Source organism: Dipteris shenzhenensis, chromosome 5, assembly GCF_047967505.1.
Source record: "Dipteris shenzhenensis isolate YYH24624 ecotype China chromosome 5, Dip_SZ_1.0, whole genome shotgun sequence".
Classification (NCBI taxonomy): Eukaryota; Viridiplantae; Streptophyta; class Polypodiopsida; order Gleicheniales; family Dipteridaceae; genus Dipteris; species Dipteris shenzhenensis.
This window is the reverse complement of record NC_141600.1, coordinates 39,137,966-39,282,144: the sequence shown is the minus strand read 5'-3', so window position 1 is coordinate 39,282,144 and position 144,179 is coordinate 39,137,966. Positions and strand designations below refer to the sequence as shown.

At 43.4% G+C, this 144,179-nt stretch overlaps 1 protein-coding gene across 2 annotated transcripts; it reads left to right on the top strand.

Moving 5' to 3' along the window:
- Nucleotides 1–30,796: 30,796 nt before the first annotated feature.
- LOC147901999 (uncharacterized) lies at nt 30,797–133,161 on the top strand. 2 transcript variants are annotated; one of them, XM_087374618.1, is made up of 27 exons: nt 30,797–31,590; nt 33,677–33,762; nt 33,965–34,424; nt 34,540–34,864; nt 43,483–43,592; nt 43,695–43,862; nt 43,960–44,001; nt 44,203–44,262; nt 63,983–64,173; nt 66,338–66,416; nt 66,579–66,708; nt 70,195–70,247; nt 78,694–78,804; nt 79,000–79,050; nt 79,345–79,482; nt 79,612–79,710; nt 79,856–79,997; nt 84,083–84,255; nt 84,347–84,565; nt 84,794–84,940; nt 111,301–111,470; nt 112,508–112,560; nt 113,051–113,127; nt 113,503–113,577; nt 113,659–113,775; nt 132,426–132,460; nt 132,569–133,161. In XM_087374618.1, the coding sequence occupies exons 1-27, from the start codon at nt 31,207–31,209 to the stop codon at nt 132,738–132,740; spliced, it is 3,867 nt and encodes a 1,288-aa protein (XP_087230744.1). In that variant the 5' UTR covers nt 30,797–31,206; the 3' UTR covers nt 132,741–133,161. The 2 variants fall into 2 exon arrangements, with proteins under 2 accessions (XP_087230744.1, XP_087230745.1); XM_087374619.1 differs by having other exon boundaries at nt 31,521–31,624; nt 132,569–133,160.
- Nucleotides 133,162–144,179: the final 11,018 nt, after the last annotated feature.

Sequence of the window (144,179 nt, the reverse complement as noted above, 5' to 3'; positions counted from 1 at the left end):
TTATAAACATATGAGAAATGCATGAAATTGAGGCCACGAGCCTAAATCATATGTGTTACTTATTCACAAAAAAAGTATCACTTTCACTTGTCCAAAGTTTGGATGAGTCTATGGCGAAGCCATCGACATTGTTCTTTATTGTAGCCTTTGGAGCGTTGTAGATACATATGAACCATATATCAAGACTGAAATTGTTGACTCATCTAAATCAAAGTTTCTAGGATATCTTGTATGCTCCCACATTAATATGAATATGAGGAAAGGGCATCGGCAATGAGGTTCTTAATCAACTATCCTATATAATGTTAGCCATGATTCCACAATCAATTGTGGTCCTACTTGAGTCTATGGTTCTTTTACAAATTACCATGTGTGCCCCTAGTATTCAAATATACTTGACATGCATTACTATCACCTTGAACAACTGGGTCCTCCAATTGAAAAAACACAATGTGGCACAATTGCTAAGTTCCTATTAGGGAAAATGTTTAGTATCACAAACAAAGATTTTCCAATAATTAATAAAAGGGAAAAAGGAGAGCAATAATATGGGAGGAGAGGAGAGGGAATAAAAGAAAGTTAAGGTGAATGAATATTGGGAGAGGAAGATGCAACAAAGGGAAGAGGAGAGAGGTAGAAGGGGGAAGGGTGCAATAAATGAAATAATGAGTAAAAGGGAAAAAGCAGAGTAAAATGGGAGGAAAGCGGAGTGAATGAAAGGGAAAAAGGAGAGGAGAGGAAAAAAGAGAAATGGGAGGAGAGGAGAGGGAATTAAAGAAAGTGAAGGTGAATGAATATTGGGAGAGGAAGATGCGAGAGGATACAAATTACTCATGAAATTATTAGTAAAAGGGAAAAAGGAGAGGACTAAAATTGGAGGAGAGGGGATGAAATATAAGAAAGTGAAGTTGAACGAAAGCATGATTGAGTTTAGCCATTTTTTGTGAGGTTCAAGAAACATGTTGCGTAGACAAAGTTTGCTTAATCCATAACATGTACGTTGCTTAATGAATTTGACACACTTGGTGTCTAAACTAATCTATTTGAGTCTGAGACCAAATTATTACATCTTGAATGTGACTATTCAATCATTACAAATGCTAATTTGCATGTGAAGTCCATATCCTAGACTACACTACCCAAGGGCCCATCTTGTCGCTTTCTCACTACAAGTTTCCGTACTTAGAAATTTATTTGGGTCCAAATGACAACGACCGTTAGAAATTTTTGTCAATATATCCACCCATATCTCTCTTAATATTTATGCAGGTATCAATAATGATATTATACTTCAAAATACTAGATAGTATCGATGTTCATATAGCAAATAATATCCGCATTCTTTAAGAAAAAACAAAAATCATATTGCAAGATCTCCCAAAATTATAAAACGTATTTGTGTTTTAATGACCAAATTGACAAATGTGATTTTATAAGGTCAATGTAAGTGAAAGCAAAGGATGAAAAGACCCAAGACCTCTCCATGATAGATTAGTCAAGAAATATCATTTATAGTGAGGGATGCATCATCACCTAAGTCCATCATGCCAAATAAATCTATGTCCAGCTCTATCCCTATACAAGCTAAAACCTCCTCTAATGGTGATGGTAATGATGTAGATGCAAAAGAAATGTGCTAGTTATGGTTCTACTTAGAAGGTAATGAATGGCAATGACCACCATTATCTATAGCATTTGATGCATCACTCACAAGTAATAGCATCTATGTATCAACATCTCTATCTCAAATTAGAATGATTTGGATGAAAGGCTACCAAGGTTTAAAATGAAAAGGGTTTTATTAATTAAGAGACATATTAACATGTGAGAAACGATTGAAATTGAGGTCACAAGCTTAAATAATATGTATTACTTGTTCACATTGTTTAGGAAGAACAAAATTGTCACTTTCAATTGTTTAAAGTTTGGATGAGTTTATAGAAAAAAAGCCATCGGCACCTTTCTTTATTGTAGCATTGGATACCTTTCAACCATTTTACATCAAGAATGTAATTCTTGAATTGTCTGAATCCAATTTCTAGGATATCTTGTATGGTCCCATAATGATATGATTAAAAGGAAAGGACATTGGCATTTCATGTTGAAAAGGGAATAAGAGATAGATAAAACTTAAAAGAGGGGAGGGGCTCCATAAATGTGAATCCATTACTTAGGGGGGGAGTGTGGAGCCCCTTGTCATACATTTAAATACCATTTCAGCCTTTCAACAAGGGAGCATGAAAACTCCGGGCTTGCCTCTATGGTTAGAGGTTATATTGTAAATGATGATTTGTTTTTCCCTTTTAAAAACTTAACAAGAAACCAAATTATTAAAATTGATTACCCCATAAGTAGATGACTCCAAATTAAAAGTGTAGTACTTAGATTCTTATCTCATATCATGTGAAGAATATTATGACATTTTGGTCAAATGTTATCAAGAATACACCACAACACAAGACGATCTCAAGTGAAAAAAAGACTAATATTCCATAAAAGGGCCAAAGCATCATTGGGTATAGCCACTTTTTGTGAGGTTCAAGGAATATATTATATAGTCATGATTTGCTCAATCCATAACTTATGTGCTGCTCAAGGAAATTTGACAAATTTGGTGTCTAAACTAATGTACATGTTTCAAACTTGGATAGGAGACCAAATTATTACAAAATTGCATGCTTGAATGTGACCATCAAACCACTTCAAATACTTCTTTACATGTGAAGTGCACATCCTAGATTGTATAGAATACTGCTATCAAAGGTCCCATTTCTATTGCTTCTTGCTAATGGTTTTCTCCTACTAATAAATTTTTTGGTTCCAAATGACAATGACCACCATAAAAGTGTAGCTTGAATTTCTTGATGATATTTCCATTGATATCTTTGTTACTATTTATGCTAACACCACCTGATGATATTATAGGTGGCATACAAGACAGTTACAAATGTAAAATTCTTATGTCTCTAACAAATACTATTTTGATATTGACATTTTACACCAAATATACAAATTTTAATTTATAATATCTCCCAAAATTATAATGCACTAAAGTTTTAATCATTTGAAAGATAAAATGCTGAACACATTTACATGAAGTTTAAGGTTAAAATACCTTTGTATAGTGATGGCCAAATTGACAAATGAATTGTCATAATGTCAATGTAAGTAAAAAAGAGAAAAGGATGAATTGTCATAATGTCGATGTAAGTAAAAAAGAGGAAAGGATGAAAATTCCTCTCCATAATAAATTAGTCAAGAAATAGCATTTACATCAAGGGCTGCATCATTAGCTAAGTCCCTCATGCCAAATAAATCTATCTCTAGCTTTGTCCCAATATCTCTCATATGGGCAAAATCTGTACAAGCTAAAACCTCCTCTAATGGCAATGATGATGATATAAATGCACTAGAAATGTACTAGATGGGGTCTCCTTACAAAATAATGAATGGTGTAACCACCATCCTCTATAGCAGTTGATGTATCAAATAGATGCACTAGCATCTCCATATCCACATTGCTATCTTTAGAAGTTGGTTTTGGGAAACATCTTGGACCACATATCGCTATCTAAGGTCAAATCAATTCAGGTGGAAGATTACCTAGTTCAAAATGAAAATGCTTTTATTAATAACATACTTATAAACATCTGAGACATGCTTGACATTGCGGTCATATATACTTACCTGTTCACATTATTCATGAAGAATAGAAATATTGCTTTCTATTGTTCAAATTATGGATGAATCTACAACAAAAAAGTAACCACGATGGAAACTTTAAAGAAAGAATATCAAAGGCAACCACAGTCATAGCTTAGTTGTTTTTGTTGAAACCCTTCATCTTCTTATTTCACATCGAGAGAAAGCTGCAAGGAGAGGTGTGAGCTACATGATCGTGTCTACATGATCTTCTCCTCAACAATCCTTTTCTTATTACAGCTGTGCACATGGTGCAACTTTTGGGAAATGAGTGCACCATCCATGCCAAAGTTGATGCTTGTCTCATCTCAAATTTCATGCTGAACTTTTAAGCCTCTAGTAAGCTATGGCAAGGGATGTTTCTCTCATAGACCATCGAGAAGGAAGTCTACAAGAGCTCTCTGAGTTTTAGTAGCAAGGAATGTTGCTCACCACAGCTTCTTCAGAGGCCCATCGAGAAGGAAGTCTACATGTACTCTATGAGTTGCTCCATATGTTCTCCCATGATAGGATTGATAGAAGAGTATAGTAATGAGCTGCAGAAAAGAGAAATGGCTGACAATACACCTAACATTTGCATCACGCAAAACTGGCCGAGGATTGCGCATGAGTCACCTGACCTTTGTTACCTTTGGTCAACTCAAACAATGTACAACCTTTGGTCAACTCAACCATGTACAACCACTTCAACCTTTGCATATTTTAACCCTTGTAGTAGTTGATTCCCTTTGTATTCATTGATTTGCCTCCCTTAGTGCCTCTTCACAACACGGCAATGAAAAAGCACCACTAGGTGCTTCGAATTTTTGTTCACACAATTCAATTCGTTTCAACTGAATGCGATGGAGCTTTGGTGCTCAAATGGCAAATCCATTTTGGACCATTTTCCACCTGGCTCCCAACTTGACATTTGGCTCTGACTTCAAGTCCCATTGCTCTCAAAGTGCACAGAGTTAACAAACTGCCTTGCCCCAGCCAATGAAAAATGGTCACGTAAAAAAACTTTACAACTCACATAGAGCTCCACTGCAAGTTGTACAATGTTTGCCGCTCACACACAACCTCTTAAGAGCTCTATCAAATTCATTAAAGTGCTAGGCGATTTGGTTCATGTGGAGTATTTGAAGGTTGGACTTTAGCGTCGCACCAAGTGCACATTGCTGACCTCGTTTGCACATACCCTTATTAATTCATTCTTCTTATCAAGCTCATTATGTGCCACCATCACCCGAAAGTCACTTGTCCTTTCATCACATACTTGGATGGTGATGAATGAATGGTGGTTTATAGAGGAATGTGCCTCCCTTACTGAAGGAGATGGAGTCCTCTCTCCCTCATAGCATGTGTGAGATGTCCACAAGCACTCAATAATTGCTTTCAACTCTCAAATATATCTCCCTAATGAACTTTTAATGAACCAACTTGATAAATTAATCCATTAAGCCAAGTTACAAAGGTCCTTGAACTATTGAAATTGATTACCCCTTGAGATTGAAAAATGGGAAAATCCCTATTAAATAGTCTTTTCCCTAAGCGCCTGCTGATTATTAAAGTAAGTGTTACGACCGAAAATTAGGCTAAGTTTGTGGCCTAGCCCCTGAAATAATCTCTCCCTCCCCCTCATTCCATGGAGCCCTCGCTTCTACCCAGCCCCTCCCCCTCCTTGACCTCCCTTCAACCCTTTCCTTACCTAAGCCCTCCCTCATTGCTTCTCAAGAATCCCCTTTCCTCTTCCTCCCCCATCAGCCCCTTCCTCACCTTAGCCTCCCCGCATTGCCTTAGGTTTTGTTGTCGCCTCAGCCCTCCTCTCATCGATTCTCTAGGCATCGGCACCCTCGTCTTTGTTATAGGTGCTCACATAGGCTTTGTGTAGATGGACCTCAAGAGTGGAGATGTGATGATTGACTACACCAACTCTACACAACGTTGGAGTGTAGAATGAGCACATCCATGAATGATCTCAGTAGCCTCTTCTCGTTGTGCTAATCTCTTTTATCCAACTTCGTCAACAAATTCATGTCTATAGGTGACTCCAATTGAAAATCAATAAAAAATGAAGGAGATTAATTTTCCACTTTCTCCATGCTTTACCCCTACACCTTCTCTGAACTCTTAAAAATTGTTGGATCCCCCATGGAGGTACAAATCTCCATGAAAGTCTAATGATAAAACATTCTTATTCAGACATAATGTGAGAACTACTTTCTATGCCTCAACCTAAATCCCTTAACAGAATTCGACTAAGGCCCCATGCTAGGCAATGAACATATTTGCTACCCTAAGCTAATATAACACTTGTGACAAAAGCCTTAGTCTAAACAAAAAAGAGGAGTAAGTGACAACATTTTGAGTGTGTTTCCAAGGAGAATGGCTCTTGATGTGAGGGGGGATGATGCATGGGCAGTGCACATTGCACACACACTGGTTGAAGCGAAGTTGGTTGCACTTCATATTAATTCGCACGTTAAGAATAGGGAGGGCGCATAGATGCGCCTTTTAGAGCTGGTCCCCATGCACCCGTTGGGCACCATCTGCTCGAAGATTCTGACCCGAATTGGAGACCCCATGCACACCTACCGGATCCCATCGTGCATTTTTCGGAGGCCGTCGAGCAGAAATTCAAGCTCGCCAAAGGGCAACCCCTGGCAGCCCGAAACGCCTGAAACTCCCACTGAAGTGGGAGTTTCGCTCCTTTTATGGGCGATAAATGAATGCATGCCTCTGCTCCTTCCATCATCCATGGGGGCCTTTCGCCTTTCTACTGAACGAGGTCGGGCTCCTACCATGGAAGGTCGTCCCTTCCTCTCCCAGGTCAGGCACGAACTCTTGCTATTGCTGCGAATTCAACACCAGCTCCAATCGCTCTGATCGACGACGTTCCCTCCACGCAAGTATCTGTCTTGGCCTCCGAGTCTGCTCCTGCCCCAGCAAGTCGCCCCAAGCCCAGCAAGAAGGTTGCACAGGGAAAGGGATCTGCATCGGAAAGTGGATCAACAACTGCTCAAGCTCAACAGAAGAAGAAGGCCGCTGATGATTCCCTAGACAAAACCAAGAGTTAGTGCACACAGACCAGATGGAGCGCAACCTGAATGGAACCTATTCTGTTCACGTGGCTTTGAAAGTTCAATATGTTCTAACCCGCTGTGCTGGTTGTGTACTTTCTGCGCACCCGCTTACAGGGCCCGTAGGCAGCTATGGTCAACTGGCTATCTCCGGTCACTGAGAATGGCGCACAGGCGCAAGATTTGGGAAACCAGAATTGCATGGTGCGTAATGGGGCACGAGGGCGCATCGTTGAGCATTGTCCATTAAAGCGCACGCACAGAGCTGGATGCGCACATGAATTACAAGAACGGTGAACTCATTCCTATCAAAGCAACACGAACCCATGTCATGCTCACGCAATCAAATTTGTATACTTCCTGTAAAAGGTGCAGGGTGTGTCGTCTTGCTCCAGAGTGTAACCGAAAGGTTTGTGGGGTGAACCGCGACTCTTCGTTGCTACAGCTTGCAGCTTTCGAGTGCAGCAGCGGTGCCAAAGTTGATGTTTCAAATTTCATGCTGGAGCAGTTTGAACCTGTGGTAAAATGCTGCGGCAGGGAACTTTTATCGTCCTTCTTCTGGGGCCAACGCGAAGCGAGCAAGTGTGCATGTACTCTCTGAGTTTCTGTGTACCTCTTAGATGTTATCCATGACACGAACTGCATAGAGTACCTTTAAAGGAGCCGCAAAGATGAGAAATGGCCGACACGAGATCCTGGCCGAGGAAGCGCATGAGTCACGTGACCATCGCTAACCATATATAGGCCTGCACATTTTAACCGTGTTTCACTCCCTTGTTAAACGTGTAATTGATTCCTACATTTATTCGCCTCCCTTGTTAAACGATTCCCTCTATATACATTTATTCGCCTTCCCAATCACCGACATGTCTCCTTTCCTCTCATCACATACCTCTTCCATAATGTGCCTCCCTTGAGGAGCAATTGCTTGTTATTGAACCTCTCTTACGTGAATGTGGTCTCCCCATTGCCATCACAATGGAATTGCCATCTCTCAACAACCTTTTGTGGAGTTTCGCATCTCCTTATAACAATTTACTTATGAACTATTCGTATCCTCATCCAATCTATGCTTTCTTGAATGCGGTCTCCCCAATGCAATCACAATGGGGTTGCCATCTCTCAACAATATTGTGTGGAGTTCTCCATCTCCTTATAACACTTTACGTATAGACTATACTTCTTGTTCGTATCCTCATCTGATCTATGCTTCCTTTATAAACTACCTTGTGTGCCCTCAATAGTCAAATAGACTTAACATACATTACTATCACCCTTAAATGCTTGGGTCCCCCACTTTGAAAAAACACAAGGTGACACAACCACTAAGTTCCTATTAGGGAATATGTAAAGTATCTCAATCTATGCTTTCTTTATAACCTACCTTTACCTTGTGTGCCCAATAGCCAAACTTAACATACATTACTATCACCTATATATGCTTCGGCCCCAAATTGAAAAAACACGGGGTGGCGCAACCACTAATGTCCTATTATTATTCTTCAAACAAATAATAAAACAAAGTCTTCCAATAATTAGTAAAAGGAGACAGGAGAGAAGTAAAATGGGAGGAGAGGAGAGAGAATATAAGAAATTGAAGGTGAATTAATATTGGGAGAGGAAATTGCGAGGAAAGGGAAGAAGGGAGGTGTAGAAGAGGGGAGGGTGCAACAGTGTAACGCCATCACTTAGAGAGGGAGACTGGAACCCCTTGTAACAGGCGTGCAAACTCCTCTGCGTACCGAGGGCTAACTCAGATGAGACCTCTTGAGATCCGCTGCCAGACCCTCAAGAGACTCCTCATCAGGTGTGAGCCCTTCCCCGTGAGAGGGGCCTGCGAAAAGATCCACCTGTGGGACGCTTGCCATTGACCACCTGTGTGGGGGGTGTTCCTCAAGAGACTACGCTACAGAAGAAGTTTCCAGGGCTCCGTGCTTGGAGTGAGACCCCTGACTATCAACTTGCCCTGCTCTGCATCTCTGGATCTATAATACCCAGGCTTGGAGTGAGACCTCGGACTATCAACTTGCCCGATAGGGCTCTGCTTTGCATCTCTAGATCTATAATACCTAGGCCTCCTTGTGCTTGTGGTAGTATCATTATCTGCCACGCAACTCTAGCTCCAATGTTGTGAGTGCCATCTGATCCTGCCCAAAGGAAGTTAGGCACCAAGTATCTCAACTGTCCCATGCAACCCCTGTGAAAACACCAGTAAGAGGCTATGTACCAGGCTATGGCCAATAGGACCTAGTTAGCCACCAAGGCTCTGCTTGCTAGAGAGAGTTTGGCTGAGCTCCATTAAAGAAGCTTGCGCCTCACGCTCTCAAGGATCGGGGCTATTTGGCGCTCTACGAAAATGTCAATGCCCACACAGCATCCCAAATACCTCGCCGACTGGCCACTCAGGATCCACCTGAAGCCTACCAATGTGCCCCACTGAAGAATCTCTTGGGACTCCTCAGTCACTGAAAGAAAATCGACTAATTTGCCCTAGTTGATCCTTGCCCCTGATGCAGTGCAATAAACCTCAAGAGCCCCCCTGACCACACCCAGGCTCTCCTCCGAACCCTCCACATACAAGGCCGTATTATCTGCGAACTCCGAGTCCAGAAGCTCCTCCTCCTGTCTGATCGGTAGCCTCATCCCTTTGAGGCCAACCGTTTGCGACCTCAGAAAATAGCCCAACACCTCCGTGACAAAGAGAAAGAGGAAGGGAGCCAGTGGGGAGCCCTGTCTCATGGAGCGGGTGAGCGAGAAGGCCACCCTGTTGAACCCACCAATCAAAATCTGACTGGAACTCCCTGCATACAAGGTAGAGACCCCTCTGATCCACCTGTTTGAGAAGCCTAATCTCTGCATCGTGCCCTCCAAGAAGGACCACTCTACCCGATCGTAGGCCTTCTCAAAACCCAGTAGCAGGATCGCAAGGGGATGCGCCTCCTCAGTGCCTCCCAAAAGGTGAATCAAGGATGTTACACTCCTGGACAAAACCTATCTACTTGTCGTGGATGATGTTGACTAGATGGGGTTGTAGCTGCAAACTCAAGACCTTGGCTGAGATCTTGTACGCGGTGTCTAGTAGAGTGATCAGTCTCCACTGTTGAATGTCCGAGCGGTCCCCTCCCTTTGGGATCAAACAAATCCAACCTCTACTCGGGGACGGTGGGACTGCTCCTGAGTCAAAGATCTCTTGAAAGGCTAGCCAAAGGGGGGGGTGCACAGAGGGCCAAAAACTCTTGAAGAAGACTGGGGACAACCCTTCCTCCCTTGGTCACTTCTGAGTCGGAAGTGCCTTGAGAGCTTCCTGAGCTTGTCATTTGTGAAGGGAGAATCCAACTGGCTGCTCACGCCTTGAGAGACCACAATTGCGACATGCTCCCATACCATCTTGTGGGCCTCTTGCACCTTGGGGGACTCCTCTTCAACCTGAAAAAGGTGTCAATAGAAAATCCGAAGCTAACTCCATAATCTCATGAGGATTTGAAACCACCCTGCAACTAGCGTTTCTCAGTCGCTGCAACTCGGCACTTACTGACCTAGGCCCCATGGTCTGAAAGAACTGGTGGCTCATCCTATCCCCCTGCTATACCCAACGAGCATGGGCGGAATGGTAAGAATACTCAGCCCTCCTCAACTCCGTGTCCTAAAGCTCCACACATGCACACTCATATCTGTCAGCAAGCCACTGGGACTCCGTGTCCTGCTCCCTGAGATGCTCAATGGAGGCTAAGTCACGCCTCAAAGCTCTCTCTCTCTCCTGAAGGGAAAAAAAAGGCGGAGAGCCTAGGTGTACAGCTCCTCATTGCTCCTCTGAATTGCCTCGGCTATCTAGGATGCCTAGCCACCCTCCGGAGTGTCCTTTGGTTGCTGCCAAATCTCCGAAATGACCTGTTGCACCCTCCTCCTCTTGCATCAGTGCATCTGGGATGTGAACCCCCCTCTGTGGGGGCCCTCGATGGGGTTGCTCCAAATGAAGCAAAATCGGGGAGTGGTCTGAGAGGGTGGTCCCTATAAGAATGCCCATGGAACCACCTCCATGCATGACCCAATCCCAACATAGAACCTCTCCAGCCTCTCAAGCAATCCATCATGCCGGCACTGGCCAAAGGAGAAACTAAGACTACTAGGGGTTCTAGAGAACTTAGCCTCCCTCTAGGGGTCCCTGTCGCAGACCGAAAAATTGCTCCCAAGTACTCTTCTCCGCTGCGGGCATCATGAAAAAGAAACACCCCCTTGTTTGTCTTCTCTAAACTCAAGATTGTTGAAGTCCCCTCCAACAATCCACGAGTCTACATCTGGGAGACAATCCATCAAGCGCCTTCAGAAGGCTAGACGGTGCCGTCTACAAGCTGGGGCATACATGTTCAAGATCCCAATCTTGGAATCTTCCATCTGTAATCCCATCCAGACTGCTTTGCCTGTGATGTGCTCCCCCTGGTCATACACCTCTGATGCAACTGCCTATGAGACTGAATTGTAGACCCCACCACTCCTTCCCACTGCGTGAGACCAAATCTCCGAGCCTCTCCCAGGAAGGAGGTGGCATCTACGTCTGATGTATGAGGCAGAAAACATATGCTTCTAAACCAAAAGGAAATTCACTACCCTACCAACCACTCATTCTGTAACTCCTGGCAAAGTAACAAGTGTTGGGGTTGCTAACATGCTTGATCATGGAGTCCATGCACGTTCCAACTCACCATGGTCCAACTCATGGGGAAGCAGGGGGGGGAACAAGGCTCTCTTGTGCCAAGGAGCCTGCACTACAACCTTTGACTTCTGTGACTTCACTGGTGGTTTGGAGGGGGAGTAGTCCCAATCCACTCGATGCCGAACTAGTGGCGTAACTGGCTCGATGCCTACCTTGATGGTCCAGTACATCAAGAAGGATGTCTCGACTCCAAGCCTATCTGCGCACTATTGTAGCATCCAATATAATGCTTGCTTAAGTTGAACCTCAGGACCTAGGCGAAGTGCACAAATAGCTGCTCCCATTACTCTCTGGGCAGAGGATGACCAAGGGGGGGCTTAAGACTTGGAAGCTGAGAAAAGGGCCTTGATGACCTTGATTGTGAGGAGGCAGAGCCAGGGTTGGGCTGCGTTTAATAGTGCTCCCTTGCCCATAGGCCGAGACAAGGAAGGGCGAGAGGTGGGCGGGGGGGGAGGAGGCAACGAGGGTGAGGGGCGAGAAGGAGAGGCCGAGGGGGAAGTGAGAGTAACAGTAGCCGAGGGGAGGGGTGTGGGGGGGCGGGATTAGGGGGCAACAAGGGGTGACCTCGGGAGGAGGGGGTGGGGGAGGCAGAGGGACCTCCAGAGCCAGACTCTGCTGGGGCTCTAGACTCCCGTTGAATGGGAACTTGGGTACTGTGCTCTGTTGTCACCTGCAGGTCCGGTTGGAGATTGAAAAAGGTCTCCTCCTTTTCCATCTATGTCCGGTCGGGGGACTCTGCTAGCATGTTCCCCTTCCCCTTCCTTGTGTCTTGGGAAGAAGAAGTTTGCGCCTTCTTGTGCTCTTTAAGTCTGAATCTCCTTTTGTTTTTTTGAGCTGATTTGGAGGGCTTCTTTTTCTCCACCTTAGTTCAAGTCCCTTGGGAGGGTTCGACCCAAGGTGTCTGAGTCTACCGCTACCTCGCCTGTTGTTGGGGCCTGGCCGATGGATGACGTTGAGCCTCCCTATGCTCCTGTCTCTGGTGAGGGGCCTTGCCCACCAAACAGTCTCGTGCCACACGACCCATCTGTCTACACTGAAGACACTGCTCGGGCAAGCCAGAGGTCTCCACATGCTCTCTGAACTCACCTCCATCTAAGGTCTCTAGGAGGATCTCCTCTGGGAGGGACTCTGGATGCTCTGCAATAACCTGGAGGCAGGGGACCCCGTCATTTGCCACTACTGAAGCTGTTGTTTGTGTCAAAGATGCTAGAACTGTGCCAAAACAATTCCCAGAAGGAAGAATAGATATGTACTCCTTCAGAAGCCCCGGGAAGCGGAGCATCACTGGGAATCGTGGCACGTGATGAGTCGACTCCATATCCTCGACTAGGAATTGCATGAGGAAGAATCCTCTCCCATAGATCATGACCTCTTGGATGTGGTCATCTTCTAGGGCTAAGCTCGCCTTCCCTGACCTGTTTCCTTGACGGGGTGAGCCCAACAATGCAACCCACCAGGGCCCTGTCCTGCAAAGCCTCTACTTCACACTTGACCTGCTGCTTGTCTTCCAGAGAGAGCATAATCTTAACCATAGTGGGGGTCGGAGGTGCTGCCATGTGAGCCCTTCTTGCCAAACTAAGGGTCGCTGTCAAGGTTAATTCTACCAAGAAACAAACGCTACTGGAGCTATGAAGCAGAAGCTGCCTTGCCCTTTTGCTATGCCAATTTTCTTATAGTAAAAAGACTGACAAATGGGTGGAATCTGATGGCAAAAACTGACTCTACAATTGTCTCTTCTGGAAGAGTAACCGACTGGTTACACTAACCAAACTAATTGGCTCTGGTCTGGTTAGTCTATAACTGAGCTCTAACCAGTGTAGTTGGATTGATCTCAGTCTGGTTACACTAATAAACTGATCTGATTAGGTCAGGTTAATTAGACCATGGTTAGACTAGCTGGGTACTAGTTTAACTAACCAAGGTCAACCAACCCAAGGTTAACTAATTGCAATTAAGTTAACCAGGATTTCCCTAACCACAATCAACCACCCTCATCTTCTACAGAGTGATGGAGAGGCGACGGATGACAATGATCTCTACTTCTACAAAGCGATGGAGAGACGATGGACGGCGACTGACACCTGGTCCTATTGCACCACCTCCAAGCAAAAGAATGTAACACCGTCAAGAAGCTGGACACCCAGTCCCGCAAGGCAAGAAACGAGGACGACGAAGGAGGAAGCTCCATGGATCAGCTAAAAACTGAGATTCGACAAAATCACATCGAGGCTTCGTTGTTGCTCCAAATGTATGGATTTGGCTTGATTTGAGTTTGGAGAGGAGCTTGAACCCATCCTTTGACGACGCTCCTGAATATAGAGTTAGCCAGAGGCTGTGCATGTTTGTTTTACGTGTGATGTGGATTTCGTTGGAGCTATTGTTACTATGCACTGCTATAGTCGGGATGAGAAGCGGGCTACAGGCGCTACTACATGCCGGCTGAGAGGAAAGCTAGAGACATTGTTGAGCCTAGTAACTCCTTCCATTGTCCTCAGCGAGCACCTTCTCCCAGACAAGATCTCCACCTTGCTCAGTTACAATCACAACCCATTAGCAATATTAGTGTTGCCCACGAGCTCCCATCCAAATCTTTTAAGTCTGAGGTGAGCCAAGCTCTCACATCACAGCTCGCCATCCATCTCTCTCTCAGTGTTCAGTGCTCATCCCTCTGTCATTCAGTGCTCAGCCCTCCATTGTTGATCTCCGTTGCTCAGTGCCGCTCAGCCCTTCGTTGCTTTGTTCGTCCATTAGCCATCCGTTCCCATATCCTAACCACAATGGTACCTTTTGTGCAAGAATATCAAAGGCAACCATAGTCATAGCTTAGTTATTTTTGTTGAAACTCTTCGTCCATCTTCTTATTTCACATTGAAAGAAAGTTGCAAGGAGAGGTGTGAGCTACGTGATCGTGTCTACATGATCTTCTCCTCAACAATCCTTTGCTTATTCCAACTATGCATGTGGTGCAACTTTTGGGAAATGAGTGCACCATCCATGCCAAAGGTGATGCCTGTCTCATCTCAAATTCCATGCTAAATTTCTACACCTCTGGTAAGCTATGGCAAGGGATGTTTCTTTCATAGATTCTTCTTAGACCATTGAGAAGGAAGTCTACAAAAGCTCTCTGAGTTTCTATCTACCTTTGGACCTTCTTCCATAATAAGTTGGTAAGGAAGGACATGGAGGATGGTAAGAAGATGCAGAGGAGAGAGAGATGGCCAACATAAGCCAAGCACTATAATAACATTTGTGTTATGTGATTCTAGCTGACAAAGTGCATGAAGGCACGTGACCCTTGTTACCTAGACCAAATCTTACCATGTATGGCCACCTCAATCTTTGCATTTGTCAAACATTATATAAATTTTAACCTGGTTTAGGTGGTCCTTACTAACATCAAATAACTTTTAACCTTGGTTCATTTTAAACGTGTATTCCCTTTAAATGCATTTGTTTTCCTTCCTTATCAATTCATTCTATGCCCCTCATCACACAAATGTTTCCATTCTCTTAGCACATACTTGGACCATTTTTTCTATACCAACACTAAGAATGTTAATTTTTTTATAAAAAGGGTTTTGTTTATCTCTCCTAAAATATTTCTTTGTACTTTTGATAGGAGAAAATATACTAATGTTGAGAGTTCATGAGCCATTTTGGTGCTTCCCCTCATCATGATTCTTGTTCATCCTAGTAAATGTGTAATGCATCTTTGGGATCGATGGCCACAAATTGGCACTTTGGGATTGCCTCAACAAATTCTACCTACATGAACTGCATCTATGGCCAAAACAATTTGATTTTCATTCAATCAGTGATTTGCTTTGGTAGTTCGTTTCCTTCTTGGGCTTCAATATGATGGTCCATTGTTGAAGCATTTTTTGATTAGATATGGTCCTACTCACACCCAATGTAAGATTTTCTTCACTACTCTTAGTGAGACACTATACAATAATATGAGCATCCCATCTTTGAGTGTTTGTTTCTTGATTGGTTAGCCATGCTTTTCTCCTTTGGTGGATTACACTTTGCATCTAGGTGGCCCTCATCATGACTTCATCAAGTTTGGACAATTCATCCAATCACTACTGGAGGGCTTCTTGACCATTCATATGTTTTGCGACCAGCCTTAGGGTTGGCACAAGGAATTCCAAGGGCACAACACCTTTGAGACCGAATGCCATGTAGAATCGAGTGCGCTTCATTATGACCTTGAATGTATTTTGGTAGCCCCATGGTGCTATTTGCATCTTGTGATGCCAATCATTTCAGTGCTCATTCGCCATCTTATTGAGAATCATTTTGAGTAGCTTGTTTATTGTTTGGGCCTAACCTTTATAGAAAGATAGTATGTTGTTAGTATGTTGTTATTTCTTATACTGAATGAGGAATTCCTTTGTCATGAAATTGATGAGTGAAATGAACCCCTTGTACAAACATGATCCCATGGGGACAACCAAATCTATAGGTGACACTCTTGTGATGCTTCAAGATTTGTTGCCCATGAGGGCATTTTCTTTGGCACATTCACCACCATGATGTATTTGTTTTGGCCTAGATGTGTGGCCAAGTTGAACAGAGCAATGAAATCCAATCCCCATTTTTTTGAATGGTTCCCATGGATAGGTCAGTCATCGCAATGTCATCCAGTCTTGGAAGGTTAGACTTCCAATTCATTCACTTGCATCACAACTTTTGCTATGTTTTGCAACATCATTTTTGTACATTGTGCCCCACTAACCCTACACTTAAGATATTTTATAGCATGAATTTGACTGAGAAATGACCACCAAATATCCCTTGATGGGCTTCATCCATGATGATTTCTCTTTTGTACGAAAAGATGCATCACTAGAGGACCAGTGCTAGTACAAGTGACAGTGCATTCTTCCAAGATTTGAGTGCTATCCTTTGTTGCCTATCCTTGTTGTCATCTTTGGAAAATGTCACTATGGATGATCTCTTCATACATTGACATTGTGAATGGGCTAGCACTACAGAGACTATCATCAAACCCTTTGCTCAATTTCTTATATTTGGTACAAGACAAGTAATAAGCTCCACAATGTGATAAACCGGATCAATCGTCGATTCATGATTGTTTTATTGATCAAGTATAACAATGCTTGATGGTCCACATAGAAGATGAATGGTTTGTTGAGACAACTTTTTGATATTGTACGTCGTCCCTAGACCTCTCATTTGGTCATCAAGTAGTCCATCTTTGCAAATGAGAAAATTCATCCCATGCAGTAGATTAGAAAATCCCTTAGCTTGAGCCAAAATGGACTCAATTGCCAACTTTGATGCATCCATATGCACATGGGACATTAAATTCCATTATAGCTTCCAGGAATTGGAGCCTTTATTGCCATTTCTTACTAGATTTGGAGTTATTTTCTTCATGCTTCACTTCATTCAAACTTTTTATTTGCTCTTGTTAGCCTGGGGCACTAACTCCCTTCAATAAGAAAAACTATCAAAATTTTGAGTGTGAGATGAATTTAACAATATGCCATGCGTATAAATTATTCAAATTAACATAGTTGTGTTCTACACTAAAAGAGCTTCAAATATGTTTTTACACCTTGAAATTTGGGTAACATATGAAAAAGTTACATTCATTTGAAAGGAGATGGGTTTTGATAGTTTAGTGTACTTTCTGTTTTACCCCCCCATCCAAAAGACCCCCCCCCTTGGACCTCGCATATTAAGAAAAATATGTACAGGTCTTGTCCCCCCATACCCCGGATTTTGGACGAGGGTAGTAACATATTACATATTGAGTTGGCGCCCTAGGATTGTTAGTTAATGTAGTGGTTTAGCTACTCCTGTGAGCTTTTTTGAAGAGGGGGAGCTTGAGCTCTACAATTGCACAAGTATATACACAAGAGAGGAGTTCTTCATTCACAATAGAGGTGGAGGCATATGCAATGTTTTGACCACACTATGACTGCTCATCAACAATGGCTCCTCTACAAAAATAATAGCTCCACTCACCACCTCAACACAACAAACAATAGTGAAAATGGCTAAGTATATGGCTAGTTGGATCTATAGATTAGGGCTATTGAAAATCATGCTCCAACCACCTAGTTTATCATGTAGATGGCCATTGGGCCCACTACTCAGGTGGGAAATCATGTGGTGACCTCACTATTTGAACACTCACCCTTGAGCCCAACCCAAACTCTATCACATCCACCATGCTTTGAAACTTTTGGTGCTTCTCTGCACCCAATGACTTTGTGAATATGTCAGGCACCTGCTCATCTGTCTTTACATATAGCAAATCAATCTCTCCAACAAGAACCTTCTCCCTCACATAATGATAATGCACTTCTATGTGCTTTGTCCTTACATGATATACCAGGTTGTTAACCAATTGAATGCTACTCATGGCGTCACAATACAATGTGACTATTGTGGCAATATCTTTTCCCAAGTCATGTAGTAGCTTTCTCAACCAAGCTATCTCACATGTTGCCATTGCTACCTCTATATACTCAGCCTCAATACTAGACAAGACCTCTATATACTCAGCCTCAATACTAGACAATGCTAAAGTATTTTATAGTCTTTCCTTCTATGTAATATGTAGATAGTCCTTCCATGCTAACTATTTTGTAGACTATCCTCCTATGCTAATATCTAGCTGTTCTTCCATGCTAATCTAACTATGCTAACATGACTACGCTAATATTACCATGCTAATATGACTATGCTAATTATTTTTGTTGGCTTATATGCTAATATGCCTTGTGGAGTTGGGGGGTTTATAGGGAGGAAGTTAAACATGCTCCCAGGACCTTGTATGTGATGAAGTGAAATAATGAGTGCAAGGACCAAGGACATATAGGTGAAGGTCCTAGAGGCATACTTATTTACGAAGCCGAGTTTCACTCTTTTAAGATACCTTCAAGATACTTGATTTGTTTCTACCAAATCTATGACTTAATCCTAGCTATTGAAGATAATCCATGGCCTAGACCCTTTTGCTACTTGATCTTAAGCCATTAGTTGGCCAAGTGATTTCTTATTTGATAAAATAAAGTACTTAACAAGGGTAGGATTAAAGTACAAGGAAATCCAAGTAGCAACAATTCTATAGTTTTGTGTTTGCTTGCACGATACGGACAAGAACACAATTGAATTCTCTATGGCATATTTACATCCAAAATTTTTGAGGAGTCTACATCATGTGCAAAGCTGTGAAGAATACTTAACTCACATGAGCAAATCAGCAACAGAGGGTGTCCTTTGGGGGGGTAATTTTGATGCCTTGTGGACATCATCATTCTTGAAAAAGCCATTCTACATATGGTCATCGTTAGACAGAAGTTCATGTAAAACATGGGAAAAACTTTGACGTAGAGCCATCAAAAATACTATATGATGACCACCTTTGCATGTAGCTCACTTTGATATTGCTAAAATGAATCCAAATGAAGGAGTTGTACCTTGCATTGAGCTCCTAACTGCAAATACCGATCCTACAATTGAAGGAGAAGTTGAAGTGACTAGCATGACACCAAACGCATCAACTAAATCAAATCTTAATTATAATCAAATAATTGATGATGAGCTATGAAACAACATTTACATTGTATAACAACTTACAAGTATGTCACCGATGATTTCTTGTTTATTTGGTTAGCATACAATTAACAAATGAGCAACTTTGAGAAGCAGTAGTTCACCAACTTTGAGAAGCAGTAGTTCACCAATTTTGTCAACTCTCTAAAGAATAATAAAACAACAACAATAGACTGCTTGCAAACATATGTATCATTAGGGTTTTTGCAAACCCTACATGATGTGGAGAGTTATGATGAGTGATGAGTATTTAACTTGTATGAGCAAATCAGTAGCATAGAATGGCTTTTGGGGAGACGATTTTGCTATTTTATGGGCATCATCATTTTTTGAAAAACCTATTTATATATGATCACTTTTAAACAAGAGGATTCATATCAAGCATGGTGACCATTTAAATGCAACACCATTGCAAATTCTATATCATGACGATCCTTCTCATGCACCCCATTTTGAACCCATTGTTGAAATTAAGGAAGCACTCACTCCAATTGCAAACATCAATCTCACAATCAAAGATGACATCAAGACTAGCGTAGCAACCAATTCAACGACTAGAATAACCATTCCTCAAAGTGAAACAATTGACAGTGTGCTGTATAAGCAAAAATTCCATCGTATAAGAGCTTACAAATACACCCTAGAGGTTTGTTTGTTTGATACAATCAAATATCTGCTTAAGATAGAATTAACATCTGAGGAACTTTGAAAAGCAATCATGCAACAATTTCTTACTTGCTTGCATAATAACAAAGAATAAGCAATAGATTGCTTGCAAACATACTTATCACCACGTGTTCTTTAAATGTTGTATGCGTACAAAGCTATGATGAGTACTTGGCTTGCATGAGCAAACGAACAACATAGAATGGTCTTTGGGGAGACCACTTTGCCATTTTATGGATGTCATCATTTTGGAAAAGGCCCATTACATATGGTCATTGTTGAATATAAAAGGGTTTATATTAAGCATGGAAAAGTCTCAACAGAGACCCATTACAAATTCTATACAATGACAATTCTCCACATGCGCTCACTTCGAACCCATTGTCCAAATCATATCAATACTTAGAAATAACACTCAGGCTCTCAAAGTACGTATTAGTGCATCAACTAAGCTAGACATCAAACAAAATCACAAACATGCACTAGCTATTATACAGAAATCATGTTGTTTTGTGGGATGGATTTGGTAATTATTTGCCCTTGTTTATTGTTACGGCATGTTTGGTCAGCATAGGAAAATAACTTGATAGAGAGAATCTTAGATGATATGCATGCTGCATTAGCAGTAAAAATTGCTAAGCAAATGTAAAATATGTTGGCACTTATAATGCTCCTTTGCAAAAGAGGATAACTCATGTAAGACACCTAAGAAGACAACATGTCATTAGTAGAAATGCAAATGAAGCTCTATTGAGATCTACACAAGAGCAACAACTCTCTGCCACATCCATAGAACATGGAAAGAGAGGAGACACATAAATGTTAATGCCTACATGTATAAACATTGGTTGCACCACGTGTAACATTTGGTTAAATATGACAATACTTGCACTTTGGCCAATATTTCTTGAAGGGGAGCATTCTAGATGTTGCTACTAACGTAGAAAGTTTCAAACTATGCTTCCATGACAATTAGACTATAGCATGACCATTGGAATTGCAATAAAATGAAAGTTGGAATATCAAACTGAATACATAAATGGTAATGTTCACCCCAACTTAGTCATGATAGCACTAAAACAGCTCGTTAAAAACCACTACATAAGCAAGAAGGTGTGACAATACCACTTCTGTGAGTGTCACATTTCCAACTCAAACAAACGTGCAACAAAACGTCAATAACACACAAGAACAACTTCCAGAGGATGAAACAGCTCTAGAACAAGAAAATGAATATGACAACCCATTTACAGACACATTAGTCCATGGATATATAGATGTAAATGAAAATTTTGATAGAACCTCAAATGTCACATTGATTCTCCTGGCGAGAACCAAAAACCCTTAGGTACATATAAAGACAAGTACTATGAAGAATTAAACTATCCAACATTATTATTTGGCCAACCAAGCCACTAACACATGCTTGAAAACTTGAGCTACTAAAAAGTTGCGCAATCAAAGGTAATGTATAGGGACCGTCGCTTCACAATGCACATTCAAACATAAAAATATTAACACATTTAATTTCTAGTTCAAAGTGGATTCAAATGCAAAAAGCACAAATTACATATGGTAGCACTATAACTACAATGGATGTTCATTCTAAACCCAATTTGTATTTGCTCTTGCAATCAGATGTTGGTTATTAAGAATTTGAAAGCATCAAAACGTCCCCGCACTACTTGCTATGTCAGTGGAAGTAATTATTTGCAATGATTCGCCAACTATGTCCTCTAACATTCTTGTGACATTCACAAGCAAAGAAAGCAATTGGACAGCATTAGCAGACGTATATTAAAAACTATGCTCACCCTAGCACAACGCTATGGATAACAATAATTCAGCACATCAACTTGCGCATGATGATCCTATGACATGCGCACGCCGGTATGATCAACATATGAGGTTATTAAGAAAAATTTTGAAAGCTCATAGGAAATTTTTTGGACAAATAAAAGATTTTTACTTTGCAACTGAATTTCAAAATTGTGGAAGTGAGCATGACCATGGTTGCTATGGATTAAATATGCTCCTAGTTATAATAGAAAAATAGATAAAGCTATCACAAATTTCATTGACTAATACATATCCAGCGACCTTGCATTGCTCCTTGAATTTTCGCAAGTAGCACAATGCCACAAACACACTCCTACATATAGGGAAAAATGAAAAGTGATATTCAGGTTTCATTTCTCGTTGCGGCGGCTAATGGACAAAACAACGATTCTATAGCCTTAGAGCAAAAACTCTTTCACAGTAGCATTACCCTCACTAAAGTATATGAAGAACCGAATGATACAATTCCAAGTCCATTACAAAGCTTGGAAAAATTGTTAGCAAAATGCAACTTACTAAAGCCGAGTACCTCTTATCTTTAAGAGCCAATTTAAAATGACAATCTCTCTTTTTGAAAAGAAACCATCTGAAGCTTGGAAAAATGCTTGTATAGATCTCAATCATATTGGTAATACAGGGGTGGCTAGAGATAGATTTATTTAGCATGATGGACGTAGTCGATGATCCACCTCTCAATGTAAATGCTATTCCTTGATAATTTATAATGGAGAGGTCTTTTCTTTCATTTATATCGGCATTATGACAAGTCATTTGTCGATTATATCATTAATATACAAAGATATTTTAACCCTAAACTCCATGTGGATGTGGTAAATATGTGTATTTTAATTCTGGATTCCAATGTACAATATCATCAGGCAGTAAACTGCATAAATACTTGTGGAAATTTTAATAAAAAATTTGAGCTATACTTTTCCAACGATCATTGTAATTTTTACCCAAAAATCTCCCTAAGCATGGACTATAGCAAGAAAGCGATGAAAATGGTCCTTGGGTAACACAATCTAGGATATGCACTTCACATACAAAATAGCATTTGCAATGGTTTAATGGTCTCATTCAAGAAGAAAATTTTGTAATAATTTGGTCTCATATTCAACTAGATTGGCTTTTGTCAAATTATGCAGCACATAATTTATGGATCGAGCAAATATGACTATGCACTATATTCCGTGAACCTCACAAAAAATGGTTACACCATATTATGCTTTAGCCCTTGTATGGTATAGTAATTTTTGTTACACTAGACATCATCTTGTGTTGTGGTGTATTCTTGAGAATGTTTGATTCCATGGTATGAGATATAAATCTATGTATTTCATTTTCTATTTTATTTTGAATCAGAGTCACCTACTTATCCCTGGGTCATCAAATTTAATAATTTAGTTTCTTGTTAAGTTTTCGTAAGGGAAAAAGAAATTATCATTTACCATATAAGCTCTGACCATAAAGGCAAACTTGGAGCATTCATGCAGTTGAAAGTATGACATGGTGTTTACAAGGGGCTCCACTCTCCCTCTCTAAGTAGTGGCATTACATTGTTGTACCCTCCCCTCTCCATTCCCTTTTCTTGCATTTTCCTCTCCCAATATTCATTCACCTTCACTTTCTTATATTCCCTGTCCTCTCCTTCCATTTTTCTTCTCTCCGTTTGCCCTTTTACTAATTATTGGAAGACTTTGCTTTATTATCCGTTTAAATAATAATAATAGGACCTTAGTGGTTGTGCCACCTTGTATTTTTTCAAATGGGGCCCAAGCATTTATATGTGATAGTAATGCATGTTAAGTCTATTTGGCTATTGGGCAATAAAGGTAGTTAATAAAGGAAGCATAGATTGAGATACTTTACATATTCCTTAAGAGGAACTTACTGGTTGTGTCACCTTGTGTTTTTTCAAAGTGGGGGACCCAAGCATTTAAGGGTGATAGTAATGTATGTTAAGTCTATTTGACTATTGAGGGCACACAAGGTAGTTTAGAAAGGAACCATAGATTGGATGAAGGTGCAAACAAGGAACACCCTCTATAAGTAAAGTGTCATAAGGAGATTCACAACTCCACACAATATTGCTGAGAGATGGCAACCCCAATGTGTTTGCAATAGGGAGACCACATTCAAGGAAGCATAGATTGGATAAGGACACAAACAGGGAGTATAGTTTATAAGTAAAGTGTTACTAGAATGCAAACCGCGCATTGCTGCGGGATATAGAAGACACTGGTACATAAAAGACCTTTGATTTTAAATCTATACTAAAAAAAAGTGCATTCTATGGTTGATAATTCGGCAAATTCCTCCTTTGCAATGTAGTTGAAATAGTTTGAGAAACAAATGATCATCCTCCATATGGAAGATCCTCCTCAATACTTATTCTAGATTGTTGTGCAACTCTACGTAGGTGACATATCGCTTTGCCATAGTCCCTCTAGCTTGACAAACATCCTTAAGCAAACGGATCATCAATCTCAACAACTTCCACACTTTTAGATAGAGGCATGAATTTTCGCATCAGCAATAATTTAGTTATTACAAAAATTGCAATAACACAATGAAGTGTTACAAAAGACATATTGCATGCTTCTTAGAGTTACAGAAATTGCAATGCCGCAATCTCGCCGCAATGTAGTAGTGCAACTATTTGTGAAAGGGAGTTTTGTATTAAGAACATCGTTAAGAATAAATTGAGAAGTAGATTGCAAGTGAAGAGTATGACTGGTCTTGTAAGGATTTGAACCTTTAGCCGAGTTTTAATGTATATAGTTGTCTCATTGAAAATTTAAACTATCTTGAAATGTAGAAAAAAGTTTCTAAAAGGCTACGATGGAGGTCAAAAGTTGACTGAGGCCAAAGTTGTTATGTGCGTTCTTTTTCATAAGGTAGAGCTATATGATCTCCAAGTTTGTGATGGCTAGATTGACCCATAAACTTTTTGATTATGAAGGAGAAGGTTTTAAGTGATTTCATCATTGATTTTGAAGTAAGGGACATTGAGTGTTTTCATAATTCGAACTTGTAATAAAATTAAACTTGGCTTGGGCCAATGAGAAAAAGCACAGATACTTAGTCCTTCGCAACCACCATTGCCTCCTCCTTCTGCAGACAACTTCTCTTGGCCCAACCATGTTTTTGAACCTACCTTGTTGCACACACATATATATAGAGACCTCGAGTCCCATTCGGCAAAGTCACACTGAGGGATTGCATACTGGTACCTACCACTACCTACATGATCATGATGTAGTCGCCATTGCAGTCTTGCCAATGCTTGTTGCCCACCCCCTTCGGCAACTCCATCCAAAAGTGTACTCCTCAATCGCTCCTGCATGAGTGTTTGAGCTTGTTTGTGCCCCTTTGACTGGTATTGCTAGAGGTGTGTCCCGTTCTTTGGTGAGGGGATCGGCCCTGGTCATCTTGTTGCTTTTGCTTCCATTATTTTGAACTCTTATTATATTCCTAGAAAGGGTTGGGTTGAAAATCGCAAAAGGTAGAGGGGCTCTCCTCCCTTTTTTATGTTTTCCTTGTTTGTAAGGGTAGCCTCTCTTTTCTTCCCTTTGAATTTTTTTGAAAAATAGTTGCTCTCGACACCTTGTGCCTCTTTATTCCTTCCATATTTTCACTTTTAATGACCTTTGGTGTCTCTTTCAATGCCTCGTGGATAGTTGATCTTTGTAAGGTCTTTTATATGGGAAGTCCTTTAGTGTGATTTTCCACATTCTGTAGGCTGAAAGAATACAATTGAAGGCTTTGGAACTCACGAATATATATGGGTGCAGGAGGATTTGCTCTTAGAACTATATATCTCTAGAGCACAAAGCCCATGATCATGTCTGTAGTATAATTTACAAACTTGGATAAACAGAAACCATCGCTTCTTATGGAAATCGGGTTGTTTCTCCTTACGCTCAAGGTTGCTATCTTAAAGAAATCTCTATGCTCAAAGGTTCCAGGTTGCTACTTCTTACTAAGGGGAACTTCTTGAGGGAAATCTTATTGAAGAAAATCCTTGCAAAAGAAGGAAATCCTGCGCATAAGAAGAAATTCTTTCTGAGCAAATCCCTTGCGCTCAAAGGAAATTATGCGTAAGAAGGCAATCCCTTGCACTCAAAATCTTTGTTGATAGAAATCCTTGCGTAAGAAGGAAATTCTTGCTCGAATCAACCACTGAAAGATGATTGAAAGGAAGACTCTTTTTTACCTTTTGTTATCACCATGTAGTCCGTTTCCTACGAATGGGCCGAGGCTTGGTCGAACTCCATGTGTTGAGCACGAACAGTTGCTAGATCATCTTCTTTGGAGGCAGGCAGGTTGGAAGCATTCCAAGCTCGAGCAAAGTGGTGAACAACTTCAACTTCTAGAAATCAGTGTTAATGTTCAAATTTATTTCCTTCGCGAACCTGTATCGCTTGGTTAGGATCTCGACTCGGGAGAAATATTCCCTCAACATTGAATTCAAGCTTTGTTTGTCTCCACCGTACTTCATATGGTTTCTCTCATGACTGCTCAGATTGTAATGGAACGTTGCTCATACTCATAAGAGTACCAGAGAATAACAATCCACTAAAAAATGTTAGGTCGGCGTGACAGCTAAGAAGATTATATGCAAATACTCCGAATGAGTCAATACGCAAATGCTGGCTAAACTTAATTCTAAGCTGCGAAAACCCTAGAGGTTTGCTCCACTTCTATTTTAAGACCTCATATAGGCTAAGCCACTCTTACACTGTGACTCGGAGAAGCAAAGCTATATCCATCACCCTTAGAAGCCACATCACCTCCAAGGAGTTGGCTAAGGGAACATTTGCAGTGTGCACGGGCACAAGATTGTCAGCCGTGGCTTGTGATGCTCCCATTGCAAACACATAGTCGAGGTCAAGATAGTGATATAGTTAGAGGGTGTCTTTTGTCTTGAATTTGTCCTTGGAGCAAAGAGAAGCGAAGAGGAGACTCCAACCCTTGAATCTAAATTGCCATCGCCAGAATCAGTCGAAACGTTTGCAAGAACATGCTCAAAATTTGGACATGTGCCATCCTCTTGGCCTCCAAGCTGCCATGGGTCCTTGCTTCTTTTTTTCTTTGTCCAAGGTTAATAGGTTATAGATAAGGAGATGCACAACTCCACACAAGATTGTTGAGAGATGGCAATTCCATTGTGATGGCAATGGGGAGACCACTTTAGTGTAAGAGAGGTTGAATAACAAGCAATACCTTACTATGAGAGTTGAAAGCAATTTGAGTACTTGTGGACATGGCACACATGCCATGTATGAGAGAGAGAGGACACTCTATGCTATCTCCATCTACTCAAGGGAGGCACATAATGGAAGAGGTACATGATGGACCTTTGGGTGATGGGGGAGGCGAATAAATGTATATAGAGGGAATCAATTACACGTTTAACAAGGGCCACGTGAACCAGGGTTAAAATGTGCAAAGATTGCGGTGGCCATACATGGTTAGAGGAGTGGTCACGTGACTCATGCGCTTCCTCGGCTAGGATCTCGTGTCGGCCAGTTCTCGTCTTTGCAGCTCCTTTTACTGTACTGGTATCACGGGAGAACTTCTCTCTGAGGCACACAGAAACTCAGAGAGTACCTGCAGAGTTCAGACTCGCGAAGCTAGGACGATAAAAGTTCCTTGTACCACAGGTTCAGAGTCTTCAGACGTCCAGCAACATCACCTTTGGCACCGCTGCTGCAGCCGCACAGCTTTAGCAACCAAAAGTTGCAGCCGCACAGCTTTAGCGACCAAAAGTTGCAGACTGTCTGGTTGCGACAAGATAACCGACTACTCTTAACGCATTAACGCTAGATGGTCCCCCTATACATCCTCACACTATTCGTTAACGGGGAGCTGATTACCGTCGAAGGTTCGGATCCAACACTACTTCTCGGAGAGTTTTCACGTCAGCTCTTCGCCTTGTAAGGCTGGGAGCTTCCGTGTAGACAAGGTCTCCCCTAAAGGTTCCCCCCATCAACCTTTCGGTTACACTGAATTTCATTGCGTGACCATGACATGGGTTCTTGGTCAAATGGCTTTGATAGGAAATTCGAGTGAGTTGATGTTTCCATGAAAAATCATTTGTTATTTCTTCCTCACCGATACCCATGGAGCATGTGCTCTCACTTCAAGAGCCATTCTCTTTGGCACCTGTGCCAAAATGTTTGCTTTTGTCACAAGCAGCTATGTTCATTGTGTAGCATAGGGCCTTGGTCGAATTCTCTTAATGGATATAGATTGAGGCATAGAAACTAGTTCTCGCTGTAGCTTGTGTGAAGAAGAATGTTTAAGCATTAGGTTTTGATGGAGATTTGCACCTCCATTCAATGATTGAAAAGTTTTAAGAGTTAAGAGAAGTGTAGGGCTAAAGCGTGGAGAAGGTGGAAAATTAATCTCCTTCATTTTCAATTGGAGTCACCTATAAACGTGAAGTAGTTGATGAAGTTGGATAAAAGAGATTAGCATTGAGAAGAGGTTGCTCAGATCGTTCATGGAGTAGCTCATTCTGACCTCCAATGCTTGTGTAGAGTTGGTGTGGCTGATCATCATGTCTCCACTCTTGAGGGCCATCTACACAAAGCCAATGTGTGCAGCTGCAACAGAAGGATGGTTGAGGCGACGGCAAAGCTTGAGACAATGAGAGAAGGTTGAGGTGAGGAAGGGGCGAAAGTGGGAGGAAGAGGAAGGGGGACTACTAAGAAGTAATGAGGGAGTAGGGAAAGGGTTGAAGGGAGAGGCAAGGAGGGGGAGGGATTGAGTGAGGAGGCGAGTGCTCTATGCACTGAGGGAGAGGGAGATATTATTCTAGGGAAGCATGTCTTATTTTCATTGGTCTGGCCGTCCAACGAGGCTAGTGGGTAGCCATCGCCAGACACCACAAACTTAGCCTAATTTTTGGCATTAACACTTACTTTAATAATCGAGAGGTGCGCAAGGCAAAGATGAATTAATAGGGAATTTTCTATTTTTCAATGTTAGGGGGTAATCAATTTTTAAAGTTCGAGGAACCTTGTAACTTAGCTTAATAGATTAATTTTTTTGGCTAATTCATTAAAAGTTTATTAGGGACATATATTTGAGAGTTGAAAGCAATTATTAAGTGCTTGTGGACATGTCACACATGCTACGAGGGAGAGGACTCCATCTCCTTAGTTAAGGGAGGCACATCTTTCTTTAACCTATCAACCACGGACAGGAGGGGAAAAAAATGAGGACACGTGGCAGCTTAGAGTACAAGAGCTTGCCATGTGTCAGAAAGAAGAATCTTAGCTCCTGAATGGAGGCTTTGATAGTCGAAACAGACAAGAGGCAAGCTTTGAATGGGGAGGAGGTGGAAAGACAAGAGGTAGTTTTGGGAGGAAGGAGGATTCGGAAGGTCAATGGAATGAAAGGAGGAGCTGGAAGGTCTCAAAGCCTTGGGTTAAGACAACCATAATTTCACAAGCCAATCCAAGTTTCTGATGATCTATAGTGTGCATCAAAATGAAATGAACTCTTCAAGAGGACGTCGATCAATGCATGTGCTAAAAGAAGTTTCGAGTGTTTAAAACATGCATTTGTTTCGGCCTTGGGCATTTTTGAAATAAATTTTGGTTGATCCATTTCCTTGATTCCAACAAAGCAAACAAACAAGACCTCCGTTGGATGTAGATAAAAGAAGCAAATGGAATTGCTGAATCTAGCATTGACGAAAGAAGCTAGCATGAAATCATTGAAGATGTAGGGGAGAATGAGGCCTACCTTGTGGCATTTAATTTATAAACCACCGTTGCCGGATTATTGGAAACTTTTCCACTAAACTAATAGTATAATCTCTAGAAGAATAGAGTCGCATTTACAAAAGGAGCTGAATGGAGTGATCATATGCGTGCTTTTGCACAAAGTGCTTGATGCTCGATGTTGAGATGATAGTCCTCTTCCAATGCACAAAGTGGATCTCTTGGAACCTCTTGCATTACTCTTAAGCCATTGCTAGTTATGAGACCATTTAGATAAGAAACTGATCGGATGATGGGAGCGTGACTCCTTGAAGCAAATGCTTTCTGTTGGCTATCTGAGGGAACATCCATCTTCAAATAGGGAGTGGTTGAGGATGGTCGTGTATCTCTGCCTATGCAAAGCATGGGGTTAGTACTTGTTCCCATATAAACCACTGTTCATTCATCACTGTCCAAGTATGCAATGAAAGGACAAGTAACTTTTGGCGATGGTGGCACATAATGAACTTTATAACAAGGCACTTGGTGTGATGCTAAAGTCCATCCTTCAAATACTCCGTCGTGAACCAAATTGCCTAGCACTTATTGAATTTGACGGAGTTCTTAGAAGACTATGTGTGAGCGGTAGACATTGTACAACTTGCAATGGAGCTCTGTGTGAGCTGTAAAGTTTTTTAAATTGCCAAGGGCAGGTGCACTGGGAGGGAAGTGGAACCTGAAGTCAGAGCCAAATGTCAAGTTGGGGATTGGCTAGGTTGGAAAATGGTGCTCCAATGCTTAAATCTGGAGCCTCCAAAAATGGAGGTGCCATTCGAGCACCAAAGCTCCACTGGACTAGCATTGAGCTGAAAAGAATTGAATTGTGTGAACAAAAAATTGGAAGCTAGCCAATCAATGAATAACAAGTTAAATACATTCAAAAGGCTTGCTTGGAAGTTGAGAGAGAGAAGAAGAAGAAGAAGAGAGAGAGAAAGGGGGAGAAAACAAAAAGGAGGAGGTTGGGGATGGGGAGGATGATGTTGGTGAAGATGGGAAGGAAGCCTTGAATTGGAAGGCGAAGGAGAGGATGGGTGGCATGGCACCTCCAAATTTGAAGGTTATTAATCTACAATCAATGAACTCGCCTAAAATTAGTTTTGACTCTAGGAACAAAACTGCGCAGCTCCCACCTCCATCAAATGCATGCATTGAAAGCCCCCTACAACAGCCAATGAAATTGAAGAGTTTTTTGAAATCCAAAACCCCCTATTTTACCTTTTGAAAGAACTCGAACCTTCACTACGACCTTCCCTAAAAAGGGAATGAACCGTCACGAGGGGTAAAAGGTGCAAAGGTTGAGGTGGTGGTAAGATGGTTAAAGAGTTGACTTGACCAAGGTAAAAAGTGTCACCTGACTCATGCGCAATCCAAGGCCGGGATCACGTGATGCGAATGTTAGGCGTATTGTCGGCCATTTCTCTTCGCTGCAGCTCGTGAGTCGTCACTGTACAGTGTATTCTCCCATAAATCCTGTCTCAGGAGAACATGCGCAGCATCTCAGAGACTACATGCAGACTTCTTCTCAATTTTGCCTCTCACGAAGTTATGGCGAGCAACATTCCTTGCCGTAGCTTACCACCGTTTCAGACCCTCACTTGCCATTTCAGATGAATGCCAACTTCAACTACTTTGGCACGGCGGCTGCTTTCGTTTCCGATTTCCCACAGCTGTATAGCTAGGCCAGGCTTGCTGGGTCGACTATCACGTAGCTCGCACCTCTCCTTCAGCTGCCGCCCGACGTGAAACAGGAAGATGGAGGAAGCATTTCTATAGCAATACCGACACCGCCGTGGTTGCCCTCTGTGGCGTGCTTTACAAAGTCCCATCTTAAGAACTGCCTGGTTGCGACAAGATGACCACTCGTAGCGCCTTAACCCTTTATGTGAATGGGGAACTGATTACCGTCGATGATCCGGATCCAACCTTACTTCTCGGAGACTTCTTACGTAATCAATTGGGCTTGAAAGGGTTGCAGCTTCCCTGCAGGCAAGGAGGATGCGGGGCTTGCACAGTCGTGCTGTCCTCTGTGGGCATTGCTTCCAGCGGCCAAGAAGGGGACGCCGTCACGCCTGCACACAGGCCGATCAATTCCTGCTTAAGACCTCTTTTGTTGATGGATGGAATGGCTGTCACCACTATAGAGGGGGTGGGGAATTTGAAGAGTGGTCTTTCGCCTCTACAGGCGGTTCTAGTGCAACACAACGGGACACAGTGTGGTTTCTGCACGCCTGGCTTCGTGAGACTCCTTGCCACCCCAACTTAACGAGAAAGTGCGAGAACTATGCATTTCCCAATAACATATGTGTTTTAAATGATCTAGATTCTAGACTGTCTATAACGTTAACAAATGAAAATTCGTCGAGTTCGGTTGTACTCTAGCCAGAAAACAACTGGTTCACCGTAACACATCTACTCAATGACCCATGCAGTTTAATTGTCGAGACAAAGAGCCTCGTTTTTGGGCGGGCCACATAAAGCATTGGATTTTAATGTTGGACAAATATAATATGTGTTTTCCACACTGAATGCAGAACCGTGTGAGGACATCCTATGCTCGCTATTTACTAGCAGAGGTAGCTTTTAATAATGATCCGGCAGGGTGGAGAATTACTGTCTATGATACTCAATGTGGACTCCAGGTTAACCTTAGGACAATATAAGAGACAGCTGGGGTATTAGGGACGAGGTCCATTTAGTTAACAAGCATTGAAAAAGGTATTACGTAGATGGTTTGACAGTCTGGGGCTCCATTTGGACAGATTACCCCCCTTTCAGTATAGCATTGAGGCCCCCTCTGTTCCGCTCACCTACCGCAAGATTAACCAGGTTATCGTGGAGAATATCTTACAACTACGCACATTGAGAACTTGGTTATCTTGTGAACCTCAGCTTCTATAGGGACCACTACTTTACGAATATCAGAGCACAGCTTCATAGACCTGCCAGGCTATACACAGATCCTCCTCACCCATTCTTTGAGGATATTGATTTGGCAATTTCGACTCTTATCATACCCACTACGCATTGAGAGTGAGTGAGCTTAGGGCATACCTAGAGAGGGTCACATCTGCTCTCTATGTAATCGATAGGATGTTGTCGGAGGAGTACTTTCACGGATGGATTCAAACCTCTCTCAAGTCTCCTGTCTTATCTGGATTAGACATGCTTGGAAACTTTCATTCATGAGGCTGTCTGATACAAAGACCATTTGCTAAGGGCACAGAGACAAGATCAAGGTCCACAGCTAGATTCCACTCAGAGTGTGATAATTGAGGTTTTCCAGCTAGATAGTATGGATCAGCAGGCCTCAAGGAGACAGCGTAGCAGAGGCCTAGAGCGAGATACACGACAGACTCGCCAATAGGTCGATGCAAATATTCAGTCTTGGAGACCTTCCCTCTGTGCTCACCAGACTAGAGACACGGCCAATGGGTGTGATAGTGGCACTTATCTGATGCCGGGCCACAGCTAGGAGACCATAGCAGACCATACACATGAATCATCGCCACAGTGTTCTATCCTAGGGCTTATCCCATGGCAGCCTTGTACTCACCGCGTTCTCTAGTGGGCTTACCGCTGCGCCAGCATCCAAAGGACCATCGGAGTGATGGGACACCATAGCTTCCATCCTCTCCATGGGCTCATGCATTTTATCTACTAGTGTTTCTATTGTCTTGGGTGTAGATGCCCGCCCCGCCCATTCAGCTCATTTATCTGGTTATTTCAGTCTTATAGACCTCTGTGCTAGCATCTAGAGGACCATCTGAGTGATGCCACACCACGGTTTCCATCCTCTCCATGTGCTCATGCATTTTATGTGCTTGAAGCTCCACCGATTCAGCTCATTGTATCTGGTTTTTTCAGTCTCATAGACCCTTCGGCCTCGGTCTTTACGAAGAATTTTGACAAAATTTATTCCTTCCTTTCTTTCTCAGTCATGGATCTGTCCCATTTTACATTGATATCCAACCAAAGGGCATCTTATAAACTCCTTTGGTTATATTTAAGGCATTAGTGTGATTTTCTGATACAAATGGGATGTGTGAAGAAATTGCAGAGTATTTGAGAATGATGACATGGAAAAATTTTCACAGGGGCACTCAGTATAGAATCTCAAAAGGCTGCTTGAGGGGCTACACTTGATAGGGATGAGTGAAAAAACTTGAAATCAAGCATTCAATGAGCGGAAGCTGGTGGTTTGAATGGTTTTTGCTTTTGATATGAGGCCAAAGTTCAACAGCTGTCTCTATTGAGGTGAGGGATGGGAAGCATTCAGTTTAAGATTAGATGTGTTGTTGACCATGTTTTGCTGGAATCTACAGGTGATGAGTATGTATGGCTTGCTGAAGAATGCCCCAGATCCCACGGAGCAACAAGTGGAAGACCAGGTTGACGGTAACCTGTGCAGGTAGCCCACGCCCCTTCCCGCCATACCACTCCTCCCTCCCCACCCCTTCCATCAGGATCAGTGGCAAATGTGTATGTGTCACTGAGAGCGCATCTTTCTATGGATTAGCTGCTACAATAGTCCTTCAGTTTCTTAATGTGGTGTAAGCAGCCATCACATTGATGCTGTAAATTTTTTGAAGCTTCTATTCTTTTGCTTGCAGATGCACTGGCTATAGGCCTATCTTGGATGCTTTTCAAACGTTTTCTTGCAAGGAGGGTTGTAAGAAAAAGTCTGAATCAGTGTGCCAAGGTTTCAAAGGAGACTTGGAAGATTTTGGCTATGTGCAAAGGTCAATGAAAAAAGGAATGCAGACATTCTTAAAGGAGGGGATTACCTGGTTTACAGCGAATTCTTTGATGGATCTCTATTCTTTGATTGAAAAAAGAGACATGAGTAGGATAAGGGTTATAGTGGGTAACACATCAACGGGTGTGTACCCCGCTGTCCAATACGACATTGGTATAGACATTTCACGGGTTCCTGCCCTCCTAAAATGTGAAGTCAGTAGGGCTGGCATAACGATTGGGGGAGCATTGCCAATCGCAGACCTTATGACTGTTCTTATGTCAAATAAGGAAATGTCTCCTAGCTATGCTCCTATCCTGAGGCACTTAAAAAGGGTATGTGGAGGTTTTACATACTAGCCCCTCATCAGCCAATTGGAGAAAATTCAGACATGTTGGATGCTTTCTTTACAATATAGTCACACTAATTACAAATGATTTCTATTTGCAGGTTGCAACTCCCCAAGTAAGAAGCGTGGGATCTGTATCTGGAAATTTGATGATGGCACATGAACACACAGATTTTATCTCTGACATTGCTACCATCTTGATGGCTGCTGAAGCAAAGTTGAGAATCTCCTTCCAAGGCTCGCAGAAGCTAGTAACTGTGGAGCAATTCTTCGGTTTATCAACTGTTGGCATGGTTATCTTGGAGATACACCTACCAGCTCTGAATCCTTGTGTATCATTCTCCACACACAAGGTTGCTCTACGAAATGTCAATGCTCATGCAATTTTGAATGCTGCGTTTAACTTTGAAGTGAATAGCACAACAGGTATGCAGTTTTACCGCCTATATGTGGAAATTTGGATATTAAACACTTTTAGAAGTCTTTAGAACAACAAAAATCTCAATTTGTACAATTGGATGATGCGGAGACATGGAACCTATCATTGTTGCTGAGTAGGTGATCTAGAATTGATAGCACACTGATTATGGTGCTGCCTCGGCTGAGAGGATCTGGTTGGGATCTCTTAGGATACTTACCAAGATGAGAGGATGTGTCGGGTATTCGCCTGGGGATGGTGGCATGGCTGTCAGAGGGGAGGCATGCTTTCTTCATCGAGATGACCTTGTGGGCCTCAACTCATCAATAAGGAGTGGTCACAAGTCAGGACATCCTTGGAGGCCTGCCCCCGACTCGATGGCACCCAGAGGCCTTGCTGCTGGAGGACAGCGTCTAGGATACAATTTCTAGCATTACAGGGTGGCACATCTTGGTAGCCTGCTATAGCCTGGTTATGGGTGGCAGCAACCCGCCTTGCCGCCACCCTCATCAGTATTCATCTACACCCTGCATGCCATCTGGGAGCAGGGTATAGAGGACCCCAGGAAGGCCATCAAAAGGCATGGACACTTCTGCAAAGCTTGGCCTATAGGTATCTCTTATATTTTCGTGGATCGAGGTGTCCGTTGGTTGTATACTCCCCCTCCCCCCCCCTTCCCCCCTTTGACTGTTTGCACACTCTTCCCTTGTTTTTGGAGTACTCTAGGCAGTAGCCAAGACTCGCGAGGAGTGCTGCCAGATAGCTAGCACCTTTTCATTCAGCGCCTCATGGATTGTTGAATTTGTTATTTCTCAAGCTTCTAATAGATGGTTTCTTGGGGAAAAGAAAGGGAGCTAATTTTTACATGTTAGCCTCTTCATTACATGTTTTTCTACCTTTAAAGATCGGTCTTGCCAAGTGTAAAAACCTGTTTTTTCACGTTAGCTTGTCACCACAGCCTCATCATCAGTAGGCACATCTACCCACAAGCACGAAGAGAAAGTCTAAAGTACCCATGTCTGCAGTCTCTTAGCTTTTGACGATGGCAAATGGGTGAATTCAAAAGGCATCTCCAATTGAACCTCCTACAGGCACAGTGGCATGCATGCACATCGAGCTTGGAGCTCCAACAGAATTCCAATGCAAGACATCAGTCTAAACACATTTTCATGTCTACATTTGAGTAGATGGACATGTGACGTGTGATAGCCTATGTACCTCGTTCGCTTCTTATATGAGCTCATAAAAACTTGATATGGCATCATAGCTTAAGTCCATCTTCACAATTATTCTCTCGTTAGTGCTATACCCAACGGAAGTTGTGAAAGTCAAATACTTTGGATCATAACATAACCATAGGCTAACCTCTAAGCTTGGTTAGCTGTCCTCACTCTAGAGTTATCTTTAATGATATGAGGACATCAAAGACAGCACATATAGGTTAACTATAGGCTACCTAGGGCCCTGATCTGCTACAAAGTATATATAGGTTAACCCTTCTTGGAAAGCTTATGCTTACACATTGTACAATGTTTCCAATCCTGATATCATGGGCATCCCTCCTCACACTAGTACTAATCTTTTCACCACTGCAGGATTAAAGGAAGCCATCAAAAAGCTTCAGAATGGCAGAACCAAGGATAAGAGGGCCTTCAAGCACCCATGGTTGGGAATAACTACATGAATCGTGGCCAAATTTAGCATGAAGTCAGCAGCCCAAGTCTGCCTGACAATAGGACATGCATCATTGGCTAGATTAGGAAGATAGTAGTTCTATGCTCACTTTTTTTTAAAATTATACAAGCTAGGGCCCACTAATTGGGCAGACTTCTTTTATAGGGAGATCGTTAGCATCTGTCAACATGGCGAAAAGATCGGTAACCCAATGTTCTTGATGCCCATCATCCATCACCTTTCCGATAACCACATCCGGGAAGGCTATGTTGACACGGACAGAGACGTCGGGTTACTAGCAGTGCTATTTACGCGATCGACGCCAACAAAGAAAAGAAGGGAAGAAGAATCAACCAAAATGGCCCAAGATGCAGAAGCAGCCAAGAAGATCCAAGAGGATGAAGTAGCTAGAAAGCTCCAAGAGCGAAGTGGAGCGGAGGGTGTAGATGATATCCTGCCAGATGGCGACCAAGGTAGCCGAGGGTGGAATTGGATGCTCACCCATCACTAGACTGCAGCGAGCAATCCAAATGCTCCATGCAGTGATACTAGCTACTACCTCCCAAAGGCTGCTCTCCGAAGGAGAAGGCGGAGCCAGGCTATTGGGGGGGACCGCCTCATGGAGCTCTATCCTCTAAATGCTTTGACCCTATTTCCGGTAAGATGGGGAGATCTCATCAATTTGGAACACGTGTCCTCCCTCAGTCAACCAGGCCACCATCCCCTAAGTGTAGTCCCTCTGAAGACTTTGCATGTGGGTCATAATCATGAGGGCTCCCATTTAAATTCTCAATGCGCTACGATAGCTATAAATGTAGTGCGGGATCGTCTCCAAAAAACCAGCAGAGCAACAGTGACATTGCCCCTCCACCCGCATCTACTCCAACCACGGGCCGATGGGCAAGCCTCCATGGGCGGCCAGCCAGAAGAAGTAGGATATCTTCCTCGGCCGCAAACTGGACCATAACTGTGTCCAAAACTTGGAACGAACATCCCGGGGCACTCTTTGGGCCACCCAATGCCTCTCCCTCGAAGGGGTCCACGTCGAAAAATCCATCTGAAGCCTCCTGCCAATCCATGTGGTGTAGGAAAAGAAGGGCACCTCGTCCACTTGCTCGGCAAGGCCGCCTCTAGAGGGCCAGAACCATTCTCTTGGATCCCATTGGACTTCCCTCTAGGGCCTACCCTCCCAAAGCCAAAGGCGCCATCTAGGGGCATCCTACTCTGAGATACTGGGAGGGTCAATGTGCCACTCCTTCCCCAAACGTCCCACCACTCTGATCATTTGCCAGTGAATCCCATCCAGACTCCCATCTATGTCTGGGTTTCTCTCAGTGATGAGCGCTTGGAGTCGGCCTCCAGGTCCTACACCGAAAAAATCGAGCTGTGTGCTGCCTCACTGCATCATCATCCTCAAGGGAACGCCAGTCTGAGAAAACTGGCCCATCCATCTGCTGTCCATCCAACACAAAGTCCCTCCCACCAGGACTTAGGGATAGCTATGTCAATCTCTCTCATCCTCTGCCTTGCTCCTTGCAGATGCGCTACGGCACCAAGCCTCGCCTTTGCCTCCATGGGTAATTTGCTCCATCTGCCAAAGGACCCAGCCGGTCCACTGTCCCACTGTGCCCAACCAATGTGAGTCCGCTGTCCGAGCATATGCCCCTCCTGATCTTTGATCTCTGGCTGCCAAACTAGGGGCTGACGCTCGAACTCCTCTCTGCATCTCAGCTGAGCTCGAATGAGGCCCCCTGCTAATCTCTGCTAGACCCTATGGAGGCTCCTCATCAAGGGGGAACCCGTCCCCGTAAGGGGGCCTCTGAGAAGGCCCAATGTGTGGGGTGTTCCTGAGAAGCCCTCGCTGTAAGAAGAGCTTCCAAGGCTTTGCACCTGGTGTGAGGCCGCAAACAACCAACTTGCCCAAGAGGGCTCTGCTTTGCATCTCTGGATTGATGATACCCAAGCCTCCCAATGCCTGCGGCATGATCACTGTCTGCCAAGCGACCCGGGCTCTAGTGTTCCTCGTGCCGTCCGAACGGTGCCCAAAGGAAGTTCCGAACCAATTGTCGGAGCTGCCGAATGCACCCTCTGTGAAAACACCAGCAGGAGGCAATATACCAAGCCGTGGCAAGAAGGGCATGGTTTGCCACTAAGGCATGACCTGCTAGGGAGAGTTTGGCCAAGCTCCAGTAGAGAAGCTTGCGTCAAACACTCTCAGGAACCAAGGCGATCTGCTGCTCTGTTGTAATGCCAATACCAACGTGGCATTCGAGGTATCTAGCCGTTTGGCCCTGCAGTATCCATCTGAAGCCAAAGTCGCTCCCCCACTCAAAAATCTCATGTGTCTCCTCAGATCCTGCGAAGAAACCTATGGATTTTGTCCAGTTGATCCGCGCACCCGAGGCCTCACAGTAGATAGTCATAGCTCCCTTGACTCTCTCCAAGCTCGCTGTGGTGCCCTCTACATACAAGGCCATATCATTTGCAAACTCATAATCCAGCAGCTCCTCCTCCTATCTGATTGGGAGCCTCAACCCTGTGAGGCCCGCCACGTGCGATCTCAAGTAGTAGCCCAAAGCCTCCGCCACAAACAAGAAGAGGAAGGGAGCAAGGGGGCAGCCCTGGTGGACCGAGCAAGAGAGAGGAAAGGCCTCGCCCGTGTATCCTCCGATGAGTATCTGGCTAGAGTTCCCCGCATAAATCGCAAAAACTCTTATGACCCATCTGTCCAAGAGGAGGACGGCCAATGGCTGTGACTCCTCCTTGGACCAATCCACTGCCTCTCAGAACATGAAGATGTTGTCCAAGATGCTACGCTCCTGGACGAACCTGTTCTGTGTGTCGTGAATAATTTCAGTAAGGTCGTAATTGCAAACTCAAGACCTTGGCGAGGATCTTGTATGCGGTATCAAGCAAAGTGATCGGTCTCCACCGCCGGAGATCTGACCTATCTCCCCCTTTCGGGATCAAACAAATCCACCCCCTGCTCAGGGACTGAGGGAGGGAGCCCGTGTCAAAAATCTCCAGTCGGAAAGGGGTGGAGATGATCTCCCAGAAGTTCCGGAAGAGGTCCGGAGTCAAGCCATCCTCGCCAGGACACTTCTGGGTCAGTACAGCCTTGAGGGCTTCCTAGAGCTCCTCATCCATGAAGGGCTCCTCTAGACTGCTGCACAGATCCTGTGAGACTACCGTCGGAACGTGATTCCAAACTACCTCCCGGGCCACACATACAAGGTGAAGTCATCCTCTGTCTGAAAGGGCTGGCTGTAAAAAGTTGTGGTCAGGTCTAGAATCTCTTGCGCTAGCTGTAAAACTTGTGGTCAGGTCTAGAAGCTCCTGCGGGTTAGTGTGCATGATGCCCTGCGGTTCTCGAAGATGCTACAGCTGGGTGCTTGCCGATCGGGGCCCAATGGTCTGAAAAAACTGCGTCATCTTGTCCCCCTGCTGTACCCACTGGGCCTGGGAAGAGTGATAGGAGAACTCAGCCCTCCGAATCTCCGTGTCTTGAAGCTCAAGGTGAGCACTCACAAACCTATCCCTAAGCCAGTGAGATCCTGGGTCTTGCTCCTTGAGATGCTCTATGGAGGCGAGGTCTCTCCTCAGTGCCCGCTAGCGCTTCTGAAGAGTCCTCTGTCGCCTAAGGGCATAAGCCTACAACTCCTCACTGCTCCTCTGGATCGCATTGGCCACCCACGAAGCCCAACCCTTGCACGATGCCATCTCTAACTGTTGCCAAATCCCTACCATGACCTGCTGAATCTCCTCGTCCTACAGGAGGTCCTATGGAATGTGGATCCCCTTTTGGGGAAGACCTCTGCGGGGCTGCTCCAAGTGAAGTACTACTGGAGAGTGGTCTAACATCGTAGTACGTGCCAGAATCCGATAGAGTCACCTCTGTGTAGTGCCCAATCCCCAACGTAGAAGCAGTCTAGCCTCTCAAGCAGTCCATCATGTCTCCTCAGTTCGAAAGAGAAGAGGAGGCTGCTAGGTATCCCGCTGAAATCTGGCTCTCGCCATAGGTCTCTGCCGCTGATCATAAAAATGAACTACTCCCAGGTGCTCCACTCTGTTGCTGGCATCTCAGAGGAGGCGCCACCCTGCTTGTCCTTCCTCCAAAAGGCGGTTTGCACGCTGGGGCATACACATTCAAGATCCCAATCTTGGATTCTCCCATCCAAACTGCTCGAAGCTCGCCCTGATCAGAGACCTCTGGAGCCACTGTGTGTGAGACCGAGATGGAGACCCCTCTGCTCCATCCGACTGCAGGGGACCACACCTCCGAACCTCTCCCTGGGAGGAGCTGGTGTCGTTGTCTGATGTCTGATGCTGAGAACATATGCTCCCGAATCAAAAGGATGTCCACTGTCCGCCCTACCACTGCCCTTTGCAACTCCTGTCGAAGGATCAGGTATTGCGGCTGACTACGAGCACAGTCGTGGAGCCTATGCATGTTCCAACTCACCATGGTCCAACTCATGAGGACGGGGATGCAGAAAACAAGGCTCTCCTGTGAGTGGGTGCCTGTTCCAGAAAGACTGCCTTATGTGACTTTGCCGGGGTTTGGAGGGCAAGTAGTCTGTGTCTGTACATCGACGTACTAAGGTGGACATTGGCTCAATCCCAATCTTCTGTGCCCACTTCATCATGAAGGAGACTTCCACCCCGAACAACTCGGCACACTTCTGGAGTGGCCAGTAGTATGCCTGATCAACCTTTGCCTCAAGTGGCAATCTGATAACTCCTACCGCCAAACCACACATCGGCTTCTCTCGCGTGAAGCCCAGCTGAAAATTTACCTCCGCACCATGGGCGTGCCAAAGGTCCAGTCCCTGTGGCCCCATCCACTCGTCCATCATGCGTGGAATCTAATCTCCCATAATAGCATCAAACACCACTGGGGACCAGTTCTCCAATCCTGTAGATGCGAACTGGAATCTCCAAACTTGGTGTGTCTGGGAGCTCACTACGCTGATCAAACCCCCTTTCCGGGGCTGCAAGACCACAAGCGTTACCTCCAGGGGTAGAGGGTAAGAGTCCAAAATCTCCTGATAATTCTAAGGTCCAATCCTTAGAATTCCCGCGGTAAGGGACATCGAGACTAGAGATTGGGAGCTGTTGACCGGGAGGACAAGTGCCTTCCCTTTGGCTCCCTACCCAACTGGACCGGATGCTACGGTGAGGAAGCGGAAGGGGATGTTGTCTTACCCTTGCCTGTTGGCAGGGGTGTCGAGGCAGGAGGGGGGAGGCTGAAGAACCTTCTGAGGAGGTGGAGAGGGGGGCGGAGGGGGAAGGGGGAGGGAGGGAGGCGGAGGGAGGGGGCCGGGTGGTGAGGGTGACCCTTCACGTAAGGGCTCCTACTGCTGCTCCTTCTCAGGTGCCTCTAGAAAAGCCCTGTCTCTCCCTCTCTCTCTCTCTGTATCTAGCCCTTTGCCTACGACGCTTGTGGGTCTGTTTGCTTGGTTTCTTTTTCTTTTTAACCTGGGTCTAGTCCCCTTCTGAAGGGGTCACCCAGGGGGGTGTGTTGGGCTCTGGCCTGCTGACTCTGTTGGCTCTACAGGGGCGGGGGGGGAGCGGCTCAGCCTTGGCCGCAGGGGCAATCTTTGGCCATGTGACCCATCTATTTGCAACGAAGACACTGGCTTGGTAACCCAGAAATCTCCACTTCACAAGAGCAAGGTCACCCCCTTGAGATGGCAAGTTTGCTAGGGATGGTAGAGAAGCCGGTGAAGATCCCCATTCTTCCTACATTCCTGGTGGATTGTCATTTGAAGGGAAACAAGTACGGTGTATGGAGGGTAGTGATGGAATTAGTGTTACAATCATGTGACTTGGATGATTTCATTCTAGTTGGAGTTGTCAGGCTATTTTGCATTTGTTCGAACTCTTTGACTGGTATTTTACCACGGGTTTTTAATGCTTTGCATGATGTATCTTTGTCGTGAGTTTCTTTTCTTGGCTGTTTCTCAGCTTAAGACTCTCAGTTTTAAACTGATGTAATGAAGGTCATCTATTAAAACTAGAATATAGCTATGTTCATAATAATTTTGAAGCTGCTTTATGCACTCAAAAGGAGCTGCCATGTGCGATCCTCGGACTCTCTGACACTTAGAGATGTATTAGCCTACTCTTTTGGTTGTACTTCGTCTCAGAGGCCCATGAGGCCTCCTAAAGATGTAAACATATCTTTCTTTCTTTCTTTCTCATACTTAGTAGAAGTACATTTCAAGAAGAAGAAGAAAAGACTAGGCTATTTGCTCATGATCTTGAGTGAAACATGATATCCTATTCAAAAGACATAATCATGAAACCAATGAACGGTTGATAGCAATGGGACATTTTCAAGAAAATTGTGGTTGCCAAGATTGATTGGTATGAGCCTATTTACGTTTGGATTTAGTAATACTTGCAGTGATTACCAAGCACGTTTTAGTGATTTTGAATATTCTACTCTAGCAAGCAAAGCCTAGTTGAAATGGGGCCTAAATCCTACAAATAGTTTATGAAATTAAAAAGAGGATTCCCTAGTTCTAATTATGCATTGTTTAGGTAGATGTCATTTTGGGCTTGTGGTAGAGAATGATAAGGTAGTCTGAGCGTGTGCACTGTGGGCGCTGTATGTATTCGGCTCAATATATTGCTTGATAGGCGCTGTATGTATTTGGCTCAATATATTGCTTGATATTGGATAGTACTCTGAAGTGTTGTATGAGTAATATACTTTAGTGCCAAGGGGATAAAAATTACCTGTTTCGTGGAGCAAGTTCAGCTGTCATTCAAAAGGGTTATATGAAGGGGACAACTCCTAGTATGTTTTACGTACCAGAGCGTTCTATTTTACTTGGACTGTAAACCATTCTTATAGGGTAGAATTATTTTAGGAAAAATGCAAGAAGATTTGGCTGGTATACCATGGACTCGTTTTTATGATTACTGTTCTTTTTTTATCCTCCAGGCATTTTCTCAAGCCCACCAATAATTGTGTATGGAGGGGTGAAACCCTATCCACAACGAGCAAAAAATACAGAAAAGTTTCTTGAAGGAAAATGCTTCAAAGATTCTCAGGTGTGGAAGCAGCATGCATGTTTTTCACCTTATGTGAGGTGCTCAGTTGATTTTGAGGATCATAGGTACACCAGCTTGACCAGAACTTGCACTGATATGTAGGTTTTTGATGCTGCTTTGATACTGCTTCGAGACGAGTTAAGCCTTGATTTTTCTTTTGGACGCACAGAATATCGAGCATACTTGATAGCCACTTTTTTCTACAAAGCCTTCCTTTCTCTGTGGCCTAATGAAATCATTCCTTCTCGTTTGGTATCTGCTAGTACACAGGTAATCATTTAATTTGCAGGTGCAGCACTGACCATTAGTCTTACTCGTCTATTTGTACGACTTTTTTGCCTCAAAAACATGTTGTCTACTTTGGCAGTATACTCGACCTATCTCATCTGGCAGCATCAACTTTGGAAAGGTACTGCATATTGTTTTTATGACAATCTTGCAGCTGTGGGATGTCTAACCATAAAAGTATTTCCTACAGCTTCACATTAAACGGAACAAAGTTTCCTTTAGCTAAACGTATTACCTCTTTTCCAACAGTAATGCATTTTTTATCAAGAAAGGCACTTGCATTGTCTATCGCACTCCATGCTGAACTCTTTGATTTTAACAGGGGGACCCTTCGGAATACCCAGTATCCCAACCGATTCCAAAACTGTCAGCTTCTTCTCAGGTGGCTATAATTTCAGAAAGTGTGATATTTCAAAGTTGTGAATATATTACGTGCTAGCTTTTCTGTGGACTTGAGTGGTGTTTCTGGTGAAGGTCAGTCTAGCAAGTGGATTCATGCAATACATGTGATGCTTGTGCTTTGAGTGCCTGGATATTGTGTTTTGCATGTGAACATTAACAAGGGGGTGAATCTCAGTGATGATCTCAGCACATAGCAGCTTCTAAACCAGGAGCAACTATAATCTCTAGTATTTAAGTCAAGACGTTGCTCTTGCATCTGTTGTTAAGAAGGGGATACTGAGCCTAGCTCTCACATAGCACATAGGTTTGAAATTAGAATAACTTCATATTGATGCTAGGTTAATACACCGTCCAGCGCAGCTGACTCCACCTCCCAGTTGCCTCCCTCCTTCCTGCTGGTCCCTTCCCACCTCCCTGCTACCTCCTCCCTCCCTCCCTGCTGCTCTGCCTCCCACTCCCTGCCCCGCCTCCCTTTCCCTGCTCCCCGCTGCTCCTTACCTCCTCCCCGTCTCCTCTCCTCTGCCCCCTGCCTCACATTCTGCCCCCCCTGCCTGCCTTTCCTTTCCTGCACGCCTGCTTGTTATTCCTGCCCCTGGGCCCCCCCCCAGCTCCCATTCCTGCCTCCCACCTCCAATTCCTTATTCCAAGCCCCTCCCCTCTCAGCCCATTCCCCTCATCCTCTCTCAGCCCCTCCCCTCTTTGAGCCTTCTCCCTGGTCACGTACAGAATTTCTTTGTGTTTGAGTTGGCCATTCATCTTTGCTTGACGAATGGATATGCATTCAACCAATCCTTGACCGCTTCCACCAGCCACAAGAGCCTGCATATTTTCAAATGACGAGTTGCTGCAGCTCCAAAAGGATGTGGAGTTCGAGAGCTCCACACCCTCTTCGCATGCATCCATGGGTTCCACCCTTCCATATCACAAGCTGGACTGGATGCTTGCGGCCTTACCTACAAACCTCACGCCTGGATTTTCTGGTGTGCAATTATTGGGACGAGGCTTGCTCCAGGTGGCTTTTGATTCTCCTAGGTCCATGAGCACAGCGCTCAAGGCTAGCCCCTTGGTGCTTGTTTCCAAGAGGATTTTCCACCCTTCATGTTGGGTTTTGACCCCGTACAGGAGCACAAATGGGTCAATTTAATCTTCATCAGATTTTCCAGTTTGCCACAGGTTTATTATCGACTCCTAGCCACAATTGAAGCTACTATTACCCGGTTCCCCCGCCCCCTGGTTTACTCTCTTCCATAGTGTAGTGATGAGATTTGATGGGATTCCCAAAGTTGGGGTCGTCGTGTCTAACCCTAACATTGCTCCAACATCTGGATGGCTCTCTTTTCAGCAAAGTCGAGATTGTGGGTAGGCAAGACAGGTGCAGAATCTGTAGGACCCTGGGCATTTCGCTAGAGATTGCCTGAAGAAGAAGAAAAGTGCTTTTTTTGGGGAGGTGCGATTGCTTTTTTTAGCTGGATGGTCGTTACCATGCCTCCACGGGCCTGTCTACCACTAGTTTCAGAATCAACAATCACTTTCTATCACCATGCAAATAAACCTTGAGTCCTGGCATGAAAACATGACCTAAGATGTACAATAGTATCAGTTCCGCCTAGTTTCCACCACTAGCAGTTCAAAATTAGGGTCCTCGAAATTGGCCTATCATTACCCGCCCCTCAGCTGTGGACATTCATGTCCGGCGGTCTTCAAAAAGCTGATGTAGTGACTTGGTGTAGTCCTCCTCCTCCTTCATAGTATTTGTAGACCATGCCTCATCCCCACCTATTCTGTAGTGATCATCATAAGCCGGACAATGTATTTCTTAAGCCAGTATCCATTAACTCTGTTCTTGTGTTGGGTGCCATCTAAGTTCTCCAATTGGTATGAGCCATTAGAGAATCGTTCTTGCACTCGAAAAGGGACTTGCCACTTTGTCTGAAACTTAGTTTTGAAAGTGTTATCTAGCTTACTGTCATAACGGAGCACAAGGTCACCCTTACCAATTTTCTTGTCCTTGATCTTCTCATTAACTCTCCACTGATTTTACTCTTGGGTCTTTTGATAACGTTCCAATACTTGTATCCGATCCAACACTGTGCTATTTGCAATTCCAAAAGGCGGTTCTTGAAGTAATGCTGAGGCTCCTCAGTTATCTTCATCAAGAATCTCAATGGCGGTACCTCTACCGCAACACGTAGCAAAACTTCAACTCCATAGATAAGGTGGAAAGGTGCTTCCTTTCATTGCAATCTTGTAAACCCATAGCGCACAAGGAAGCTCCAAGTCCCATGTTCAACATTGAAATTTTCATTCATCCCATTACATTATGGATAGTAAGGAGTGGCATACCTGTGTTTGATTTTCAGCTTTTCACATAAAAGATCTATCAACTCACTCCGAAATCTAGGTCCTCTATCTAACAAGAACTCCAATGGTACTCCAAACTGGCAGCAAATTTCCTCATACATGAACTTGCAGACCTCCTTTGCATTGACTACTACTGCCTTAGCTTCTGACCATCTGTATCAGTAGTCAATGGTTCTAATTATGTAGCATTTCCCACGAGCAATCATAGGCAACGGTCCAATGGCATCTAACCCCCACCTTTCAAAAAGGTTATAAGCAAGTATGATATTCTTGGGTTCATGATTTAACACCCTTTTTCCCATTCTCTGACATTGGAAACAGGATCTACACCAATGTTGCACATCCTTTTGAATAGAAGGCCACACATAACTCTCTACCAATATTTTCTACAATGTGATTTTGAAAGAAAAATGTCCTCCACATACTCCCTCATGATAGATTTCCAATATATGATAAATCTCCTCTTTCCAAGGCGCCCTTCTCAATACCAAATCTGGTCCTTTCATGAAAAGAGCATCACCAATAATGCAAAATTTTTGACGTTTCTTCCCAATTGATACTTCCCTTGTTTTGTCATACTTGAAGGTACACTTCCTATTATCAGAAATGCTTCCTACTTGGCAAGATACTCCCTCCCACGATATAATGGTCCATCCACCTTGGTTGCAAATACCATCCCTACAATGGCTTGCTGAGCTATGTTATGTGCATTATGGTTCTATTCTCTGTCCACATGTTGAATGCTTCAAGCTTCAAAGCATCCTAACAGGCTCTTCACCTCTTGAACCCAAGATTTGAGATGCATATGCTTTGTTTGCCATACTCCCAATACTTGCTTCGCTATCAATAAAGCATCCTCTTCAATGACAAGCCTTCGGATTCCAAGTTTGAGGCATACCTTAAGACTTTGACACAAAGTTGAATGCTCTTCTTCATTTGTTACTTTTGGCATCGAGTGGAAATCCTTGCCTGTGTATCTCCTCTCCACAAGGATCATAGACTACCATCCCTCCAGTAGCCTGGTTTAGACTCCTCTTGAAAGAACCATCAAAACAAAGAACATGATGAAGGAACATGGTGGAGAGGGAGAGGGAGAGGGAAAGAGAGAGGGTAGGCTAGGGAGAGAGAAGATAATACTCAAATGGAAACATAATGAAAGTGAAAGGAAATGAAAATGCGCAATAGACCAAAATGGAAAGACTCACATTGATAAGCTTGATTGATTTAGACTCCTTGATGTGTGTTGATGTGACACACAAGTATAATCATAAATAGGATAGACACACACTCGTTTATGAACTCTATGCGTCTCCTTTGTATGCGATGAACCCTGTATGGATTCTCGCATTGAATAATTTGTTTCAAAGGACCATTTTATAGTTTCTCTTGAATCCTCTTTAGAAACGTCCATGTCAAAGGTTAGGAACTACTGAAATGGAACCAAGAACAGAATATGACAATGACGGACTACTCTGTGCACCCCAAGCAACTCAGAGGCTAAAATTTGAGCATGTTTAGAGGTTGATCCAGGCACTCTCATGGCTTGAGACTCAACATGACTCAAAAGGCTCATGTCTTAGCATGGCTACATGACCAGCTCATAGATCTAGGAATAAACCAACATCCTGGAACTCGGCTAGGCCTGATAAAGAGACCCTATCAAAGCCAATACATGGCTCCCACAATACATCCCCCTCTTGAGAACCTTTATTGACTCAAAGAGATTATTACATTCAAATTTTGGGAGACTACCCAGGGCAGAGTACCCATATACATACATCAAGCTCATGGACATATTTTAGAAGACATATTCATCATCCTCATCTACCTCATGGGAAAAGGATAGATTTCGGAGATGAGCAGTTAGAGCAAAAGTGGGTGTCGGATTGTCATCTTCTTCTTCTTCACTAGTAGTAGCTGCAGCCAAGGTAGCATGCTCCTTGAATTGTTGTTTGGCAAGCTTCTGAAAACAACGGTCCTCTGTATGGCCAAGCTCCTTACAATATGGGCATTTGAAAAGTTTGAATGGCTTCTTACCCTTGGAATATAATGCCCACTCCTCATGCACATCCTTGTGCCCTCGTTCATGGTCGAGAAGCAATGCAACCATGTCATCAAAGGACATATCCCGTGCTACATGAAGCGTGCTAGAAATGGACCAACAGAGGGTACACACAGTGGAAGACTGATAGAATAGCCCAGGAGCTCACACAATGTGTGTGTGGGAGTGTGGAATCACACACTTCTTAACTTAATGTGCATCAGATAGATGTGCAGACTCATCAATAGACAATAAGCCAGCCAGATATAGAAACCAACAAAATAATATATTTCCATCCAAAGCTATGGACACAATACAAAAGAGAGAGATCCAAAGTCCCACCAATGGTGTGGTCCTCTGATCTTACCACAAGGTACTTATCCTATCTGCCGGCTGTCTCTAGACTCGAGCCTGCGTGCTCCAACTCGAGCGTCTGTAGACTTTTTGTCCAGAATGATCCTCTCCCGCTTGCTGCCTATAGATCAGCCTAGCTGGGCAACCCTTCAAGCTCCGTTTGCAGCTTCTCTAGGTCTCTTGGTCCTCCAAAGTATAGGCTCCAAGATGGGTAGAAGACTGCTCTTGCTGCTTGTGTGAAGGTTGCTCCAGAGAATGAGGAATGAGGGCCTGGAGGCCCTCCTTTCATAGCCCCCAAGGGCTGCTGCAAAAACCAACCACGCAGGCTGCCTATGGCCGCCGACCCAAACAGGCTGACCAGGCCCTGCCGTGGTCTGCCTATAAATGCCCCTGCGGGGCTCACTTTTCTAGGGCCTTTGGCCCACACTCCAAGGGCTTTAGCCCTCCTTTCAAGGCAAGATCCCAACCCCATTTGTGTGCCTATAAAAGGCCTGGTTGGCTGGCTCCAACCAGCCCAACCAGTCCCTACATGTGACCGACACTCCTGCTGGTTCCGCCTGCCATTAATGCGCCATGTGCTTGCCCTCTGTCTTGCAACCTGTGGGCCTCTTTTAGGGGCCTGTTCCAGCCCGTACACACATGCTTTGCTGTGCCTCTGCCAGGCTGCTGTGCTGCCCACATGGCAGCCCATGTGCTGCCCATGTGGCAGCCCTTTTAGCCCTCTTTTCTTTGCTGTGAGGTGTTGCCCATGTGGCAACCCCCTCTCCAGGCTTTTCCCTCTTGGCAAATGTCCTAGATCTCCCTCCCCCATGCTCTCCTCATATGGGGGCTTACAGATGGGGAGGTGACCTTTCCAACAAAGCGGATACTGAGGAATATCCTCAATGCTGGAAAGGAGGACATCCAGCTGATCATCTTTCCCAACAAGGGCCTTCAAAGCAGCAAGTCCAGTGATGAGGGATTCCATATGATTCAAATGAGCATTAAGAGAATCTTCATATGGAGCTTAAAGAACTTCTGTCTAAGAAATACTTTGCAGTTGATAATTTTGTTGCCAAATAAGTGCTCTAGCATGTCCCGCAATTCATGTGCAGTGTCATCAAAATCCAAGTAATGAATAACGTCATCAGACAAACCCAAACCAATGATAGAAAGACCTTTGTCGTTAAGAGTTTCCCATGCTAGAATTTTCTTTTCATTAGATTCAGCCACTAACCACCTTCCACACACCTTCCTTCATAAACAGAAGCCTCACCTTGGTTTGCCAAGTTGGAAAGTTCTTACCAGAAAACTTTTCAATGACAATTCCCTATTTGGAGCACTCCATGTTTGCTTCAAATGTTGCAGCAATATGGGCTGAAGTGCGAGGTCGGAGCAAAGGCTAGAATAGTATGGGTTGTAGCAGCAGCTCAACTTGAAGTCGAGGAAAAAAAAGGCCAAGAAAAGGCATCGGACCAGCTGGAATAGTGTAGGCATCCGCACATGTTGCAGCCGGGGAAGATGGCGGCATTCTCGAGGCGTGAATAGCAGCAGCAGTAGCACTCTTCAAGTAGGTCATTTCATAAAAAACGGGCTCCAAATGAGGTCGTTTTTAGGGCAATGTGGTTGAAATGTCTCCACAACAGCAAGCAACTATTTCGTTCACAAGAACGCCCCCAAAACAGCAAAAACGAGCTGTCTTTGAGCAAAAAACGGGCTGCTTTTGAGCAAAAAACGAGCAGTTTTTCCTCTACGAAGAAGCCCACTAATGTCCACAAGAATGGTGACCAAGTTGCTCCAAATCTAAGAACAAATTTGCAGCAAACTTGAGGCTGAGAGTGAAGGAAGAAGGGCTGCCTTCCAAGGGAAAAGAGGGAGAGTAGCTCCTCTTTCTTGGCCTCCCTCTCCTCTATCCTTTGGAAGAGCAAGGAGCAAGAGGGAAAGGACTAGGAGAAGGAAGGATGAAGGAAGAAAGAAAGGGAGGAGGAAGGATGGTTCTGATACCACATGAAGGAATATGGTGGAGAGGGAGAGGGAGAGAGAGAGGGTAGGCTAGGGAGAGAAAAGATAATACTAAAATGGAAACATAATGAAAGTGAAAGGAAATGGAAATGAGCAATAGACCAAAACGGAAAGACTCACATTGATAAGATTTATGTAGACTCCTTGATGTGTGTTGATGTGACACACAGGTACAATCATATATAAGATAGACACACACTAGAATACCAAAGTGTATATGGGATATCTCCCAATATGACACGTGGCACTCACACTTAAGACTCTACTAGAACTCCCAGTAGAACACACTAACACACACTTCATGTTCTAAAACATGAGTATTTGCAAGCTGGGTTACCTCCTTCCTTCCACTTGGTTGTTCCACCTCCTTCACCAAGATTGGGCCTTCCTTATATGTGAGAAGATCAGCCAAGGAAGCTCGAGTGGAATCCTCGATCAAAGAACATGAAATCAAATTCCTACGGCTCAATTATCCACTTTATCATGCTTTTAGAAAGATTAGTTCTATTGAGTAGCAGGGGTAAAAGTCTGTAACTGGTCAATACAAGAAATTTGGACAACAAACAAGGTCTAAATCTCCTACATGAATAAACCAAGCTTGATAGCGCAAGCTCTACCTTTGTGTACTTCCTTTTTGCCTCAATCTTCACTCTACTGGCATAGTATACCGGCCTCATATACGTGGATTCATTTCCTTGTTGTGAGAGAATGGCCTTGATTGCATCTGGTCCTATGGAAGGATTAACATAGAATGTTTTGTGAAATTCAGGAGATTTCACGTTTGAAATATCTCTAAGTGTCTCTTTGACTTTTCCAAACACACTCCTCACAATTTTCATCCCACTGAAGAGGATCCTTCTTGACTGCCTGCTAAAGTGGATAAAGCAACTGTGACAATAAAGGCATAAACTTGGACATATACTTCACTTTTTGAACGAATGGATGGAGCTGCTTAGTGGAAGTAGAAGAGGATAGCAAATTAGTGCTTTCACCTTATCGGGATCAGGTTCTATCCCATTCTCTGACACAACATGTCCAAGAAGTTGAATTCTAGGCTGAGCAATAAAACATTTCTTTGGATTTAGCTGCCCATCCCTCGAGTCCAGCCTTGGAATACGTGCTCCAGTTTTCCACGATGCTCCTTCCTTGAACTGAAAACACAAATATCATCCAAGAAAACCTTAACAAACTTATCAAGAAAAGGAGCAAGTACCTCATCCGAGCGCTGTTGGTAAATGGATGGACCATTTGTCACACCAAATGGCATGACACTAAAGCGAAAACAGCCGAAAGGTGTAATAAATGTTGTCTTCTCCTGATCTCTTGGTGCAATAGCTATCTGAAAATATCCTGAATATCCATCACATATGCTGTACCGCTCATGGCCTGCAACTTTATCCAAGATTTCATCAAGGAAGGGCATTCGATAGTGATTCCTATTAGTTGCTGCATTTAATGGCTTATAATCCATGCATGCCCGCCATCTACCATCCTTCTTTGGCTTTATTACCGCTGGATTCCCTCAATCAGCATTCTCTACCTGCTGATAAATAAAATCTGCCTGCAAAAGCTTCTCTACTTCTGCCTTGAGCACTTGCTTTTCTTTGGGTTCCAGCCTCCTCAACTTTTGAAACACTAGCCTTGCACCTTCCTTTAACTCTATCCTAAAAGGTTCCCCTGAAAATCCCCTTATTTCCTCATATGAGATATTCATGGCTGTCTTGTGAAGTGAAGCTGGTACTCAGCATCCTCCACCAATTTCTGCTTTTGGGCAGTGGAACTCCTTGGTTGCATCAGATTTTCCATGGTTTTTGGTGTTCCCTCCTCTGTAGCATCAAATAAAGCCATTAGCTGCAATTCTTGGGGGTCTTCCTCACCAAGAATGAACGGCGCTTGGCCTTCCTCCTCATCGGAATCTTTACTCTCCTCTTTGCTCTTAGTTTCTGTCTTCATCATCCCCTTCTTCATCCTCATTTAGCTCCATATGACTCACCATGTCAAAACTCATTTTCTTTCTTGTACTGGTATGCACAATTGTCACTCCCTTTTCCTAATTCTAAATAGCACCCACCTTCCAGACCCACAAGTGGATAAGCAATGGACATAACTTCCCTAGGTGGCTCCAAAGTAACTTTCTTACTAGGATTGATTGCTCATTTCCATTCCCTCTTCAACTTTGGACACATACCCATCATCTGGCCAAAAGTAGTATTTGCTTTTCACTATGCCAAATCATTCGCCAAGCTGTATTCTTCTTGCTCTCCCCCCAAAGTTAAATCCGTCGCTTTGTATAGTCTTCTAGGCCTTCCCACCTTTTTCTTTACTTGCTCTAGAGGCTCAGTTTCGATTTGTTTCCCCTTCTTTGGACTAGGGTTTGTTTCTCCATTGCTTTGAGCTCTAGTTCTCTTTGCAACCAACATTACTTTTGGAACTTTCTGTCAACCCAAGCAGAGTCACTACCTTGCCTCTCCCTTTATCATTCACATTCATGGGTATATGAGTAGCACCAATAGTGCTAGGTTGGGAAGGATCTTGAATCTCCACCCCAAAATCATTAGCCTTATTGTTCAAGTGTTGTGGCAGAGGAAACATGTCACCTCTCATACCAAGAGGCTTGTCACAGTAGGCGTTGTAGTGGCCCCACTCACCACAATTAAAACACTTCACATTCATAGCATGAATACCTCGATCTCTTCCTAGTTGCCATGGTGGCTGCCCATTCTGATTTTGTGGAACTCCAACACTCCTACCTCCATAAGATCCTCTTTCCCTACATCGACCTGTACTACCCAACATATTCAAGCTCATATTCTTCATTAATTCAACCATCTTCTGGAGGCTCTCTTTCAAAGAGTCATTTGGTCCTTTGGTGGAAGAAAGTTGGTTCTTCTCTGGTAACCAAAGTAGCTTCAATGCTAATTGGTGGATTCTTTGGACTTTCTTGGAACCCCAATTGTCCCAATCTCTTCATCTTGCATTCCTTCTCTTGTGCCTCATTAAGCAAAGAGGGTTCTTTAGGTCCACTTTCAATCTAAGATCCAGCTTAAGGCCTATAGCAAATCTCTCCTCCTTAATCATTTTGGGTGGGATCTTCGGATGTAAAGCTGCTCTTCAATGGTTTCACAATTTAGAGAAATGAATCAAGTATTGGTCGACATCTTGATTCGGTGCCTGTTAATAATTGCATAGCTCCTTTCAAATCCCATTGGGGTCTCTTTCTTGAGCATATTGATCTAAGAATGCAGCTCTCACTTCCATATATGTAGGCTCCTATGTGCGGGGTCTTGGGCCTCTCAAAACGTTGTTGGATGGTTGTGCATCCATGTCCTAGCTTCACCTTTCAAACTGTAAGTCAAGATCTGCAACAACACCTCTAGGGTATTCCTGTCCTTCATTAAAGCTATGAACTCCATCTCTTCCACGAACCTCATGGGAAAGTCCTATGAATCTAGGGAAATCCTGTGCCATCTTAGACTTGTAATTTCACCCTTGCTTAAGTTCTTCTCATGTCACAACGGTGCCAAGGATATCTCCTCGTTGGGGGCTCCAAAATAATGATGAGAGAAACCAGAGGACCATGGGTGACTTTTATGATAGGCTCTAACACACAAACATACACCGAATTGGCAACTCATATGTTTCATCAGCACACCCCGCAACGAACATGAATCCTACAGTCCACACTGTTTCTACAAATAAGAACAACAATCAAAAGAAGATTTCATATACAAGGAAGACTCTAATATGGCGCAAAGTATTTCCCAGACTGAGGACACTCACAAACTTCCTCTGCTCCTAAAAAACAACTGTTTTCTAATGCCTTTCACAACAAAAATAAGTTGCTTGTTGTGTTCTTAGTTTTTGATTCTTTCTCTTGATTTTTGCCTTGACTTCTTCTAGAGAGTTGTAAAGCTCGATTTCAGTCTCGAAACAAAAAAAAAAAAGAGCTCCCAAATCCAAGCTACAGATCAAAAGTTATCACAAAAATAGTGACTGTTGCTTTATTTGGGGAGGCGCGATTGCTTTCTTTAGCTGCATGCTCTTTACCAACGCCTCCAATGGCATGTCTGTTAAAACTTTCTTCTTTATCTCTGATCTCACTGCCAATATCACGGGAGTAGCACCTTACTTTTCCTCCCAGCCAAATTCTGCCAAGACTTACTAGCAAGAGAGAGAGCAATCTCTAAATCACGTAAATCATCCAATTCTCCACTTCTCTCACTAGCCTTGACAGACCCCAATTCCCTAGATAGATCTAGATGCCACATGTCATCCATATAGGGCCTTTCTAATGCAACATTTCACCCCTCTCTTGGGATGCATTTAATTCCTTGCCCCTAGGCACATTCTTTGCACTAGGCCCTTGGTCTCAGATCTATCTAGTCTGGTGCTATCAGCCCTCACCTAGGACCTTGACATTGATCCCTCCCGATCATTTACATAAAGCGCAAACACATATATTACAAAGATAGATCCTATAAGGGAAATGTCGACTGATTCTTCCGAGGTCATGCTACCTCGGCTAGAGCGTAACATTCCTTCCCTCTTCAGACATCAGCGTCCTCGATGATAAAGTCTGGGAACACTCTCCGCAACTGATATACGGATTCCCAGGTAGCTTCGGATAGAGGCTGACCATGCCATGCAACCAACACCGTGGGTATCTTCCGATTTCGTATTTGCATTGTTCCTCGGTCCAGGATTCTTGTTGGTTTGCGCCTTGCAATATCCTCTATCTCCTGAAACAAAACCACACCTTCGATTAGTGAGTCACCAGTATGTAAAAATTTCTTTAAACGTGAAACATGAAAAACCGGGTGCACCTTACACCCCTGTGGCAATTCTAATTTATAGGCTACACTGCCTATTCTCTTTAGAATTAACCACGGCCCACAGTATCGAGGTGATAACTTAGCACACTCTCCTGAAGTCAACGACTTCGAGTGCGAAGGAACTCTGAGAAAAACTTTTTCTCCTTCTTTAAATACTCTTATAGACCGATTTTCATCCGCATATACCTTGGCCCTATCCATAGCCTGGCGGATATTAGCTCTCGCAAGCGCTAGCATCTCCCGCATCTGAACTACAAAGTTCGCGGCACTAGGCACTTTCTGAGGTATTCCAACTATAGTCGGATTGACTGGTCTATAACCATAGTTCAGCTCAAACGGACTGAACCCAGTAGATGAGTGTTTCCTATCATTGTAGGCAAACTCCAACAATGGCAACCACTTGTCCCACGTATGTTGCCTCAATGACACATATGCTCTCAGCATATCCTCTAAAGTCTGGTTGACTCTCTCCGTCTGACCATCCGTCTCAGGATGATCCCCACTACTCATTCCCAACTCAGTCCTTAGTGTCTCAAATACCGCTGTCCAAAAATGACCGGTAAATCTAACATCTCTGTCTGATACTATGGATCTAGGCAATCCATGCAGACGAAATATATGTCTAATGAACAAATCTGCCACTTGAGGGGCACTAACAGACTCTCTAGTCGGAATGAAGTGAGCCATCTTGGTTAGACGATCAACCACCACAAGGATAGAATTATACCCTCCTTGTGTTACAGGTAGCCCTACAATAAAGTCCATGGAAATGCTCTCCCACTTACTTAGTGGTATTTCCAAGGGCTGTAAAAGTCCGGGTGGCTTCACCCGCTCGGCCTTACTTACCTGACACGAGAAGCACCGTGTCACATATTCATGAATATGCTTTTTCATCTTTGGCCAAAAGAAATCTCGCTTCACGAGATCATATGTCTTCTCGACGCCTGGATGTCCCGCACACGGGCTATCATGGCATTGTCGAATGACTCTCTGCCTGAGATCATTCTGACCAGGTACTACAACCTTGCCATTTCTAACTAGCATACCATCCCTTATGGTATATCTTGCATAAGTTTGGCCTTTTCTGGATGCCAGGTCATCCTTTTCACTTTCCCCGGGTTTTAACACATGAGCTTTAGGCCACAAGCTCTGGACAAACTCGTCCACCTTCTGAGTTTCTCTGATCTCGGTCATTAGAGCACTCTCTAATACCGTGAAACTCAAGTTGTGCATAATGCGAGACAACGCATCAGCTATCTTATTGTCTTTTCCTCTTCGGTACCAAATCGTTAGATTAAACTCCTGCATGAGCTCTGCCCACCTAGCTTGGCGGCCCCTCAAGTCAGGTTGTTTACAAAAATGTTTCAGAGTATCATGATCTACATCCACATAAAACTCTGAACCATACAAATAATGCCTCCATGTTTTCAAAGCATGGATAACAGCATACAACTCCAATTCATGAGTTGGCCAATTCCTTTGAGAGGGAGAAAGCTTCTTGCTTTCAAAGGCTACTGGCCTTCCCTCTTGAAGGAGGACTGCTCCTACCGCAATGCCACTCGCATCGGTTTCTAGGAACAACGGTTTCTGGGGATCAACTATTTTTAACACCGGTCCTGAGACCACAGCTTGTTTTATGGTGTTAAAACTTTCCTGTTGATTCTGTCCCCAAATAAAAGGTACTTTATCTGAGGTCAGATCAGTCAATGGCGATACTATTTCGGAATATCCTTTGATATGCCTTCTATAAAACTGGACAAATCCCAAGAATGATCGCAACGCGGTCAGACTCTGAGGGATTGGCCAAGTTAGTATCGCAGCCACTTTCTTCGGATCCATTTCTACCCCCTGTGGAGTAATTATGAACCCTAAGTACTCAAGCCTAACCATACACAGTATAGTTTTCTTTTTATTCACGTAAAGACTGGCTTTCCTCAAAGTACTGAACACTATCCTTAAGTGTTCACAATGCTCAGTAACACTTTTACTGAATATCAAGATATCGTCAATAAAATGTACTACGAACTTTCCGATATACGGACGTAGTAAATCGTTCATAAGCATGACGAAGGTCGCTGGAGCATTGGTAAGTCCGAAGGGCATTACCAAAAACTCATAATGACCAAACCTGCTTCTAAAAGCGGTTTTATGCACATCCTCGGCTCTAATCCGGATCTGATGATAGCCGCACTTAAGATCTATCTTGCTGAAAATCACGGCTCCATGTAATGCATCTAGCAAATCATCAATCCGAGCCATCGGATACCTGTGCTTAACAGTGATATTATTTAATGCTCTGTAATCTATACAGAGACGAAACGTATCATCCTTTTTCCTCTTCAATATCACTGGCGAAGCAAAAGGTGAGAAACTTGGTTGAATCTGCCCCAACTTGAGGTATTCTTCCAGTTGTCTACGCACCTCCGCTTCTTCAGTAAAACTCATTCTATAGGGAGGTCTATTTACAGGTTCTGCCCCCGGGATCAGTTCAATCTTATGCTGAACTTTCCGCTCTGGAGGTAACCCATAAGGTAGTTCATCCCTAAAACATTCAGAGAACTCCTCTGTTATAAGATTAGCCAGCTTGGCCATCTCACCACTTTGCGTAACATCAGTGCTAGCCGAAGACTCATCCACCGACTCTACCGATGCTGTGCAAAGGTATAAAAACTCTACTTGAGCCTTTCTGATTTCCATCACGGAAACCAACGGTCCCTGAGGTATATCTTTTTCACCTCGCAAGACATAAAGCACATCATTCATCTTGAATTGATATACGTGCTTTTTCCAATCAATGGCTGGATTCTTGCTAGAATGCCACGCCATTCCCAGGGCTATATCCGCATGAGCAAGCTTGGTCATTTCAAAATCAAGCTTCTCAGTATAGTCCTGAATCCGAAGCTCCAACTGGGTAACCCTCTGGTCCCATACTTCAGTTGAACTTCCGTCTGCCATCCTGACTGTATACGCATAGTCAGATGGACTTGTCTTTAATTTCAGCCTCTTCACGAGCTTGGAGTTAATCACATTGTGAGTTGACGCTGAGTCAAACAACACAATGACATCATGACCGGCTACTTGCCCTTTCATTTTAATTAACTCCGTATCATTGAAGGCTGTATACCCCGTTGCTGCGGGCTTAGATAGGATGTTATCAGGTGCACTCGTCACTAACTTAGTAACAGACACACATAACAAACAAGGTACTAACCTCTGAGAAGATCCCGCTAGCTGAATCTGCATCTCTTCCGCTCTGGGACTCCCCTGCATCTCCACGTCGCACTCTGAGATCACCATCTCAGCCATCCGACGATCTTTATTACGTGGACAATCTCTCCACTGATGAGGTTGAAGGTAACCAAAGCATAAGCCTTCTCTCCTCGCTTTTTCCCTTTGTTCCGGGTTCAAGGGAGACTTAGACCAAGCCCGGGCTGCCATTGGAGTTACTTTTCTCTTCACTCCAATGGTGGTACTTGGTTTAGGAGTTTCAGCCGGTCTCGCCTGCTTGGCTTGACCACTCGGCTGCGAACCACTCCCTTTACTAGTCCACTTCTTCTTAAACCCAGATTTCTTCGGATACCCATACTGGGTTCCGACCTGTGCAAACCCACTTGGCTTGCTGCCCTTGGCATCCTCGTAGTTCAAGGCTATAGCTATTGCATCATCTAGCGTGTTCGCGTACTTAGCCCGAACTTCCATTTTTATTCGGTCATTCAATCCAAATATGAAATCTTTCACTTGGATTGATTGAGGCAGGGGTTCGTCAACCTTCATTACACTCTCTCGAAACTTATCAGTGTATTCTGCCACTGATAAATTTCTCTGACGCAGGTTCCTATATTGATCCCAAGCTCGGGATGCCTCGTCAGGAGGTAAGAAGTGTTTCCTGAACTCTCTTTTAAACCCCTCCCAGGTAGTGGATGCTATACCGTCTTTTTGTTGTTTAATCCACCACCGATCCGCTGCCTCACTAAACATATGGGTGGCCTCGCGGATCTTTTTGATGTCATTTCTGATCTCACAAATGGCGAACGCCTCGTCCCATTTGTGTAGCCAGGTCTCAATGACATCGGAGCTACGGTCGTTCATCCGACCAGAATACTTTTCCGGTCTGTAATTGGCAATAATTGGCACTTTAGCCTTCCTAGGCTCGACCGTATGGACACTAGACTCCGGTTCCATTGGAGCCTTTCCCTTCTCCTCTCGAGAAGGTCTGGCAGACATACTCTGTAGTGCTCTCCTAAGTTCGGACTGCCCTGCATTGGCTTGTAACTGCTGTGCTAACAACTGTTGCAAAGCATCTTCCAGCAATGCAATCCTGCCAGATAAAGTGTGAGCTACTGGGCGCGATCCCTGCTGGGTCGGCCGGACTCCTGATTCACCAGGGTCCCTCCTGGAAGCCCCTTCTTCTGCTTCCATTTAGTTCAGTAGGTGTTTTGTTTTGGGGCTTTTTTTTTTTAAAAATATAAACACCCCTAGAACACTGTAATCACAAGCTGACACAATGTAGGGTACTAATACTCTGAACACAATTCCCTATACTAGGGAATTCCTGCAATCCCACATTCACACTGATCAAGCATTTAATACAGGCATATCTCACAGATGGCGCTTTTCCCTATACTAGGGAATACCTGCAATCTGACGACAATACTGACCAAGTATTTGACACAAGCATATATCACAATATACCCCAAACCACTTTCCCTATACTAGGGAAATTCCTGCATCAAACTGACTTGAGCACACAGGCTCAATCTGAAGGACAGTCCACGAAAATCTTATTTTATTTATTTATTTATTTTTTCGCTTTAGATTCCCTTCCGCTGTATAGAAATAAATAAACTGTGAATCGAAATTTTGCGCAGGAGGAAAAAGAGTTGCTCCCTGGTGGTTCGCTCCTGCCTAACAGCAACCGAAGCAATCCTTTGGAATCACCCTGGTGTCGTCTCACACTCTGAGTCACTGATCGACGCCGTGCCTTCAGAGGTCCCTGTTCCGTCAGGGTTACGGGAGCCCTGCTTCCGTTCCAGTCGATGACGACCTGCCACTCCTGGACTAGTACCTGCGCTAACGATTTTCTCTCCAGCTAACCCCTCGAACTGCCCTTTCAAAGGTGCGCTGCACAGCGACGTCAAATGCACAGCGACGTTGCAATCGACGCGTCACCTCACCGCAGGTCGACGTAGCACCACTAACTTCGTAACGAGCTAACGGCGGTACGTGAAGGTGCTGCGTCGTATTTCTCTCCCAGCGTCAGCTCGCTGTTTTCCATCGTCCCCTCATGACTCTCCTAGTGTCCGTCATGGTTCCGCTCCACGCTCTTTCCCTACACAACCTAAGCTCTGATACCAACTGTTAAAACTTTCTTCTTTATCTCTGATCTCACTGCCAATATCACGGGAGTAGCACCTTACTTTTCCTCCCAGCCAAATTCTGCCAAGACTTACTAGCAAGAGAGAGAGCAATCTCTAAATCACGTAAATCATCCAATTCTCCACTTCTCTCACTAGCCTTGACAGACCCCAATTCCCTAGATAGATCTAGATGCCACATGTCATCCATATAGGGCCTTTCTAATGCAACATTTCACCCCTCTCTTGGGATGCATTTAATTCCTTGCCCCTAGGCACATTCTTTGCACTAGGCCCTTGGTCTCAGATCTATCTAGTCTGGTGCTATCAGCCCTCACCTAGGACCTTGACATTGATCCCTCCCGATCATTTACATAAAGCGCAAACACATATATTACAAAGATAGATCCTATAAGGGAAATGTCGACTGATTCTTCCGAGGTCATGCTACCTCGGCTAGAGCGTAACAATGTCTACCACTAGTTTCACGACCAACGATCACTTTCTATCATCATACAAATAAACATGCATGCAAACATGACCTAAGATGTATAATAGTATCAATTTCGCCTAGTTTCTACCAATAGTAGGTCCTTGAAATGTGCCTATCAACATGGCTTTTCCAGTATCAAGATTCAAGATGCTTGTATGCAAAGAGGTTCTTATTCATCTTATTCCAAAGGGGCGTTGCAGAAATTTAATCTCCCAATGGAGAGGCCAATTACTCTTTTGGGCACCTTCTATAAGATTTTGGCCAAAGTTATTAATCTGAGTTTGCAGCCCATTCTTCCAAATCTCATCCATGATATGTAGACGGGATTCTTGCATGGCTGAAGCACTTTATGTAATATCTTCTCATTTTGGGAGGCTTTGCATTGGGCTATGCAGAATGGCTAGAGGCTCGCCACTCTACTCTTGGAATTTGAGAAATGTTATGATAGAGTAGATTGGGGTTTCCTTCTACACTTTCAATTTTGAGATGCTTGCATTAGAGGGGTTTCTTCTTTCTATAGATCAAGCCATAGCTAGGTGCTTATCAAAGGGGATAGGGGAGAGAGATTTTATATTTCTAGATGAGACTAGCAAGGATGCTCTCTTGCCCCTTTCTTGTATTCATTTGTGATTAAAGCAATGAGTATCTTCTTGATATCTCAAGAAAACATTATTGGGCTTCAACTTCCCTTGAAAGAGAATGAGGAAATCTTGGACAGTGAGCTTGCTGATGACACTGCTGTTTTTTTGGATGCCACTCAATAGAATTTCACTTCTTTCAGAGCAGCCTTTGGATTTATTTTTTTTTGCAGAAGGTGCACATATTATTGGGAATGAATCCAACGGCTTCTGGATTAGTAACAAGGACACTCCAAATTGGGGTCCTGATTTGGGTTTTTGTTAGATTTAGAGGGGTGTCTCTGCTAGATACTTGGGTTTCCAGGTCGGTGTGGGTATCTCTCCTTCTCAGCAATTCGGTCGTGTTGAAGTGTATTAGGAGAAAACTCCTCTTTTGGAGTTTAGTCAAACTTTGCCAAAAAAAAAAACACGATGTTAAATGGCTGACCGGATGCCTCCAATCACTTGACCACCAGTTTGTTTCAAGTGTCGATCTTTGGCATATGCAAAATGCAGACACACTATCTTACAAGAGTCATGATAAGAATATACCAATGCTCGGTCACAAATCCTTCATTTTATGACCATGAAGGAAAGGTGATATACCTATATACCTAGATGAATCGAGGAACATTCCCAAACTCATCCTCTAAAAACACAACATAGTGCAGTTTTAATCTCACGATAGTCACTCATAAGATTGAAAACCATAAACTCCATCACGCATAGCAGGGACTAGCTAATATGACATCCCCACTAACGTCATCAGTGCCCAACAGTGGGTGTAGACCATAGTATAAAAGTATGCCCTCACACATACAAATCCACACACCCACACATACTTGAGCATCCATTTATACAAAGTCTTTGTACTGAGTTTCTGTCAACACTCCGGAGGTGAAGGGAAAACTTAGCCATGATGAAGGCTAGCACTAAAGGAGATGTGCAAATTGTGTTCAGTCTACTAGCACAACTTGCCCAAAGTTTTGGAGACACTGCCTCCATGTTTGTCAATGCTACTAGCTGGAATTCTCCCAATACTATTCTCTTCTTTACTTTATAGGACTCTATAGGAAGAAAATTGTGGCTTTCATTTCTAAAATCAGAAGGTATTTAATTCATGCAAATCAATACATCACCTTAGAAGGAAAGTAAAATTTGTCATAATTTCTGCAAGGTTTCTACAAGCAATAACTCTACCATAGAAGGACTACTACCATAAAAAATCATCGAGCATTAAATTTATTCTTAAATCTTGTGGTTCCAAAACATGAACCAAAAGATCAAATGAAACATTATTCACATTTAACATATCACGCTTGTACACGCCATGCACCTTCTCTCTTTGAGGAGGAGAATTCTTTTGGGGAGTATCTTGACCGCACTATAAAGAAGGAACCAAATAAAAGATTCCTCGAAAAAGATTGGTTTTTGTCCCAATTATGGCTCAACATTTAGGAGTTTGTTTTCTCAAACATTTTTCTAAGCTACTTGTTATTGAGATCAATTTGAGGTTTAAGATTGTACTAATGTTGAATTTAGAGGGATCAAAGTCCTTACAGATGTATCAGAGAATAATACGGAAGATTGAGATTTGGTCTTGGCTTGCTGTATAAATTTATGTCATGTGGTCATGTGATCTTTCAGGTCACCGGAGATGCGCAATATCTAGATGATCTAGAAGTGGGAAATGGGCTGTATGCTGCTTTTGTTCATTCTACAGTTGCATCTGCCACAATTAAGGCTATTGACGAAGGAAAAGCTTTAGCCAAGAAAGGGGTAGTGGCTTTCATATCAGCTGACACCATTGCCGCTGAAGGATATTGCAATATTGTGAGGTTTGGGCTTCAACTTTAAATGTTTTAAGTTTTCCATTGTGTCCTAACCCCCCCCCCCCTTCCCCCCCCCCCCCCCCCCCCGTCCCTCCTCCAATGCATGCACACACACACGCATGCACGTTCTAGGATAAGAAGATTACAAATGGATATAAATTTAATTCTATCATTGAACCAAGAAACCAATATTAGAGGACTAAAAAACAAGGGTTGAATACACTGTTTTTGAAGAAAAACCCAGCAAAGAATGGGGTGATGAAGCTTCGCTACATGAAACTGGCCATACATTAAAAAAATGTAACCTACTCTAACCTAAATTAAGGACATACATTTAAAAAGTCTAACCTACCTCAAGAAAGAGCTGCCAATGACCAATTGAAGATGTCAAGCAAACTGAGGTTGCAATAAAGCAGAGTGATGTCAACTGCAGAAATTTCTTAATGTATTAATCTTTTTTTTTTCATGAAGAGACTTCTATTAAGTATGGACAAAACCCACTAGAGCAAGCTCAATGCGGAAATACATCATGTTGGACATGAGAAAAAACTCTCTAGAAGAGTAAGCAAAACCTCAAAAAGAGCTGGAGAGAAGCCAAGGTTAAGGCTGAAAATGCCACCTTGACCTTGATGTAGTCTCTGAGAAAAAAGGGGAGCCCCTCCATTCCGTAAGGAATATAACCCTCTTGGAAGATGCTACCCTGGAGGACCCTTGTATGCTCGCCCAAATGGCCATCAGAGTGTGAATGGTTCAGCCCAAATACTAGCCAAGGTACGAGAAGGGTGGACCTGAGATGCATCTAGCCCTCCCGATATGCCAAGCAGTAATACTAGCCAATATCTGCCAAGTAAAATCCACATTAGCATGCACTGGTCTATATCGGGAGATAAGCATGTCCTTGAGAGAGCAAGGCTCAACTAGGTGCCATCGAATAGAAATGGCCTAGGAAGCATCCTGCCACTTGTAGAATATCTGAGGACCTGGTAAAGAGAGCCAAGCCATTGATCCCCACATGATGAAGAAATGAGAGGGGGAAAAAGTGCTAAGAATCTTGGCAGCCCCCATCCAAATGGCTTTCGCATGTCTGCAATCCCATAAGCAATGATGAACCGACTCATCTACAGATGAGCACCTCGGACAAGTAGAATCTTCAAATCTGGACCTCTGCCTATTCACTGCAATCCCTCCATGCATAGAAAGCCAAAAAATAAAGTAATCTTTCTATTTCTTCGGGATTTCCAGAGCCTTCTCCAAAAGCATCGCCGCAAGTCAGCTGAAACTTGATAGCCCTCCCAATGAGGGGCTTTAGAAGGTCTCCAACCTCTACAACTAATCTGGAACCTTCTAGCATTACTGACCGTGTAACCAAAGAAAGGAAGACTCCTCTCTTGGTTCTCTGCAGCAATCCATTCCCACTCTCCGGGGTCCCACTAAAGATACTTTATGGGGACTCCTCCATAGAGCCACAACCTCCATGAACCCGAAATATAAAGACGAGGGCTCGGATCTATATGCCAAGCAGAGTCCTTGCCCTATTCCACAGAGTCTATGATCCTGACAGGCTGAAATGGCGTGCCCAAAAGAATATCATGTGAGGAAATAGACAGTGTGCCACCTGACTGTACATAAAAAACCAAGGCTCCTCGTGTGCCCCCAAGAAAGCAATGACTTGAAGAGGAATACCAGTCCTAGAGAAAGCCCCCATCCAAAGTGAGCAGGCCACAGGTCTGTCATCTATAACCACCCAATCATGGGGTAAGGCTGCATCTATCTGAAGTATCCTCCCTGCACTTCCTCTGAGGTGACTGACCAACTATTGTTGACGATCTTCTGGAAGCCTTTTGAAGGCTTTTGTGAAGTCTTTATTTTGCACCTAGAAAACAGCTTTTGTTTCCATCGTCTAGAACTTCCTAATGACTGTGATATTGGATCCCCTAAAGACCGCTAATGCTCAAGGCTTGGGCTTTTAGTAATGGAGATATGTTCAATAGGGAATTTCATTGAATTTGAATGAAGTAAATTCATCTGCATAGATTATGTTTGATAGAGGTTTTGGCATTCTTCTTATTGAATTTGTTAGAAGTCCTGCTGGTTTATTTTATTGCTCTCTCTCCTAATTCGTTTGGCAGCACAGGAAAATGATTTGATGTTTCTTTGTTTTATGTTCCAGTGACTATGAGTTTGTATTTGCCTCTGGATTGGTTGCTTACTATGGTCAGGCTGTCGGACTTATTGTGGCAAACTCACAGGTTTTCAATGTCTACGAGCATCCTGATTTCTTCAAAGTTTATGAAGTGGTTAATTTACTTCTGAATTCTAACTCTATATAGCCTTTTTTGCTTCAAAGTAGGTGAATGATTGTATCTTATATACAACACTCCTCTAGATTTTGCTAACATTTTGTGGCACAGGCAATTGCAACTGCTGCAGCGAAATTGGTGGAAGTAGAGTATGAGAATGTTCAGACCCCTGTACTTACTATTCAAGATGCTATAGAAGCAAACTCTTTTTTTGAAGATAGGGGGCTTGATTTTCAAAGTGGTAAGAGTAGTGATTCTGAGGTTGGAAATAATTTTAAGAAGCTTGGGTTTTTTGGATTAGAAACTTTTCAGATTTTAGTTTATGATTCTGTTTTAAGATTCACCAAAATGAATTCCTGCACCAGATACATGTAGTATATTGACTTTTTTGAGGCATATCGGTTGATTTTTTAATTGTTTACCAGTAAGTTATTTTGAGCTTAGAGATGGCCATAATCAAGCTTTGGGTCTCTGGATCAGAGGTGGTAGGAATGCTTGCCTTAATTTGTTCTCCCGGAGTGTCATAACACCTTGAGCATATTTGCTGCTGCTGTTCTACAACTTCTATATATCATATGATCTGATCAAGTGTATTGACCATAAATGTATATTGACTGTGAAAAAACAGGACAATCTTTTGAGTACATAGGCATTGATGTAAATCAAGTGTATTTGACAGCATCTCCTTTTTAAATTTTCATTTGTCTACTCCCTCTGCCCCTCCGCATCTGCCCCTTTGCATCCCTTTTTTCTGGGAAATGGGGTTTCTGCCGTATGTTGCCCATCTCTATTGAAATCTGGTGCCATTGTCATGAGATCTTTTATCCTTTTACTTATGGGAGGGACTGGTATCTATTAAAACAATATGACAGCCCACAAGGCTTGGAACATCTTTGTTGTACATGTAGACAGGGTTCATGCAACACCATCTCTAGACTTTAGACATCTTCCAATTGTTTTTTGCCTTGAGTAGCTAATAAGATTTGACATGGAACTCACTTGTATCGGGACGTTGTATAGCGAGTTTGCGTACATGTGCCAAACTCCTAGATCTGTGATAAGGATGGGTGGCTTACCCTAAAAAAGAAGCCCTCATGCACTAGTGGGATCCCCTCCTCGAGAAGATCTGTTCACCTCATCCGTCCTATGTGAGAGGAAACTATGCCTTCTACAACATGTCGAGCAAAGCCCGCTCACGTATGAGCTGAGATCTCATGTAATGGCGCTTATCATCAAACCATGGTTTTTTTGCAGATTGAGTCATGGGGCAGGATCTAGCTGTGGCATCCTGATAAGCTTCTTTGCCATTCATGAATCACAGCTCAAAAGAATGTACATAAGGACAACAGCCATGTAACTTTCTCGTCCATCAAGCATGTAAACTTTCTAAAAGGGGAATTCCAATTTAGTGGGGTGGGCATGGTTTTCATCCTCTCAAGAATACTTGTTCTTTTTGTTAGTTGAACTTGATGAGTGCTTGAAAAGACAATTCCAATCCAATCGCTACTGTAGGGAGTCCTCTTATTGTAATTAAAGGAGTTGGAAAGGAAAACACACTTGCCTCTAAAGAAGAGACAAATGGGAGAAAGAGGAGGCCCTAAGGAAAGATGAAAGATGGTGAGAGGAGACTTAAATGAGATTGAAACATTGAGAACGGGTGAAAGCAAAACAGGTTGGAAAAGGAAGAAAGTGAAACACTGTTTGAAAACAATCTGAAAAACTTAGGGTTGCACATCGTATTTAGCTCAAGCTATTTATTTAGGAAAAATTTTTAGGGGATGTATATGCTTGTAAATAGACTTTTATGAGCTACAACTTGCATTAAGTAATGAAAGCTATGTTGAGAAACAAGGACAAATTTCATTGTTTAATTTAGAATAGGAAATTTGGCGGCTTGCTGTGTCTGACTTGATCCACTAATTGAGAAGAGATCTTAGGGAATGTATATACGTGGAATACGATGTGTATGGACATATAGCATGCAACCAAACGTGAAAGTTAACTAGTGGAATGGGCATCCCTAGAATTGATATCAGTTGTTTCTTGAAATGGGTTGAAATTGGCTCTCTCAATGAATTAGCTCAAATCAATGTGGAGCAAAGTTCTAAGCGATACATATGTATGAAACAGGCTTTGTTTTTTAGCTATATGATAGTCACTCACAAGGTTGAAAAACATAAACTCCATCTGCATAACAGAAGTTGATGAAACTTGGACGTTTGACCAAAGAGGAAGAAAGAGGAGCATGGGCCACTTTTTTCTAAATCTTGCACCTCCAGACCATGGAATTTTCAACTATTTCTAATGACATAGGGGTAGGCCTCTATTTTTGCAGTCATGTATGATGACTCTTTCTTGTTTGGATAGGTTAGGGCTTATGGATCCTTCTTGTTGTAAGGCTTGGCCAAGAGTAGTGAGTTTGGTCAAGGACCTACTCACATCGTTCAATAATCTTTGCTTAGAACTTTGATGAGTTGCATCCATTTTATGCCAAGCTATGTGTTGTTTGTTATTGTGGCCTAATTATTTATTGTGTCAATGAAAGATGTGAACTAGTTAGATGTGTCTTTTATGAGCATTGGTTTGGCCTGTGTCACTTGTATGTTATGAGTTGTTTGACCTATATAGCTTTTATACTGGTCCGCACATGGTATTATGTATGTGTTCTTTGCTGGAGCATGTATGTAATACAACCTGCCCTTGAGTTAATATGTTATGCTTTATAATACAACGTGGCCATTTCAAGCGAGTAATTTTAGGAGCTACACGGAAAACATTTTATGCAAGCTTAATATTGAAGAGAATTCGATCCCTAGAGATTTCCTCTTCGTGGCTCCAAATTAGTAGATCAAATTTTTAAAAACCAGCTGAAATTGTCTCTTTATCGGGGCCTTAGGTGCTCTATGAGATGCATAGCTCGTGTTTGGTTTTTTTCGTTTGACATTAGTTGGTTGTGTCATGCTCTTTGGTATGTTGTTCCTTCCTCTCGTTCAGACCTGCACATGCCAAAAGGGACACTTACTGGGAGATCATAGCAAGCATTTCAGCCTGGCATATCTGGATATCTAGATCCATAGAGGCACTCATGGTTCCTAGGTCCACCCTTCTCACACCATGGCCAAAATTTGGAGAGACAATGTATACACTTTGATGGTCATCTAGTTGAGTATGCAGGGGGTCTAACAGGTTTGGAGGACCTTTTCCCTTACGAATTGACTTGTTTGTTGAGCAGGGCTTGACCCTCTCTTTTTTTGCATGCTATGTATGGTGTATTCTTGCGTTGAGTACCTTGCTCTAGGGGCCTTTTTTATACTTAATAGAAGGCTTTGTCTTGGAAGAAAAAATAAATGTAGCAAAATTTCCAGCTTCACTTGCTAACATTGAGCAAAGGAGACATATACTGCCTTTGAGAAAATACAATAGCAGTGGTCCGCAAGCTTGAATTCTTCACATGTACTTCAGATGTATGTCCTTTGTTAAAATTTCTCTAGAGCGTTGAAGTGACTTGTTAGACATATACTTGTTAAAATATATATTGTTAGACCTATATAGAGTGTTGAAGTAAATTGTCATCATCTTAGACATTGGGTTCTTAAGCCTCCTGCCTTTGTTTGTCATGAGTAATCTGTGATAAAGAAGATTAGGGATCTCAAGCAAGTCATTGTAGTCTTGTTCATAAAAATATATGGAAATGGTTTTGTCGCTGAGCTATTGCAATGTTACACAGGTTCAACGGATACTGCATTTAATTCTGCTGGATTAATTATGGCTGAAGGAGAGGTAGTCACCACAATTTCTACCAGATATACTGTTATTTCGTTTGATTGTTGATTTCGTTATGAGAGTATTCCAAAATTTCAAATTAGAAATCTTGGGGGACATCCATGTTTTGGAGAAGATTCTTTCTTGGGTGGGTGTTGTTGATTCACATAAGTTTGGACTTCTTCATATCTTAAAGATGACGAGTTTTTATAATTGAAAGGCAATATTCTACCTGGGACCTTTTTCAATTCCACGCTTTGAGAGCCATGTGGTACCCATAGTTTGTCTAGTTTTGGATGGCCCAATGAGACAGGTACCAAGCCAGCTTCTCTGATATTAAAAGAAAGCAGAGCTTATCTAATAAAGTCTTAGCTTAACTGACCACATGAAATAAAAACGAGTAATCTATGTGCTAATAAGGCCACATCAAATACCTAGCCTATAGTACACTTCCTGTAATTATCCCTAAATGGTGTGTTTCCAGGGGATCCCATCCCGTTTTTAGGATGTTAGTCCTGTGCCCATTGTCACAAGACTAAGTCTCGAACTTTAGCTTAATTGTAGTTGAATTAATTGATTTTTGCAATGTAATGGTACAAAGATTCCCTTTTGCATGTTATAAGGGGATGCCAGTGAAGGTGAAAACTCCAAGTGATTGTGTTGGTCTACCCTAGAATTGTGTGGTAACCAGCTAAGGGTTATCTGTAAGTCTGACATTGAAGACTATTCTTGCTCTTTTTGTGATTGTTCTTGGCCAGATGTCCTGTGTATCTATTACTATTCTTGCTTCCACTGCATTGAAGGACTCCAAAGAAATAATTCATGTGATCTTGCTATTCGATCTCTAAAGAAAACCAAAGAAATTGATGAGAGCATGATTTTATCCTTGCCTTAATGTGAGACTAAGCAGGACTGTTATACGGAATCTAGAAGGTTATTCACCTCATACGAGGATGACCTGAAGACCTCTTGTATAGGGTGACCAGAAGAGACTGTGTACAAGGGATGACATATGGTCGACCTATGGCACAACGATAACCTAGTGACAAACAAGGACCTCCTGCAGGACAACGAGATCCAGCAGGTCATAGCAGGGATTTGGGAGCAGTCAGAGATGACACCGTGCGAGGGCTGGGCTGCATGGGTGGCTGATGCGATTCAGAGGAGCAGCGAGGAGCTGCAGGCTCATGCCCTAAGGCGGAGGAGGACCCTTCAAGAGCGTGAGTGGGCTTTGAGGAGAGACCTCAACTCCATCGAGCAGCTCAAGGAGCAGGAACCAGGTTTTGAGTGGCTTAGCGACAGATTTGAGAGCGCTTGCCTTGAGCTTCAGGACATGGAGATTCGGCGGGCTGAGTTCTCCTACCACTCCTCCCGGGCCCGGTGGGTGCAGCAGGGGGACAGGATGCTGAAGCAATTCTTTCAGACCACTGGGCCCCGATCAGCAAGCACACAGCTGCAGCATCTCCGAGATTCGCAGGGCATCATGCACACTGACCCGTAGGAGATTATTTTTTTTAAACTTCTTGCCAGACCAAGGGTTGCTGTCAAGGTCAGTTCTTCTGAGAAACAAACAGCTACCTGAAAAGGAAGAAAGGCTCCAAGTAGTGCTGGAGTTGTGAAGCAGAAGCTACACCAAGGTCTCCGTTGGGCTGCTCCTAAAAAGAACAGCAATAAAACACCACCGAATCTTGAGCCACCAAGGAAGTGCCTGCTGCCTGAGCCTCTAGCCTAGGATTGAGCAATGAAGCCCTTTAGTGAGCAACCATTAAGTGATAAACTCTTAGCCTACGACAGGGTGTTGCATCTTGACGAACGATACCACCGAGCTGTAGTTGTGCCGCTGATACCATCCAGTGTGCTCCAAGAGCTTCAAAGCATACTCCCCAGGCTCACAAGGTGTTGAGAATCGCTCGCCAATCAGCAGTAATTGGCATTCACTATTTGGATGAAACGAATGCAAGACCTAGAAAACCCACTGTTTGAGGGAACGTAAAGCACGAGGAAGGAGGCTGGTCCGTGACACCTTGGTAGCCGAATTTCCACTACTGCCCACTACCACCTTAGGAGCAGGAACATCCTCAATGATGAAGGGAGTCTCCTTAGAGAGCTTGGTCCTCAGCAAGCAGCAACTTCAGAGTCCCATTTATGTATTTGCGAGATGCTCTCAACAGACTTGCCCTCTACATCGATGTCGACGGTATAGGGGCCTAAAAAATTCTTTGATGGGTCTAGGTTCCAAAAGCTCGCGATCTGACTCCCGTCCCGCTACAAGCTGAAAGCTACAAGTACTGCCAGATGACCTAGTGCCGCTCCAATGACGACGGCTCTGGCGCTATAGTCAGCCGTGAACACTACTGGCAGCCCTTCAACCTCCAGGCACCAGTAGACGACAAGCCAGTAGGAGACTAAACGGTCAACCACCTCTGTTCACCAACAAACGAGCCCGAGCTAAGCACCGCAGCAGACACAATGACCTTCAGTGCCCAAGCAACTTGCCTTCGACGAGCGACAATGGACGCTCCATCGCCTACGAACCCCCTGTAGATCATGACAGGTGCACACAGCTAGACCCTTGCTCTGGAGCAGCTACGTTGGAGCATCTCGATTCGCAATCGACCAGCAAGGTACGAATGTACTACCAAAGTTGACAAGGCATGATCCGCTTTGCATAGACAGTCCCATTCGACATCTTCATATTGTTGCTCTTTTCATCATCACGCTCTTCTTCTTCTTCATCATCAACCTGCTGCTTTCCGATTCTTCCTCTTCTACATCGTTCTCTTTTGGATCTGTTTCTTGCTCTTCTACTTCAGAGGCACATGGATACCCGCAGAAGATTCTAGACATGACCACCGGTTTTAACAGCCAGCTCTTTCAGATGGAGAGGATGACCCCAGCTGGTCTTGTGGCCCGGGATGTAGTTTGGAATCATGTTCCGACAGTAGTCTCGCAGGATTTATGCCATAGACTTGAGGAGCCTTTCATTGATGAGGAGCTCTCGGAAGCCCTTAAGGCTCTCCCGATCCAGAAGTGCTCAGGTGAGGATGGCTTGACTCCGGCCTTCTTCCGAAACTTCTGGGAGATTATCTCCACCCCTTTCTGTTTAGCTTGCCAGGAGATATTTGACACAGACTTTCTCCCTTAGTCCTTGAGTAGGAGGTGGATTTGTTTGATCCCGAAAGGGGGAGATAGGCTAGACATCTGATAGCGGAGACCGATCACTCTGCTTGATATTGTATACAAGATCCTTGCCAAGGTCTTGAGTTTGCGGTTACAGACCCATCTTACCAACATCATCCACGATACACAAACTGGGTCGTCCAGGAGCACAGCATCCTGGACAACATCTTCACGTTCTGGGAGGCATTGGATTGGTCCAGGGAGGAGTCACAGCGCTGGCCGTCCTTCTCTTGGACTTTGAGAAGGCCTACGATAGGGTCGAGTGGTCCTTCCTGGAGGGCACTATGTGGAGATTGGGTTTCCCAGACAGATGGGCCAGAGGAGTTTAGCGCTATATGCAGGGAGCTCTAGTCAGATGCTTATCGGAGGACACTCGGGTGAGGCCTTTCCACTCTCTCGCTCGATCCGTTAGGGCTGCCCACTTGCTCCCTTTCTCTTCCTGTTTGTGGCAGAGGCTTTGGGCTACTACTTGAGATCACAGGAGGCGGGTCTCACAGGGTTGAGGCTCCCAATCAGACGAGGAGGAGCTACTTGACTTGGAGGTTGCAGATGACACGGCCTTGTATGTTGAGGGCACCACAGCAAGTCTGGAGAGAGTCAGCCCTGGCTATTTATTGTGAGGCCTCGGGTGCACGGATCAACTGGACAAAATCCATAGGTTTCTTCACAGGCCTTGAGGAGACATAGGATATCTGTGAGTGGGGGAGTGACTTTGGCTTCAGATGGATACCGCGGGGCCAAACAACGAGATACCTCGGATGCCAAGTTGGTATTGACATTACAGTAGAGAAACAGAGTAGAGAAACAGATTGCCCCGGTCCTTGAGAGTGTTCGGCGCAAGCTTCTCTACGGGAGCTCGGCCAAACTCTCCCTAGTAGGTTGCGCCTTAGTGGCAAACGAGGTCCTTCTTGCGATAGCTTGGTATATTGCCTCCTGCTAGTGCTTCCAGAGAGGATGCATTGGGCAGCTCCGACGGTTGGTACGTAACTTCCTTTGGGCAGGTTCAGATCGTACGAGGAACACTAGAGCCCGAGTAGCTTGGCAGACGGTGATCATGCCATAGGCGCTAGGAGGCTTGGGTATCATTAATCTGGAGATGCAGAGCAGAGCCCTTTTGGGCAAGTTGGTGGTTCGTGGCCTCACCCCAGGTGCAGAGCCTTGGAAGCTCCTCTTATAACGAGGGCTTCTAAGAAACACCCCACGCACTGGGCGAGAGTGGCAGCCTTCACATAGATGGATCTTCTCAGAGGCCCCCCTTACGGGGAAGGGTTCCCCCTTGATGAGGAGCCTTCCAGGGTCTTGCAGAGACTGGTAGGGGTCTCATCCGTGCTCCGCCTAGATGTAGAGAGGAGTTTGAGAGCCAGGCCCTCATGTGGCACCCAAAAAGGACGTATGCTAGGACAACGGACTCACATTGGTTGGGCACAGTGGGACAGTGGTCCATTAGGGTCCTTTGGCCGTTGGATCAGATTACCCATGGAGGCAAAGGCGAGGCTTGATGCCCTAGCGCATCTACGAGAGGCAGGGCAGCGGATGGGTGAGATTGACTTAGCCATTCCTGAGTCTTGGTGGGAAGGGCTTCGCGTTTGGAGAGACAGTAGATGGTTGGGGCAGTTTTCCTGTACTGGTGTTCCCTTGAGGATGTTGATGCAGCGAGGCAGCGCACACCCCGACTTCTTTCGTGCAGGACCTAGAGGCCTACTCCAGCCACTCACTGAGAGAGACCCCAAGATGGATGGGAGTCTTGATGGGATTCATTGGCAGATGATCAGAGTGGTGGGACGTTTGGGGAAGGAGTGGCACATTGACCCTCCTAGTATTTCAAAGCCGGACGCCCCTAGATGGCGCCTTTGGCTGTGGGAGGGCAGACCCCTGAGGGAGGTCCTGTGGGATCTGGGAGAGTGGTTCTGGCCCTCCAGGGGTGGCCTAGCTTAGGTGGATGAGGTGCCCTTCTTTTCCTACACCACACGGATTGGCAAGAGGCTTCAGATGGACTCATCAAGGTGGACCCCCTTGAGGGAGAGGCATTGGGTGACTTGGAGAGTGCCCCGGGATATTTGCTCCAGGTTTTGGACGTGGTTGTGGTTCAGTTTGCGGCCAACCATGGGCCGATGGGCAAGCCTCCGTGGGCGGCTAGCCAGAGGTAGGAGATCTTCCTCGACCAAACTGGCCCATAACCATGTTCCAAAATATGGACAGACTCGTCCACCTGCTCATCAAGGCCGTCCCTGGAGGGCCAGACCACCCTCTCGAATCCCACTGGACCTCCCTTAAGGGCCTACCCTCGCAAAGCTAGAGGCTCCATTTGGGGGCATCCTGCTCTGGGATATTGGGAGGAACAATGTGCCACTCCTTCTCCAAATGTCCCACCACTTTGATCATCTGCCAATGGATCCCATCCAGACTCCCATCATCTCTGGGTCTCTCTCAATAAGTACCTGGAGTAGGCCTCCAGGTCCTATACGAAAAAACCCAGCCTGCGTGCTGTCTCGCTGCATCATCATCCTCAAGGGGACACCAGTTCGAGAAAACTGGCCCAACCATCTGCTGTCCATCCACACGCGAACTCCCTCGCACCAGGACTTAGGAATGGATGGCTAGGTCAATCTCTCTCATCCACTGCCCTGCCCCTCGCAAATGCGCTAAAGCACCAAGCCTCGCCTCTGCCTCCATGGGTAATCTGCTCCATCTACCAAAGGAGCCGGCTGGTCCACTGTCCCATTGTGCCCAACCAATGTGAGTCCGCTTGAGCATACGCCCCTCCTGATGATCCGTGATCTTTGGGTGCCAAACAAGGGGCTGATGCTTGAACTCCTCTTTGCATTTGGGCTGAGCACAAATGAGCCCCCCTGTTAATCTTTGCCAGACCCTATGGAGGCTCCTCATCGAGGGGGAACCCTTCCCCCTAATAAGGGGGGCCTCCGAGAAGATCCATCTATGTGAATGTTGCCAGTGTCCCCCAGTGCGTGGGGTGTTCCTGAGAAGTCCTCGCTGCCCAATTCACCCTCTGTGAAAACACCAAGAGGAGGTGATATAACCAGGCCGTGGCAAGAAGGACTTGGTTTGCCACTAAGGCACGGTCCGCTAGGGAGAGTTTGGCTGAGCTCTAGTAAAGAAGCTTGCGCCAAACACTGTCGAGGACCGGCGCGATCTACTGCTCTGCTATAATATCAATAGCCATTGAGCATCCGACGTATCTCGCTATCTGGCCCCACGGTATCCTTTTGAAGCCAAAGTTGCTCCCCCACTCTCGAATCTCCTGTGTCTCCTCAAAGTCTGTGAAGAAACCTATGGACTTTGTCTAGTTGATCTACGCACCCGAGGCCCCACAGTAGATGGCCAGGGCTCCCCTGACTCTCCACAAACTCGTTGTGGTGCCCTCTACGTACAAGGTTGTGTCATCTGCGAACTCAAAGTCTAGGAGCTCCTCCTTTTGTCTGATTGGGAGCCTCAACCATGTGAGGCCCTCCACCTGTGATCTCAAGTAGTAGCCCAAATCCTCCGCCACAAACAAGAAGAGGAAGGGAGCGAGGGGGCAGCCCTTGCGGATTGAGCGTGAGAGAGAAAAGGCCTCGCCCGTGTGTCCACTGATCAACATCTGACTAGAGCTCCCCGCACAAAGCAAAGAAACTCATCTAATCCATCTGTCTAAGAAACCCAATCTCCGCATAGTACCCTCTAGGAAAGACCACTCCACCTTGTCGTAAGCCTTCTCAAAATCCAAGAGAAGGACGGCCAACGGCTATGACTCCTCCCTGGACCAATCCACTGCCTCCCAGAACGTGAAGATGTTGTCTAGGATGTTGCACTTCTGAATGAACCTGGTCTGTGTGTCGTGGATGATGTCAAAAAGATGGGTCCGTAACCGAAACTCAAGACATTAGCGAGGATCTTGTATGCTGTATCAAGCAAAGTGATTGGTCTCCACTGCCGGATGTCCAACCTATCTCCCCCTTTAAGGATCAAACAAATCCACCCCCTACTCAGGGATTGAGGAAGGGAGCCTGTGTCGAAGATCTCCTGGCAAGCTAGGCGGAAAGGGATGGAGATGATCTCCCAAAAGTTCTAGAAGAAGGCCGGAGTCAAGCCATCCTCGCTAGGACACTTCTAGGTCAGGAAAGCCATGAGGGCTTCCCAAAGCTCCTCATCTGTGACAGGCTCCTCTAGACTGTTGCACAAATCCTGCGAGACTACCCTCGGAATGTGATCCCAATCTACCTCGTGGGCCACAAGACAAGATGGAGTAATTCTATCCGTCTGAAAGATCTGGCTGTAAGAACCTGTGGTCAGGTCTAAAATCTCATGCAGATCAGTGTGCATGATGCCCTGTAGATGCCGTAGACACTGCAACTACGTGCCTGCTGATCAGGCCCTAGTGGTATGAAAGAATTGCTTCGTCGTATTGCCCCCTGCTGTACCCACCGGGCCCGGGAGGAGTGATAGGAGAACTCAGCCCTGCATCATGCAGATGCCGTAGACGCTGCAACTGCGTGCCTGCCGATCAGGCCCTACTGGTCTGAAAGAACTGCTTCGTCGTATTGCCCCCTACTGTACCCACCGGGCCCGGGAGGAGTGATAGGAGAACTCAGCCCTCCGAATCTCCGTGTCCTGAAGCTCAAGGTGCACGCTCTCAAACCTGCCACTAAGCCATTGGGATTCTGGGTCTTGCTCCCTGAGCCTCTCTATGGAGGCGAGGTCTCTCCGCAGTGCCCGCTTGCGCTTCTGAAGAGCCCTCCTTCGCCTAAGGGCATGAGCCTGCAACTCCTCATTGCTCCTTTGGATTGCGTCGGCCACCCACGAGGCCTAGCCCTCTCAAGGTGCTGTCTCCGACTGTTGCCACCCGTTTGATCCTGGGGATCCCGTCACCTACTACCACTGATGCGGCCGAATCTGGCAGACTCTAGTACAATGCCGCACAATTCCATTTCTACATCGTTATTGCTCATTTTGGATGCATGTTGGTTGCATGGGGTTTTGTCTAGATACCTCCGATCATGTCCTTATTGCACTAGGTAGATTTTCATATAAATATGATTGTGCTGTTCTGTTTTGTCTTACTTTGCATGGAATGAAAAATCAAGTTTTGAATGTGAATCACTGATGACAGAATATTCTTATCCCTCTAATATTGCTTTTTTTAGTGTCCTCTAAATGATTCAAATCTTGAACCTTTACATCTCACAAGTAGTTATCTTGCTTTGTTTTAATGCAATGGCTTGATGCTAGGAGTTTCCTATTTATTTCTGTAAGTGTGCTGCCAGCTCAAAAGCGTAAGTTGTCTCAGGTTAGCATTGGACACCAGTATCATTTTCATCTTGAAACACAGAGGGCTCTTTGTATTCCTGGTGAGAATGGCTGCATGAAAGTGTATTCTTCAACCCAAAATCCTTCCCAGGTATCTGATTCTCTCATTTTACAGTATGCTGTATGTTTTCTGTATGTAGTTCTGTCTCTGCTTTGAGACTTCTGTATGTTTTCTGCATGTAGTTCTGTCTCTGTATGCTGTATGTTTTCTGTATGTAGTTCTGTATGTAGAAGTCTGTCTCTGCTTTCAGGTTTCAGTTCTGTGTTAGGGACATTTTGATGGCAGGTTCAACGCTGCGTTGGAGTGGCTCTAAACCGACAACAGCATAAAATAACTGTAAGCTCAAGTGTATCAAAGGACTTGCTCATCGTTTAATTTCTTTCAAATGGTAATTTTCAGGGTAGCTTTTGACATAGTGAATGCTTCCTTTTTTGTCAAGCATCTCAACTTCATCAGTATTGGACCTAGTACCACTGTGTAGTAGCACTCATGTTTCTTCTTTTTGAAAAGGGAGTGGACTTTTGAAAGCAAGTTATAACATAGTTGAATCACGGCTGTTTAGGTTGTGTGGATAGCCCAGGAAAATCTCATGTTCGTGATCATCATGTGAAATTTTTTTGGGGGATGTAGGTAGAGGTAAAGCGGGTTGGTGGGGCTTATGGTGCAAAATTAAATCGCTCAGCGTCTATTGCAATGGCTTGTGCTATTGCTGCAGACAAAGTTGGAAGGCCTGTGAAGCTTGTGCTTGATTTAAGTACCAATATGCAGGTGGGTTTTTGGGACTTGCTATTTATCATTAATCTGAGATTCTTAAATATGTTTTTAATTTGGTGTCATTGGTGCATGATTTTTGGTGTTCAGTAGAAAGCTGTGCAATAAATTGTTTCTTTGTGACAGCTTATTGGCGCTCGCAGCCCATACTTTTGCAAGTATAAGGTTGGAGCACTAGGCAATGGTTGCATAACAGCTGTAGAGATGTCAATCTTTAACAATCAGGTATGTTGGTATTTTTGCACGTTGTATTGTAGACTATGTGAGGATGCTTATAAGACGTTTTTATTTTCACTGAAATAAGGAAGCATGTAGCTTTCCAGTGGCATGAAACAGCTTCTAAACTTTCTCCATTCACTGGGTGTAACAGGGTGCTTATTTTGATTTTGAGTATCCGGACATGAGCAGCCTAGTTGTTTTTATCGATAATGCATACAACATCCCTAATTGGAAAGTTCAATGCAGAGTGGCAAAGACAAACTTGCCAGCTTGCACATACATGCGAGGACCAGGTATCATCAATTACTTGGGTAGAGTTTTTTCTCCTCAAGAAAGAGAAAGTGGGGGGGAAAGGGGGGGTGGGGAACTAGATCCATCTATCGGGTAGTATACCTGTATGCCGTAGCGTAAATTCTGATTTCTGAAGGAATAAGGAACTTGAAAAGGCAATGAGTGCTCTATACTTGTTACGGTTGAGAGGTAGCTAGAGCCTAGGGACACCAACTTAAAGATTAACCTTTCGTTTAGCAAAAGAAGCAAACTAAATGTAAAGGCAAGGTGGAGCAAGGGCTATATTCTATTGAAGTTCTTTTTTTTACTCATCATGTATCACAAATCATGCATTAGAGCATCATGATCTGCAATCTCTCAAATCTAGCGCACTCAGGTCCCTCGGAAGTCCAACCCCTAGGAAGTCCTAGAAAGCCTCCATGTAGAGTGCTTTTAGCCTAATTAGAGAATCAAAGAGATAGGTTTTTGTATGCACGTGCTGGAAATGAGCCTCTCTCTCCATTCATGAGGCATGTAATACAGTGCTACATGCCCACCTCACGAAAAGGAGGGGCTACAAATCCTAGAGACTCCATTTTGGGCATAATACATTAGTGCCTTTATGCAAAATGGGTCTGCCTAGCAGGGGGAGAGGAGATAATGATCATTATTAGAGTCAAATGATGTTGTTTGCCCCATGCTTGGCCTTCATATCAATGGTTGACTTTGTGGTTGCCTTGGGAGGAGAGGGGTCACCCCTAGCTCAATTAGTGGTTTAGTTTTCCCTAAATGTAAATGATGTGGTTGTCCTCTCATCCAAAGCAGCTGTCTCAACAAACTAGTGAGGTCCACCAAGACTTTTGTGATCGTAGAGATCTAAAGGTCAAACCTAAGGTCAAACTTGGAATTCAAAGATCATAATTTTCAATACATCTATAAATGCATTTAAAAACCGTAAGTAATGATGGAGAGATGGTGGTGAGGTTGTCAGGGTGCACATTCTTGGGAGTCCTCTTTTTAGGACCTGAATTTAGCATGGCATGGCTGCACATGCTTGACTCAATAAGGAATATGCATCCCTTGGAAAACTAGAGCATGAGTCTTTCTAGCATCCTTTTGGGACCCATTGCTCTTAACTCCTTGTTCAAACCAGCTGTGATATACGGCACCACATTTTGTGCATTTGATTTCCTTCCCACAACTACATGAAGCTAGACTGTTTATTGCACTAGCAACCCAGATATTCCAAGCCGTGATGCAAGACACCGTTCCCATACACTATCAAAGGTGAGGGGTGTTCCGGGGAGGGAGGAGTCGCCTCGTGTGCCTCTATCTTGATAACACTCTAGCCTTGCATCTTGTATGTTGGATCAACAGGGTAAATGGAAAAGGCATGGCCTCCTTCCATCAGCCACGCAGCCATTCCCCTAGTGAAGTCTTGCTGCATCCTCTGCGTGCTGGCCACAATCCAAAGGGCTCCCATCTAGATCCTCTGTGCTGTTCGGCAGCCCCAGAGACAGTGTGGAATTGTCTCCAGATCTTTTTCTTTGCAGCGAAGCATCTACCATCTACCCTCATTTGCTCCAGCCTTGGGCCAACAGATAGGCCTCCATGAGAAACTATCTAGAAGAAATAGGATATCTTTTGACACCTTGGCTGGTCCATAGCTGTGACCAAAGCCAGGAAATTACCTCCAAGGGAACTTGCTGCTCCAACCAATGACGCTTTCTCGAGGGGGACGAGGCTATTGATTCCACCTGTAGACGATGCCCAATCTGAGTCATGTAAGAGATTAAGGGAACGTGTTCCACTCTGTCCGAGTGCCCTATTTGACCGGGCTAGAACCATTCCCCCGGATTCCACATAATCTCACTGAGAGGCCGGACCTCCCATAATCAAAGGCACCATCTCCCCTCCTGCCCAGCCGAGATTAAATAGGTCAATGGTCCCGTCCTTGCCCAAGTGGCGTAATACTTTGGCCCTCTACCATTTGCACATATCGAAAACCTTGTTCGCCTCCAAGTCACTCATAGTGTTGGGCTAGAGGAGGCCCCTAGGCCCTACTCTATAGAGTCTACTGGATTCTCACTGCACTGCCTTTGAGGTGACTTACTCTCTTGGGATCTTTTGGTTCGATGACATTCGGTTGAGTCATGTCCATTGGATGTCATTCTTGGCTGGGTGTATAGTCTTGCGCATACCTTGGTAGGCACGTCATGGGAGATCCTAGCGAGCATAGCAGCGTGGCCTATTTGAAGATCCATATGTATATAGGCTTCTGGCTGGATTCTTGCTGCACTGCCTTTGAGGTGACTTACTCTCTTGGGATCTTTTGGTTCGATGACATTCGGTTGAGTCATGTCCACTGGATGTCATTCTTGGCTGGCTGTATAGTCCTGCGCATGCCTTGGTAGGCACCTCATGGGAGATCCTAGCGAGCATAATAGCGTGGCCTATTTATCCAGATGTATAGAGGCTTTGGATGGTTCCAAGGTCCATTCTTTACACACATTGGTTGGTGTTTGAATAGATACAGTACACACCTTGATGGCCATTGGGGGAATATGCATGGACTCTTCATGGGCAGCCTCTAATAGGAGGACTGTTTTCTTCAGGGATTGGAGGGGCTCGCCGTTCTTTTCGGAGTCCTCCACAGGGTTGAGGTGGCACTTTCAGCCTTAAGCTTGGTTCTCTCTCTCTCTCTCTCTCTCTCTCTCTCTCTCTCTCTCTCTCTCTTATGGGAGTTTGATTTTGATCTATTTGGGTCTGTTTTCTCATGCATGCATGAGGTACTTTTCCCTTGAGATTTGCGATGGGAGTTTCTTTCATACTTAAACAGTGTTCTTTTCTAGAAAAAAAGAACGTTTCTTAGATTACCAAGAAACATTTATCCTTGAGGGGTTATGGAACTAATTGGTGCATTACTATAGTCTTGTAATTTTTGGAGTCCATAATGTATGGGTAGCTCCTCCACGTCAAGCTCCCCTCGTGCTATCCCCTCCCTATTGTCCTTTTGCCTCTTTCTTTTCATAGAGGGCTTGCAATGAACCAGGGAAGGTCCAAGTTTGAGGCAACCTCTATTTGCCTTTCTGCTGAGGAGTCTATTCAACATTGTTTATGAGATTGCAAACATGTGGAGATTATTTGAAAGGGGATTTTTAGTCCCTGGAGCACCTTTGTTCCTTCTCCTTTCTTCATGACCCAGGGTTTGGTATCTTGGCTCTATCTCTCTCTGTCGGCCCTCAGTCTTTTATGAGAGGCATGAATCTTCTTGGGCTCTTTCGGTTTGACAAAATTTAGTTGAGTCATGCTCACTCTCTTTACAGACCTGCACATGCCTTGCTGGGTACTTTGGGAGATTTTGACAAGCTTTTAGCGTGGCATATTTGGAGATCCAGACTCACAGAAGCTTTGGATGGTTCCTAGATCCACCTTTCACATACATTGGCTAGTATTTGGACAGATATTATACATACTTTGATGATCATTTGGGTGAGCATGCAGGGGTCTTCCTCAGTGGCTTCGGGTAGGATACAATTTTCCTCAGAGAGTGGAGTGGTTCCCCATTTTTCTCAGAGTCCACAGCAGGCTTAAGGTGGCATTTTCAGCCTCAACCTTGGGTGCTTTTTTAGCTTTATCTGATGACCGTGCTATTTACCCATTTAGGGTGTTTTTCTCATGCCTTGCATGATGTATTTTTGCCATGAGCTTTGCTCTTGGGGTTCGTTCCATACTTAATAGAAACCTTTTCATTGGAGAAAAAAAGACCCTTGTGCATATTTAAAATATACTGAGATGCCTGGAATGTTTTGAAGTCTTATTCTGCCATACTTTACTTTAAGCAAGGAGCCTTTTTACCATTGCAGAAGAATGCTATCATATTTCATATGCAAATTGTACTATCCCCGGGAGTACTAGGAGTAAACTATTATGTATTTGGAATTGTACTGCTATTCCAGATTTCGTAATTCATGAACTATGTATTGTAAGTTCTAATCAGCTCCATAATTCAAATGCAACATTTGCAAATTTTGTTGCTTTTGATGATTGACTTTATTGATTGAACACTGGTTGCATATGTGTTGTTCCCTTTGCAATGTCTTAACAGTTTTTGTGGAGGCAACATTCATGCTTGAAACTGCTATTGAACATATGGCCTCGGTGCTTGGTTTGAATCCTGAAGTTGTACGTGAGGTCAATATGTACACAGAAGGGGATTTTACCTTGGCTGGACAGCACCTAGTTTCTTGCAATGCAACAGCAGTCTTCAACTCAGTGAAAGTATAATATATGTGTTTTAAAAAAATACTGTTTACTTTCTGGCATTTCCTTTGACTAGACTGTTTGCTCACATTCTTCTTATAATGAACAGGCTTCAAGTGATTTTGTAAGAAGGCATGAAGAGATAGAGAAATTCAACTCAGAAAATCAGTGGGTGAAGCGAGGATTATCTTTAATCCCTGTCAAGTTTCCTGCAGCATGGCAAGGGGAACAGATGCTTTCGTTGGTGAATGTTTACCCTGATGGAAGTATAAGCATTCATCACTCTGGCTGTGAGATTGGACAGGGACTTGATGTGAAAGTTGCTCAGGTGATGTGTCATCAAAACACCAAGCGGAATCTTGCCTCTTCAGGTCATTGATAGTTGCAAAATAATTCTCCATCAGCAATTAACTTTGAAAAGATGACTAGAAAAGGCTGCCCATGACTGAAAATGGGAGGGTGTGTGTTTCGAATCTACAGCTCAAAGTAACAGTCTACAAGGTAGAATAGACATAAAGATCATTTGGGTCTTATATCTTTGAGCACTGCCAAACAGGTTGCTGCAATGACCCTAGGATCACTCACAAGAACGGGCATTCCGATGGAGGATATCTATGTACACACTACTACATCAATAGTTGCAAACAATGGAGCTGAGAGCGGGGGGTCTGTTACTTCAGAGCTGTGTGCTAAGGCTGTCCAGGTATGTACATCATCTCAAGGTAGCCTTTCGCATGCTCAAGGCCATGCTTTATGAGATTGTTGAGATGACTCTTTTGTTTTTGGGGGGAGTTTTGGGGTTGTGTCTGATGGGGGTCCATAAGTTTCAGAGTTATGAGTTCTCTTGCAAAGATTCTGCAATGCAATTTATGTCTTTAAACTACTTTGGCTCAGGCTGCGTGTTGGATGGGGTCCACAAGTTGCAGATGTCATAATTTATCTTACAAAGCTTCTGCAATGCAATATATGCCTTTAAACTACTTCGGCTCGTGGATCCTGGCCTCCTTGGCTCTTGTGGTTCTTACATTTCTTGAGGGTGCAAATCCTTGGCTGATGCAGGACAGTGTTGCTAATTGTTTATGATGCATAGTCGAAGCGGTTGCTTGGTGTGTATCTGCAGTAGTACTTCTATTTTACGGGGAACGGTTGGCCCACATGAATCTTCGTGGCTTCAGTTCATTGACTGTGTTTGGGATAAATTTTATAGACTAGCTGCTTGGCATACTCGGAAGCCTCACTGCTTTTGTCCCTGGAGAATTATGTCACCTTGATTCAAGATCGGTCAATACCCTTTCTGTCTTATTTCAATAAGTATCCTTCATGGTATTTCAGAGGGATGTAACATTTTAGTCCCTGAAAATAAGGTGAAGCTTTCCTTTGGTTCTGGATGCATGAGTTCTTTAGTTGTTCTGGCTTCTCCCCCTTTGCTCCTTGCTATTCAACCCTCAGCAAAAGGACCAAAAACTCCAATTGATGGATGGCAAAGCCCAAGAAAAGTTATTTCTGTTTGACGACCTCCATCCCCTCACACTTGGAATGGTGCATCTTCTAGTGGAAATTCTCCAGAGGTCAACTCAGGAATTCGAATCACATGGGCTGCAGTGACAGCTAGCAGAACCCTTTTCCCTGAAGAAAAGGTTGCTGCATTGCTGTCCAATCCTCAGGCGGATGTTTCTTCTCAAGGAAGAGGCCTTGACCGTGAGGTAGAAATGCAGGGTTGACATCTTGAAGGTTGCTACTGTACATAACTGTTTTTTCCTATAAATATCTGTAAATATGCTTGCTCATATCAAATGCCTTGCCTTAAAGGTTCAGGGGATATGCGACAGTAGGAAATGGAAATCTGTGTGGCTGTATATCAATCGATTTCAGCCTGATATAGTGGCATTACAAAGAACACAATCAGCATGTCTATGCAGGAAAGACAGGTCATTACTGTGGCTATGATATCTTTTATGCTGGGGAGCACTTTTTCTCAGGTGTAATTACAACTTGCATTTTGGAAACAAAAGAATCCCATGCATTATCAATATTAAAGTGGCTCTGAGAAGACAGAGATTGATAGGCATTAGTAACCATTGCCTTGAAAGTAACATGCTGCAAATAGCTACTGTTCACAATCAGATGTTTCCTTTGAGGCAGTCTATCATCTAGCATATCATGAAAAGATAGCTTCAACCATAACGATGCATGATCTGAATGCACAGTGGCAGATGGAAATCTCCAAGATGGGATGGTCTTACAGTTGAGTTTTATGGCCTCTTGTGAAGCATACTTTGCTGCATATGTGAATTCTGCTTGGCAAAATCAGAAAATGCCAGACACATGGAAGAGAGGTCTTGTTAAACTCCTTCAGAAAGAGCAAATCTGTGAATCTTTGGCTGATTGGAGACCTATCACGCTTATGCCAATTATTTACAGAGTTACTAGCAAAATGATCGTTCATCGGATAAAAGGCTATTTGCATGAGGGGTTGCATCCTGCGCAATATGGTTTTGTTCCTTGTAGGCATATCACAGACAACATTGCTAATGCCTATGTTGGAATAGAATATGCCAAATATATGCAGCAGGATGTTTTGCTATTGCAAGTTGATATTGCCAAAAGCTTTTGACACTATTCAATGGGTCTTTATTTCACAAACAATGCAGGCCTTGGGATTTGGCAAAAAAATGTAGGAAGTTATCAATTGGCTATATCAAGATAGTAAAGCTACCTCCATACTTTCAGGGGATATTTCTATAGCCTGGACTCTTGGTTGTTCTGTTCGGCAAGGCTGTCTCCTTAGTGCTTTACTATTTGCCATAGCCACTCATCCAATGCTTCAATATATGGACCACCTTTTGGACACTGGCATGTTGCATGGATTGGAAATTCTTGGCAGCCGTAGCATGATCCCTCAAGTATATGTTGATGATTTTTTCTTTACCCCGAAAAATACTCAGAGCGATCTCTCCTTGATTATGTAGGCTCTTTCCACATATGGCTTGGCTTCTGGTTTTCATGTGAATTTTCAGAAATCTAAGCTCTTGCCGTTGCATGCTAAAGATTGGCATAGTCTTTTGTGGCGTGGGGAAATTGTTCCACATTCTCAATTGATTCGACATCTTGGCTACCCTCTAGGTTGGGCTCACTTGTTCTCAACAAACTGATTGGGTGCTCACAAAGTTGAGAGAAAAACTTGAATATTGTAAGCTTGCAACTTGGCCATTACATGTTCGTTCGCGAATAATGCAATCCATTTTGATATCCTACATACATTTCTATCTACCCCTCATTATGTTTACTAATGCAGATCTGGCTTCCTTTATGTCTGCTATCGTGGAGATTTTCTAGTGTTCAAAAAATGGCAAGAAAAGTCTCAGATTACTCTCTATGCATCGTCTTTGTTCTTCAAAGATGCATGGGGGTTTGAACATACTCAATATTTAAGTGCATATACTTGCTCACAGGGGGAAAATGATGTTGTAGTTTATGCAAGGGGATTAGCCTTGGGCTTTCATGATCTGCTCTCTTTTGTTGCATATTGATACCTCTGCTTTTGGACATTGGCAGCCTACACAATGGGATTTTCTACTTGGCTCTATTCAAGGCAAGATCAGAGGCTGCCCTTTTGTCTCTCATTTGCTTCTTAATTGGAAGCATATTTTATCTCACTTGGAATGGAATGGCAGGGATTCTTTGTTGGGAAATTCCTTGAGGGCTGAGAATATTTATTGGTCAAAAGTATTCCACCCTCCTTTGGCTATACAAGAACCCAGGCGTTCTTATTTTATATCTTTCAAAGGTATTTCTTTTGTAGCGGATGTACTTCAGGATGATGGCACTCTTTTATCTTTTTCTACGGTTGCTAGCAAGTATGGTTTGGGAGTTCATTATTGTCCTTTATGGCACAAAATTTCAGAAATGCTTCAACCTTTCTTGCCGGTACCTCGTTTGAAACTTCAGGATAGGCTTGAGGATTGGACTCTCTATTCTTCCTCTTCTTCAGCCCGTCCTTTGAAGCTGTCACATATTACAATGCCTTCTGCGTATAAAGTGTTGTTACCTCCGTCTTGGGTTTTTGACAGAGCCAATTTTGTTTGGCATATGGATTGCCCATCAAAGTGGTGGAGAAAGCGGTTGCGTCTCCTTTGGCATTATAAAGTCTCTTTAGTAACAGGTTTTCCTCTGGCAAGTCCTACTTGGCATTTTTCCATCTGGGCAGTTACTCGCGCATAGACATATTGCCTCGGCAATTTGTCATAGATGTCTACATTCGGCTGAATCTGTGCCTCACATTTTCTGTTACTGCCCAGATACTTGTGATTTCCTTGCTCTCATTTGTCAGGGGCTTCGAGCGAGATTTCCTACTGTTACTTTTGGCAGTTCTTCTGGTTATTTGATTTTCATCCAGCTACACAGGGTTTTGACTTATTTTCTGTTTGGGTGCGCTACTGGGCACTTTGGACTCTATGGATGGAGAGAAATCATAGAGTGTTTGGTGATCCTACTTTTCCATCTTTTGTTTTTTTCAAACGATCTCTCCGGCAATCGTTTTATGATTGCTTTTAGACTCATTTGATTGACCATGATATATATATGGCTTATACTGAGACTTTCGGTTGAGTAGTAGTTACTCCGCTTTTGGAGTACCTATGAATGTAATTATTTCACAGCAATAAAATATTATTCTCACCAAGAGATAAAAGGTTAAGCTCTAATTGGTTGATGGAAGGAGCCAATCGATGGCCAAGGATTTGCATGAAAAAGGAAGGATGTGGATTAGTGGAACTACTGGTTGGATCCTTATAAGAGGGGTGGATGGACTAGTTCACAATCATCTTCGTGCTCGTCTCAAGTTGAAGAGAGCAGACGATCAAGGATTCAATGAGCTTTTGGCTCGTTTTTAGTCTTGTTGAGGAGGATTTCATGAGCTTATGCTCATTGTAGACATGTTTGGTTCATCTAAGTAAACGAGTGGTTGCACCATCAGATTTTCAAGGTGGCCAAGTCAATGAGGGGAGTTTGAATGCTTCAGTGGTTCAAGAGGTTCTGGGGTGATCTTAGCAGGAGTTTTGATGCTGCGCTACTAATCGTGGGTGTTCGTGGAAGTTGATAGAAGTTCCTGGCTCTCAGTCCGTTCAGCAGTATGGGAGGACATGAAGCAAACAGAGAACTTTAGGTTATGATTTATAGTCTTTTGTCTGCATGGAATGTCGATTACAGATCACGAGATGTTCTATTATAGTTTGTGGACGTTCGAAGGACTCGTGGATGCTCACAGCAGGCTAGTAGGTGCTACAGTCAATTATGGAAGAGTCTCCTTCCAGTGCCATCTTTAGGGTGGGTGGTTAATTTTTTGCAGAGAGAATTTTCAGTTCATTTCAAGTCGAAAGTTCCATTCTACAGGGTGTCCAAGTTGGTGGGAAAGGCTCTGTTCAGTCTCTGTTCAGTAGCAGCTGGTTGTGATTTTCCAAAATAAGCAGTTCTGGAACTTGTGGCTGCAGGCAGTTTAGTTCGTGAGCACGGATATATAGAGAAGGTCGTGAAGCTTTGTACTCAACGCCATCAGCCAAGGTTGTGACAGGGTTGTGAGCAGGAAAGAAACTATCGTTGCAGATCCCAACCACTACACATAATTGATATTGGAAGCCAGCACAAGTGGAAGAAGGACTTGAGGAAACAGTTTTACTCATGGGCCGTTCGAGGCACTTGTCAAGATAATCTTGTTTGTGACTACGAGAAGTACTGGCTGCAGTCCAAAGACAATACGTGAAGGGACCATGGCAATCTCGGTCTGCTCGTGAAGGATTGATAGCTGCACGTAGATCTATTATGGAGCTGATAGCACTGCTCACGGGCTGTGGAGAACTCTTTGTGAAACTGCTCGGAGCTCGTGAAAATGAAAGGCTTTGGGTTGTGAGGAATGCCTTGGTGGCTGCACATAACTGGGTTGAATGCATTACTTTCTGGCTGCTTGTGCATGATCTGAGAGCCGGTTTGAAAGAGAAGTTAATGTGGATGAATGACCAGTGACTCTGGTTATGGGATCCAAAGGAGCTCGTGCAGTAGCCTATTGTTTGTTGCAGATTGATAGTGGGAGCCAATCCTGGAATTTGCAGGTGATATATGATACGTTCAATTTCTAATCTCTCGTTCTCTCCGTCGATTCACGGGCAATCACAGGCGCTGGCATCGTATTTTTCCTCCCAGCCTATCTTGTGGATTGCATGCATCATTAGATACGTAATTTTTCATTCCTTATGCATATCCACAAGCCTACAACTCCCTAGATGGTTCCCTCTGCCACATGTCATCATTTTAGACCTTTAGCTTGGTACACCATTTACCCGTCTCTTGGGGCACAATTAAAACATTTGCCCCTTGGCATTCTTACACATCTAGGTGCACCTAGGCCTGAGCACTCAGAACCACCTAGTCGATGCCAATACACCCTCACCTAGGACCTTGGCAGTTACTTCCCTTGACCATTTTATTTACGCACATAAAATATTACAAAAGTCGGTCATCTAAGAGAAAATGCCCACCGATCTTTCCAAGGTCATGCTATCTCGGCTAGAGCATAACATTCCTTCCCTCTTCAAGCATCAGCATCCTCAATGATGAAATCTGAAAATACTCTCCATAACTGGTATACGGATTCCCAAATAGCTTCCGATAGAGGTAGACAATGCCATGCAACCAACACCGTGGGTATCTTTCGATTGCGCACTTGCATTGTTCCTCGGTCCAGGATTCTTGTTGGTTTGCGTCTTGCATTATCCTGTATCTCCTGAAACAAAACAACACCTTCGATTAGTGAGTCACCTATATGCAAAAACGAGAAACATGAAACATTTGGTGCACCTTACACCCCGGTGGTAATTCTAATTTATAGGCTACCTTGCCTATTCTTTTTAGAATTAACCATGGCCCACAATATAACTTAGAACACTCTCCTGCAGTCAGAGACTTAGAGTGCGAAGGAACTCTGAGAAAAACTCTTTCTCCTTCCTTAAATTCTCTATTAGATCGGTTTTCATCTGCATACGCCTTAGCTCTATCCATAGCTTGGCGGATGTTAGCTCTCGCAAGTGCTAGCATCTCCCGCATCTGAACCACAAAGTTCGCGGCACTAGGCACTTTCTGAGGTATTCCAACTATAGTTGGATTCGCTGGTCTATAACCATAGTTCAGCTCAAACGGACTGAACCCTGTAGAGGAATGTTTTCTATCGTTGTAGGCAAACTCCAACAATGGCAACCACTTGTCCCATGTATGTTGCCTCAATGACACATATGCTCTAAGCATATCCTCTAAAATTTGGTTGATTCTTTCTGTCTGACCATCCGTTTCTGGATGATCCCCACTACTCAGTCCTTAGTGTCTCAAATACCACAGTCCAAAAATAACCGGTAAATTTAACATCTCTGTTTGACACTATGGATTTGGGTAATCCATGCAGACGAAATATATGTCTAATAAACAAATCCGCCACTTGCGGGGCACTAATAGACTCTCTAGTTGGAATGAAGTGAGCCATCTTGGTAAGACGATCAACCACCACAAGGATAGAATCATATCCACCTTGTGTCGTGGGCAGTCCTACAATAAAGTCCATGGAAATGCTCTCCCACTTACTTAGTGGTATCTCCAAGGGCTGTAAAAGTGCGGGTGGCTTCACCTGCTCCGCCTTACTTGACACGAAAAACGTGTCACATATTCATGAATATGCTTTCTCATCTTTGGCCAAAAGAAATCTCGCTTCACAAGATCATATGTCTTCTCGACTCTTGGATGTCCTGCACATGGGCTATCATGGCACTGTCGAATGACTCTCTGCCTGAGATCATTCTGATTAGGTACTACTACCTTGCCATTTCTTTTCAGCATACCATCCCTTAGGGCATATCTTGCATAAGTTTGGCCTTTTCTAGATGCCAGGTCATCCTTTTCCCCGGGTTTCAATACATGAGCCTTAGGCTAAAGGCTCTGGACGAACTCGTCCACCCTTTGAGTTTCTTTAATCTCAGCCATTAGAGCACTCTCTAACACCGTGAAACTCATGTTATGCATAATGTGTGACAACACATCAGCAACTTTATTATCCTTCCCTCTTCGGTACCGAATCGTCAAATTAAACTCCTGCATGAGTTCTGCCCACCTAGCTTGGTGGCCTCTCAAGTCAGGTTGTTTACAAAAATGTTTCAGAGTATCATGATCAACATCCACATAAAACTCTGATCCATACAAATAATGTCGCCATGTTTTCAAAGCATGGACAACAACATACAACTCTAATTCATGAGTTGGCCAATTTCTTTGAGAGGGAGAAAGTTTCTTGCTTTCAAAGGCTACTGGCCTTTCCTCTTGGAGGAGAATTGCTCCTACCGCAATGCCACTTGCATCGGTTTCCAGGAACAATGGTTTCTGAGGATCAACTATTTTTAACACCGGTCCTGTGACCACAGCTTGTTTTATGGTGTTAAGACTTTCTTGTTGATTCTGTCCCCATATAAAAGGTACTTTATCAGAGGTCAAATCAGTCAATGGCGATACTATTTCAGAATATCCTTTGATATGCTTTCGATAAAATTGGACAAATCCCAAGAATGATTGCAAAAAAGTGGTCAAACTCTGAGGGATTGGCCAAGTCAGTATCGCAGCCACTTTCTTTGGATCCATTTCTACCCCCTCTGGAGTAATTATGAATCCTAAATATTTAAGTCTAACCATACACAGTATAGTTTTCTTCTTATTTACATAAAGACTGGCTTTCCTCAAAGTACTAAACACTATTCTTAAGTGTTCACGATGCTCAATAATACTTTTACTGAATACTAGAATATCGTCAATAAAATGTACTACAAACTTTCCGATATACGGACGTAGTAAATCGTTCATAAGCATGACGAATGTAGCTGGAGCATTGGTAAGTCCAAAGGGCATTACCAAAAACTCATAATGACCAAACCTACTTCTGAAAGCGGTTTTATGCACATCCTCGGCTCTAATACGGATCTGATGGTAGCGACACTTAAGATCTATCTTACTGAAAATTACGGCCCCATGTAATGCATCTAGCAAATCATCGATCCGAGCCATCGGATACTTGTGCTTAATAGTGATATTATTCAATGCTATGTAATCTATACAGAGGCGAAAAGTATCATCTTTCTTCCTCTTTGATATCACTGGCGAAGCAAAAGGTGAAAAACTGGATTGAATCTGCCCCAGCTTGAGGTATTCTTCCAGTTGTCTTCGCACCTCAGCTTCCTCTGTAAAGCTTAATCTATAGGGAGGTCTATTTACAGGTTCTGCCCGCGGGATAAGCTCAATTTTATGTTGAACGTTCCGCACTGGAGGTAACCCATAAGGTAACTCATCCCTAAAACAATCAGAGAACTTCTCCGATATCTCTTTAGCCAACTCGGCCATTTTTCCATCTTGGGTAACCTAGGTGCTAGCCGATGCATCATCAATCGACTCTACCGATGCTATACACAGACACAGAAACTCTTTCGGAGTCTTCTGAATTTCCATGGCTCAAATCAATGATCCTTGAGGTAAATCCTTTTCACCTCGCAAAACATATTCTACCCCATTCATCTTGAACTGGTAAATATGCTTTTTCCAATCAATGGATGGATTTTTCCAAAAATGCCAAGCCATGCCTAGGGCTATATCTGCACGAGCAAGCCTGGTTAACTCAAAGTCCAGCTTCTCAACATAGTCCTGTATTCGAAGTTCCAACTGGGTAATCCTTTGGTCCCATACTTCAGTTGAACTTCCGTCCGCCATCCTGACCATATAAGCATAGTTAGACGGACTAGTTTTCAACTTGAGCCTCTTAATAAGCTTCGAGTTAATTACATTGTGCGTTGACGCTGTCAAACAACACAATAACATCCTGATTGGCTACTTGCCCTTTTATTTTAATTAACTCAGGCTCATCGAAAACCGTATACCTCGTTGCTGCGGGCTTTGAAAGGATGTTATCAGGTGCACCGCTTACTAACTTAGTAACAGACACACTTAACAACACAGGTACTAACCTCTGAGAAGGTCCCACCAATTGCATGTGCATATGTTCCGCATTGGGACTCTCCTGCATTTCTGCATTGCATTCAAATATTATCATATTGGCCATGCGACGGTCTTTGTTTAGTGGACAATCTTTCCATTGCTGTCGCTGAAGGCAGCCAAAGCACAATCCTTCTTTTCTAGCTTTCTCTTTTTGCTCAGGGGTCAACGAGGACTTTGACCAAGCTCGGGCTGCCATTGGAGTTACTTTTCTTTTCACCCCAACGGTGGTACTTGTCTTTGCTTGTCCCTCAACCGGCTTCACCTGCTTGGTTTGGCCACTTGGTTGCGAGACACTTGTCTTTGAAGTCCATTTCCTCTGAAATCCCCCTTTTCTCGGGTACTCATGCTGAGTCCCTGCCTGCACAAATCCACTAGATCTACCTCTGGCATCCTCATAGTTCCGGTCTACTGCAATAGATTCATCTAATGTAGTCACATATTTAGCCCGAACTTCCATTTTAATCTTGTCGTTCAGTCCATAGATATAGTCTTTCAACTGAACCGACATAGGGAGAGGGTCTGTTATTTTCATAACACATTCCTTGAACTTGTCAGTGTACTCTGCCACCGACAAATTCCTCTGGCGAAGGTTTCTATAAGCATCCCCAGCTCGGGACTCTTCGTCAGGTGGAAGGAAGTGTTTCTTAAATTCAGCCTTAAACCCTTCCCAGGTGGTAGGGGCAACCTGATCTTTCTGTTGCTTTATCCACCACCTATCCGCTGCTTCAATAAACAGGTGAGTGGTCTCACAGATTTTCTTTAGATCAGATCTGATTTCACAAATGGCGAAGGCTTCTTCCCACTTGTGTAACCAAACCTCGATCACATTAGAATTGTGCTCGGTCGTCCGACCAGCGTACTTCTCCGGTCTATAGTTGGCAATATTAGGTACGTTGACCTTCGCACGCTCTGATGAGTGTATACTGGGCTCTGGCTCTGCTGGAGCTTTGCCCTTTTCATTTCTAGATGGTCTAGGCGACAAGGCTTGCACCATCTCTCTAATTTCATTTTGACCAACGTTCACTTGAAGCTGCTGGTTTATGATCTGTTGTAAGGCATCTTCTAATACAGAAATCCTACCCACCAGGGTAGGTGTTATGTGATGGGACTCTTGTTGTGTAGACTGCGCTCTAGATTGACCAGGATTCACCCTGGAATCTTATCCCTCCGCCTCCATTGTTTCAAAAGGGAAAATAGTTTTTTTTTTTTCCCACTTCTAATTTCCCTCTGCTGTACAGGAATAAATCGACTGCAAATTGGAAAATAAAATTTTATACAGAAGGAAAAATTGATGCTCCCTGGAAGTTCCACGAATTGCAGATGTCCAAACTTCCTTTTTTGCCAAAGTCTTTGCAAGTCTCAAAAGTCCAAGCTATTCGCTATCAAATTCAGCTTTGCGAAAGTGAAGATCTTCATCATCATTGATGCTGACCATGACCCAAGGTCGTTTTACTCTTGTATTGTTATCGAGTGCCTCAACTACGTGGATAGTTGCATTTATACCTTCCCTTACTGCGCGCACTACCGACGGATCCGCAGCACAGTCGATGCAATCGACGCCCACAAGCGTGTAAACCAAGGATAGGTTGCGAACATCAGCCACCTCCTCAAAACTTGCTCCGCAGATAAACTTTACCCACGTTCCTGCTACCAAGGAATCCTTGGGAGAAAACTTGGATAGAAGGCAGATGAGGTGGTGAAAGCTTCGCAGCGGGTGGGAATGGTGGATGGATGATTTGCTGAGATGGAATAAGTAAACAAGCGTGAGAGGCTGTCGTCGCCAAGAGCCCGTCAATGCTCATCGCCGCCCATCGTCAGCCTACCCCGCTGATTTCTTAGGTCTCTCAAGCGTAATCCCTTGCAACGGAATCAACCTGCTCTTCTATCACCTGCCCACGGGAACCTTGCCCTGCGACAGCTATACCCGCTCCTGTAGTGAATCCATCAACGGCTCAACCACTCCATCAACGGAAGCAGTTCTCTGCGCTCACATTCCTACGTTATCCCTTCGTTCGGCTTGAGGCTCTGATACCAAATGATACGTTCAATTTCTAATCTCTCGTTCTCTCCGTCGATTCACGGGCAATCACAGGCACTGGCATCGTATTTTTCCTCCGAGCCTATCTTGTGGATTGCATGCATCATTAGATACGTAATTTTTCATTCCTTATGCATATCCACAAGCCCACAACTCCCTAGATGGTTCCCTCTACCACATGTCATCATTTTAGACCTTTAGCTTGGTACACCATTTACCCCTCTCTTGGGGCACAATTAAAACATTTGCCCCTTGGCATTCTTACACATCTAGGTGCACGTAGGCCTGAGCACTCAGAACCACCTAGTCGATGCCAATACACCCTCACCTAGGACCTTGGCAGTTACTTCCCTTGACCATTTTATTTACACACATAAAATATTACAAAAGTCGGTCATCTAAGAGAAAATGCCCACCGATCTTTCCGAGGTCATGCTATCTCGGCTAGAGCATAACAATATAAGGGGCTGCGCATCTCAATTCATAGCTTCTCCTTGCTCCAGTGATATTAGGGAAGGCTAACTTGGTTCATGCAGTTTGTGAGTGGAGACTTGAACTGCAGGTAGGTTGCTCACTCGTGGGAGGTTGTTGCGAGTCAAGTTGGTAAAGTCGTGTTTTGGGCTCTGCATGATGATGCCGTAGATAGAGGAGGACATCCAATCTTATTTCATGAGCTTTTGTATACTTTCCAAAAGTTGTGGGTGGATCAATTTCTTTTCTATCGTGGAGTTGAGTTAATAGGGATATCTCTGGTTAGAGCGCTTGAATAGCCAGTTGTTCACAAATCAATATTTGAGGCAAGGTCCAAGGTTCCATCCGAGCTCCAGGGCATCGAGTTGATCTTTTTGGCAGCAAGGTTCTATCTGATCCTACAGGGGGTTCTTGTCAAAAGTTCATGATTTCTTGGCAGTGTTGATTTTCATATGTTCCAGGCTCCAGTGCTCTTTGCATTTCCAAGCAATTATTTGTGATTATTAGCATACGGTGTTTTTCAGTCTATGGTGTTTTGAGTTGATCTTGGGATTGTGTTCCCCCTCTACGTGTTTTTGAACGTGACTGTTCATCTACCTATAAGGGCACTTCTGAGTTGCTCTGCTAGTCTCATCAACGGGCTCCCTTCCTTAGTCCCTGAGCAAGGAGTGGATTTGTTTGATCTTGAAGGGAGAGATAGGTCAGACATTCGGCAGTGGAGAATGATCACCTTGCTTGACACTACATACAAGATCCTCGCTAAGGTCTTGAGTCTACAGTTGCGTCCCCATCTCACCGACATCATCCATGACACACAGACCGGCTTTATTCAGGAGCACAACATCATGCACAACATTTTCATGTCTGAGAAACAGTGGATTGGGCCATGGAGGAGTCACAACCTTTAGCCATCCTTCTCTTGGATTTTGAGAAGGCCTATGACAGGGTGAAGTGGTCTTTCCTAGAGGGCACTATGCAGAGGGTGAGTTTCTCAGATAGATGGATTAGAGGATTCTCTATGCTTTATGCGGGGAGCTCTAGTCATATGGTTGTCAGGGGACACATGGGCGAGGCCTTTCCTTTTTCTCACTCGGTCTGTCAGGGCTGTCCCCTAGCTCCCTTTCTTTTCCTTTTTGTGGCGGAGGCATTGGGCTACTACTTGAGATCATAGGTGTCAGGCCTCATAGGGTTGAGGCTCCCAATCAGACATGAAGAGGAGCTGCTAGACTTAGAGTTTGCAGATGACACAGCCTTACACGTAGATGGCACCATAGCGAGCTTGGAGAGAGTCCGGGGAGCCCTGGCTATCTATTGTGAGGCCTTAGGTGCACGGATCAACTCCATTGGTTTCTTCACAGGCTCTAAGGATATTCGTGAGTGGGGGTGTCACAATCTGTGACCTATTCCTTTCTCCATACCTTAAACCCTCCACAAGAGACACATTCTATTGAAGAGACACTACCATTGTAATGTACCCTCTCATTAAGGATGACACCCTTCACAAGGGGTACACACCTCTTCATGCACATACACTTTGGAGTACACACCTTTTCATGTGTGACTCGTCACTCTCTATATAAGAGAGTCCCAACTGTATGGATGACATACTACAGACACTCAAGCAATACAAATATTCCTTGTTCTCTGCTATTTCAGTGTCTTTCCTGTTCCTTAGCTCCATCTGGCATATGCTAGATCGTTCTGCAGCAGCCAGCTCTTGTTGGTTCATCCCCATGGTTACCTGTGACCAGCAGCCCTTGCTGCCCTTTATCTCGATTCAAACCAGCCTGGCTCTTTGCTGCTCATCACGTCACCTTAGCTTGTGAACAGCGAGTTTTTGCTGCCCTCTAATTCCGTCTAGCCAGGTCCGGTCCTATTTCTAGTACCCCATAGGTACTTGCCACGGATTTCAACGCAGGAAAAGTGCGCCAGGTTCCACACAATCTGCAACACGCCTCTGCCAATGTCCTATCTGCCTTGAAAGTCTCACCAGGTACCTTTGTTCTTGTTCACACTTCCACGTGGACTCGCAAAGACAGCAAATGCACCTCCAGACAGAGATTTTCAGACCATTCTACACAATTAATTGGCAAATCTAAGCTATGCTAGGTGGATTCTTTCCATTCTCCTCTAAGGATTCTCTTTCATATCGATATTTGCTGCTCATTATCAAATTACAGCAAATGAAAGCCCTCTCCTTAAACCATGGAAACCCTTGGTAATGCCCCAGCCCCTTCAAGGACACCTCAGGCATCACCTATCACTCAATATCGTGTTTAGATTGCACAACCAGCCCACTTTGGAGCTTTTGCATCGTGGGTCTTTTGTGTCATGTGCCCTTCTAGTGACTTGGACCACATCCTATATCTTTTGCGTGAGGCACGTCAATTACACTACTTCCTCAGCACAATCTAGGTTGTGTTTCACAAGACACGTAGATACCCAGAACCCGATATTCCACACGAGTTTGCTGTCCATCTTTGGAGAGACTTTTAGCCCTCAGCTTCAGCATCTCCAGGGTACTCTCCACCTCCTTCAGCTCCCAGATATCCTCCTGAACAGGTTTTATCTTCCCCAAGACAATATTTACACTTTCAAGGCACTCCTCCTCCTGGATATCCTCCGCTTCCGACAGCAGCTCCTTAGATCCGTGGACTCTACAACCAATTCATGTCCTCTCACGAGCGGTAACACCTACTTCGGCATCACCAGTGTTACCTCATTCAGGACCTCCTTTGCCAGATTTCCACAGGTGGTTCCATCCTGCCCCACCTGCCCCCTCCAACATGAGCAATCTTGGATCTTCTTCCGGGAATGGTACAAACTAGAGCGCAGTCTCGTGCTCTTCTCACAGGGACCTCAGATATGTCGAACCGCTCGCGTGCAACCTCTCTGGAGCTAAGCGACCCTAATCCAAAAAAGACCCCTGAAGTAAATATACAAGGCGAAGCATTACTTCAGCTTCAGGACAACATTTTCGATTTGGTCCAAAAAGTCCAATAACTCCAGGATTCTCGCAGTTCCACACATACAGAGGATGACGTGACGCCACCCGACGACTATGTGGACCCTATTCCACCAAAGGTAGAAAATGTTGAACTCCGTGTCCTCTACCGCTTACTTCAAGCTTCCAAAACTAAAAGACTTGACATAAAACTTCTGGACGTCTACACTGGTCAATGAAATTGTCGAAAAGTTGGCGAATGGCTCGCAAAATTGCACATGTACTTTGATATTGTCGACCTCATTGAAGGCAAGAAGATTGCCTTGGCTGCCTCCCTCCTCAAAGATACAGCTTTTCTATGGTGGCAATGACGCTTAAAGGACGGCAAAAGTGTGTTAACTTGGGAATGTTTTGAACACGTGCTCCGTAAGCAGTTCATACCTACCAATGCGGACTTCCAAGCACGCTCAAAACTTCGACAGTTGGAGCAAATGGGCTCCCTGTCTTCCTACATCTCCCAGTTCACCACATTGGTGTTGGAGATCGATGGTTAACTGATGATGATTGCCTTCATGCTTTCATTTCAGGGCTAAATCCCTCATTATGCATTGATGTCCTCAAAGTAAACATCACCACCACAGTTGGCGCTATTGCTTACACAGAGCGCATTAAAGATTTCCAAAACACAGGGAAGCAGAGTTCTATTAGATCACATAACTCTACTATGGCTAAAGGTGCTTCCCCTCAAGATAACCCCAAGTTCAGAAAAAACTCGGGTAATCAAGGTCATCGACAGTCTCAAGGTCCCAACAAGTCTCAGAAATCGTATGCTGGATTCGAACAGAAGCACTCCTCCAAGGATCGCGCCTCTTCCTCTTTACAAAGTCATGACCGTCATCACCAACATAAAGGTGCGGCCTCTGACAAGAAGAACAACTCTAGCACAAAAGGACTTTGTACCATCTGCACTGGCGACCATAGATGGTTCGATTGTCCAAAGCGACCAAAGCGAAATTCCAATATGGAACCTAGCACTTTCCAAACAGAAGTTCCCAAACAGAAGATGCTACCCCAGCACAAGACAAGAAAGGCAAAGTTGCTCGAATGGCCAATACCATCCACATGAGCCTTGCCAGCAACCTCGAACCTTCCCTGGCCACTCAAGTACTTTGCGTCCAAGGATCGATTCGTGGAATAACGGTCACTATCCTCATCGACGGTGGCTGCTCTCATAATTTCCTAGCTAGTTCTATGGTTGAAAGACTTCGGTTGACCACCTATCCTAGTCCCATGGACTATCAGATCGAACTCGCAAATGAAACTACCTTCTTGTGTAACACTAGGGTCAAAAACTTGTCCTTTCGCATCCGGCATTATACGGACAAGTTGAACTTCGGCATCATGCCTCTTTCTCTGTATGATGTCATACTCAGACAACAGTGGCTCTACGACTATGATCCATCAATCAGTTTTCGCAGCCATACTATACAGTTTGTTCACCAGGGAAAACTTATTGATCTAACTGGTTCTAGGGCTTATTCTTTTTTTCCACAAGTAGTACAAGAGATTCAAAAGGGCTGTGACCAGGCCGGATGTGACCCTTGTCGAGTAGTTCGGTCACCTGTCTTTGGATTTCTTCATTTTGAGTGTAAGAAATCCGAGAAGGAGGTTTCAACAGTGGATTACTGCCGAGAATAAGTTTGATTGGATGGTCCACAAGTCGTTGAGGTGGTAACTGCTTTGGTAATTCCTGTGGAAAAATATCTAGGTAATGCTGGAAAAAAGGTTGGTTGAGATACTCAGGAGGATCCTTTGTTGGTGTCTCCTCTACTAACGTAACCAATAGAAGTGAAGTATTTACTTGACATTTACGAACCTGCTTCTTTACTTGTAGGGTGGAGGCAACTGGAGTTGAAGGAGAGTGTGCCTCTGCATCGACTACCGAGCCCTCAATAAGCTCACTATAAAATACAAGTATCCATTGCCTCGCATTGATTTTCCCTTTTGATCAACTTCTGCACGCAACACAATTTTCAAAGATTGATCTTCATTCAGGTTATCATCAAATCCGCATACGAGAAGGCGATGAGTACAAGACAGCTTTTCGAACAAAGTATGGACACTATGAATGTTTGGTCATGTCTTTTGAGTTAAACAATGCCCCAGCCACATTCATGACACTAATGAACGACATCTTTAGGCCTTTCCTCGATAAGTTCGTTATCGTTTACCTCGATGACATCCTCGTTTTCAGCAGATCCTTACATGAGCAAAAACAACGTCTTCACCAAGTTTTTGAAGTTCTCCGTGCAAATTCTCTCTACATCAACGTTGAGAAGAGAGAGTTCTTCAAAACCCAACTCGAATATTTGAGACATGTTATTTCAGCTCAAGGCATCTCTGTGGATCCTAAGAAGGTCGAGGTAATCTGAAACTGGCCTACTCCTAAGAATGTTCATGATGTCCGCTCTTTTCTCGGCTTGGCAAACTTCTACTATACAAAGGTCTATCAGTTTTTCGAGATTGTAGCTCCGATGTCCGAATTATTGAAAAGCATGACTGTTTTCTAGTGGCTTCTCGAAACAGAGTATAGTTTCCAACAACTCAAGCAAGCACTCACTACCTCACCTGTTATGGCTATTGCTGACCCAAACCTTCTATTTGAGGTCATGACCGATGATTTTGACATCGCTAAAGGAGCAGTCTTGATGCAAGAAGGCAGAGTTGTTGCTTTTGACAGCCATAAACATTCCGATATCCAAACTGGATACCCGGTTCATGATAAGGAGTTTCTTGCCATTGTACATGCTTACTGCTCTTGGAAACATTATCTCATGGGAGCCGACTCGGTGGTAAAGACAAACCACCACTCTCTAAAGTATATCTTTACTCAGCTAGTAATGAACGCTCGACAAGCACGCTGGGTTGAGTTTCTAGCCAACTTTCACATGACCATTGAGTACATTTAGGACTATGCAATGTAGTTGCAGATGCTCTCAACAGGTTAACTCTAGCATCAGCTATGGTGATCTCTACATTATCTGTGGATGTTCCAAATTCGTTCAAAGGGAAGTATCTCAATGATAAAGGCTTCGACACAGCAGTACAAGTTCTTTCGAAAGATCAACCTTCTACTTCTGAACATAAGATCTTCTCATCCTATTCTTATACAAACGACCTTCTGTATTATCAAGATCGTGTCTGTGTACCACATGACAAGGATGTTCGACGTCTTTTGTTAAAAGAGCATCATGTAGTTCCTTATGCTGCACATCCAGGCATCAACAAGACTTACAGGTTACTCAGTACAACGTACTACTTGCCTCAGATGAAAAGCGACGTCATCAAAATGGTTACGTCTTGCTTATCTTGTCAACAAATGAAAGCAAGCCGATGACTTTCAACAGGACTTCTTTAGCCTCTTCTAGTTCCAACTGAAAGGTGGGAAGCATTTCCATGGATTTTATTACAACACTACCATGATCGTCTAGAGGTAACACTTAGATTATGGTAATTGTTGATCGATTTTCCAAAATGGCACACTTTGTTGCTTGCAAAAGCAGTGCACAGGCTCCGGACATCGCCAAACTCTTCATACAACATATCTTCGACACCATGGATTGCCCAAGAACATCGTTGTCTCCGACAGAGATCCTAAGTTTACCGGTCACTTTTGGATTTCTCTGTTCGAATATTTGGATACAACTATATTTTTCAGTTCAGCCTACCACCCAGAATTAGATGGCCAGACTGAAAGGGTCAATTAAGTTCTGGAAGAAATGCTCCGACATTATATTCAGTCACGCCTAGCAGCTTGGGAAGAGTATCTACCACTCCTTGAGTTTTCTTATAATAACTCTTTCCATAGTGCCATCAGCATGACTCCATTCCAAGCATCTTATGGACACACTCTGATTGTACCAACGAATTTTGTACTTCAACATCGAGTGGCCCTAGCTGATCAACTGGTTCAAGAAATGCAAGATATCCTACTCCAAGTTAGGGATCATATGCTAAAAGTGCAAGAGCGGTATCAACGGTCCGCCAACAAACTGTAGACGTCACCTTGAATTTGAAACTGGTGACATGGTGCTGCTCTTTGTAGCCCCACATCGCTACAAGACGGTCAAGTATGTGTTTCCTATTTTGTGACCAGGATACTATGGAACTTTTCGGATCATCAAGAAAAATTCACCTTTAAGTTACAAATTGGAATTACCACCATCATGGGGTAAAATCCATCCGACATTTCATATTTCTTGGTTAAAGACGTACATTCCAGATGATGAAGCAGTTCCTCCTGTAGGTGACTATCTCCCAGAAATTGAAGACGATTATGTTCTCCTTATTCTTGAACGTATTCTAGACCATTGACAGCGAGAGACTCGACATCGACTTATCATGGAATTCCTTGTTCTTTGGCAAGATCTGGATGACTCCGATGCTACTTGGCAATCTAATGAAGACTTACAATAGTACCCTAACATATTACAGCAATATTTTTAGAATTTATTGTGCCAGTTTATTATCTCCACTAGGGTCTTATTTTGAGTGGGAGGGGATGTCACGATCTGTGATGTATTCCTTTCTCTATATCTTAGACTTATGGATGGTTTGGTGAATGGACACTTCTAGAAGGGTATGTCCTTTCGACGGGACACTTCCTATGAGTCACAATCCTTCACAAGAGACATTCTATTGAAGAGACACTACCATTGTAATGTACCCTCTCATTAAGGGTCACACCCTTCACAAGGGGTACACACCTCTTCATGCACAAACACTTTGGAGTACAAACCTTTTCATGTGTGACTCTTCACTCTCTATATAAGAGAGGCCCAACTGTATGGATGACATACTACAGACACTCAAGCAATACAAATATTCCTTGTTCTCTGCTATTTCAGTCTCTTTCCTATTCCTTAGCACATTTGTAAATATAGTAAATATAGGATTTTTTACAAAGGGAGTGCCTTTGGCTTCCGCTGGACACCGCGGGGTCAGACAGCGAGACACCTCGGATGCCAAGTGGGTATTGATATTATAGCAGAGCAGTAGATCGCCCCGGTCCTTGAGAGTGTTTGGCGCAAGCTTCTCTACTGGAGCTCGATTAAACTCTCCCTAGCGGGCTGTGCCTAGTGGCAAAACAGGTCCTTGCCACAGCGTGATACATTGCCTCCTGCTAGTGTTGTCATAGAGGATGCATTGGACAGCTCTGACGATTGGTTCAGAATTTCCTTTGGGCAGGATCGGACGGCACGAGGAATACTAGAGCTTGGGTTGCTTGGCAGACGGCGATCATGCCGCAGGGATTGGGAGGCTTGGGTATCATTTGATCCGGAGATGTAGAGTAGAGCCCTCCTGGGCAAGCTAATTGTGCGTGCCCTCACCCCTGGTGCAGAGCCCTGGAAGCTCCTCTTACAGTGAGGGGTTCTTAGGAACATGCCACGCACGGGGAGGTAGTGGCAGCAATCACAGAGATGGATCTTCTCAAGGGCTCTCCTTACGGGGAAGGGTTCCCCCATGATGAGGAGCTTACGTAGGGTATGGCAGAGATTAGCAGGTGGCCTCATCCATGCTCAGCTCCATTGCAAGGAGGAGTTCGAGTGACAACTCCTCATGTGGCACCCGAAGATCAGAGATCAAGATGGATGTATGCTGGGACATCAGACTCACATTGGATGGGTACAGTGGGACATTGACCCGGCTTGCTTGGTTGGTAGATGGAGTAGATTATCCTTGGAGGCAGAGGCAAGGCTTGGAGCCTTAGCATATATGCAAGGGGCAGGGCAACGGATGAGGGAGATTGACCTTGCCATCCCTAAGTCTTGGTGGGAGGGACTCTGCACGTGGATGGTCAATTTTCTCGGACTGGGGTTTCCTTGAGGATGATGATCCAGCGAGGCAGCCATCAGCCCGGTTTCTTCAGCATAGGACCTATAGAATTGCTTCAAGCACTCATTGATAGAAACCCAGAGATGGACGGGAGTCTGGATGGGATTCATTGGCAGATGATCAGAGTTGTGGGCTGGTTGGGGAAGGAGTGGCACATTGATCCCCCGAGCATTCTAGAGTAGGATGCCTCTAGATGGCGCCTTTGGCTTTGGGAAGGTAGGTCCCTTAGGTAGGTCGAGTGGGATCTGGGAGAGTGGTTTTGGTCTTCCAGGGTGGGCCTCACGGAGCGGATGGACGAGGTGCCCTTCTTTTCTTATACCACCCGGGTTGGCAAGAGGCTCTAGATGGATACTTCGACGTGGACTCCTTCGAGGGAGAGGCATTGGGTGGCCTAGAGGGTGCCCCGAGAGGTCCGTTCCAGGTTTTGGACTCACCTTTGGTCTAGTTTGTGGCCATGGAAGATCTCCTACTTCTGGCTGGCCACCCACAGAGGTTTGCCCATACGCCCATTGTTGGAGCAGATGTGGGTGGGAGGGTCCTTACAGGATCATTTGCAAGGTTGGAGAGGTAGCTTATCAGTTGGAGCTACCCAGTATCTCCAAGATCCATGATGTTTTTCCATGTGTCTTTGCTGAAACCACATGTGGAACAGCATGTCAATGTTCTTCATGAGTTGCCACATATGGATGAGGAGGGCCACATCCTCTATGTTCTATAGCGCATCATGGATTTCAGAGACCATGTACTCCGCAACAAGGTCTACATAGAGTATCTTATCAAGTGGCGGGGACTCCTTGAGGATGAAAATTCATGGCAGCCAGAAAGCCTACTACCTGCTCCCTACGCTCTCTCACCTTCTCTCCTCCCTACTCTCCCACTATCTCTCTCTACCCCTCATCCTTCTCTCTCTCCTTCCCCTTCCCCTCTCCTTCTCCCCCATCTCTCTCTCCAGCCTGCTATTCTATCCCCCTTCCTCCAAATCTGCCCTACCCATTTTCTACAGCTACCTTGGTTGCTATCTGGTAGGATATCATTTACACCCTACGCTCAACTTGGAGCGCGGGACCCCGGACTCTAGGGCGACTGTTGTGAGGTGTGCACGTTTCTGCAAGGCTTGGCTTGCAAGAGTTTTCTACACATTCACTCCGCGAGGGATTCACTAGTTGTATAGTCCCCCTATTTGGCTGTTAGCCCCTATACCCAGAGATTCCCTAGGCAGTGAGCTGGGTTTCTTTGGAATAGGCTGGTTTCTTCTTTCAGCCTTCATCAGTTTTCCCAATACTCAGCACGTTCGGGGCTGCTGTTTTGCATGAAGGTGTTTTCGAATAGAACATTCCTTTCTTTGCAAAAAAATAAAATAAAAACTCCGGGGCTGGGCTAGGGGTTCAAACCCAACTTAGGGTTAGGGGACGGAGAAGGGAGCTGCTGTCTGAGATCTGCTGTGAACTAGATCTGACACAGATCTTTGCTCATGGTGAGTGGAGCTCTGTGCGACGAATCGCTAATCTTGAGCTGAGTAGCAAAGCCTAAGCCTAAGCGTCAAACTCCCAAGCCTGAGGTAGGGCTGGGTGAACTCCTCAGCTAGGGCTGACTGGCAAAGGGTGAGCCTAAGTGGCAAACTCCTCAGCTTGAGTGGCAAACTTTTGAGCTTGAGCTAGGACTGAGCGATGAACCCCTTTAGCGAGCGATTATCAAGCAACTTGCTAAGCTTGAGCTTAGTAGCAAAGCCTAAGCCTAAGCGACCAGCTCCCAAGCCTGAGGTAGGGCTGGGTGAACTCCTCAGCTAGGGCTGAGTGGCAAAGCGTGAGCCTTAGCAGCAAACTCCTCAGCTTGAGTGGCAAACTTTTGAGCTTGAGCTGGGACTGAGCGATGAACCCCTTCAGCGAGCGATTATCAAGCAACGATCAACAAGAGGCGGTGAACAACAAGAAGCAAGGATCAATGAGAGGTGGTGAACAGCAAGAAGTGACGATCAACAACAATCAAAGTCTGAGCAACGATCGAAGTCTCAACGACGATCAGAGAAAAGAGAAAGAGAGAGAGAGAGAGAGAGAGAGAGAGAGAGAGAGATCTATTAACGTCTGCGGGAGACCTCATGGGTCTATGGGACAAGGTACACACCAAAAAAAGTTGCAAATACATCTGGGTATCTAGAGAGTTGAGGGAGTGCTCAATGCAACTCAGCCACAATTATTTAGATGCATAACTAGCTACTAATTCTATCCTAGAAAAACGGCTTGAAAAACATCAGTCTAAGGCTGAGACTCTTTGGGTTTAGATTTCAAATCATGAATCAAGGCTTGTCCATCACAATAGACTGCCCATTTTCCAGCTTTGCGTGCATCTTTCACTCTAGGAAGTTCAACATTCCTTTGTTTGAGCTGAGTTTGAGTGAGCTCCTTAGATATCCATACCAGTGTACCTTTGAGCTTGCTTGTCTGTCGGAGAATCTTGGTTCTTCCTTCCTCTCTGTGAAATATTTGACCCCGGCCTTCTTTCGTCGCTTTTGGGAGCACATCTCCACCTCACTTCGGTTAGCCTGTCAGGAGATCTTGGACTCAGGTGTTCTTCCTCATTCCCTGAGTAGAGGTTGGATATGCTTGATTTTGAAGGGGGGAGATAGAGCAGATATTCGACAGTGGAGACCGATCACCCTTCTAGACACAGCTTACAAGATCTTGGCTAAGATCTTGAGACTGGGCTTGAGACCTCACCTTCCGGATATCATGAGACAGGGAGGAGGCATAGCCTATTGCTATTCTTCTCCTTGATTTTGAGAGAGGAGTTTGAGAGACAACTGCTCATTTGGCACTCGCAGGTCAGAGACTCGGAGGGGCGCAAATGGACTCGAAGGGGCGCATGCTTGGGCAATGGACTCATATCGGATGGGCACAGTGGGACAGTGGACTGGCCAGATCCTTTGGGACTTGGAGATGACTTCCCAGAGAGACAGAGTATCGTAGACAGGCTCTCCCTTACCTTTGAGGAGCAGGCACCAGGATACAGGAGATTGAGGAGGCGATCCCAGACTCTTGGTGGGAGGGATTACGGAGCCCTTGAACCCCCCATTGCTGGTCAGGATAGTTCTCACGGACAGTGGTACTGCTCAGGATACGCTTCTTTCGGGAGTCTCTTGGCTTCCCCTAGTCTTGCTTTTATTGAGTGGGATAGGGAGGATCTTTGTAGGCCAAGTCAAAGATGGAGGAGGAGACAGAGGTGGACTTAGAGGACTTAAAGTGAAAGAGGGTCAGGATTGTGGGCTGCATGGGCAGGATTTGGTACATCGACCCCTCCATAGTCTTATCGACCTCGGAGGGAGCAGTATGGCACTTATGGCTCTGGGAGGGCAGATCTTTATGTGACATCAAGTGGGACCTAGGGGAGTGGTTGTGGCCAGCCTGCATTGGGCAATCAGACTGGGTGGAGGAGGTCTCTTTCTTCTTGTACATACTCGTATTAGACGCCGTTTACAGCTTGAAGCAGCAGCATGGTCCCCCATGAGGGAACGTCACTGGCTAGAGCAAGATGTCCCGCGAGAGGTCATAGGCAGTAGGTCGCTTTTGGCCCTGCCTTTGGATGAGTTTGGGCATGTGGAAGATTTCTTATTTCTTCTGGTTGTTGGCGCATGGGGGCCTGCCCATTGGTCCTTCGCTAGAGCAGATGAGGACTGGGTTTGGGGTGGCCAAAAGAGGGTCTAAGGGAGGGTTCTGCAATGCTCTTCCATCTGGGCAACTTTTGGCACGTAGGAATATTGCTCTAGCTGTTTGTGGCAGATGTTTGGCTTTAGGGGAGTCTGTTCCTCATCTCCTTTGGCATCGCTCATACTCATGATTTTTAAATCTTCCTTGGGCAGCGTTTGTGAGCTCACTTTCCAAATGCTACCTTTGGAAAGTTTTTCTGAATATTTGGAATACACCCACCTAGACAGGATTTTGATCTGTTTTTTGTTTGGGTTCGCTACTGGGCACTTTGGTCTCTATGGAGGATAGAAATCATAGAGTCTTTGGTGATCCTACTTTTTCACTTTTTTCTTTCTTCAGGCACTCTCTGCAGCAATCTTTCTATGATTGCTTGCAAACTAAGTACATAGATCCTGATGTGTATCTGTCTTATACCGAGATCTTCTCGTGATGCATTTTTCCACATCCCATTTTGGAATAGTGATTCTGTAATATAAACAAAATTTTCACAAAAAAAAGAAGGGTTCTACAGTGCGTTTCCTAGTGACATTAACGAAGAGAAAGTAGGACAGATGCTCACTGCTGCCAGGTTTGGCATTGTCGGAACATGCTCTGTGACAAGGTTCTGCACTGTATTTTCTGGTTTCATCCATGAAGGGAAAGTTGGGTGTGCAAAGAAGTATTCGGACAGTTACAATCTCTTGAGATTCCTAGGGTGTTCAAGCTCACTGACCTGCCTGATGGGCAATACTGTGCAGGGAAATTGCTCAAGCATACATGACACAGTTATGGCTAAAGGATAGAGTTCTCTGCAATTTGAGAAATCGAGTCCTATGGGGAGGTAGGGGATGAAATGGGAAGTTTGGAGAGCATATGTGAGTATGGATTCACTTAGCACATCGATTCTTAGCTGCCTAGGTTCCCACAATCGTGCATGGCTGGCAAGAGCCTGCTCCAATGTTGGTTCTAAAGTCAAGTCCCCTCTTGCCCAAAGTATGCTCCTCATTCAGGCCTCAAATTGAACATGCTGCGCCTCCCATGCCCTCTTGGCAAACTGAGCTTTCATCGTCGTCAGAATTCAAAACATTTGTATGTGTAAGTCGTTGAAGTTGAATTTTACTATTTTCAAAAAAGTATTTACATTTTCAAAAAGTTAAGAGGAGACAGTATTTAGTAGACAGTATTTACATTTTCTAAATACTATCACCTAGTAGACAGTATTTAGAACCCCATATATAACAAAGATAATAGAGAATTCTCGTGCCATGTTTGGTGTGTATCTTCAAAAATGTTCTTCAAAGATAATAGAGAATTCTCGTGCCATGTTTGGTGTGTATCTTCAAGTCCCCTCTTGCCCAAAGTATGCTCCTCATTCAGGCCTCAAATTGAACATGCTGCGCCTCCCATGCCCTCTTGGCAAACTGAGCTTTCATCGTCGTCAGAATTCAAAACATTTGTATGTGTAAGTCGTTGAAGTTGAATTTTACTATTACAGTTTGATTTTCAAAAAAGTATTTACATTTTCAAAAAGTTAAGAGGAGATCAAACACGTTTACAAACTTAATCTAACGTTTGCAAACTAAATCTTTCCAAAAGTATGGTAACTATGGAGTAGATATCATGCATTTTCCCAAAGAAATACCATGGAATCACCTAGTAGACAGTATTTAGAACCCCATATGTAACAAAGATAATAGAGAATTCTCGTGCCATGTTTGGTGTGTATCTTCAAAAATGTTCACACACAGATTTCTAGTCCATTTTGCATGCATCCTTGTACTTGCATTTGTGGTACTTTCCCTTGTGTAACACATTTTTTAGCACATACAATTTGTTTGTTTGTGGACGATAATAGATTCATATATTAAAAAACATAGATTTGTATGATTAGATATAAATTCTGTCTGATATTTGTTTGGTGAAGAACACCATCAATTTTATTTGTGGTACAACCATATGTCATACAGGTTGCATGCAAAGAGCTTGTTGAGCGCCTGAGGACTGTCTGCAAACTGATGACAACCACAGATGGAAAACCAGATTGGCTAGACTTGATTTCAGCAGCTCTAGATGTTGGTGTGGACATACAAGCACGTGGCCGTGTTTACCCAGAATCTGGTCCTAATGGGCCTTTCCAGTAAGTTGATTTTGCTCACTTCCAGGACATTTTTAGTGTGGATTTCTAAGTATTGGTTTGGGAATCCTGGATGTATGGAACTGTGAGTCTACAATTTAAAATTTGAAGCTAGGCAAAGCATGGAGGATTTGCTTCCAACCTAGGGGTTCAAGCTTTCTTTTTTTTCTAATTGTTTCCTTTCTATCTGTCTTAATGGGTGTGCTGGCAGCTTACAAGGCAGCTTCTTTGAATTTACCTATGGAATCTAATGTTGTTTTGTGAGCACCATTTTTTACAAAATGCCAGGTATACTTTATCATACGGGGAAAGAGAGCAAACTACCTTCTTCTCAAAGGATCACTTTCCACAACTATTTGCTAGGGCAACCTCATACTATATCTTGTAGCTTTATCTAAATGCACATACCTCAACACCACTCATTGGATTAACATTATCTGGCATTTGAGGCTTTGCAAAGGCTCTTGTCATGCATTAGAATACGAAATTTCTAAATTGATGTCCCAGTTCAACGAGCAACTTGTGGGCAATAGAGCCATATCAACACGACTCATTGAGTTAACGCTATCTGGCATTTTGAGGCTTTACAAAGTCTGTTGTCATGCCTTATAATATAAAACTCTAAACTGATGCCCTAATTCAATGGCGCAACCTGTGGACAATAGAGGCATGATTTTGCATAGGACATAGTGACTTAAATTCTATGAGCAGGGTTTTTCCCTTCCTCTTCTAGTTTATACGAGACATATGGTTTTACTTTTTTATTTTTGAAATAGGGAGTATAAACTTTACTAGAAAGAAAGAAAGACATTTTTTTATTAATGTCTTCAAAAGGCTAAAGAATCTATGTGACTGTAAAAACCAGATACAATGAAAGCTAAGATGTGGCCCCCCTAAAAATAGGCACCCATGCCCAAGGCTGGTGTCTGAGGCAAGAAATGATACAATGCACTGTCACTATGAGAGAATACCCAAATGCACAGGACTGTAAAGAATGAAGTACTGATGCTTATTCCCTGACTAATCGGGGTTTCTTGTAGATATCTGTCATTTGGAGCAGGCGTAACTGAAGCAGAAGTAGATCTGTTGACAGGTTTGGAGATGTCTTCTTGTTCAATGCTTATGCACATACTGTTTAATTTCTATACCATAATTGTTCCAGGTCAATGTGTCAAATTGGCTGCTACTTCCTTTTCTATACTTGCACTTTCAGAAGAAGAAATGCATTAAACTGACATATGAGATTAGATATCCACAGTGAATCACAGGAAAGTTATAATATATTCAGTGCGTTTGCTTTAGTGAGGACAAATATTCTCAGAGAGAAATTGTCCTTTCTTTTCTGATACCATCACAGGCATGAGGTGGCACCACAGTCCTGGTTCTTATCGGGATTTTCATTTGCTCATACTTTTGAGTGGTATTTTACCACCGGTTTTTCATGCTCTTCATAATGTATCTATGCCCTTGATAGAAGTCTATTTCAAGAAAGGAAATGTGGAGCAGACTGGCTGAAGACTGAGAACTTGAAGAGCAGTAGATTCTCCATAAAGCTGACATCCTCGTCTGTGTTTGTCTGATAGGAGAAACACGCATTTTGAGAGCAGATCTTTTGTTGGATTGTGGAAAGAGCTTGAACCCTGCTATTGATATTGGTCAGGTAGTGTGATCTCTGTTCAGAGGGCCTTAAAACAAATTCTTTCCTTTGAATGCAGAATGTGTGCAAGATGGGCCAATATCAAGTGCATCCCACAAAAGTGGAATGATGGGTTCCTCTATCTCTCTTCCTGAGTAAAACTGTGCTCTTTAAATTTCTTCATGGAGTGTTTATTTTGTGAACTGAGAGATTTTGATAAGCAAATTGAGTGATTACATGTAAATCAATCGAAATATTTTGCACACTTAAGAAACTCTGTGGTCCTGCCTCTCCCAATGCCAATTCAATGTCTCTTAGATATTGTTGTGCCAATGCAATATAAACTGGCATTTTGGGCAACAAAGACAGGTTCTTAATTCTTTGCACAAAAAATTGCAGATGCAAGGAGCATATGTTCAGGGTCTTGGATACCATATGACAGAGGAATACGAATTCGATGCAGAAACTGGACAGGTATACACTTATTCTCAACCTTCAAGTTTTTAAAGAAAATCCAACTCATTGACATATTTTGAGTCAACTACTGCAATGCAGCTCTTATCTGATGGAACGTGGACATACAAGCCTCCCAGCTCGAAGGATATACCAATTGTTCTTAACGCAGTACTTGTACCAGATAGTACAAATCCAACAGGCTTTTTGCGGTCAAAGGTCCTATCTTCTTGCTATATGAGATCCTTCTTGTCAAGAAAAACTGAAATCTGTACCATACAACTGCTCAAAATCCTTGAATATAAGTCTTTGGTGATCCTACTTTTTCCACCTTTTTTTCCTCGAAGTTCTCTGCAGCAATCTTTCTTTGATTGTCTGCAAAGTCATTACATAGATTATAATGTATACTTGTCATATACTGAAATCTTCAGCTGATGTACTCTTGAGCTCCCCTTTTAGGCGAAGCTACTTTGTAATATAAAGCTTCAAATTTTTCACCCAAAAAAAAAAAGTATGTGTGTGTGTGTGTGTGTGAGAGAGAAGAAGAAGAAGAAGAAGAATATATTATCATCCTCTGAAGACCAAAACCGGCCTATGGGACCTGAGCAATACAATATCACAAGTACATGAAAGCTCCTCCCGAAGATGGGAGGGTGGAAAGAGAAACCACCTTCTAGGATTCAGGTGGATTCCTATGCTTGAAGAGCTTATACACAAATGTTCCTAAAGCTGAAGGTGACCCTTTATGCAGCAAATCAGCCAGTTTGTTATGTCCCTCAAGGAGGTGATTGAACTCTTCCCTAATGTGTGCATAGTGAGGGCATATCATTACCATGTGTTCTTCTGTTTCAACCATACCTTGATCACATAGTTGGCATATTCTACTCTCCCTTGGCATCTTTTTCCATCCCCCTGTTTCTATTTGCAGCTGGTGTGATCGCGAGGCTAAAGCCCTCCGTTTATGCACTGCTATAGGTGTACATATGTACTTCTGCGTTGTTGTCTCCCTTCCTGTATAAATTGACCAATATTCGGGGTTGATATATGTGCGATAGTACTCAAATTTATCTTTGTTTTCTGCTGTTTGCCATTTCCTGTGTAGTGCATTCAGCAGGTCATAATGAAAAGCCTCTTCATCAATCTCCTCTGAAGAGTAGTTTAAATACTCTTCTACTTCCCACTTCTTGAACCATTTTTTTAGGTCCTGTGCCCATCCGGATGTCAAAATCTTGCCCTTGTTTGTCTTTTGAAGCTTCTGACTTTCATTCCATGCTCTCTTTGGTAGCCTTTCATTATCCATGCACTTGACCTTTGTGATGTATCTGAGTACTCTCTTCAGAGCATGTAGCTCTATGGGTATACATCCTGTCTCTAGGAGTAACAAAGAGTATGGTGTAGTAGCCTTGATGCCCAGGTGCCTCCTAATGAAAGACTTTTGCATTTTCTCTATCTCATTCCACGTTGATGGAGATATACTCCCACCCCATACCTCTACTCCGTAGAGTACTGTCTGTATCACATATGCCCCAAAGATCATATTTCGTACTTGCCACCTTCTCGTATTGCTATTGTTGCACTCATTTTCAAATTGGAAGTATTTTGCCCATCCTGCATCAAGTCTCCGTTGCACACAGCTGTTCCATCTATTATTGGCGGGGATTTCAATACCCAAGTATTTGAATGAGTGCACTGTCTCAATGGGTTGTCCTTTATATAAGATTTGGAGGGGGCTGCTTGGCTGTATAGTCTTGACTATCATGAGTTTAGTTTTGTTGACATTAATAGCCATCCCACTCTCTGCACAAAATATGCTGAAGATATCCATCATTTTTTGCATCTTACTTTCACTATCAGTGAAAACAACCACATCATCTGCGTAAAGAAGCAACCAAATCACGAGACCTGCTAGATGAGGGCTGTATAACTCATCTTTACATGCTTCTTCATTCACCAACTCCTCAAGTCTATCAATGCATAGGCCGAACAAAGTGGGTGAGAGCGGACATCCTTGTTTTACCCCCATATTACTATAGAACTCTTGTGACATCCCATCCTTACATTTTAGTTGACATTTTACTTTCTCATAAAGTCTAAAGACAGCAAACCTTATTTCCTCGGGCACCCCTATGCATTCCATTCTCTCCCATAGCACATCCCTAGGCGCTGTATCAAATGCCTTCTTAAAGTCAATGAAACAACAGAAGAGTGGCTTCCCCTTGAGGCGGCTTTCCTCCATCAAAACTCGAAGAGTGACTAGGTGATCCACTGTACAGTGTTTTGGTCTGAAACCAGCTTGTCCCATTGCTCTTTTATTTTCTTTCTCTGCCCAAGCACTCAATTTTGCCTCTACTATTGTGCTATATAGTTTGGCTAGAGTGGAACATACCATAATTGTTCTGTAATTTGTTAATTGATTGCGGTCACCCCCTTTGTAGATTGGTTTGATCCAATTCTCTTGCCATTCTGTTGGGAAACCATGCATCAAAGCCTGATTTAGTGCCATTGCTATGTGCCTTTGCATGTGCTCATTGGTCCACTTAATGAGTTCAGCCACTAGGTGTAGAGTGTCTGCTGCCTTTCCATTTACCATTTTCTTGAGGCCATCTTGTACATCTTTCAATGAGAAAAGACCCTGAGTATTACTGCTGAGAGGTATGCTCACCATGGGCCGAGCCTTGGGATGTGTGTAGAGCTGTTGAGCATATTCCAGCATCTGTGTTTCTGTAAAATCTCCCATAATGTCATTTGACCTTTGTTTAATTCCTTTCCATGCTCTTCTAGGATGCTTGATAAAATCAATTGCATCAGTCCATTTCTTGTTCACAATATGTGCACGTCTTTTTTTACGTTAAGTGCATGGAGCTGTTTCTCAGCTGCTCTTTTCTCATCCCCCATTGGGATCCCCTTTAGTGCATTCCTAGCTGCCTTGCACTCAGCATCAAACCAAACATTGTATGGTAGCCCTTTCTTGCATTCTTTATTGCTCTTTTTGTACCCCAAAACTGACTTGGCTGTAGTGAGAATAGCATTTTTCAATTCTGTCCACCCAATTTTCTGTTTTCCCAGCAGACACGTCTCTAGAGTTTCAGCATACTCCACCTTCTTTGCCTCATTTATATGATAGTTGCATTCAACTGTTTTGCGCTCTTCTAAAGTTGCCTTGGCAAGTAATATATTAAGCTCCACATATAGTGGTGTGTGATCTGAATCAGGGGACTTTGAGCCAAGTGAGAAATTGTGAATGAGATGGCAAGCTTCCAAACCAATCAATGCATAGTCGATCACACTAGCCCCTCCACTGGCAGGGAAACAAGTAGGGGTATTTGATTTTGGGAAAAGGGCTGTGCCATTCACCACCAACATGTGCATTCCATTCATCAATTGCTCCAATGCCCTACCATGTGCATTCACTTCCTTATCCTTCGAGCATCTACACCAAATGGGGTCAATGTCTATCTCATGTTCCTTGATGTATTCTTGCTGAGTGGGATAGTGAAACTGTAGATCTCCTATCCGTGCATTGAAATCACCAATGAGCAAAACATTTCCTTTTTTGTTGAACATAGCTATATCCAAGCACAGGTCTCCAAGTGGCTGGGTTGGGTCAACCTCATGTCTTTGGTAGAAGGGAGATTCTCTATGAGGAATGTAGCACCCTGCAATGTAAAGTGGTGAGTGCATTCCTTTTACCATGATCCATATGAAGCGTTTGTGGATGTCATCTTTGGCTATGGAAATCATGTCTTGTATATGCTCCTTGTATATGCATGCTACCCCTCCTTGCCCTCGTAGGCCAACTTGCTTTTGCCAGATGGAGTGCACCACGTATCCATTAATTTTAGGAATTCTGCATATGTCCCTTTCCCAAGTCTCTGCGAGAAAAATAATGTCTGCATCATGCATAACTTCATTCAATCCAGCCCCTTTATGCCAAGGAAAACCTCTACAATTCCAAAACATGATCTTCAACTTCTTTTGGGTTCCATAGGCCGCGTGTTCCTAGAGGGCCTGTTCAGCTCCTTGCTCTTTTTTTTTGATTCGGGCCTCATACATACGTCTCCTTTCTTCTTGCTGCTTGGGGGTGCGGTCTTCTGTCACGTAGAAAGAGAGAGAGAGAGAGAGAGAGAGAGAGAGAGAGAGAGAGGACCTGCGGCCCTTGCTTCAGCCCTCCCATCAGCTCCTTAGCCTCCTTGGACAAGCCCGCCTGCCTCAGCTACCTGCTGCTCCACATCAGCGACCAAAAAACATTTGTCTGGGGCCCTCAATCCCTGCCGTACAGGCCCGCCATAGTTCCGTACAATTCCGTACAGGTGTACGGACCTGTACAAACTTTCCCGCCCTGTTCAGGCTGCTGTTGTCGGCTCATTCCCTGCTCCTGGGTGGTTGTTGTACCAGGTTTGCTCACGGTTTGCTTCCACACGCTGGTTCTAAGGATTCTCTCTTCCTCCTTTCTCTCCTTTTTGGTTCTTGGGTCTTGTGTCCTCCTTCCATCGCCAGAACCTCTCTTTTTTCTCAGATTTCTAGTTCATTTTGGAGCTTTTTCTGGTTTTTTCTCTTTTCCTTCTCCAGAACTTGTATTTTCTTCTCTCTAAATCCCTAAATATCTCTTTCCTTTTCTTCTCCTTGCAAATACCCTATTTCCTTCCTCTTTGTGGGCTGTTTTTTTCGGGACTGTTTTTTCTCTTTTATCACTTTATAGGTACCTTCTTTTTGGGTTCCATCTTCTTCAGAAGACATGGCTGAATACTCTTATGAAAAAACTTTTCAAAAGGATTGATCGGTTCAATGCAAAAAGCAAAAGCAGGCTGAGGGTCAGCATGACCCCGTGCATGATTCTGTTGAAGCACAACTGGTTTATGATGTCATGCACGAAGGATTTGCAGATACAAGGAAAGAGTGGAAAGAGTCTGTTCCATCGGTTGGTCTCATGGTTGAAGTGGATGAAACTGTCGATCTAGTTAGAGAATATGCCAAAAATGTAGTCATTTTATTTTTCCCAGGTCGGATGCCACTTGCTGCAAAGGTAGGCAAGTGGTTGACCCGAACACTGGCTGGCTCGTTTGTTCGTAAGGTACACTATGCAGCCAGAGGCTTTTTTGAGGTTATTATGGTGGATGAGATTCACAGGCAAATGCTTTTGGAACATTCACCACTCTTTTTCGGGCAGCAAATGCTGCACGTTTTGCCATGATCCCCCACAAGGGATTATCAGGCTCTAATTTGACATTGATGTTCGGTTTGGGTTGAAGTTGTAGACTTCCCGCAATGCATGGCTTCACTTTTGCCTAAAATTCCCGCAATGCATGTCACTTTTGCCTAAAATTGCAGCAACTTTAGGCAAAGTGGTTTGCCCACCGCGGCCTAACGGCAACTCTAATCGATTTTGCATTCTCTGGGATACCGATAATCCCACACCAGAGTCTTATTCAGTCACGGTGAACAATGTTGACATGAAAAGTGCATTTTATAAATTGAAATGGGGATTATTTGCAGGGGCTTGTTTTGAATGTAAAAAATTTGGGCACATGGCTTGGTAGTGTCCAATGAGTCAGCATAAAATGCCTCCTGCTACTTTGCCTGCTCAGATGCCCAATAGAAAGTTTTTTGTGAATCAGGATAAAGACAAAGCCCCAGCTAGTTCAAATAGGAGTGCTTCTCCCCTTTGCTTCCTGCTATTGAACCCTCAGCAAAAGGACCGATAACTCCAATTGATGAATGGCAAAGCCCAAGAAAAGTTATTTCTGTTCGACGACCTCCATCCCCTCGCACTTGGAATGGTGCATCTTCTAGTGGAAATTCTCTAGAGGTCAACTCAGGAATTGGAATCACATGGGCTGCAGTGACAGCTAGCAAAACCCTTTTCCCTGAAGAAGAGGTTGCTGCATTGCTGTCCAATCCTGAGGCGGATGTTTCTTCTCAGGGAAGAGGCCCTGACCTTGAGGTAGAAATGCAGGGTTGACATCCTGAAGGTTGCTGCTGTACATAATTGTTTTTTCCTATAAATATATGTAAATATGCTTGTTCATATCAAATGCCTTACCTTAAATGTTCAGGGGATGGGCGACAGTAGGAAATGGAAATCTGTGTGCCTGTATATCAATCGATTTCAGCCTGATAGAGTGGCATTACAAGAACACAATCAGCATATCTATGCAGGAAAGATAGGTCGTTACTGCGGCTATGATATCTTTTATGCCAGGGAGCACTCTTTCTCAGGTGTAATCATTCTGATTAAGCATGAGCTTCAGCCAGTTATTGCTTTAAATGACAATCAAGGCAGATGGATTATTCTTCAATGCATCATTCAAGGCGAGGTGTTTGAATTTGCTTTTGTATGTCACCTCAATCTTCTCGGGAAAGAAGTGCAATTTGGGATGCCATGCAACGATATCCATGGAGATATCATGCCTTTATATGTGGGGATTTCAATAATGCTCCGCAACAGGGTGACAATACATCAGGAAATACTCATAAGGCATACATGGTCTCAATTACTGATTCATCTTGATTGAGTTGATCTTTGGAAGGAATTGCAGCCTTTGTCACCTGGATACACTTTTCAATGTAATGCCCTTTCTTCTTACCAGGCACGTCTGGATAGCTGGTATAGTGTAGCTCCGCAACAAAATGATGATTTTACATGTAAAATATGGGTTGACAGTCACAGCTTGCTTCTGTCTGTGTACATCATTTCTCTCAACAATTTGGTTATGCACATCTTCCCTCACAGTAGGTTTTGTCTGCAAGAAATTTACTTTTACAGCATGTTTCTCCTATTAGCTCCACTACTCAAGCTTTGGAATTGGAGGAACCTTTTACAGAAAAGGAATTGTCAGATGCAATCAAATCCTGTGGTAGATGGAAATCTCGAGGATGGGATGGCCTTATAGTTGAGTTTTTTAAAGAATATTGGCCTCTTTTGAAGCATACTTTGCTGCATATGGTGAATTCTACTTGGCAAAATCAGAAAATGCCACACATGGAAGAGAGGTCTTGTTAAACTCCTTCCAAAAAAACAAATCTGTGAATCTTTGGCTAATTGGAGACCTATCACGCTTATGCCAGTCATTTACAAATTTACTACCAAAATGATTGTTGATTGAATAAAAGGCTATTTGCATGATGGATTGCATCCTGCGCAATATGGTTTTGTTCCTCGTAGGCATATCATAGACAACATTACTAATGCCTATGTTGGAATAGAATATGCCAAATATATGCAGCAAGATGGTTTGCTATTGCAAGTTGATATTGCCAAAGCTTTTAATACTGTTCAGTGGGACTTTATTTCACAAACAATGTAGGCCTTCGGATTTGGCAAAAAAATGTAGCAAGTTATCAATTGGCTATATCAAGATAGTAAAGCTGCCTGCATACTTTCAGGGGATATTTCTACAACCTGGACTCTTGGTTGTTCTGATCGGCAAGGCTGTCCCCTTAGTGCTTTACTATTTGCCATAGCCACTCATCCAATGCTTCAATATATGGACCAGATATTAGACATTGGCATGTTGCACGGATTGGAAATCCCTGGCAGCCGTAGCATGATCGCTCAAGTATATGCTGATGATTCTTTCTTTACCTCGAAAAATACTCAGAGCGATCTCTCCTTGATTATGTAGGCTCTTTCTACATATGGTTGAGCTGGTGGTCTTCATGTGAATTTTCGGAAATTCAAGCTATTGCCGTTGCATGCTAAAGACTCGCATAGTCTTTTGTGGCCTGGGGAAATTGGTCCAACTTCTTAATCGATTCGACATCTTGGCTATCCTCTAGGTTGGGGGTTTACTCCTCAACAAACTAATTGGGTGCTCACAAAGTTGAGGACAAAACTTGAATATTGGAAGCTTGCAACTTGGCCCTTACATGTTCGTTTGCGAATAACGCAATCCATTTTGATAGCATACATATAATTCTATCTCCCTGTCATCATTACCAAGGCAGATGTGATTTCCTTTATGTCTGCTATCATGGAGATTTTTTGGTGTTCAAAAAATGGCAAGAAAAGTCTCAGATTACTCTCTATGCATCGTATCTGTTCTCCAAAGATGCACGGGGGTTTGAACATACTCAATATTCAAATGCATATACTTACTCACAGGGGAAAAATGATGTTGCAGTTTATGCAAGGGGATCAGCCTTGAGCTTTCATGATCGGCTCTCTTTTGTTGCATATTGCTACTTTTGCTTTTGGGCATTGGCAGCCTACACAGTGTGATTTTCTATTCGGCTCTATTCAAGGCAAGATCAGAGGCTACCCTTTTGTCTCTCGTTTGCTTCTTGATTGGAAGCATATTTTATCCCACTTGGAATGGAATGGTAGGGATTCTGTCGGGAAATTCCTTGAGGGCTGAGAATATTTATTGGTCCAAAGTATTCCACCCTCCTTTGGCTATACAAGAACCCAGGCATTCTTATTTTATATCTTTCAAAGGTATTTCTTCTGTAGCGAATGTACTTCAGGATGATGGCACTCTTTTATCTTTCTCTACGGTGCTAGCAAGTATGGTTTGGGAGCTCATTATTGTCCTTTATGGCACAAAATTTCAGAAATGCTTCAACCTTTCTTGCCGGTATCTCGTTTGGAACTTCAGGATAGGCTTGAGGATTGGACTCCATTCTGTTTGGCATATGGATCACCCATCAAAGTGATTAGGAAAGTGGTTGCGTCTCCTTTGGCATTATAAAGTCCCTCTTTGCCAATAGCTTTTCCTCTGGCGAGTCCTACTTGGCATTTCTCCATCTGGGCAATTACTCGTGCATAGACATATTGCCCCGGCTGTTTGCCACAGATGTCTACTTTCTATTGAATCTGTGCCTCACATTTTTTGGCAGTGTCCACATACTTGTGATTTCCTCGCTCTCATTCGTCAGGGGCTTCGAGCGAGATTTCCTTCTGTTACTTTTGGCAGGTTCTTCTGGTTATTTGATTTTCATCCCGCTAGACAGGGGTTTGATTTATTTTTTGTCTGGGTGCACTACTGGGCATTTTGGACTCTATGGATGGACAGAAAGCATAGAGTCTTTGGTGATCCTACTTTTCCATCTTTCGTTTTTTTCAAACGATCTCTGCGGCAATCGTTTTATGATTGCTTTCAGACTCATTTGATTGATCATGATGTATATATGTTTTATACTAAATTTTCAGTTGAGTAGTAATTACTCTGCTTTTGGAGTAATTATGAATGTAATTATTTCACAACAATAAAATATTTCTTCTCACCAAAAAAAAAAAAAAGGTGAGAGAGAGAGAGAGAGAGAGAGAGAGGACACTGTAGGAATACACTCCACTAGATGGTGAGCACACACACAATGACCTACAAATGTACCTTTATAAAGAAAATGTGAAGTATTTATATAACTGGAATGGGGATTGATCCCCATGCTGTTGCTTATCTCACTAACTGACTCACACACTAACCTATGTACTCCATGAGACTGCAACATTAACTATTCTAACACTTTCCCTTTAATTGAATGTCTCACGTCTATGAGACATAGGTTTTCCTCTAAATGCTTGAAACTTTGCTCTTGGAAATGCCTTGGTGAATAGGACTACGAAATTGTTCTTCAAAGTGAAATTGTGGAAGGTGCAAATTTCTTCGTGTTCAATTCTTCTTGTTTGTTGTGGTCCACATACCATAAGAGCCTGCCCATAAAAAGTTGGGCCCCAAGCACCTAAGCTGACCATGCATCCCCTGTGAAAGCACCAGCAAGAGGCTACATATTAGGCTGTGGTGAGGAGGATCTGGTTGGCTACCAAGGCCCTGCCTTCTAGGGAGAGTTTGGTCGTGCTCCAATAGAGAAGCTTGCACCGCACTCTAAACTCGTGGCTATCTGCTATTCTGGTGAAATGTTTATTTCCACCTGGCAACCAAGATATCTTGTTGTTTGCCCCCGCAGAATCCACTGAAAGCCAAGGGCTGCCCCCGAGCCACAAATCTCCTTGACCTCCTCTGTCTCGTGGCAAAGAAGCCGATGGATTTGGTCATGGTGACTAGACCTCAGTGCATATAAGGCTGAGACCTCTTTGATTCATCTGTCGGCGAAGTCTAATCTTTGCATAGTGCCCTCCCCTCCAAAAAGGACCACTCCACCCTATCATAAGCCTTCTCAAAATCCAAGGGAAGGATAGCAAGAGGCTGAGACTTCTCCCTTGCCCAATATAGTACCTCCCAAAAGGTGAAGATATTGTCCAGGATGCTGCGCTCCTGAACAAAAGCTATCTGCGTGCCGCGAATAAGCGAACTACAGCCATGTCCCCCCCCTTCGAGATCAAACAAATCCAACCACAACTTGGAGACCATGAAAGAGAACTTGAGTCGAAAATTATTTGGAAGGCCAATTGAAGGGGGTTGTGGATATGCTCTGAGAAGCACCTAAAGGAGGACAGTATCAATCCATTCTGTCTGGGCACTTTTGTAGAGAGAGGGCCTCCAAAAGCTCCTCAATCTGCCTACTGATGCTTTAAGAGATCATTGTTGGGATATGGGTCCAAACTGCCTCCTAAGCTGCATGTACCTGGTGAGTGACTCCTCGGACTAAAACAAGGTCCGATAGAAGTCTGTGGGCATCTCTATAATCTCGTGAGGGTTTAGTGCATATGTCCGCTCATATCTCTCAATCTCTGCAACTATGTCCCTGCTAATTGAGGCCCAATGGTATGTAAAAACTGTATGGTCATCGTGATGTATCCACCATGCTCTGGATGATAAGAGAACTTTGCACAATGGATCTTTCTTGTAGTGGAGGTTGATGTTGGAATTATATCTATAATTCAGCAGTGACCAATGTAATATCATAAGTTAGTTAGGGGCACTTTTCCCTCTTTTAGAGGTTTTTCCCCCTAACTGCAGTTAGTTCACTAACTATGGTTAGTGACTACTAAGGTTTTGTCACTATGACAAAACCTTATCTACACTACTTTGTGTTGTACTCTTTTACACACTCTATTGAGCAACTACTGTCTTCAAGCTTACGTCTCTCTCACTCTCTCTTGCTCTCACACTCTCTATCTATCTCCATTCCTTCATTTGGTATCAGAGCCTGGTGCTCCTTGCTCCCTCAAGCTTCAACCATTGCCTCGACTTTCAGCCTCAGCAAATCTGCCCGTACAGTCCGTACGACTGTACGGATTTCTAAGACTGCCGTTCGATCTCGCCGTACGCCGTACAGCTCCGAGTTTCCGTACCTGTAGCCGTACCTCGCCGTTCGTACCTGCAGCCGTACCTCGCCGTACGCCGTACAGCTCGGAGCTCCCGTACATCGCCGTACATCGTACCTGAAGTCTGCGCGCCGTACATCGTACCTGAAAAGTCTGCGCGCCGTACATCGTACTTCGCCGTACACCGTACCTGTCGACGCAGCGCCGTACACCGTGGACAGATACCGTACGGTATCTGTCGTGGTAACCGTACCTGTCGACGCAGTACTTCCTGTACGGTGCCGTACAAACTGTACGGCATTTCCGTACAGTATTCAGTACAATCTGTACTGAATCTCAGTACAGCAGCAATTCTTCTTGGTTTTGGACAAGATATTTGCAGGTGTTTCTTGGCAGGTCATCTTTGATTTGGCAGGTGATTTTTGGCAGGCTAAGTTTGCAGACAGCCATTGTTTGGCTAAGGATTCTGCAAGAAAATTTGGGGCATTTTACAGATTGAAGCCATTGCAATCATTGGGCAAATTTGAAGCTATCACAAGAGCAAAATTGCAGATTTTTCTGAAATTTGGGGCTTTTGTATTAAAATTGCAGATTTGGGGCTTTTGGCATTTTTACCCCTTTCTGGCTGCAATTTCTAGCCACAAATTGGGGCTTTTGTCTTTGGAGAGCATTTTTTGGAGTATTCAGTATATACTGCCTTTATTGGAGTGTTTGGAACACTTTTGGCAGATTTTGGAGAGTGTTCTATGCTTGGACAGATTTCTGACAGCTCAAGTGCAGAAATCTAAGTTGCTTATACAGCCCGTGCTTGGGTGTGGTTTTTGGGAGTTGTGCATTTTATTCCCAGTAAGGGAATTCAGCTTTGTATCTGCTTCAATTCCTTTTTCAGATATGGCCCATCAAAATCAGAATGATTTTCAGTTCGGTGGTCTTTCTCAGGAAGACAAATTGGATGGTACCAACTACTCCCTCTGGAGTTTCATGGTACGTAATATTCTGATTTCTCGCAATTTATGGGATTATGTCAATGGGGATGAAATCCGACCAGCAGATATTGCACCTGCTACCCCTCCTCACCAAGGAGGTGGAAGAGGTCGTGCACAAGGTGCAGCTGCAGGACAAGTTGTTGGTGCAGCTACAGTTAATACTCCTGAACAAAAGAGATGGGATTCACGAGATGCCTTAGCCTTGTCTTGCATCTCTCTTTCAGTGAAAAGATCAATCATTCCGCATATCCGGTCGTGTAAGACCTCCAGGGCAGCGTGGGATATTTTGGAAAGCATGTATGCAGCACGGAATGATGCCAGGGTATCTTTTTTAAAAAGAGAGTTGACCAATACACATATGGAGGAGGGTGACTCCATGTCAGCCCACCTCACTAAGCTACAGGATCTCAGAGAGCAGTTGTTAAATATAGATGAAATTATTCCTGATTCCGAGATGATTACAACCACTCTGAATTCTCTTCCTGAGTCTTATCTCAGCTTTCATACTTCGCTGAATTTATCATTGAGGGGGGGTGCAAATCCTCTTTCTTTTCATGAGCTGATAGGACTTCTGCTTCAGGAAGAGCAGACCAGGAAAAATTTGGCTTCACGTGCAGGTGAACAAGCCATGCTCTCAAAATTCAAATCAAAAACAAAGGGACAGGCAAAAACAGCAGCAAATCAGCCTTCCAGTGGGTCAGGACAGCCTTCACAAAAGGCTAAAAGTGATGCAAGCAAGCCCAAAAAGAAGGGTTTCTGTCACTACTGCAAAAAGCCAGGTCATCACATAGCAGAATGCAGGAAAAGGATTGCAAAGGAAAAGAAAAACAGCTCAGGAATGGCTGTTTCAGATTCAGCCCCTTGTGCATCTGACAGTGGGGATGCTGCAGCCAACTTTGTTGGTCAAGATTATGCCTTTTTATCTTGCATTTCTGATTCTAGGTTGGCTGTTCCAGATGCTCGGGATAGTACAGCTTCATGCAGTGATGACACATATGCATTTTTGACTTGCAGTTTTGACTCTCCTTCAGATGCATCTGCTTTCAGTGTTGATGAAACACTGAACATATGGTATTTTGACAGCGGTGCATCCAAGCACATCACTTCGAGGAAGTCTCTTTTTACTTCCTTGCATCCACCTCCTGTTGGTAAGAAAGTCACTTGTGCCAATAACTCCTCATATTCAGTACGTGGCACAGGAGAAGTTGAGCTCACTGCAATTGATGGCTCAATTTTCAGACTTTCTGATGTTTTATATGTGCCTGGCATAACCAAAAATCTCCTTTCAGTGTCCACTCTTAACAGAGATGGATTTCAGGTCATCTTTGAGGATGACAAATGTGCTGTCCGGGACAGGGAAGCTAACTATGCCTTAATGTTATCTGGTACTCTGCTGCGTGGGCTTTTTCAGCTTGATATTTTTCAGAAAAGAGCAGCTCATGCTTTGGCAATTTCTTCCCCTACAGTTGCCATGCAAAATGCAGAATTATGGCATGCCAGATATGGCCACATGCATTACAACAGCTTGATGACACTTCAGAAATTTTCAATGGTTGATGCATTGCCACCTCTTGCAATACCTCCTCCACATGCCTGTGAAGGGTGCATTTTAGGTAAAATGCATAGATTTCCCTTCAAGAAGGATGGTTCAGTTAAAGCTGTTCGCAAATTGCAGCTTATACACAGTGATGTCTGTGGTCCCATGAGGACTCCTTCATTGGGTGGTCATCTCTACTTTGTCACATTTATTGATGACTACTCCAATTTTACTTGGGTTTATGGGCTGAAAAAGAAATCTGAAGTGTTCACAGTGTTTAAACACTTTTCAGCCATGGTTGAAAATGAAACCGGGCTCAAGATACAGATATTACGCACGGATAGAGGTGGGGAATACCTATCTGCAGAATTTGATGCTTTCCTCAAACAAAAGGGTATTGTGCATCAGCTCACAGTCAGGCTGACCCCTCAGCAAAATGGCAAAGCTGAGAGGAAAAATAGAACCCTCATGGAGATGGACAGATGTATGCTGAAAAGCAAACACATGCCTCATAAATTCTGGTTAGAGGGTTTGATGTGTGCCAATTACATTTTGAACAGGGCTCCCACTAAGGCTTTAAAAACAAAAACTCCTTTTGAGGTCTGGAATGACAGGAAGCCTTCAATGGATCACTTCCGAGTCTTTGGATGCCTTGCCTATGCACATGTGCCAGTTGAATTTAGGCACAAATTGTCAGATAAAGCCATCAAATGCATATTTGTTGGATACAGTGCAGAAAGCAAGGGGTATCGTCTCTACAATCCTGCTACACGCAAAGTCATTGTAAGTAGAGATGTAATATTTTCTGAAAATTCAGCTTACACTCAGGCTGAATTTCAAATGCCTTCACCTTCAGAAGATGTATTTCAAGGGTTGCTACCCATTGCTTTGGGTTCCCCAACTGATTTTTCTGATCCAAATCAGAATTTACAGCAACCTTCACATGCTTCAGTTCCGCCACGGGATGTCATGCCTCCTCCACAGGAAGTGGAACAAGTGGTACAGCAAGAAATTGCAGACATACATGCAGCAAAAACAGTCCCAAACTGGCTGTTACAGACTCTCCGGGAGAGTAAACTTGATGCTCCGTTACCTGGCAGGACTCGCAGTGCAGCAAGGCACATGGAAGGTGCTAATTCAGTGGAATCAGCATATGCAGGTACTCTCCTTGATGAAGAGGAGCCTGCCACATTTGAAGAGGCACAAGGTAATGTGCATTGGATGAATGCCATGCACGATGAGTTGCAGTCCATTGCCAAAAATCAGACTTGGGATGTTGTGGACTTGCCACCGGGTAAACATGCTATTGGCACACGATGGGTATTTAAAGTCAAACGGAAGCCAGATGGCTCCATTGACAGATATAAAGCCAGGCTGGTTGCTAAAGGCTATGCTCAGAAAAAGGGCATAGATTATGAGGAGACTTTTGCTCCTACATCCCGGATGACCACCATCCGCTCAGTAATTGCAATGGCTGCACATTTTGAGTGGAATGTTCATCAGTTGGACATCAAAACAGCCTTCTTAAATGGGGACTTGCTGGAAGAGGTGTATGTCAAACGACCTCCGGGTTTTGAAATTACAGCAAATGCACTTCAAGTCTGCAAGCTTAATAAAGCTTTATATGGGCTGAAACAGGCCCCTCGTGCATGGTATGCTAAGATACATGCCTTTTTGACCAGCAAGGGGCTGCACAATAGTCCTACTGAAAGCACCCTCTACATCAAGATGGATGAGGGGGAAATATTAGTCATCCTTCTTTATGTTGATGACTTACTGCTCACAGGGTCCAATGACGACAAAATTGCAGATTTCAAAACTGATTTGCAGACCCACTTTGATATGTCAGATTTGGGGCTGCTTCATTTTTATTTGGGGATCCAATTCTCTCATGAGAGACGTGGCACTGTTATGTCTCAGTCCAAGTATGTTCAGAAACTTTTGGACAGATTTAACATGCAAGAGTGTAAGCCCATATCTACTCCTATGGAACCGGGGCTGAAACTCACAATGCATGATGCAGGAGAATCAGTTGATGCCACACTTTACAGTCAAGCTGTTGGATGCCTCATATATCTCTGCAATACTAGGCCTGATATTCAGTTTGCAGTATCTCAGGTGAGCAGGTATATGCACAGCCCCAAAACTATGCATTGGCAGGCAGTTAAGCGCATCTTCCGTTATTTGCAAGGCACCAAGTCTTTTGGCTTACTATTTCCCAGGGGGGGTGACTTGCAGATGCATGCCTACAGTGATTCAGATTGGGCTGGTGATTATGACACTAGGCAGTCCACTAGTGGCAATTGTTTCTTTTTGGGAAAATCTTGCATTTCATGGCTAAGCAAGAAACAATCTACAGTGGCTACCTCATCATGTGAAGCTGAGTACAGGGCAGCTTTCACAGCAACAGTGGAATGTGTCTGGCTGAGACGTTTATTTGCTGATCTTTATCTGTCTTTGGAGGGTCCTTCTCCAATTCTCACTGATAGTCAGAGTGCCATTGCAGTGGCAAAGAATCCAGTGTTTCATGCTCGCACGAAGCACATTGAGGTTCACTATCATTACGTCAGAGAGAAGTTACATGCAGGAGAGATCAGTATGATCTTTGTGTCCACACATGACAACGTTGCAGATATCTTCACCAAAGCACTACCACGTGAGAAGTTCGAGGCATTTCGCAGTGCCCTGAACTTATATCCGTTTGGTGATTGATCAGCCTTGTACATGACATTGGCACTGCAGGGGGGTGTTGGAATTATATCTATAATTCAGCAGTGACCAATGTAATATCATAAGTTAGTTAGGGGCACTTTTCCCTCTTTTAGAGGTTTTTCCCCCTAACTGCAGTTAGTTCACTAACTATGGTTAGTGACTACTAAGGTTTTGTCACTATGACAAAACCTTATCTACACTACTTTGTGTTGTACTCTTTTACACACTCTATTGAGCAACTACTGTCTTCAAGCTTACGTCTCTCTCACTCTCTCTTGCTCTCACACTCTCTATCTATCTCCATTCCTTCAGTTGAGTCATGCGTACTCCTGCCGATCTACAAGCCACTAAGAGCGTGAGTCCTGCTCCTGGAGATGGTCAATGGAAGCTAGGTCCCATCTCAATACTCTCTCATGCACCTAAAGGAGGTGGTGTCGGCAGAGAGCCTGAGACTGAAGCTCTTCGCTGCTCCTGTAAATCGCATTTGCTGTGCACAGGGTCCAACCCCCTCCGGTGGGGTCTCGGGTAGCTGCCAAATCTCTATGCCTGCCTACTGTATCTCCTTCTCCTGGAACAAGGCATCTGGAATATGGACCCCTTTCTTAGAGAGTCCTCGACGAGGATGCTCGAGGTGTAGAACAATCGGGGAGTGGTCAGACATAGTGGTACCTGTCAAAATGCCAGTGACTCCCTCCTTTGCATGGCCCATGTCGGTGAGTGGTCAGACATCATTGTACCTACCAAAATGCCAATGTCTTCCCACTTATGTATCAACCAATCACCCACATAGAACCTGTCCATCCTCTCCAGAAGTCCATCATGTCAATGCTGCCCAAAGGAGAAGTGGAAGCTATCGGGGATTTTGGAGAACTCTACGTCGTACCAAGGATCCCAGCCATAGATTGTGAAGATAAATTGCTTCCACATGCTCCTCTTGAGCAATGGCGTCTCTAAGAAAGAAGCTCCGTCCTGATCATATACATTCATAGCCACTACTTGTGAGACTGAAATGCAAACCCCTCCACTCCTACTTGAAGGCACATGGCATGGAGGAACAGAATGGAAAGGCAAATGGAAAGAGAAAATGAAGATGAAAAGTGCAAGGCAATGATAACCAAAATACTCACATTGATATAAAGCTTGATGTAGACTCATTTGATGTGACACACAACAAGTACAACAGTATTAGTTATCCCACAAATGATGGGTTGTGCAGTGGCATGGGAAGTGGCCATACTTGTATTTGAAGGGGACCTTCACTTTCGGGAATATCAACTTCAGTTGAGCCTTGTCTTATTTTGTTTACAAACTGAGACAGTCGCAGACTTGAGTCTATTTAGAGTCTGAAATAACCAGACTTGGCCCTTGGGTACCTTGGGCCCTTGAGAACTCTACGTCGTACCAAGGATCCCAGCCATAGATTGTGAAGATAAATTGCTTCCACATGCTCCTCTTGAGCAATGGCGTCTCTAAGAAAGAAGCTCCGTCCTGATCATATACATTCATAGCCACTACTTGTGAGACTGAAATGCAAACCCCTCCACTCCTACTTGAAGGCACATGGCATGGAGGAACAGAATGGAAAGGCAAATGGAAAGAGAAAATGAAGATGAAAAGTGCAAGGCAATGATAACCAAAATACTCACATTGATATAAAGCTTGATGTAGACTCATTTGATGTGACACACAACAAGTACAACAGTATTAGTTATCCCACAAATGATGGGTTGTGCAGTGGCATGGGAAGTGGCCATACTTGTATTTGAAGGGGACCTTCACTTTCGGGAATATCAACTTCAGTTGAGCCTTGTCTTATTTTGTTTACAAACTGAGACAGTCGCAGACTTGAGTCTATTTAGAGTCTGAAATAACCAGACTTGGCCCTTGGGTACCTATTAATAGGTGCCCTTGTGCTCCTCCATGTCCATTTAGACGTCCAAAAACTCCCTAACTCAAGAGCCTCTATGCATAACCCCCAGATACTTGAGTCTATTTAGAGACTGAAATAACCACTGACTTGGCCCTTGGGTCCCTATAAATAGGTGCCTTGTGCTCCTCCATGTCCATTTAGGTGTCCAAAAACTCCCCATTTCAGAGCCACTATGCATAACCCCAATCATGGACATGTGTAGGCTCCTCCACACCCTCGATCCTTTTCTAGTCACCCACCTCTTGTGCTCGATATGGAGGGTCATAGGTGGGGCAGTGACATGTTGTGAATATTTTTGTTGGTCTTTTTAATATAATAATAAATCTTTTTAATAAAATAGTAATAAATCTTCAACACCTTTACAAGACTATGTTACAATCTTTTTGTGCAATTGCTTAAGACTTTAGAAAATATCTGCCAGAAAGATGAGCAAGGCAATTTAAATTTTTACATAATAGTAATTAGAGTTTGAAAATTAGGGGTTACTCCCTTAAAGGGATTCTGTGTACTTAATGGAGTCTACTTGTCTGAATTTTGCAGTTTTCAGGAGAACCTCCATATGGCCTTGCTTGCAGGTGCTTATTCTTTACATTGACAGCTCCACCTTCAAGTAGATGGGTCTCTTTACAGTTGTCGTAGGCTGCCATGCTAGGTTCTTTCTAATATGGGGTTCATGGTTTCAGTGCTCTGTTTGCGGTCAGGAAGGCTATTGCATCTGCAAGAACAGAATGGGGTTCCAATGAGTGGTGCCAACTTAGTTCTCCAGCAACAGTAGAAAGAGTTGCTGTAGCCACAGCTCTTCCGTTTAGCATGTTGACATTTACTGGCATGCCAAGTATCTCCTCAGAAACGTAATGCTTCTTCTCTCGCCAAAGTTGAACCATGCTCAAAAAAAGGTGTCATTAGCAATCACAAGCTAATCATGTGCTTGACAGTAAATCAAAGAATCATATAGAAGTTATTTCTGGGGAATGGATTAGCAGTAGTGTAAAGATACTTTGTACATACTCTCAAGGCACAATTATCCTTTATGTAAGCAAGGAATAACACTCAATGACTTAAAAGAGTTCCTATTACACAGATTCTCTCTTTCAAAACTAAATGATATTTTCTTGAATAAAAAAAACTAAATGATCCCCTAAGAATTGAAATACATTCATAAGGCCATGCTCGTACCTCTGAAGCAAAGCTGGCTTATGCATCTTTTATAGGTTTTTACATTGGGAGAAATGTGCGATGACTTTCTAGAATCGTTATTAACTATACGAGCACATTTAAGTATGGCAAAGAGCATAAAAATTCCTTCTATGTCTTACACAATTTTGTATTACGGAAGGTGAATCAGAGTATGTACTCACTGTTCAAAAGGCTCGTGTGTCATGTAGAATCAGTTTGGGCCGAGTGTGCATTTGTTGAAGGTCACAAGAAAGCACTTATAAAAGTGTGATTCCCATGATCCTTTCAATTTCAATAGTATAGGGTTGTCATTTAAGCGACTCTTTTGCATTCACCAAGAATGCATGCCAATTGGTGCTTTCCTTTAGTGCTTGGGCAACTCACTTGCTCCAATATACCTAAGGCTATCATACTTGCTTGTTCTTGTAGGCCAAGATCAGCTTCCAAGGGGTTTCATTGACCTCTCCATGTAAGATTGCCCTACCACAATCATATCTCATGTGGTTTAATGCTTGCCAAATCACTTTAATCTCCTCGTCATCTTGTAGCAACCAACATTCTTATCTTTTGAGTTTCTTTACACAAAATGAAAAAAAAATTCAAAATGAGTTTGACCAATCTTTATAAAAAGATTTTGGCCTAAATATCCTATATTGATCTTTATGCTTATCCAATGAATGAAAGTAAAGTAGATATTGTTCATTCAAAAATTCACTTGGTTCTTGTTATGTCTAGTAGACATGAAACATGGTTGATTAACATAAATTGGTCTCAAATTTGCATAACCAAAATTATAAAAGTGAGGAATATTATGCATATGGTTTTAGTGCAACTCAGCGGAGGACTCAAGTCCTCATGCTATGCTGCATGGTTAAGTTCTTTAGAAAGAATGCAACCAACTAGTTGGTACTTAGTGTTGACATTGCAACTAGTCTATTCAACCTACTTAGACATGATTTGAATGATATAATTCACCATCTTGGTGATGGTCAACTAGGTAGTGCATGGAAGCCTAAAGGGACATTAGTGTTGATGACATTGCATATATAATAGTATTAGACATGGGTCAACAAGCTAGCTAGACAACATTACAATGTTAAGGCATCAAAATGTGTAGTATCAATGAACAAGCTACCACTATGGCTCTAACATCACTTTTGAATAATATTATTGTTGATCACATTAGATTATTATCATTAATATTTTTCCATGTTAGTTTTGTTAATAAGGAAAACTTTTATATTGGTGTTGAAAGTTTCTATGTTGTAACAAAAAATGAAAGTTTGTAAAACTCGCCAAGATTTGAACTTTTATCCTTAAAAAAATTTAACTTTGTACATCTTTTTATCAAAACTTGAAAGGAAATCTGATAAAGTTATATTATACTTTATCAATACCATGAAACTACAAAACTAGGTTTATCAACTTGCACCAATATCTTATATTAATATATAAGTACACATTATATAAAAACCTCCATTATTGCACATGTAAGAGAATAATGAGACATGAGTCAACCACATAGCAAAAACAACATTGTGTTCCAAGGTAATAGAATGTGTACAACTCGTTAACTGACTATCTATTGAATTGGATATGAAGCGAATGAGTCAACACGTTGGCACACCATTGCATTTTGAGGATACTAACAACGTGCAATATCAACAAGAAAGCATAGATCTAGTTTATTCAACATATATGCAAGGTAACTAATTATAGACAATGTAGATATAAATAATAGAGGAACTAAAGGACCTGAAAGGTGACATAAAACAACAAATGGGATGCATAGATCATACAATGGGTGATAATCATTAGCAAGCTCGTTGCAACATTATTCTCGCATTCAATGTTGTCCATCCTAAATTGAAAACATACGCACAAGGTAACTAAGTCTCTATTGAATAAGTAGATTCTATCACCTTAGGTCAATTTGATAAGTGACATTTTGGGGTGCTAAATATAAACACCAAGCTCGACAAATCGACCTTGGGTCGATTTGGTGATTGCTTCCCCACACACAAAGACATACACCCTGCATACATCCCCTAACTCTTTAAAATCATTGCATGCCTTGCATACACCCTGCAAATCCACCTTGGGTCGATTTGAGAAGAGATAGCATAGGGTACACACACACATATATCCTCCAATTACACCTTAGGTCGATTAGATGATCACTCATACATAAAGACATTTTGAGAGTTTTCCCAAAGCAACACAAGAAATGAGTCAAGCTTTTCAAATCGATGTTGGGTCAATTTGATTACTACTCACACTTTTTGAGATGATCACACACACACACACACACACACACACACACACAAAGTGTATTCTAAGGTTCACCTACATACGTGATCACTGAGATGTCACAAAAGCATTATCATAATGGCCTGGCTTTTCAAATCGAACTTGGGTTGGTTTGATGATCACTCACCCACACAAACAAATGGCATACCTTAGGTTGATTTGTGCACTTCATGGAGGATTAATGCAAATCGACCTTAGGTCGATTTGTGCACTTCATGAATGTTTCTTATGATTCACACATACACACAAATACATTATAACTCATTATAAGCTTGTTCTCAAATATACCCATGTACACTGCAAATCGACCTTAGGTCAATTTGAGAAGCTTGTTTATCACAATGGCCAGACTCATCAAATCGATCTTGGGTCAAATCAATGAGCACCAATGCACATCTACTTAGATGATCACTTAGGTGCGCACACACACATGCACACGCATGTTCTAGGACACACTAAAACGTATTTCAAATCAACCTTGGATCAATTTGAGAAGTGCTAGACCAACACACACTGGAAATCGTCCTTGGGTCGATTTGAGAAGCATGTTAGTCATAATGCTCGGCTTATCAAATCGACCTTGGGTTGATTTGATGAACATTCACATAGAGATACTTAGATGATCACTCAAATACACAAATACATTGATTTGTTCACTTCATGGATGTTTTTAATGATTCACACATAGACACAATACATTATAATTCATTACACAAACACACAAGCTTGTTAAAAAATACCCATGCACACTACAAATCCACCTTGGGTCAATTTGAGAAGCTTGTTTTTCACAATGGCCAGGCTCATCACATCCACCATGGGTCGATTCAACGCGCACTCATGCACATCTACTAAGATGATCACTCAAGCACACACACATGCACACTAAAACATGCTTCAAATTGACCTTGGGTCAATTTGAGAAGTGTTACAATATGGTGTTGAGCACAAGTCAAACACACCCTAGGTCAATTTGCTGATGACTCAAATGTCCAAAAACATGCTTAGAGTTCATCACAATGGCTAGGCTTTTCAAATCGACCTTGGGTCATTTGAAGACCACACACAATCACAAGTGGCATGCCCATACACAATGAAAATCGACCTAAGGTCGATTTGTACTTCATGAATGTTGATGATCATTTTCATACATACAAATATACATTTTAAGACAAATATATTCTCAACATTCTCCACACATTCTACACATACTAGCTTGACACCCATGTACACTTTTAATGGATCTTGGGTCAATTTAAGAAGGGATAGCTTAAAGTGTTTAACACAATTGCCATAGGTTGATTGGATGACCAAAGACATTGCAATCAATTTTCTTCTTTGTTATGTTCTGTATTAATAATATGCATGGATTAATGTATCATGTATCTATGCTTGATATAATTAAACTTTAGTTGCACTAATATTGTATTAATGTGTAGGAATTCAATGGATACGCAGACGGAAATGACACCAAACCCATTAAACAAGAAAGAAAAGCCAACACGAGAAAATAGACAAGATGGAAGGTTCGAATAAAAATGTTGGCACATCAAAGGAGTAGAAGGTTTTAAAAGTCATTGATATAGCTGAATGGTATGTGGATACTTATGGAATGGATTATGATAAATGTTTGGGGGAGATTACCATGTTCACCAAAGGAGGGATAGGAAAGGGATGGTATAGTATTGGCAAGGTAGTTAATATGCAAGAGGGTGTGGATAGTAAAGCAAATCCATGCATTGCTGCTACTACAATAAAGACAAAGAAATGTGAAGAGTTAATCGTCAGGGCAACACTCGATAAATTTGAGGTTACAAGGATGGTAGCAAGTTTTGGTTGGGAGGTGCAACTTGGAAGCACATTGAGCGATTGTGGAATCAACTGCATGGTAGACATAATAACAGGTTTCAAGACTGTGGAAGAAAACATGAAGAAGAAAAAAGGAACCAAAAGTTCAAAAATAGAAAAAAATGCTAAAGGGTGAAAGAAGAGTAAAACAGATAAAGATGTTATGAGAATTGGAATTATCCCATTAATTTAATCCTTCAGTATTTAGTTTAGTGAGATCCAACATTTTTGTCGCGCAGCTGATGCATGTGTGCTCGTTGTTTTGTAGTGATGCATGTGTGCTCCTACATGGCTGGATATACGACTGCGGCTATATGAGTGTGTAGCATTGTGTGCACCACTTATGTCATGATGGTATGTGTAGCATGTGTGTAGCATTTGTACGATTTTATTCATGTGTAGCATCAGGTGCACCATGAGATGGTATCTGTCACATGTGTGCACCATTCATCCGTGATTTATTGATTTCGCGTTGCTATAATACTGAAAGGTTGATTGATTGTGGTGATTAATTCCAAGGTTATTTTATGTTTGAAATATTTCATTACTATTGATCGTGTGAATCTAGGGAAAAAGTAATTGATTGGGCAATGGCATCTAGCAAGCATGATCCGCCATATTTTGGGAGCGTAGGCACAACTCCGGCGATGCAGGGATGAATAAGGCTTATGCCTAATTTTTGATATTACAAAAGCTTATGTACATATTTGAATTTTGGATTATTAGTGGCTTGGCTAAGTGTATAAACTAAAGTTAGAAAAAGCTTTATTTTTTTAAAAACTAGCTATTCTAGAAGGTGGATGGGCTAAAATCGGGTATGGAGGAAAGCACAGAGGTTTTTGTATGATTTTTGCTGGGAAGCTTTTTGGGGAATATACATAAATACATAGGAGCACCACACCTATGGGGGGAGATTGTACCCAGCAGGCTTGGGCATGCGAGGAAGCCTTGGGAGATTGCTCTTAAAACTTCTCGGGAGGCCCCCCATCCCGGTATTATTCTAGCTCAAGTCCCCTTAACAGTTGGTGACTATCCACTAGATCAAGTCACTTTGTTGCTCTATTCTTTGAAGTTCCTAGTCATAAAGATATCCTTCAAGGCAATAGTGCAAACAAGGGAGCAACCCAACGGATTTTGGAAGAGGAGAATCTCCAAAAAGAAAAAAAGAAAAAAAAAAGCAAGTGTTCACAAGAGCAAGAGGCAGTCTACAAGTGCTATCGGACACGAGCTTTGCTTTGTACTTTGCAACGTAGATTCACTTGTTGGAATCATGTGAGTTCGAGAGCCCACAGAGATACTATTCGACAAATAGCCGCTTTCAAAGCTTGGAAACCGAATTGAGATAAGTCTTGTGTTTGTGTGTATTTCCTTTCATAGTGATTTCTTCTTTGCACCGTGCACATACTTAACTATGTCTGGAAGGCGTATTCCATCAAAGATAGGTTATCATGAAGGTCTACATCATGATGAGGATGTGAAAAATGATCACCATCGGTCAAGAAGAAGTTCAACACCGATGACACTTACTGAGGAAGAATGGCGAGAACACTATCAGCATGAGAAGCAACAACGTCAAGAGATTGAAGGTGCTCTACGCCAAGTGATGACAACTTGGAAGCCACCTATATCGATTGAGGACGAGGAACCTGTGCATGCATCAGATTCACTAGATGCATGGAAACATCACGCACAGGACCTTGAGCAGGAACTTGAGTACATGTGCAACACGGCCAACAAAGAACGTGCAAATCGAGTGTTAAAAGAGATGACTGAAGTCACAAAGAAGCGTATGAAGGATAGAGATGATGAAAAAAGTGAAAGTAGCAAATCATCAGACACCAGTGATAGTGAGCATGGAAGAAGCAAGATGAGACATCAAAGGAAGAAGAAGCGACATGTGAAGACTTCACTATGACGACATCATGACATTACTCCTTCACATGAGTCCAGCGATGAAGACAACGTGGGAAAGGCCATCTTGAAAGCACTCAAGCTTCGTGATAAGAAGAAGTTTGGTAAGATTAATTGCAAAACTTTTTCTTTTCCAAAATATGATTGTAAAAGAGATGGACAAGCTTTACTTGCATGGATTAATTCTTTCAATCAATACTTTTTGGGAGAATGGTACGAAGAGATCGAGAAGGTAAAACTTGCTGCGAGTCACATGACAACAGTGCACAATTATGGTGGAGTGTGGTTGCTGAAAGCACTCATGTTCCAAAGACATGGGAAGCATTTAAAGATAAAATCAAGAAGTGCTTCCTACCTACACAGTTTGAAGGGGATACTCGCAAGCAATGGGGAAGATTGAGGTAGTTGGATAATGAGAGTGTGGATGCATACACTGAGAAATATCTTTCCTCTCTACTTCAATTGCAAACCATTGAGAAAGTGTCCCGAAAGGAGCAATGTCGTACCTTTGTTGAGGGTTTACGCCCTACTATTCGTGATGATGTACGTATGCTTCGACCATCTATAGCTTCTGATGCTATGGATTTGGCATTAGAGTCAGAAAGAAAGCAAGGAAGAAGCTTTGCTACTCGCACCCCTCGAGCAAAGAAGCATACTTCATACTTCAAGCAGGATGGTGTAAGTGGAAAAGTTGGTAGATATGATGGTAAGTCTAATTGGAAACATACTAAGTCATGTATTAATCGAAGAACCAAAGAACTTGTCACATGTTACGAATGCAAAGAGAAGATACACTACTCTTATGAATGTTCAAAGAATCCACTTACTACACACAAGATAGGTACCCAAGCAAAGAATGCTACCAACAATAATGGAGGTAATGGAGGGAGAATGAATGGACGTACCAATGGTAATAGTTAGCACAGCAACTCCACACGGATCAACTACATTGATGATGGATCCCATGATAAATCTTTCAAGCAAGAGGGCGAGGATGAGGGCAACGACACTGAAGATGCCGACTACACCCCTTTAGGTAAGTGTTATTCAAATAAAAGTGCATCTTATTTTCATACTTCTTTGTTACATATGACCACACTATTGCACGAAAAAGAACATAGTGTTTTATTTGATGATGGAAGCACCTATGATTTCATTTCACAATGTTTAGTTAAAAAGTTAGGGCTTGCAACCATCAAAATAAGATATAAAGTCAAATCAGCTTTTCAAGGATCGAATTATAATTGTTTGCAAATGGTTAAGGATCTTGAGGTAACTTTAGGGCCATTAGTTGAGAGCCGTGATTTCTTAGTCCCTCCTTTGCATGAGCAAGATCTCATTCTAGGGATGCCCTAGCATGTCGATCATAATGCCAAACCTGATTATCTTAAACACACCATTATTGCGACTCAAGGCACTGAGACCATGACTCTAGAATGCGATAAGAATCTTCCCTATTGGCCTATATTGTCACATACCCAAGCTAAAAGAGCTTTGCGCAAACGTGAGAAGACATATTTGGTTATGGTCAATAAGATTGAGGCTAGACCTGAGACTAAGACAACTAAGCAAGAGCCTTTGGATCCTTTTCTAGCTACCTATGATGACTGCTTTATGGAAGACTTACCCCTTGGTTTACCTCAATCTAGACCTGAGGATCATAAGATTGATTTTATTCCAGGTAGCGCACCACTGTGTAAATCACCATATACACACAATCCTACTGAGCAACAAGAGATTCAATTATAAATAGAAGATCTTTTGGCTAGAGGCCTAATTCGACCTAGTAGCTCACCATTTGGGGCACCCGCTCTTCTTGTCAAGAAGAAAAATGGAATTTTTCGAATGTGCATCGATTAGCATGCCTTAAATAAAATCACAATGAAAAATCGATACCCCATTCCGAGAGTTGATGATCTACTCGACAAGTTGAAAGGACCCATAATCTTTAGTAAGGTTGATCTTAAGTTAGGATATCATCAAGTGAGAGTGATCGAGTTTGATATTTTCCAGACTGCTTTTAGAACCCAAACTGGTCACTATGAATTTCTTGTTATGCCTTTTGGATTGACCAATGCACTTGCTATATTTAGTTAGATGATGAATTGCATCTTCCTACCCTATCAAGACTTTGTGGTAGTTTTCTTTGACGATATCATGATTTATAGCAAGAGTCGAGAGGAACATGAGAAACACTTGGATCTTGTTTTCTCTCTCTTACGTGAGAACCAACTGTATGCCAATGTAGAGAAAAGTTTCTTTTTCCAGCCTGAAATCGAATATCTTGGACACACAGTTTCAGCAACCAGCTGAAGGCATTCGAGTAGATCTCAAGAAGGTAGAAGTGATAATAAACTGGCCACAGCCTAAAGATATCCATGAGTTACGATCTTTTCTAGGCTGTGTAGTTTCTATCGTAGATTTATTATAAATTTTACACATAAGGCACATCCATTGACTGAACTACTGTGTAAGACTCGAGCTTTCTCTTGGGGTGAGCAACACACATTAGGTTTTCAACGATTTAAGGGTGCAATGATGCACACACCAGTTTTGACCATGTCGGACTTTACAAGACCCTTCTTTGTCATGGCCTCACTGATGCTAGTGGACAGGGTTTCAGGGCTATGCTCATGCAAGATAACCATCCAATTGCATTCGAGTCACGTAAATTAAAACCAACAAAGCTAAACTATTCCTCGTATGATAAAGAATTAGCCACTGTGGTGCATGCCCTTAAACTCTAGAAACACTATCTTATGGGTTTCGAGTTACTTATTAAGATTGATCACCAGAGTCTTAGACATCTCCTTAATTAGTCAGTGATCTTGGATCGGCACATTAAATAAGCTACCTTTATTGTGACAGCTTTAAACCGATGATCCAATATCAACCAAGAAAAGACAATGTAGTTACTGATGCACTGAGCCGTTGACCTAGCATAAATAATATCTTAGTCATTTAGGGAGACCCCCCTTTCGAGCCTATGAAGGTAGACTATCCTACTGATCGAGACTTTTCAAAAATTTGGCATAAGATTAAGCAAGCTAATAGCACCCCTATGGCCTCGTATTCCATTCATAATGACTATCTATTCTACAAAAAGTGCTTGTGTGTCACTACACCATTTTGACATTTAGTACTAGAAGAGGTACATCAGCCACCCTACATGGGACATAGAGGCATCGCTGCTATGTATCGGACTGTAATTCGAGATTTTTTTTGGCCTAAGCTTAAAGTTGATGTTGCAACTTTTGTTGCACAATGTCTTATTTGTCAAAAAGTCAAGAGCTACAAGGTCAAATATCAAGGTTTACTTATGCTTTTACTAATTCTTGATGGCCCATGGGAGCAGATTTCTATGGACTTTATTATTGGATTTCCTACGACTAGCTCAGGTTTTGATATGATTTGGACTATCATTGATAGATTTAGCAAGTAGGCTTACTTTATTCCTTGTAAGAAGACCTTGACTACAGTTTAGGCTGCTCATTTGTTCATCAAGCACATCTTTATACACCATGACCTTCTAAAATTAATCGCATCAGACCAGGATATTATACACCATGGCCTTCCAAAATTAATCACGTCAGACCAGGATAGTAAATTTTGTAGTAACTTCTGGACTACACTCTTTGACAATCTTGGTATGAAGTTAGATTTTTCCACTGCTCTTCATCTCGAATCTAATAGCCAAACGAAGGTCACACAAAATATTATTTGTGACATGTTACATGCTTACATGTCTGGTTAGCTAGGCAAATGGGACAAATTTATACACATATTACAATTTGCCTACAACAACACTAAGCACTCTGCTACAGGCAAATCTCCATTCCAAATTGTCTATGGAAAGACCATTCCTACTCCATGGACTCGCCTTATGCACTAAGTAGAGGTTGTTGATCAATCTATTGAAGATTTCTCTAGCATTTTGGCTACTGTAAAAAAGAATATCGAGCATACTCAAGCTATGTATAACGCACGTGCAAACAACCTAGTCATGTTACGTATTGAGAAGCATAGACTTAAGAGTATTCATACACACCGTGTAGTTAAGTTTGCTCCTAAATCCTATGGTCCCTTTAAAGTTTGGAGTGCATTAATGATAATGCCTATCGGTTCGAATTACCACCCGATTAGGAAATTCATAATTCTTTTCATGTGCACCTCTTGAAACCTTTCCATGGAGACCCACCAATTCGACCTATTTTAGACGATGCACCATTGCTTCAAGGAGAGATCCAGCCCTTAGAGCCAGACCAGATCATTGATCAACAAATTACTCAAACGAGACGTGGAAAATCATATCCTATTTATCTTCTTACATTTAAGAACCACCCCGTTGAGGATGCTAAGTAGATGCCCAAGCGATATTTTCGCTAGTACCTTGATTTATTGACTACTTTTTTGTCGCACAATTGAGAGCAATTGTGATTTCAAGCAAGAGGGATGTTACAAGAATTGGAATTATCCCATTAATTTAATCCTTCAGTATTTAGTTTAGTGAGATCCATCATTTTTGTCGCGTAGCTAATTCATGTGTACTCCTGTTCCATAGTGATGCATGTGTGCTCCTACATGGCTGGATATATGGCTGTGGTTGTATGAGTGTGTAGCATTGTGTGCACCACTTATGTGATGATGGTATGTGTAGCATGTGTGCACCATCCGTATGATTTTATTCATGTGTAGCATCAGGTGCACCATGAGATGGTATGTGTCGCATGTGTGCACCATTCATCTGTGATTTATTGATTTCGCGTTGCTATAATATTAAAAGGTTGATTGATTGTGGTGATTAATTCCAAGGTTATATTATGTTTGAAATATTTCATTACTATTAATCGTGTGAATCCAAGGGAAAAGTAATTGATCGGGCGATGGCATCTGGCAAGCATGATCTGCCATATTTTGGGTGCGTAGGCGCAACTGCAGTGATACAGGGATGAATAAGGCTTATGCCTAATTTTTGATATTACAAAAGCTTATGTACATATTTGAATTTTGGATTATTAGTGGCTTGGCTAAGTGTATAAACTAAAGTTA

Coding starts and splice junctions, on each gene's coding strand:
- LOC147901999 (XM_087374618.1), top strand. CDS start 31,207: ATGACCACTCGTAGCGCCTTAACCCTTTATGTGAATGGGGAACTGATT. Junction 43,593..43,694: donor AATGCTTCAAAGATTCTCAG/GTGTGGAAGCAG, acceptor ACTGATATGTAG/GTTTTTGATGCTGCTTTGAT. Junction 44,002..44,202: donor GCAGCATCAACTTTGGAAAG/GTACTGCATATT, acceptor TGATTTTAACAG/GGGGACCCTTCGGAATACCC.